General features: G+C 32.7%; 8 protein-coding genes across 8 annotated transcripts; all 8 read right to left on the reverse strand.

The window, feature by feature from the left end:
* Positions 1-2,158: 2,158 nt before the first annotated feature.
* On the reverse strand, positions 2,159-20,499 carry LOC133203139 (uncharacterized). Its single transcript, XM_061338984.1, has 5 exons — positions 20,496-20,499; positions 20,295-20,327; positions 4,242-4,469; positions 2,446-2,700; positions 2,159-2,349 (listed from the first exon to the last, which is right to left on the reverse strand). Exons 1-5 carry the CDS (start codon positions 20,497-20,499, stop codon positions 2,159-2,161), a joined length of 711 nt encoding a protein of 236 aa, XP_061194968.1.
* A 1,852-nt stretch (positions 20,500-22,351) lies between these two features.
* Positions 22,352-32,651, reverse strand: LOC133203141 (receptor-type tyrosine-protein phosphatase alpha-like). The gene is made up of 18 exons (XM_061338985.1): positions 32,604-32,651; positions 32,306-32,409; positions 31,735-31,790; positions 31,352-31,638; positions 30,932-31,019; positions 30,699-30,766; positions 30,455-30,491; positions 28,127-28,224; positions 27,797-27,925; positions 26,914-27,062; positions 26,503-26,638; positions 25,924-26,070; positions 25,523-25,597; positions 24,876-25,010; positions 24,295-24,378; positions 23,944-24,092; positions 23,558-23,693; positions 22,352-22,429 (listed from the first exon to the last, which is right to left on the reverse strand). The coding sequence occupies exons 1-18, from the start codon at positions 32,649-32,651 to the stop codon at positions 22,352-22,354; spliced, it is 2,004 nt and encodes a 667-aa protein (XP_061194969.1).
* A 141-nt stretch (positions 32,652-32,792) lies between these two features.
* Positions 32,793-36,690, reverse strand: LOC133203142 (multiple epidermal growth factor-like domains protein 10). Its single transcript, XM_061338986.1, has 6 exons — positions 36,657-36,690; positions 36,276-36,518; positions 34,555-34,809; positions 33,826-33,960; positions 33,463-33,600; positions 32,793-32,806 (listed from the first exon to the last, which is right to left on the reverse strand). The coding sequence occupies exons 1-6, from the start codon at positions 36,688-36,690 to the stop codon at positions 32,793-32,795; spliced, it is 819 nt and encodes a 272-aa protein (XP_061194970.1).
* Positions 36,691-50,610: 13,920 nt separating this feature from the next.
* Positions 50,611-52,156, reverse strand: LOC133203143 (uncharacterized). The gene is made up of 2 exons (XM_061338988.1): positions 51,522-52,156; positions 50,611-51,262 (listed from the first exon to the last, which is right to left on the reverse strand). Exons 1-2 carry the CDS (start codon positions 52,154-52,156, stop codon positions 50,611-50,613), a joined length of 1,287 nt encoding a protein of 428 aa, XP_061194972.1.
* A 13,549-nt stretch (positions 52,157-65,705) lies between these two features.
* On the reverse strand, positions 65,706-109,634 carry LOC133203144 (multiple epidermal growth factor-like domains protein 10). Its single transcript, XM_061338989.1, has 12 exons — positions 109,571-109,634; positions 106,145-106,387; positions 94,190-94,444; positions 91,747-91,881; positions 82,754-82,891; positions 80,446-80,574; positions 67,699-67,836; positions 67,423-67,563; positions 67,026-67,160; positions 66,692-66,832; positions 66,473-66,581; positions 65,706-66,124 (listed from the first exon to the last, which is right to left on the reverse strand). The coding sequence occupies exons 1-12, from the start codon at positions 109,632-109,634 to the stop codon at positions 65,953-65,955; spliced, it is 1,800 nt and encodes a 599-aa protein (XP_061194973.1). The 3' UTR covers positions 65,706-65,952.
* Positions 109,635-114,737: 5,103 nt separating this feature from the next.
* LOC133203145 (receptor-type tyrosine-protein phosphatase epsilon-like) lies at positions 114,738-125,979 on the reverse strand. Its single transcript, XM_061338990.1, has 17 exons — positions 125,895-125,979; positions 125,499-125,791; positions 125,222-125,309; positions 123,862-123,929; positions 123,621-123,657; positions 123,206-123,303; positions 122,890-123,018; positions 121,521-121,669; positions 121,250-121,385; positions 120,301-120,447; positions 119,549-119,642; positions 119,205-119,278; positions 118,839-118,973; positions 117,519-117,635; positions 117,236-117,381; positions 116,438-116,573; positions 114,738-114,919 (listed from the first exon to the last, which is right to left on the reverse strand). The coding sequence occupies exons 1-17, from the start codon at positions 125,977-125,979 to the stop codon at positions 114,842-114,844; spliced, it is 2,010 nt and encodes a 669-aa protein (XP_061194974.1). The 3' UTR covers positions 114,738-114,841.
* Positions 125,980-126,104: 125 nt separating this feature from the next.
* On the reverse strand, positions 126,105-128,367 carry LOC133203146 (multiple epidermal growth factor-like domains protein 11). Its single transcript, XM_061338991.1, has 5 exons — positions 128,244-128,367; positions 127,966-128,106; positions 127,178-127,315; positions 126,555-126,658; positions 126,105-126,242 (listed from the first exon to the last, which is right to left on the reverse strand). Exons 1-5 carry the CDS (start codon positions 128,365-128,367, stop codon positions 126,105-126,107), a joined length of 645 nt encoding a protein of 214 aa, XP_061194975.1.
* A 227-nt stretch (positions 128,368-128,594) lies between these two features.
* LOC133203147 (multiple epidermal growth factor-like domains protein 10) lies at positions 128,595-135,909 on the reverse strand. Its single transcript, XM_061338992.1, has 7 exons — positions 135,897-135,909; positions 132,889-133,137; positions 131,815-132,069; positions 129,665-129,799; positions 129,247-129,384; positions 128,797-128,925; positions 128,595-128,602 (listed from the first exon to the last, which is right to left on the reverse strand). Exons 1-7 carry the CDS (start codon positions 135,907-135,909, stop codon positions 128,595-128,597), a joined length of 927 nt encoding a protein of 308 aa, XP_061194976.1.
* Between the last annotated feature and the right edge of the window lie 8,270 nt (positions 135,910-144,179).

The following is a 144,179-nucleotide window of genomic DNA, read 5'->3' on the forward strand; positions in this document are numbered from 1 at the left end:
CTAGGACAGACTGTAATTAAAGGAAAATAAAAAAAAAGTATCATTTGTAATATCGATACAAAAATACATATACATGTATATTAAATCAATTTAAAATTGTGTGCTATCAGAGGGTCTCGAGACACTCTACATAATCCATCTTTATTTTTAATTTTTTTTCTCATCTTACCGTATTATTCTGCTGATAAAGGTTTCTCTTAGTTCAGAGGTTACACAAACCCTTACACTTGCTTTTCATTTTTACAATGCATGCAATATAGTCATTGTTTTGAGTTTACGAGTGATGACAACAATATATAAAAAAGATAAAGAATTCGAAATTTTAATCCTTTAGGTTTCGCCTAGGTACAATGTACACAGATGGAATGCACCCAATTGACCTCACCGAGAAGCAACAATACATACAGAATAATAATACCATTTTTCTATCACACCCTGTAACAGTCCGAGACACCAATATAAGCCGGACGGCCGAGGGTCAGAGGGCTGATACAGAGTTTGATATTGTAAAGGGTATGGTCTACTATGTATATTACATACTAAGTAATAAATACAGTGCACATCTAATTGAGCAAATACAAATAAATATCGACTGGCGTATTATATCAAATAACAGTAATTTAAAATTAAATGCATTTCTTACAAAGAATGTGATCGAAAAAGTAAGTGTATTATCCCAAGTAATGTTTTTTAACGTTCAGTCTAGAAGGGGTGCCATATATATCCGTATCAACCCTGCAGATCCATATAAGCCTTGCAGGATCCGTAACATCTCTGGAAGCTGATACTGCTGTTGTGACGTCTGGCATACGGCATATGCAAAAAAAAAAAACTTGTATTTATTACTAAGTACATGTTTGTAGTAATTAATAAATACCTATTTTGCATTTGTCTCCATACACTCCGACGTCACACGTTCCGGTACACGTTCCGTTGACATGGTTACAGGTTCGACCGTCAGTACAGTTTCCACACTTTTCGCTACACAGCTCTCCATAAAAACTTTGATTACACTCTAATTTTTTTTTTTATAAAGATAAAATATTTATAAACAAAACATAATATACGATGGATGTCCCAGAAAAAAGAGATTTTCTTAAGAATTTCAAAAACTACCTAACCAATGTAACAGTCTAAGCGGAGAACAAGAATCAAGCCCGGGCTTCCCGATCACTAAGCGAACGCTCTACCACAACGCCACTGTGCCCGGTCTTTACCCGATTGAGGAGTCATTTTGTAGATCAACAATAAATGTCGATAAATGGAGATCTCGGAAGCTGGACGTAACACGTTTTAAAGTTCTATGTAAATTATGATTGGTATGGGAAATTGTCCACTAAAAAAAATATTATTATTATTATTTTACGTCCCTTCGAGAATTTTTCACTCATATAGAGACATCACCATATATCAGTAATGGATTTCAAAGTAAGACCTTTACTTGGCACTCAGAGCCATTTAAGGAGTGAGGGGTCTTAATCGTGCCAACGCCCACCCTGACATGAGGCCTTGGTTTTCAAGGTCATATCCAATAGACTCCCATCTCTCACTTCAAAAGGCCGAGTGCTTGGTGAAGGAACCGTTTCTTCCTATATTTTTTCAACTTACGTATGTCTCGGCAGAGGTTTCAACCCAAGACCTCACGAGAGTTTGGAGCTACCGTGATGGTCTCTAGTAAAAGCAAAATTTTGCAATCTTTTGTCATCTTTAGTATGACTGAGATTTTAAGAGTTCATGGATATCTCGGTAACTACATGAAAATCAAAAGACATATCGAATTTATGCTTCAAGCGAAATTCAGACGCAAGATTCCTGATAAAATTCACAAACGCCACAACAAACATTTTGAGGTCAACAGTGTTGTTCAGAGAGCTTTTTTAAAATCATTTTTAACTGAGGAAAACAAGTAGAAATTTCTATGCATTATCCAAACAATGTTGATTATGATGCAAGTTAATTTTTAACTTAAGTTTGTACTGTAAATGAACAAAAAACAAAAACAAAAAAAAAAAACAAAACAAAAACAAAAACAAAACAAAACAAAACAAAACAAAAAAAAAAAAAAAAAAAAAAAAAAAAAAAACATTGAAAACGTTCGTTTCTTTTCTGGGACATCCCTGGTAATTGCTTGCGCTCAACAAAATGGATCCAAATGCCATTAAATTACAACAACAACCATAATAATCATCATAATAATAATAATGAAAATCTTACGTTGTTCACATTGATGTCCCTGGTACCCAGACTTACATCCCTGGCAGACACCAGATTGTATGTGACAATATCGACAGTTTGAGCCAGGACAGGGAAGAGAACAATTAGATCCATAATATCCAGTTACTGGGCACCCTTAATCAAAGACATGAATACTTGTAGCTTCCAACTGTAACCTTATGTTATTTCTAGATTAAAATTTTCCATACAATAGATTTTAATTTTACTCACCATAAACTTCTACTTCACACAGTTCAACAAATGCATCAGGATAATAATCTCCAGGGTACGGTACCCCTTGCAATCTTTCGTTGTAATAGATGACGTACTGACCATGTGCAGGACAGCTGATGTTAACATGGTCGGGTATGTTAAATTTAGTATAACTTGTATCATGGAAACATGATATTCCATCATATTTGTCTGTTGTGTTGGATATATAGACAGAGAATCCCAAGAATCGTGTTGTGTATTTATTGTTCTCATCTAGTGACAAATTTAGAATCATTTGAAAAAAAAAAAAAGACAAATACATTGGTCTGTGTCGGGAAGTATGAACAAAGCAATCACAGTATTCTGCAATCTAATTATGAACAAACAAACAAAAAATAACCTCAACATTTTTTGAAAAAAAGAAAAATCATTAAAAAGTACTTTTCATGTAATTGCTGAGTCATACTATACAAATGTCTCCGATAAATAGCTTTTACTTTCCACCATCGATCAATGAGATCAATTGTAAAATATGTCGTCAACTGAACACGAGTAAGTCTAGTGAGTGTAAACATGGGAATATTCCAATTATTTTCTACTTCCGTGATACAAAAAATTAATTGTTGAGAAAATCTGTCTGGACAAAATTATGAAGCCATTGACCATGAGTTGAATATTCCTCGAAACAATGTCTTTTCAGTTGTACAAGGCTATATAGCCATCAGTTTGGTTAGAGAGGCCCAAGAAGTGTAAACTGTCAGAAAACGGAAAATGGACGACCGTGAAACTAGGAAACTTATAAGAGTCGTATTGTTCCGCTAAGCGGTATAACCAATATTTTCAATCGAGGTAGGCATACTTCTATTTTAAAAAGGATGCGAATATGTGACGAGAATTGAAAAAAAAAAAAAAAAAACAAACAAACAAACAAACAAACAAAACCAAAAAAAAAAAAAAAGTGACATGTTGCAGAGGGAAGGGAGGGTGGAAATTGGATGAAATTGGATAAAGTTATATTCACTGTTGAATGCATGGTAATAACAATAGAAAACAACCGCGTGTTTGTGTGGAAGCGACAGGGTGAAGAACGGAAGCCCGCGAATTTCTGCCTATCAAAGTAAGTTTGATGATCTGGACATTTGTAACTTGGAACTGTGTGGGAACAATTTGTGTTTATGTTCATTACCTGTATTTCATAAGAAAATAATGTAGAGTTTACTAATTCCGTTCACATTTTCCTCTGTATTCATTTATAACAAAGTACAAATATAGACACAAAATCTCTGTCTTTGAACATTCATAAAGTAATGATAAAAAAGTCTCAAAATGTCACTTAGAACTCTTGTCCTTACTTTTGCCCTATGTCGGAACATTTGAAAACAAATCTGCACTACTGCAAAATATTATCTATATACATGAGAATCTCAGTTTTCCATTTTTATCCATTTTAAGTAAATATGAGAACAAGAAGATAATCAGATTTTAATTACTTCTGAAGAAAAGCAAAACTGCAGTTTTTTAAGAACAAAATCTTTTCTGGATAATAACACATGTTCAACAATAAACAGTAAAAAAAAAAACTTATTTCTCCTTAAGAAATCACCTACACAATTACTGTAAGATTTAAAAAATGGAACAATAGGAAAAGTGTTAAAATTACAAATAAAAAAAAAAAAAAAGAAAAAAAAAATTAAAAGTAAAATTGCAGTATTTCTAAGAAATATTTAAATTAAGAAAAAAAAAACAAAACAAAAAACAAAAACAAAAACAAACTTAAAAAATTAAACAGGAAGAAAAGAATAAGCACAACTTACTCCATACAAGATTATCGGTCCTGTAGTAGATCAATATGTTGTTTATACTAAGAATTCCACCCAGGTTAACCCACCACGTAGCTGCTCTTTGTCCACCCTTTGACACACTGCACTGTCCACCAACATATGATCTGTCACTTTTCTTACCGTCTACAGCTTTCATAGGACCGGAATATGCGGGGTCGTGTGAAGTGCCTTGCCATGTAGGTTTATTAAACGCCAAGTTCTCTGAAATATATTATTTTACCATCAATAAAAAAGTCATAATTGTTTTGAATTGCACACTTTCTAGCTATTAAATCCGGATTAATTTTGTATTTTTTATGTTGTAAATGTTTTCTTTTCATGTTTTTTTTTTAAATAAAAGGTGACATGAAACTTGGAGATAATGAACAGTGACCATGCTCAAAAGTCCACTCGAATACAAAAAGTAAGCAAAACCAACACGGTCTGAATGCAGATGTTGCATCATGTGCTGTAGAGTAGAAAATATCCTCTGTCGACCGGCTGGACCCACTGTTTGCCACTGACATAAAGGTACAATTCCTAGATTTATCATAATCCCATTACAAGTAATAGCTTTACAAAAAGCTTGCCTGACTAAATTAATCAATATCTATGGAACGTATAAGCAAGAGAAAGTGCTGCATGTAAACGTTTCCATCACTCAGGATCGACATAGTTGCGATACCTCATTACGCAGGTGAGTTAAGGCTAGATGTAGGCATTTCTATGCAAATAATCTAATTAAAATGCTAGGGACTATATCTATTTATACAGAGAAAGCTAAAACTTATTGTCTAATACTTACTTGGTACCCACGACATGAGATAGCCATTACACGAGATTATAATGGATATCAACAAAAATGCTTCGGCACAAGGGCGTGCTCTATTTTATTTAACTAAAACAAGATATATTTAGAAGCAAAATATTCCAAAGTTTGCTGGTATTGCTGCACAAATATCAACAGCTCAGTTGTTTCTATGTGCAAAGGTTTAAGTTGAATAAGGGTAAAAAAAATGTACAGTCCGGTATAAGTTTACTCAAATTCCGATCAAATGAGAAAATCCGAGGATTCGTACAGTTGTTTTATTAATCTATAGAATATTCTTCTTAGCATCATACAATTTTTATGTAAAAATAAAAAGGGTAATCCCTTGCGCCGAAGCTGTTTTGTTTATGTGTTTTATTACCTCCAGTAGGTAAGATCAGTGACGTCATAATATGACGTCATAATTTGTACTGGCTATAACATATCCTGGGTACATGTACTAAGTATGCATAAGAAAATAAATCAACACTTTCTCTGAATAATAAATATACCTCTTATGCGTTTTTAATAGCTCATTTGCATAGAAACACCTTTACCTAGCCTTAACTCACATGCGTACACAAAATGTACAATTGACTTTCTCAAATGCCATAACCTAATATTACAGATTATCGAATATCTAAGACATGCCACTGTTTGATCATTTGTTAGTTACACCACGGGCTGACTACCCACTAGTTACGTTGGGATGAAATGCAAGTGCCCTTGCGTAGATTGGAATTCTGAGGAAAATAGTTCGTCGTTTTAGAAATTCATATTACCAGAGGGCGCGCGTCTTCTTGCATACTCTCTGGTTAGTGATAGATTGATGAGACGGTCTCTATTTAAAGACTGGTCTGTTTTCATTTGTTGTCGACGACGAAGTAAATTGTGAATAGTTTTAACAAAAGCTGTCTTGAAGTGTTTGAGACAAAAATGCTTCAATGCTGCTCTAGGACACAAAGTAAATGGCCGATATACTTTATAGCTAGAGCAAAACAAGAAAACAAGATACTGATATCCCCCTCCCCCCGGACAAAATTCACTTGCAATGATGGTCTTACCATATATTGTGAATGAGTTTAAAATACATATTCATCTACAGATTTAAAAGAGTTTACAGTTTTTCTTTTCAATCGATTTCAGGAACTTTCTCATTTCTACCTTAATAAGGCTGTGTTTTGTTCTTTTTTTTTTTTTTTTTTTTTTTTTTTTTTTTTTTTTTTTTTGAAATGAAAACCAGTACAGATCATGATGTTTTCTTCATTTTGTCGAATTTTTACTTAGAACCTTTCGGGAGTGAAGCCCATTCCTCTACGGGTACTGATCTACACTTTTGCACTTTGTCGCTGTATTAAAAGAAAATCCTTGTTCCTCACAAAGCATGGAATAATATGCCACTGACTGACTTTCTAAGCTTTTTAAAGAGCTTACCTAAGGCTTGTAATGTACATTATTTTGTAATATTGAAAGAGAAGGAAAACAGACTGAATTAAGAAGGAATGTCCCATTTCCACGGTGGACGGACTTTGTTTATAATTGGACTAGTCCACTTATGGGAAACAATTAGCATATCTATTGCTTTAGTGTTGCCTGTCCATATGCAATGTGTTATTTAAAAATGAGAAAAAAAAAATCCAGTTTATAAAAAAATAAAGCTTAAGAATCAGGTTAAAATAACAGACTTTAGTTATTTCCATAGAAGTTATCACATCCATTCAATAGAACAGTCCAAGAAAAAGGCGCGAAGATAATTTACTTGTGACATTTGGCTCGAAATAATTATATAATAATAATATAATATGTCACCCCTTTCATAGAAGACAAATGGAATGATCCAGTAGTTTAGAACCGAAGGAAAAAAATGTTACTCGGACATATCCGTATAAAGAATCGCAGAGAATAAACAAGTGCTGCAAGAAAAAAAAAACTGAAGGAAGTAAGCAAATCATTATTGTGCATCAGTAATATAATTATTTCTTTTGCAAACTGTATTTGTGAAAATGCAGGTAACAATTTCCGATGTAAATCAGTTTGCACCAAAATCGAGCTTACTAAGTATGATCGCAGCTAGGATAAGTCTGTCCGTAAAATATCAATGTGTTCCAACCGTAGTGACTTCTCTGAACTACCTAGATATATTATGACGTCAAGTCACTGCCTACTTGAGCTGACATGACGGGAAAAGTGTCATAACTTTTATATTCCTTTTACATTACATGTAAAGATTTAATTTAGCGTTTGGTTTGATTCAAGTGTCTTGATTGTCCTTTAAGCTTAAGTGTGTTGTTAAGATGTTGAATCTTTGCAATTTAATATCGTTATTCATTTAACTTGTTCGATGTACATGTATTCAAACAATAACAAAAAAAAAAAAAAAAAAAATGATGTTGAAACGCTCCCCCTTACATGTCCGTGGACAGAGTTAGAATTTATAAATCGTGTATATATTTGACTGGCACAAGTGACTAATAAGGATAAATTGAAGATTTTCTGTGTGAATCTTCTAAAGAAGTATGCCCTCTAACTGAATTTTGCTGGGGGATTGTATGTAACTTATCCTATTTTGTATAAAGAGTGGAAATTGCCCCCTTGTACATGGGTAAGTTGAATTTCTCGTGGAATATTTTCTCAAGAAGTAAAATTTAGACTTGCCCCTAGCACTTTATATGTACCAAAGATCATGATGAATTGATTTATGTGACAAAATTTTCTCAATAATGTTCTTTTGTACTTGTGTCGATGCGATTTTTGTGCAACATTTAGAAATTTATAAGCGTCCGTCACGTGATCAACAATGTCACGTGACATAAAAAAAAATTCATTATTATAATGCCTGATTACACGCTCATCACAAGTTGACTGCAAATTCATACACAGATTACAAATTAAAATTAAAATTAAGCACAAATAAAATGTATATTTTAATACGTATTAGGCCTTCTGAGAGCCTAAACATAGCTGCGATCGCTTAGTTTCAGGCCATAGAAATATTGATCCTTATATTGCCTGCAGCTCGTGGCGTCAGATAAAAACTCTCAAAATTACAGTTCTGGGCACGCAAATGTATCTATTGTAATTCTTTAATATCTTTTTCTCTCGGAGAAAATGGTTGGAGACGCTTTATATGAATATTTGCTTTCATTTTACATATCTATAAAAGTCTGCTTAATCATTAATCATTTGTTTATTTCCAGGAATTTATAATATTCTTCAAATTATTCTTAAGAAATGTAAATTTTTTTTCTTTTTTTTTTTCTTTTTTTTTTCGATTTGTCTTGGAATAAAATGTCAATAAAGTAATTTTTAAGAAGATTTTTTTTTATATCTAGATTCCGAAAAAAGAAAAGAAAATCAAGGACAAGGAGAGAGAGAGAGAGAGAGAGAGAGAGAGAGAGAGAGAGAGAGAGAGAGAGGAGATTGTATCTCTTCCGTGTTCGATCTCTTCCGTGTATTTAAAGAAAACTGTGATATTTCTAACAAATAGCCCCTTCACATCTGCTAATTATGAGCGTATTAAAAAAAAAAAAGTATTTTCTAAGCGTCCATGACAAGTAAGCTTCATTTTGTTTTATTTTCGCATCCCCAAATAACAGAGGTTTGTATTCTCCAAAATAGTTATTGTTGCGAGAGGATGTTCCGCAAGTGACGATCTCGTTTTATCGATTTAACAACCCCCCCCCAACCCCCCAACCCCCGAAAAAAATGAACTTTGAAAAAAAATCACTTTAGTATCTTACATGCGTATTCTTAGTTCAAAGTTCTTTTTTACAGTTTAAAAAGCAGTGCAGGCGTATAGATCTTTTTTCATAAATATAAGAATATTGCATAAAAAGGTAGGTGTATGCATTGCACAACAAAAAAAACCTGTAAAGAAGACAAAAAGTGTATTTATAAATATATTTCGCAGTTACTCATTTTAACATACGCAGTGATATTTAGTTTTATTTATATTTAACAAAATATTTCCTCTTTTACAACTACGCACTGGGTTATGCTAATTCAAGCTGGCATGTTTTTTTTCGTTAATGTGAAGTTGTATTTGTAATTTTATATATTAAGCAAGTCACATTATGCATCAGAGAGACAAATCTGCGCTGCTAAATCTAAATATATAATGTACACATTTATCTTCATGTTTATAAAGACGGAAAGTTTTAATTCCATATATATGCATGACTTACCATATTCCTGCGTACTAATCATTATATTGATCATATTCCATATCATAAAGTAAAACAACTTCATGCTTTCTCAACCAGGAAGTAAAATAGGGGCGCAACAGACCAGAACTTGTTTACTAACATTCTTAAATGCCTCTCAGGTAGCAGACAAAAAAAAATTATTAATCTTAAATCGTACATAAGATGCTTCATTTCAATTAAAAACAAAATCATAATAAATCTGAATTTATAAGGAATTGTGTTCGTGTATCTAATATTTGACAGCACTTTCATAAATATTGGAAGCAATGTCAATAATACCTAATCTTTAGGATGACAAGTATTTTTTTATTTATTTATTTATTTATTTTTTTTTTTTTTTGGTCTGAAAATAATATTTTGATTTCAAGGATTCCTGAATACACACTGTAATTTCAATTTTCAGTGCTCACTGTTTATTTCTTTCATAAAGTTGTTAAAATTGTGTACATAAAAAAGGTATCAATGATTCAGTTTAGGCCACTTTGAGATATATATCATATCCTTTTCATAGTTTTTAAAGTTTATTGACAAAAAAAATCAAAAGTTCAAGCAAAAAAAAGTCAAAGGTTCAAGCAAATTTAAACAACTTTGATAGTTTTTTTTTCCTTAAAAAACAATGTTGTAAAATTGTCTTTATTTATGTACATATATAGAAATATACATGTAGAATGCTACAAAATATAGTAGTACTTCGCAGTTTTAGGAGATTGGTCAATCTAAATTTTTAGTTTTCCTTTTCATTTCCTTAAGCATACCGATGCATAATTCCAGAAAATATAGAAGTTATTCCCGATTATTGAAGCTAAAATTTAAAATCAACTGAACACAATTAGAGATTTGTCCTCTCAATCCACACATCTGCTCTTTATTATCTGTGTTCGGAAAATTCAAATCATCACGTCTTTAATTCACTTTTGTGATGTTATGCTGCTGTGGTGATTTAACCCTTTTGCTGCCGTACAGATTTCCAGTTCAAATTACGTACTGTGCCGTGACAGTTTTCTATTACGTTGAAACTATGACGTAACGTAACTATGACGTCACAAACAATGTAGATAAAGGTATAAATACTTATTCGCGTTAAAATAGAGACAACAGAGAACAAATTCTAAAAAGACTAGCCCCTTCGGAAAAAGATTACAATTATAGAACACACATAATTTATGCTCAAATATTTTTTAGAAGATCTAGTACTTTATGTTACATATTTTTCTTATTTAAAAAAAATATAACCCCATACCTAATTCACATGAATTATTAGGTATGGGGTTAAATTCTTTAAAATATAAAAAATATGCAACATCAAGGAACCGTGCAGCGGATTGTCAAAACATAAATCATAGTTTCATCGAGAAAATGAAAAAAAAAAATGAATTAGTCGATCTAAAAATCCACCTGTGAGTGAATGAGCAATAAGTTACGATAGCTCATGTTTTAAAGCTTTTCTAGACAGGTTCCGAGCATCATTACTATCCGATCGTCACTGTGAGCACATGTAATGTTCTGTTTGAATCAGGAATACGCATTATTAAGCTCATTTTGTAAACTTCTCTTTTCCGTATTTTTTTTTTTTTTCAATAGCCGTCCATGATGGCAATCTGATTATTTTTCAGAAAAATGTCTAACACACACGATGCCATAACGTTAATGTGTGTGAAGGTCAAACTTATACTGATTCAACATTTCTAATTTCCTGGGAACTTTTCGCCATCTAAACATTTAGTTGTAGTTACTAATATTCACTTTTAGTTTAATTACTTGGAGTATATTTTTCCATTCTTTGACATTTTCCATTTAAAAAAAGAAAAAAGAAAAACCGTGGAATATCTGTAAACTGTGCGTAAGACTGTTAATCAAATATTAAAAAACCGTAATTCTGTTTTTTTTTTAATGGAAAAAATATGAGAAGAAAATATAAAAATGTCTACTCGGTAGACCTCATTTTTACCCTACAAAATCTCTGAAGAATACAAGAGCTTCCGGTGGCTTCGCCCCAGATCCCCGCCTACTTTTTGCCCCCCCCCCCCCTTCAATTCCTGGATCCGCGCCTGCCGTGGATCAAGTATACTGCATATAGTGAAGTTAAAAATATACAAATGCAATGTAATTGAAACGCAGTGATACATTAATAACTACTTATAATTTGGGAGGGGGGGGGGTTACCAGTAAAGGTTTTCTAAGACATGAAAATTCTATCTATTCGTACACCTTATACATATTTTTTGAACGTAGACCTTACATATTACCACATGCACACACACCCCTTTCCCTGAAACCTTATGTATTGTTTAAGATTATATGATTGTTATGGTTATATATATATATATATATTTAATGCATCATATACTTTTCTATTTGTAATTTTTTTCTTTGGACTCTTTCTCGTGAATATACTTCAGAATACTAAATATATTTTTGCGGCCGATTTGATGCTTTGCATCATTTTAACTTGTTGTAATCTTGTTCTCATATATTATAACCTGGAATACACCGACGAAGACGTACGTTACTTTCAAGTTTTTCTTCAGTGTCTGGTACCACCCTTGATCGGGAACTTGGATGCATTCTGTGGATTTTTTTTTTATTCAATCAAATGAAGAGACTTAGATTTAATTAAAAAAAACTTGTTCTTTTTGTAATTTTACTACATTTTTCTACAAATTTACAATATGTATTACTTGTATCACAGGTACTTCTTTCTGTAATAATTATTTAAACCATAGTGTAATAATGTTATTGTTCTGTTATGGGTTAAAAGATATAACTGAAACAGGAGTCTGTGCTTTGTATTTGGTGCTAGATATATAAAAACACCCTCAAGGACTTTAAAGAATTAAGAAACATTTCATTTGGTAAAACTACCAGGTAAATATTCCGTCAACACACGTGTATCTTACAATGTGCATCTATATGTAAGTACCGGTAGTAGTTGACCTTAAATGCCTCGCCTACAGCTGTAGCTGTTAGAAAATAAAGTAAATAATGTATTACTATACTTGGTTAAGTTACATTGGGAGGAAATCAAGATCTTAGGGCTTAGGGGTATTTGCGGGGGGGGGGGGGTCTTGCTCCGATTCGAAGATATTTTGCCCTCCCTTTTCGCCGATATACCATCCCGGGATAATAAGGAGTTTTTTCCTCCACAAATTATATTTATTAAACTACCATACACTTTACACAGTCGCGATTTTTTTTTTTTTTTTGCTTTCCCTCCAGATTAAGTAATCTGTTGTAAACTGCATTTCTCTGTATAAACTTGTGATGCTCCCAAGGATAAAACGTTATATAGTCGATTAAAAAGCTCTACAAGGCTTACATGTTACATGTATATTGTTAAACTGTATGGTATATAATGCCGATTTTAGATTATGAAAAAAAAAAAATATTTACATAAATTACAATGATTTTGCAATACTAGTATTTCATATTTACCACGATCAAAACATTATATTCTTGTAACTGATGAAAAATTATTCCCATGTTTAAGATAAATAAATAATATTTTTTCTCCCACTGGAACTTAATTTGATTACTTATATCGTTCAGACAAGGATTGGAGATGTTGATAAAATTCCTTAATTTTAAATTAGAATGCATTGTTTACATTTTCCAAAGATTCAGACAAATGAAATGCCTGTTTAAAATTCCTGTTCATTCTCACAATTTTCAGTAATATTATATTAAAATAATTGATTGTTTTCTGCATCAAGAGGCTAAAATGGCGCGAAACTCAGAATGATGACGGAACGTCATAATCAGTTTTACTTGTGACGTAATGAGTTAACAGTAGGCCCAAAATAGGCCCATGGCACTTAACGTAGTTTTTGAAAATAGGCCCAAAATAGGCCCACGGCACAAAGAATGTTAAAGTAAAACAGGGAATTATTTAATCTTAGACTAATTATAAATCCTGGATTTTCAGAAAATTCTGAAATCAGGTGTAGTTTTGCTTGAAATTATCAGTTTTCACTGTAGTAGTTACTGTCTAAATGGGTAAGTGTGTATATAAGAAGCTAATATAATTGAATTATTGTTTATTTTTATTCATTCATGTTTTTATTGTGTTCCAATTTCATATTTTTATTGTTTATTTTCATTCATAATTATTATTTCTAGGGTAAATGTCTTTTATGCAGTGTATCTGGTGTTCTACTGTTGTAGCTGTATAAAATAATGACGCATGCGCAGATGGGGGTTAGTCGATGCCTGGCATCAAAAAATGACTTACCCCCATTTGCGCATGCGTCATTATTTTCTCGCTAAATTCTGCAGTTTTCTGCAATCAAACGGCGAGATTAAAATAATCCATCGAATTTCCGTCATTAAATTATGCTACGACTCCACTGTTGTCGCAAAACGTTCCTTCCGAGTTGTAGATATCCGTTAAACATTGCCAACAACGCACGGCTTCATTGTCCCCATGAATGAAGACCCGACTGAAGAAATGACTCGCAGCAAACGAAAATACATACCGATGCGTATTCCGCACGACAACTGCAAACACTTACATATGTTTTCACAACCGTAACAACTTTTAAATCCAACGAAATGGTCAGAAAAACGCAGCGATGTAAACACTACCAAATTTACAGCAGCTTCCTTATGCAGACAACCACTCCTCGACGTCACAGTCGTAAAATACGACGTCACAGGTACACTCTTTTCCCGAACTTTTCTAATGCAAAATGGCGATTAAGCATTGTACGTAATATAAGGCATACTGTCTTTGTTGTTCAGCACACGTACTTTTAATTCTCCTTAAGTTCTCCTTTAACCAGGTAATTAAATATCACAAGAGGAAAGGAAACTGGAATGTCTTCAGTAAAGAAATCGGTCTTTGAAAATTGAAGATCCATGATCCGCCCACTTGTTTCACCTCCAGCTAAGAGGTGCATATTTAGTGTGCAAATCGAGAGTTTTCAAGCCATTGTGACGTCACCCTCAATAATTTGTTACAGATCAGTGAAATCTTACAAATGAATCAATAAAAAAAAAAGTAATAAAAAGTTAAACTGTGGAAATCATTAGTTTTCAAGTCTTGTGTACTATAAACAAATTATTACTGATTAATCAGGTGTAAGGCACAACGATTCTCCACAAGGCAGCATTGATATAGTAGTACTTGATGTACATGTAATACAATATGATAGTTAGTACTTGATGTACATGTAAATATACTGTAGATCATCCGTTTATTTGAGATACCCCACCTGCCCCCGAAATGAATTTGTATTGAACCCTTTTATCGATTGATTTGTGTATGATCAAGAACTAACGAGAATGGGGTTGACAGGAACCGGGGGGGGGGGGGTGATTGGAACAGGGGGGTCGACTTCTTATATATCTTTTATACAGGTGCCTTAGCAAATAGCAAATGGATTTCAGTTAAAATATCTATAAATCCCCAGCGATTTTATATGATATTGGATAACGATCCCCTTTTTTATATTAAATATTTAAAAAAAAAAAAATTCTAGATACCTACCCCCACCAGGAAAAATGCTCCCCTATACTCGGTGAAATTCGTAAGTTTCTCTATTAAAATATCGAAAGCCACACATGCTTTTGTTCACACTTTATTTATATTATAGAGTCTTATACAAACAAAATTAAGATGTATTATAAGAATTTTTGGTGTGTTTCTGTGTGTATTTGTGTGTGTGTGGTGGGGGGGGGGGGGGTAGGGGTGTTTGCGGACATCCTCCCCAACATCCCCTTTAAATCCTCCATTGAGCACAGGTGCAAGAGACATTTCTATAAATATTTACCGTTGGTTCAGCCGAGATATATGGATATAAAACCGCTTTTTATAATTTTTAACTAGTCTTTATAGATTATAAGTTCGACTAAAATCTTAGCTATATTGTCACTTGCCGAAAAATCGAAGTATATGGAATGAGTAAGATATATGTTATTTTAAATACTTGTATGATATCCCCCGAATATACTATTAGTCGCTCCATTCTTTCCCTATAATTTGTAGTAGATCTGTCATTAACGGGGGAAATATCTTCAAATATACAGATTCGGTGTAATACATGTAGCACATATCCATCAAAACTCTTTTGCTACAATTATCTATTTTATTATGAATAGCAATATAGAGATATAACATGCTCATCAGTTTTACTAGAGCTATTACTAGTATCCCTGCCAGGCCACCTGTGAAGGAAATGTCACTCAGAATTGCAGAGGAAAAGAAGGGAGGGGGGGGGGGTACCAAACATGCTCAAGGAAGTGCTGCGCTTTTATTTCCGTTAAATGACTCATGACTTAGATGACTTCCATTGCTCAATTTCTATCGTCTAAGAGAGCAGTTCTTCTACATTAAAAAATAACATTAAAAATATTTTGAAGTTTAAATCTTTGTTAGGTGGTGATACCAATATTAATGATTACTACTGAAATGTGATGTATCAAAAATAAATTATCGTGGTGTAACAACAAATTTTACTACATATTTTCTCTATTATTTTTTTGGGATCGGTTCGCTAGCAACTACGTTACTCTTTTTTTTTTCTGGAATACGCATGCTCGACCTCACGGTAGGGCATCCTGGGAATACAACAGTAGATAAACTGTACCATGACAATTTCGTTTCATTATCGGTAAAAGATTCGTGCTTTGTTGTTTAACTTGTACATACATGTAAATGTACGAAATGTAACAGTTACTTAGGTCTTATAATGCAAAGACTGAAGATATCAGTGAATTCTAAAATTATGATAAATATACTACTTTACGACACGCTCGAATAACAACCTCGGATATGCATGCTTGCCGGAAAGACCAGAGAAGATGCGATAGCTACAAAATAGTACCACACTGCATGGAATATTTTAAACTAGGTGCTCATTGGTTCTACTGATCTCTTATTTTTCACCTTAAAATTTAAAATACAGTAAACTATAGAATGCTTATAAAATGACTAATGAGTAATGCTATTGCCGATGTGAAGCCCACCCTAGATTCACCTTTCTGAATTGACACCCCCCCCCCCCCCCCCCCCGTTCATCACTATGCCTCTTTTATTTACAATTAATGGATTCAGCAACTTAAACCAATGGTTCAGATATCTACTTGTGTGTTTTATGATGGCCACAGCGCTAGGTCAACTTTCTTTTTAAAGGATTTGCTTGTAGCTGATTCTATGTTACGGCAAATATAAACAATAACGCTTACATTATACGACGAACTACTTTATTTGATATTATGCACTGACAGCTTAATTATAAATCTATCATTAGCATTTACTGAGATTTTTTTGGCAATTACTTTGAGATGCAATATTTATCATGTCTATGCAGTAAAAAAAGCTAAAGTCTCCAAACTCAAAACACCTATTTCGAAGGGGGAGGGGGGGTTGTACATTAGTATATTTCTTTTTCAACTGCAGGAGTTTGCGAGTGATCGATCTTAATGCTGCAACAAAACGGGGAAGACTACAGGAAGCATTTAAATAAAGATTTACAACAGTGAAAAACTATACTTACAACCCCCCCCCCCCCCCAGGTATTCTACGGGGCTGTATTGTCAATAAAAAGAAATATCTCTTTTTATGCATCAGCTGAAACGAGACATTTAAAAATAGCATATAAAGACAAAAGGTTTACATTATCGATAATATTTAATCTACATTAGTATCAACAAAATTAAGGAATTGTAAACCTCCATGTAAAGTGTTAACTGTTGTTCGAAGAAGAAATAATACTGTGCATATTATAAAAGCATCACTCCAGTCTAACAATTTTCCCAGCAAAAAAAAGAACAATTATATGATTTTGCTTACATATGTTACCTTCACTATCATTATTTATTTTATTTTTTCCAAAATATTTTATCAAAATGTGACGTGATCTGTTTCCTATACAATATTGCCACACGATTGCAAGTTCGAAAATCCAGCACTGCATTACTAGTACTACAAGTCGAGCCTGTGAACATCGACCAGGAAAATCATCATCAATGCAGGGACGCTATATGGAGAGACAGGATTTACATTTAGAAGGATTAATTTATGGGAAATATAAACAAATTAATATTTCTTACATGATGGTGTGCTTTGAAACGTGTGATTATTTTCTGAGGTTAGGAGAATGAGGGGGCAACTCCAACAGAAAAAAAAAATCTCAAATTTTTTGGAGTGGCCAAGAATCAGCGAACAATCTATTTGGGAGCGGGTGTTAGGACATGTAAATGACTCATTCGATCACATTTTACCAAGTGTCCTAAGTGTCTGATTTTTTTTTTTAAACGGAGGGGGGGGGGGTCATTTTGGTTTACTTTGCTATTTTATTTTATATCTCAGAAAATATCCGAGGGTGGAGTTGGACACTCCAGATATCCCTCTAAATCTGCGCAATAATAGTTTGTCCGAAAAGAGTCCTTGTATGGACAATTTCATTCAAAGGCTTACAGCCCCTTTCCATTCCCATGTTGTTGAAATATGATATATAATAGTATGTTTATTCACCAATCAAGGGCCCTCAGAGGGCAAATACAATTATTACAATAAGATCACATTTAATTAAATAATATTAAAATATCGTAATATGGTAGAATATTAACCATGTTATATTTAACATGTAGGTATAAATGGAAGATTACAATACCACAAATAAGATACTCGTGAAAATGCAAGATTTGTAACATATCCACAATTGTCTGAAACGGGGACAAAAATATTGAGAAGGTAGAAAACCACATGAGGCTAAAGAAAATGACAATAATAATAGATTAGCAGCATACTATTATATAGTGATCGAGCTGCGCAATTTATTATCCATAAGCTAAGGCAGCATCCGACATCGATTCCAATGCAAATTACGTCACTTCCGTTTCGCACAGAATTATCTCACTCACCCACAAACAAACACGCAACTCCGTTGCGAGGGGATAAAACACACACAGAAAAGTCGAACAGTGTAAAAGTCTATCATAAAGATGCACTTTTCTACATGGGAAGAAATTCTGTGGATTTTCTCTGGTGTAGCTGCATGTAGACTGAATTCAATCAAAGCGCAATTAACGCTGGCTTACGCTTATCTTTATGTTATCCGAGACAAATGATGTCAACAGTGTTGAGGGAAGGATCCAAAACTTTTACAGATATAAGATTAAAGCTTTAAATTTTGTTTTTAAAGAATAATATGATGCCTTTAATTTTTTTTTCGGGAGTGGCATAATTTCAATATTTTATGTGCTCAATAATAATAATAATACATTTAAAATGAAACATAATTATAGAAAATAAAAGAGTAAACAATAAACAAAGTTAAATAAAAAGGAAATTAAAATAAATGTTGGAATTTGTATGTAACCCTTAATTTGATTTTAGAAAGTATAAGTATGCCACAGGTTACTAATTTACCCCATTTCATTGACCACGCAAAGCGCAGGGTTTTTTCCCGTAAATGTGTCTTAGGATTCGCACGGAGTGGGATGGACAGATTTTAGGGCATAGATAGGAAGGAGAGTGTCTGGGGAAAAGAATTAAAATTTCAAATATTAAGAAATGTTGCCTTTGAACGTATGAAGGGTGTAAATAGGCCATGTTTACCTTCTTCTCAATGGGTAAGTGAAATATGCAGGGTATTGGGGTAACTCACAGTGTCTTAGAAAGACTTGCACACTGTGGATTCTCCCTAGATTCAGAAATATTTTAAGGCTATAATAAAAAATAAAAAAAAACACTAAATTCCAAGGTGCATCAGACATGCCACTGAAGAAAATATTTTTTTTTTCTTAGATCCACCTCTCCTAGATTCTGCCATAAATGCATTTTTTTGGAAGGGGGGGGGGTGCTCTTTCTTTTGGAAATACTTCAGATTTTTGCTTTATATATTTTTGAGGTCTATTTGATGCTTTGCATCAATTTAACTTGTTCAATTCTTTTTTTGAGCCAATACAAATATATATATATTTTGATGATGAAAATAATAAAAATTAAAATATTTGAACAGAGTACTCGATCCGTTTTTCTCCAAAGGGGGGGGGGGGTATTCTGTCTTAAAAAAAAATACGTTTGTAAAGTACAAGAAAAGAGGACACGGGGTGGTTTAATCTGACTGGTGTATTCAAATACTATTATTATTATATTTATGACGCAGTATTTTTCTCTGTTCCCCGTCATTGCAAGTTTAGGAGTAATGTCACAAAGGCTTGGGAATTTGTTTATGGTACACAAGAATTCAAACTAACGTTTTCTACAGTTTAACTATATTATTATTATTTTTTTTTATTGATTCATGTGTAAGATTTCACTGATCTGTTACAAATTATTGAGGGTGACGTCACAATGGCTTTAAAACTCTCGATTTGCACACTAAATATGCACCTCTTAGCTGGAGGTGAAACAAGTGGGCGGATCATGGATCTTCAAATTTCAAAGACCGATTTCTGTACTGAAGACATTCCAGTTTCCTTTCCTCTTGTGATATTCAATTACCTGGTAAAAGGAGAACTTTTTACAAACAATTAAAAGTACGTGTGCTGAACAACAAAGACAGTATACCTTATATTACGTACAATGCTTAATCGCCATTTTGCATTAGAAAAGTTCGGGAAAAGAGTGTACCTGTGACGTCGTATTTTACGACTGTGACGTCGAGGAGTGGTTGTCTGCATAAGGAAGCTGCTGTAAATTTGGTAGTGTTTACATCGCTGCGTTTTTCTGACCATTTCGTTGGATTTAAAAGTTGTTACGGTTGTGAAAACATATGTAAGTGTTTGCAGTTGTCGTGCGGAATACGCATCGGTATGTATTTTCGTTTGCTGCGAGTCATTTCTTCAGCCGGGTCTTCATTCATGGGGACTATGAAGCCGTGCGTTGTTGGCAATGTTTAACGGATATCTACAACTCGGAAGGAACGTTTTGCGATAACAGTGGAGTCGTAGCATAATTTAATGACGGAAATTCGATGGATTATTTTAATCTCGCCGTTTGATTGCAGAAAACTGCAGAATTTAGCGAGAAAATAATGACGCATGCGCAAATGGGGGTTAGTCGTTTTTTGATGCCAGGCATCGACTAACCCCCATCTGCGCATGCGTCATTATTTTCTACAGCTACAACAGTAGAACACCAGATACACTGCATAAAAGACATTTACCCTAGAAATATTAATTATGACTGAAAATAAACAATAAAAATATGAAATTGGAACACAATAAAAACATGAATGAATAAAAATAAACAATAATTCAATTATATTAGCTTCTTATATACACACTTACCCATTTAGACAGTAATTACTACAGTGAAAACTGATAATTTCAAGCAAAACTAAGTTGGTTTTCGGGCACTACACCTGATTTCAGAATTTTCTGAAAATCCAGGATTTATAATTAGTCTAAGATTAAATAATTCCCTGTTGTAAATGAAACCGTTACATGTACTTAACCGAATGCAAGAGATCCTTGGAATCGATGATGACTTATTGGCTTGTCTAAAGATGTTCATCCAAGACATCAATGACGCCAACACAGATGAGTAAAAGTAGTGCATAGGCCGTCTAGTGAGTGAAAAGATAGATTGCGATATTGGGAGAAAGGGCTCAATAAATGAAGTTTTGTTCTGAGAGAAACAATCAGACTAAATAAAATAATGTGTAAAATGAAGAAATTCAGATTATTAGGGGAAACACTCAAAAGAAAAGACACATGCTTCATGACCGACTGCAGTAGACAAAGAAGAAAAAAAATAAAAATTAAAACTATGTTTTCCCAAAATACGTTAAAAGTTATGACATTTTTTCCCTGAGAAGTTGTGATGTCAATTGTGATGCCAATGTTGAATAAAAATAATATGTGTCGTACTGTAGAAGTACCTCAAATCAGAATGGACTTTGAGTTTGATGCCACCACGAAAAGGTAAGACTCTCATATCTCTTATAACTTGCGCAATGGTAGGTAAACGTTAGTAACTATGACACAAAGAAAGTAATAAAGTCAATAAAATACAATGTATGTGAAAAGGGAGCATATATATCCATAAGAAACTTTTAAAGAATTTTACAATCGTGCAGTAATTCGTATTTTGAACTGCTCTTTATTAGCCAAGGGGTCATAGTTTGAACAAATTTGAATGTAGGCTAATCATCAATTCTTTTAATTTTAGCTTAGTGACTCTAAATTTTTTTAAAAGTCCCATATTTTGGGGTTTTTTTTTGGATTCCGTAATTATTTTTTGTTGGAAGAAATATGGCCACCACTTAAACAAACACCAATTATCAATGCCCGGAGATGTTATGTGATTGATGATAAGGCCAACGAAATGGAAAAAAAAAAACAAAAAAAACAACAAAAAAAAACAGTGGTCAGCATCACTGTTTTTAGTCATTATTAAGTGAGCCAGAAACATTGAATTTATAACTTTTATTTTTGTAGGTTATGCAGTAATTTGTTACAGTACAAATGAATGCATTTTGATTTTTTTTTTCAAGGACTTCAAACTCATCAACAACAAAAATGTATTTGAAAAAATAATCAAAAAAGCACTATCTATGACAAAAAAAAAAATGCTTTTCGATTAACACATTTTGGTGATTATGAATAATAAACTAAAAAGAATATCAGCAATGTTAATAACACATACATCAATTGTTCTTATATATAAAAATTATTACAAGTCTGCACAATATAGTAGAAATATTGTACTGGAAGTTACAGGACTTGTTTGTGTTGAAAACTGAAAAGGAAGACGTATTGGATCTTCATGGTCGTTAAAATGGATTTTAATTTCGTGATGAAACAGTCATCGATTAGTATGTCGGAATCAGAGATCATATTCCCAAGCATAAAGTACATACTAACATACCTCAAAACGAAGTTATTAAATATATATATATATATAAATAATTTTAAAAATGAGAAGAAGAAAAATAATATTTTTACACTCTTTGGCATTATATTTCTTTCTTTCAGTTGTTCAAGAAAGCGAACATCACGAATAGAACAGAAATGGTCTTTAAATATAAGCATTCCAATGTTAATTTATTCCATGAATCCGATTTTCATTAACAAGCTGTTTTTTTTCGATGACAAATATATCACTGCATCAATTCTTTATATCCTGCTGACGAATTACTCCTTCACTGATTAGAGTATATGTTTTCAGCGCTTCTTTCTATGTGATCATTCACTGCTTTGTTGACAAGTCCATACTCATCCTGAAAACAGACTTGTATGCACTTTTTTCATGCATTATCAAACAATTCTATCAATGAAATAGGCTATATTTAAAATTATGTTTCTTTTTGTATCTGTTAAAGTCTTTCAATCCAAAAGAGACTCTTCATTTACATTACTTATCCCTCCTTTTTCACCAAAATCGGATTAGTAATAACTGCATGTGCAATAATAGTATATGGATGATTTTCTTTTAAGGGTATTTTTGATTATTATTTTTTTTTGATGGATTTGTAAAGAATTTATGAATGCATGGATCAAGGAAATAATATTTGTTCCTGTCTACAAGACTTTTGTATTTTTAAATCACAAGTTTTATTGCTGTTGAATTTCTATTTTTTCCATGGTATGAAGAAACCTACAGGTTCATATTCCTAAAGAAATGTTACAATTCTATATTGAAGCATTTTTTTTTCCATTTCTTTTCTCATTTACTGATTGATTGATTGTATTTTGTTTTACGTCCCATTCGGGATTTTTTCACTCATAAAGAGACGTCACCATACACCGGCGAAGGGCTTCAAATTTTGACTTTGACTCGGCAATCTGGGCCATTGAGCAGTGAGGGATCTTCATCGTGCCAACGGCTGCCGTGACATGGGATCTCGGTTTTTAAGGTATCATCCGAAGGTCCCTCAACTTTCACTTCAAAGTGCCAAGCTCTTGGCGTAGGAACAGTTGCTACTCATTTTTTATCGACTTAGGCCAGTCGCGGCCGAGATTCGAACTCACGACCACCCGTTCACGGAGGGAGCGCTCTACCGACTGAGATACCGTGAACGGTATTTTTTTTCTCATTGAAAATAAAGCGATTTTACCGTACGTAATTCAGTCTGATTATTTGGAATTAAGGTACTTGTAACAATAAAATAGTTACAATCTTATTAAGGACAAAATTTTCACGCAAAACATGAATATCAAACTCTATGTATTCGTATATTACGGTTAAAAAAAATCTATATATCTGTAGAACCAGAACAGCACTCGCGATTTGAAAACTCTCTGTAAATGAGACATCTCTTATACCTCTAACATTTTATGACAATTTTTAATGCTCACTGCTTACCTACGATAATGATCTATACTGATATAATTAAATTATGACTTACAAGACTGAAGCAAAACTCTGGCCTTCGAACTTGCAGTTTTCTGACGGAAGTAAAGACATCTACATTGTCATCCATGTTGATTTGTTGTATCACATTATGAACTGCACAAAAGGCGCCGCAAAGGGAAGCTCCATCGCTACATGGCAAAGTATCAGAGGGAATTTAAAATAATCGTTTTAAATATGTGTTGAATTCCAAATGATATTAAATTCCTGAATTGATACAAAACTAATGTCCTATTGAGAATACTGTTCAAAGATATACATGTGAATACCATGAATTTTTATTGAAAACCACGCACTGAATTTAATCAAAATCCTTTAATATGGATGGTTCTGAAATGTTTGTTATTTTACGATAAGGAGAAGGGGAAATAAGTGTAATACCTGCTGACAACAATGATAGGATTTTCCGTCTCTACTCCTAATGCAACGGAGACGACGCTTCGAAGTTGAGAAGTATCAGGAGAAGTTCCGGTTGCAATGATCCTGGATTTTGGCTCTACAATTGTCACAGTATGGGCGTCCTTCTTGCTCTAATGGAACCAAAACATTAAACATTGATCACTTTTTAGAATTTATATCTTGCTTGAATTACTCATCAGATATGTAATGGAGAGAGAGAGAGAGAGAGAGAGAGAGAGAGAGAGAGAGAGAGAGATCATGTGTAACCGACAATACAATTGCATTTATTGTAATTACATTATTCTGTCGGATCTGAAATATGCTGCTCTTTACGTCAGTTTCAGTTTTAGATTGCAAATGAACAGTAAAAGGAGGAACTGTTTTTGAGAAAGATGTGGTTGGAAACAACGTCATCATCTAGACAAAAAAGAAGAATGAAAACATTTTCAAAGGGAAAGCAAGATCATGTTTTACAGGTATGTGATGATCAAAAAGTCAAAAGATGAACACACTTTGAAATTTCTTTATTTTTGAAACTTGGACTGAGACTTCAGAAGAAAAAAAACTTTTAAACTGGGCGTTATTCATTTAAATATTAGTTTAATATAAGTTACAAAATCAGGTCAATTAGAAAAGAACTAGAATGATATACTGCTTAAAATTTACATTTTATATCAATATAAATGTTATGTTAGATAGAGACACTAATGAAGGCCTTGTGCATTATCTAGCATGCAATAAACAAACTAGAGTTATTCCTCATTCCATGAAACAGTGTTGCCGATTGGGATTTCTATAAGTGAAGCGCAGAAAAAGCTGCCAAAATATGCATTTTTTGCAGAATTTTTGGAGAAGGAAACGTTTTAATTCAAATTTCCATGCTTTCAGACATTGATGCCTAGAATTTTGCTTACCGGTTCAGTTGTTCTCTGTGGATCCATAAATATAACAATGTCAGATTCCTGATCATATAGCAGGCACAGGAAGTCTACAAAATCCTCAACTGTCGGATACTGCGTGACAATAAACGCTTTGCTCTTGGTAAACGACTATAAAAATTACAAGAACAAAAATAATTTTCTTACAAAGGAATGTAAATTTCATATGAGCTGGAAACACGAATTTCTACATCAAAAAGTTTCATCATTTATAACACGATATTTTTTTCTTTGACGAAAGAAAAAAAAAATATATACAAATTTGCTATACCAAAGGTATTTGTCATTTTAGACTTGTAAGGAAATGAAGGAAATAGTATATAAGTGTATCTTAATTGTATTCTTGTTTCTTACCGGGACATATATAGCATTAATGAAGCTATCTCTGTTCGGAACTATAGCTGAAAGGTGGACACTGTATTTATCCACTATTTAAAAGAAGAAGAAAGAGGGGGTTCTATTTTGCATTTAAACGTCTTGAGTCTTATGTTAAATTTGAACTTAGTTTCACATATAATATCTACAAAGAGAATGAAAAAAAAATATTTTTTTCTTAATTTGAAATGGTAATATTCATAATAGATATAGAAAACTTAATACTAACGAGGAAATAAGCCTGTAACACTTCCATTCCTACAAATTCCCTTGGCTATCTTAAAATCAGCATCATTGTATACGGGTCGTATCTTCATCAAAATCTACAAATTTAAACAAATGAAGGGTTTATGAATAACAAGAGACAAGGAAACCCTTCAAAAATACGTATATCAATCTTTTTATCAAACCTTTATTGTTTATTTTGATTACAGTAACGGGGTATAACACTTTAAATTTTACTTTTTTTTTCTCAATCAAATACGCACTTAATCAATTATATTACTATATGTTATGAATGTTCTAATGCTGTTACAACATACATGTAACTGACACCATGTCGTTTTCTAATATCACTAATAATTTCTTGCTTGTCAGATCTATTCAATAATCACTTTACAACATTCTTTTTCTCTATTTATATATATACCTGAAATTCTTTTCGTAATATATTCTGATTGGCTGGTATGTCAGTTGTAATGGCAGCCATCTTTTTAGTAAAGTCTTCAAGCGTAATTGTGTCAACCCGTGATTTGAATATTTCATTCAAAGCAAGATATATCGTCATGTACTGTTCCTGAATAAAAAAAAAATACATCGGGTAACTATAAAATGAACATTTTTTTGCGTTGTTAATAACACTATTGAAAGAAAATAATAAATAATTGACCTCTCCATTTTTTCATTATCATTATTAATTTTTTTTTTTTTTTTTTTTTTTTTTTTTTTTTTTTGGAAATAAAAGTGTACTACTTGGCAAGTCCTTCTAGAATCACTTTTAATCAAAAGAGCATAAAACCATTCATTTCATTAATATCAAAAGATTTTTTTTATATAAAAATCAAATGTTTTGTATTTCTTCTTAAATGTGTAAAATCAGAGATCAGAAATCAATTAATTAATAAATAAACACATCCAAAAATCAATAATTTGTTATTGAATGAATGAATGAATGAATTTACATAAAGGTAATACTCTTTTAGCATCTAAGTAAAGAACAAGAACTTACATAAGTTTGGACCATATTCATTCTGCTTTCCCTCATCTTCTTGACATACTCTGCTACGTTTACTTTCCCTGTCTTTTTTCCTATCTGGTTTAGGACGTCTAGTGCGATGTACGTCCCCGTTCTTCCTATTCCCGCACTAATGTGATTATGATAAATAAATAAATAAATATATCGGCATCAAGACTACTATCAAACATAAGTTTTGCAAAGATTGAGACAATTTATATAAACATTATACATGTACAAAGAAATGCATGGTATATATTATTTTTTAGCAATATAAAAACATCTCTCTTTTTTGTGATGGTGGTGGTGGTGGGGGGGGGGGTTGATGCATTTTCATTTCATTTTTTCCTGCTTTTATTGCATTTATTAGCATTTGTATATTTGATTTTTATTTTTCAAATTTACCTGCAGTGCACAACTGTTGGGGAGCTATTCTGATTGGTTCCTGTACGGGTCACGTGATCAAGGAAAACAACAAGACAGAGGGGATCCGGGATTCCATAGTCGGGCCATGCAGTATAATGATATTGGTTCACAGATCGTGATTTCTTGGTCTACAATTAAAATGAGTTGATTTTGCTTTACACATTGGAATGCCAATTGATAGGGTTGAAAACAATTTGAGTAACTCTCTGATTGTTGTTATAAATGTCAATTTTTTTCTAAAGAGACATTAATACCATAAACTTTTTGTTTGAGATTCTTTGATACCTTAAATGCTGTATAATAAGAAAAGTAGAGGAATGAATGAAAAGAAATGGGGGATCTAAGCATGCATATGAATTCCTTGAGGATTACTTTGAGCGTTTCGTATTCTAAAAGGCATTCATTATTTGTAAATGACGATAATAATGATTAAAATGTGTTCTTAATATTTACCAAAAGACGGAAAATATCTTGCTTAATTAAAGTAATCCAAACAAAGGCCGGATTAAAGAAGAAAAATCCCTCGATTGTTTTTGGGCAAAAGAAGTTTCTGAAAAAAGGCCTTTTTGGTCATTTCTCAAACATATACCGTGTATGGTAAAACGGAATAATAACCTCTGCTTCAATTACACAGGACAGCTGAGTTACAGACAAAATACTCAAGAACAGTATTTACATTTAGATAAAAAATATTAATAATGCTAAGTAAGAGGGTTATATGTACCAAGAATGTTGAAATTCCAAACAATTCATTTTACCACATTTTGTTTTATGACATCAATGTTTTGCTTTAGAATCTATCATTGTGTGAAAAATAATTTGTGCAAAATATCTGTTGCATTAGTTCTTATTCAAAACTTACCTCATTGTGGCTAACTATCATTCTTCGAGAAATGTGAAATGCATACTTTTTTTCCTCCGTCATTTTCACAGACAAAGCTCCGTAGTTATTCTTGTTTCTTACGTCCGGCCAATATTGACAGCATTTTATCTTTAAATAAATGCAAACACTGGGGAACACTTGAGAATAAGCATGCACAAACACTATGGTAGCGTTAAAATGTTAATCGTCAAAGACCACTAAATTTAAGCATACTTAGAGATAAAAGTTAGAACGCTGAAAAAAATGTTGCTCATAATTTAATCACGACAAGGTTTCTCCGTGAATTCATTAAATTTAATAAAAATGTACTTTTGTTCCCTCTTGCAGATTTGTAAGCATCACGATGGAAGACACATTTCCTTGCCAAATCATTGTCCAAAAATCAGCAAGTGTATTCTTCGTCGGTCCTACATTAGGAATGAAACAATGATAGCTATAGTATGAGAAAGTCATGAACATTGGAGCATTGATTGCAGTTTGAGTAAAGGAGAATCCAATATACAAGGCCAGTGAACAAAAGAATCATATAATTAATTTAGTTAATAATAATGACAATGTCAGGAGTGTTTGATACTTTTCTTATTCATTACGTCATACAATCAGAGTAATTAACCTTTCGTATGAACAATGTCAGCTAAGGAACAGGGTTCAATTCTCAGTCCGACGTTAAACTTCAAGCAAAAATAAGAATTACGTACATGTAATGAACATATCTTCCCAGAATGATTTTCTACTAATTGTTGCGTCTCCATGATTATGCACATCATCTGTAACCCCCCCCCCCCCATGAAATTTTAAATTCAATGAACTGGATACATTATTTTATCTTTATCTGTTTTCGTCTTTCTCTGTCTCTGACGGTGTTTACAACAAGCACATTCTAAACAATTTAAAACAACTACACTTCTTCGACATCCCTATACCAAGCCCCTATTTTTCCTCCTTACAAAAATATAAAACTTCTGTAAAGGAGATTGATTGATTGATTGATTGTATGTTGTTTAATGTCCCATTCGAGAATTTTTCACTCATATAGAGACGTCACCATATACCGGTGAAGGGCTTCAAATTTCGACCTTTACTCGGCACTCAAGGCCATTGAACAGTGAGGGATCTTTATCGTGCCAACGCCTGCCGTGACACGGGGCCTCGGTTTTTAAGGTCTTATCCGAAGAACCCGCAACTATCACTTCAAAGTGCCGAGCGCATGGCGAAGGAACAGTTGCTACCCATTTTTTTTTTATCGACTTAGGTCAGTCGTGGCCAAGATTCGAACTCACGACCTCCCGATCACGAAGCGAGCGCTCTACCGACTGAGCTACCGTGAACGGTTCTGTAAAGGAGAAAAGTCTGATCTACCGTGATACAGCATAATCTTGAAGCGGTGTAAATCAAATGTGGATTCTCAAAAACTCCAAAGAACTTTTAGAGAATTTTAATCGCCAAATCTTTTCAAAGTCAGTAACATCAAAATGTATAACTTTTCTACACTTTATACTACCATCCCTCACAATGAATTAAAAAAAAAAGGCTGTTTGATATCATAGACAATAGCGTCTTCAAAAAAAAAAAAATCGTATTTTGTGAAAGTCACTCGTAGAATTATTTTATCAAAAAATTACTCTGATTCTTAACAAAATGTACTCTGAACTTGATTTTAAAGAGATGCGAGACTTCCTCATAGCCATTTATGTAGTCTTTGGGACAAAGTATTCCAACAAATTGTTGGAATACCAATGGACACTATTTGTGCTCATTAATCAGCTGACCTGTTTCTATATTCATATGGAGCAGAATTTGTTAAAAGAATTTCTAAATGTGAAAAAGAAAACACTTCCTGTGGTTTTCAACTCGAAATTTAGATACCCCGACGACGTGTTATCTATAAAAACAGGTACCAGTGAATTTCAAATTAAATGACAAAAAAAGTATGCCAAAACTGTTCCACATTTGGAAGTTTTATTAACAATTAACGACAAAGGCCAACTAACAACTAAATTGTATAAATATTACAAACAAGACTTCAGCTTTTCCATCGTCAATTTTCCCACTTTATGTAATAATATCCCGTTATCGCCTGCATATGATGTTTGCATCTCCAAACTTACTCGATGTTCCGAGGACGGTCTTTTTTTTAAAGAGGTAGGCTACTGACATATAAGTTAATGTATCAAGGTTCTCAACAATCTCTCTCAGAGTCAGCATTTCGTAAATTCCATGGTCGTAATAATGTCATTTTTAGGAAATATCGCCTATCAATTGGTCGTATAATGGCTGATGAGTTTCATACCAACAGTTAGATTTTTGTTTTTATACTGAATCTGCCTACTGAATGTTCTGTTAACCTGAACTATAAATAGGGCTCACGGCGAATGTGACTGGTCAACAGGGATGCTTACTCCTCCTAGCTAGACAAAGGATCCCGAGTCTTGAATTTTTGGGTTTCCGTGTGTTATGCCCTCCTCACATCTTTATATTGTCCATGGATTTTTAAGATCAATTACTGATCATTATCCTCACTTTTTTCATTATCTTTTGGTTATTTTATTATTGCCTTAAACTGATTTGAAAACAAACAAATCATAGTCATAAATAAGTTATGCACAGAAGTTTGAAGTATATAGATATATATAGTACCTTGTGCTGCAACATACTCGTTTTGTCTGTGTGCTCCCTGTAAAGAGAGAATGCATGTTTCACTTCCCCATTCCGTAACACATAGATAAGATGGAGACGAAGGGAAAATGTGAGGGTGAAAACTACAATTTTGTTTGCTACAAGCAAATCAAAATGTATGGCACAATTCACTTTTTGAAACCATATCACTATAAACAAAATAATCTTATTTTTTTACATGATAGTTTTTTTTTTTCTTTTTTACCTCGATGTAGTTAGCATTAATGTAGCCAGATGTTTGCTCAGTCCTAAGTATTACTCTTGAATGGTCATCTAAATTGAAGGAGAGTGTTATAAAGTCATAATCGTTTCATGATTTAAAAAGTAAGAACAATTGTATGACGAAAAAAAAAAAGTAATAGAGACAATCCTAGTATCTCGAACTAAAAGGAATCTATAAAAATTCCTTGATGTCACAAGTTCGAGATTTTTACGTACACGGAAAGATGGTCTTATATCTATTTTTAACAACATTTTCTTCTCTTCTTCCTTCGTCACATTTGTATTGTTCACCGTATGGCAATGACTGCAACGAACAAAAACGGAATTTTTCATACACTTAATGCTTACGTGTATACAAATATAAAAAATGCAATTTCATTGCGTTTTGTTAAGACTGGATTTCAAGGATTGGAATATTTAGAAGAATAAAACGTCTAAAATATTTTTTTAAAGAGGGTAGTATGCTAATTTAGTATTATTTTTTTTTTCTGTTCATCATATGATTAAAAATCCTCCTGTTATTTATTTATTTATTTATTTATTTATTAACTTATTCATTTATTATTTCTTGATTTGATGTTTCTTGCATTATTACTTATACATTTTTTATCATATAAAAACATGTTTATCACTAACCGCATATTCTCTCTGAAATCCATCGTCTTTATTCATTCTTTTCTCAGCTATAACCGACTCTAGTTGATTTAGAGGTATGTCTCGTATTGTCGTTTCATTAGCATAAAAATCTCCGTAAGGATTCTCCGAGTGTATTTTCTCATCGTCATCTACATCAGCCTCATCATTCTTCTTCTGACATTTCTTAGATTTTTTATTTTCTGTTTTTATGATTTTATTACCATGGCCAGATGATGATGGTTTGGAATCAGTGCCAATAAAATCTGTTTGAGTCACACCCTTGTTTGCTGAAAAAAGGAAGTAGACACATAAGCATATCCTTATACTATCAATGCATTGTATTAGAACAGTTAAATGACTGCAATTAAAATAATGTCACTCACAGTTTCTCCTTCTTTCCGTTTCTTCCTTTTCTGTAGTTTTCTTTTGCAAACAGTGCCTTGTGTGTAAGAAGAAATACCAAAACAGAAAGAACAATACCAACCACCCCCCTTTAGGAAAAAAAGAACAAAAATGAACAAAATAAACAATGAAAGGCAAGGTGTGAGATCACTTATATTTTAATTGGAACCAAGGACTATATCAAAAGCGAACTGACCTTCTGGAAGCCAAAACCACAGTAACAACCACAAGACAACCAACTACTAATCCCGAAATCCCACCAATGATTACACTTTTACTTATCAGGGGTAAAGTTTCCTGTAAAAAATATACTTTTGACATGAAGGAGTCTTTGTTCACAATATATATATATTACGAGTATGTCCATATGTTTCACCTCGTTTATCTTGGAGAATATTTAAATTTTATAAGTCAATTTTACAGAATTTAGCAGTCAATGAAAAATGGTTATTATAGGTATAGTTTTCAATAGGATCAAATTCTATAGTGTTTAAGGCCTCAGATTCTATCTGAGGAAATTCAGTATAATCAAAACAGATTCGGATGGATTACTTTGATCCTAGAGCTATAGCCATTAACAGGGTTACAGGTATTATTAAAACATCTTGTGCTGCAGTTTTCCATACAGTCATAGCCAAAAGTTCCTGGGGTACATTCTAGAAGAAAAATTATTCACATATAATCTAAAATAGATATTTGAAAAAAGAAAATCGATCATATGTAACTGGAATACGATATGTATATAAAAAAACGAAAAAAAAAAAAAATGAAATTCTTGTGATTAGCAATGTGATTAACAATAATTATTTTACATTTGCATTTATTATGAAATAGTATGCACCAGCAGTACAGTGATCACCGAAGTATCCCTCTTGGCAGCCACTCTGGCATGTTCCATTAGTGTGATGACATTTTTCGGTATTTCGACAGAAACCACAGGTCTGATTGCAATTTACACCATACATATTGTTCCTACATTCTAAACAGAATTTAAGAAAGCATTCAAAGAGTGTATAAGGATAATCTATATTTCTGGTTATTAAAGCTGTATTCCTGAAATAGAATTACACTGCCTCAAGAATATGTCAAAATTCTTTAGATTATTTTAAAGTGCCCTGCTGTATGTGTAATGAATGCTAACTCTGGAGAAAATTACAAATACAGGATTACTTATATTGCACTGAAGTCCTTCCCAACCAGGCTGACATCCGCCCTTACATTCTCCAGTGGTCCCATTGCATTTATTTGGAATAGAGCATTTTGCATTGCAGTTCTCTTTACAATTCAAACCGAATTTTCCACTTGGACAAGCTGAATTAAAACAAAAAAAAATATATCGACATTTAACACGAACTTTAGTCATTCGGGACAAGATTTACATAAATATACACCTTTGTTTCTAAAGATATGTTTACGATTCATTATTTACCACATGGCCGTAGGAACGGGGGGTTGGACACGAGGAGGCCGTGGCCCCAATAATTTTGCCGATATATAGAATACTTTAGAAAAGGTAGCTACTATATGCTTGTGCCCCCTCAATAAAAACCTTTGATGACTTAATTTTTGCTTGTAAAGTAATTTTTTGGTAGTTGATAGAGTCCGTCCAACTGAAAATGTATGTGTGACTGAAAATAATCTCCCCCCCCCCTTCTCCATCTGAAATTGCTTCCTACTGGCCTGTAAAATTCAATAAAAAAAGGAAATACCAGTTTGACAAAGTTCTCCTCCATATCCAGTGTCACAACCTTTAAGACAAGACCCATTGATGTGATGACATTGTTTATATCCCAGACAAGCTCCACATCTCTGTCCACAATCTTGTCCATATCTGCCACCGTCACATGCTATTTAGGTAAGAATGATAAAAAAAAAATGTTGTGACCACCTCAACATTCTGATATATCAACGACATTTTATTAAATAACAAGAGTTACTTTCATTCATTTATCGACCCGATATGTGAAAGTGGATCTTTTGTTTTCAGATAGCGTACTATTTAAATCAATATCCTCCAGCTAAGGAAAGCGTGTGAGGATATTGTTTCGAATTTTATTCCTTTTTGCACTTACGTAATTCACACTGATGACCCTTGTACCCAGGTTTACACCCCTGACATGCTCCTGTCTCTATGTGACAATAACGACAGTTACTGTCTGGACAAGGTAAGGAACAGGTAGGTCCATAGTATCCTGTGTTGTTGCAACCTTACAAATGCAAGATATTATACAATGTGTCTAGCAAAAGTCTGTCTGACAAGATTATAAACAAATGATAAATAATATTTGTACGGATGTGCATATCTAAAATTTACCTATTGAGGTCATTGTTATTCTATTGCGATTTTTAAAGAGTTCCTAAAATTTTCCCATATCAAACATTGTCCATCTTCTTGGCAACCTCCTTAACTGGGTGTAATGATGTGAACAAGTAAAAAGAACCTGATGTATAGGAGAATGTTTTGTACATGAGATAATAACTATGAACCGTATATACATGAGGAAACGTTTTTCAAGATATCATATAATGAGAATTTACCCCCCCCCCCCACACACACACACACACATACTGGAGTCAGAGGTATTAACATATTTGGCGCGACGCTAACAAAAGAATCTGTCGCAAAAGCTTTTTTGTCTTTCCGGGCCTCATGTGTGTTGACCAGATAGTATTTTCGTTTGATGAACAATACGTATTTCTCAATTATATCCCTTTACAAAACAATTCAATTCCCGTAGACTGAATCACATGTAAATACTTTCCTTTCACACATAATGCTTAAAAAGAGAAAGAAACCATACCGTAAATCTCAACCTCACACAATTCAGTATGTGCGTATGGATAAAACTGGTCAGCATTTGGTGAATTCTGAGGTCTTTTGTTGAAATAAATAATATATTGACCGTGTACAAGACAAGTTATATTTGCCACCGCTGGTATCGTAGCTTTGGTGTACTTCGTGTCGTGGAAACATAGATGTCCGTCTCTAATGTTCGTTGTGTTAGATGCATAAACAAAGAATCCTAAGAATCTAGATGTATAGCTATTAGAAGCACCTACAGTATAATAAATTGAAAATTAAAAAAAATTAAAACGTTAGGGGAAAACAGCAATATGAATAATAATTTCGATATGTTTTACATGTATACTCTTCTGTATGATTCTCAAATGATTTTTATTTTCTGTTCCATTGGTGGGATATATTTAGATAAATTTATTTTATTTCTGTAATGGGAAAGGGGTCTCGGATTCATTGCTTTGAACATATGATAATGTGTCAACTACTTTAAACATTGAAGCATTTGGATTCTTATTTAAAGAACTGGAATAGGGAAAATTCCTTTAAGTACTGAAGAACGGTTTATTTTTGCCACACCTTATTTTGCGAGATAGTAATATGCTATTTATTAACGAGAAATAATTTCTTCGAGCTGTTGTTACTTTTGTAAATATTCCTTACTTAAACAAACATATACGAGGATATTTTTTGTTAGCAGACATACTCGCATTAATACGCGAAAATAAAGTCCTCGGTAAAAAGTGATAAACAGTATTCTCGTGACAGTTATCCTAATACACAAAGGAGCAGGCAAATGAGGACTTCAGCATACTGGCGTTTTATTTCATGTTCTATAGGGTAATCGGCCTGAAAAAAAAAAAAGATCAAGTGAAGAAGGGCGTATTCCAAAAACACTCTTACATAATATGTAATTTAAATTTGATGATGCAGTTTTGTTTTTTCAAAAGATATTCGCCCTCGGTACATGTTTCAATCGCGTCACTTATCAGAATTCATGAACTTACCTGTAAGATATTTTTATGTATAATTGTTATCTTGATTTTTCTTTTATGGCATTTCTTATGATCAAAATTTTATATATAATACACAAAGAAATCTTTCATCTGAATTCAATTTTTTAGAATTGTTCCTATCCTTAATACTTTAGCTACCTTTCAACAGCTCCAAAAAGCCCAATATGTCCCTGGAGTATCAGTTTTAAAACTTTGCATTCCGACATCCATTTTGGTGTCATGCTAAAATAATGCTCCTGAGTTTTATTTATTTAATTTCTTTTTAATATAGATATCGTCTTCTCTATAGAGAATATACATGATAATTGAATCTCCAAAATATTTTCTATGCATGTGTATCTTCTTTGGAAGATTATTTTTCTTTTATTAGTACACCCACGTAGACAACAGAATTAAAATGTTGTAAGTGACATACAAAGGCCATATATTGCTGTTCGGAACCGTTTAAAGGTGAACAAAGTATCAGGAATAGACGTAAAATATGAATACTGTAATTAAGGGTTGTCATTCTCAAAACGATTGAAGTACAAGAAATAAATCTAAACCGAGCAGCAAAATAAACGTCACACTGAATCGAATATTTTTACAATGATAAGATATATAACTCTTTGGTTGATCTGTCAGATTTTTTTCGAGAAGAGGGCTACATTTCTGCAGCGAAGGTTGAATAAGAAATAAATGTTCCGAGATAAAGTAAAAGTATAATTACCCCATTGAGCATTGTCTGTCCTGTAATATATCCTTATATCATGGATGCTGTGGATAGATGTCAAGTTCACCCACCAGGTGGCGGTATAGTGTCCATCAGCTGAAATAGCACATTGACCCCCAAATGCTGAGCGGTCATTCTTCAAACCATCAACAGCATTGCTGGAGGCAAATGTAGCACTTCCATGGTTTGGACTGAAATATGGCTGTGATTGATATGTGGGTTTCCGTAAAGCCAGATTTTCTGAAAATGATTTTATTTATTTATTCAAATATTGCACATTTTTAATACTTGGCTTGCCACATTTGTAAAAATATACATTTATTGACTGGGTTCGAGGGCATCATGCGTTTTGTCGTACCCAATAACCAAACTGTTTGCCTGAGGCCGAAGAACTGGGAGCTTCTGTGCGCATGTGAGTTAAGGCTAGGTATAGGCGTTTCTATGCAAACGAGCTAATAAAAACGTACAAGAGGTATATTTATTATTCAGAGAAAGTGTTAATTTATTTTCTTATGCATACTTAGTACCCATGATATGTATTGCCAGTACACATTATGACGTCATATTATGACGTCACTGATCATACCTACTGGATGTAATAGAACACATCAACAAAACAGCTTTGGCGCAAGGGATTATCCTATTTATTTTAACATAAAAATTGTATAATGCTTAGAAGAATATTTTATAGATCAATAAAACTGCTGCACAAATCCAAGGCATTTTCTCATTTGATCGGAATTTGACGAAACTTATACCCGACTGTACACTTTTACCCTTACTCAATTGAAAACTTTATAAATAGAAAGTATACAACCAAGCTGTTGGTATTTGTGCAGCAATACCGACAAACTATCTAAATATACCTTGTTTCAGTTAAATAAAATAGAGCATGCCCTTGCGCCGAAACAGTTTTGTTGATATCCATTATAATCTTTTGTAGTAAAGAACAATGACGTCATAATATGACGTCATAATGTGTACTGGCTGTCTTATGTCGTGGGTACCAAGTATGTATTAGACAATAAGTTTTAACTAACTTTCTCTGTATAAAAGATATAGTCCTTAGGCATTTTAATTAGATTATTTGCATAGAAATGTCTGTACCTAGCCTTAACACACCTGCGTGAATGATTTATGTACTCTATTTATAAAAAAAAAAAAAAAAATAATAATAATAATAATAAAACATCGTTTTTGGAATTGAGAGATGGTAATTTCTTTTGTGAACGTGAACTCATCTATCTACAACTCTTTAGGTGAGAACAATGTGCACAACTGTGGGAGCTAGGACACAACCGTGTTAATAAAGGAGCCAATAAGGGAATATTTTAATAACTATCTAGAAACCATAAATATAGAGTTTCTTTTTGTTATCTATGAAATATTTTGCGAGATATTCTCTTGTAATTATAGGATAGGGAAACCTGATAATAGAAAATTTGTTTTTTTTCCATATTTTTTTTTCATGAACATTTTCATTTTTTTGAAATAATGTATTATATCATAAGAAGAAATAATTTTAGAAGAATAAAACCATAGAGAATCTGTACAGCAAATCGGAAGTGTAGTATGGTTGACATACACTGCCCAACTAATGTGAAAAATCATTTGTAGTAGTTACTTAATCTACAGGGATATCTAAATCTAGAGAGGTGTATATTTATTTATTCATCTATGTATTTATTATTCATTTATTTATATAACTGTAGCAGGACTGAATTTTGTTATAAGCATTTATGCCTTGTATTTTAAATGTAATGTCGTTATTAATGTTTTCATGCATATATTGGTACACTGCCTTATCCCCCATATCATTTGGTTTATATTTACAAACCTTCTCAGATAATAGCACGTGTTGCTTCCATCAAATCTTACGGGTAAATGTTTCTATTTGATGATCTAAATTCTCATTGGCTATCAATACGGAAGTTAACCTTTTGGGTGTTACTAATTTCAGTCAAAGTTCATACCCTTGGGGTGTATTCACTAGATTTCAAGTTAAAGATTCTATTGTTTTCAAAGAGTATATAAACCTGTGTAACTGTTAGACACGTGGGGAATCTTTGAAAGCATTAACTTGCTGTAAGTTCTCTCACTTTAATAAAGGTTTATTAGGTATTTAACAGGTTGCAACCTTAGAAATTATGTTAAGATATTAGGCATTTTGACTAAATTGTCGTCGTCTATTGCTCCTGTTAAATTTATTAGACCATAATTCTAAAAGCTAGGAGATAGGTTTTAAGGTATTCTTAAATAAATAAGGGGTTTTTCTAAATTACCCTAGGCCTTTTCCCCCGGCTAGGTTGGGCTAGCGTTTCCGTACGCTAGGTTGGGGGGGGGGGTGATTTTTATACGGTTGTTAGGATTTTTTCTACAAGGCAGGAATTTACAGTTGTTATTTTTTTATACTATATTTTTTTTGTTTGTCTATACAAAGGTTAATAAATGTTGTTGTTTGTTGGAACTGGTGTTTTCATTACGACTGGCATGAGGTGTTGAATTAAGGTATAAATAAGCTCGGAAATAAGACCAAGCAGAATCTCAAATCAAAACAAGAACCTGGGAAATAATAAACATGAAATTATAGGAGAGTGTACAAATATATTCTAGAACCACTAATGAAAATGGTGTTCTAAAGTTTACTCCTATTACAGAAAAATGGTGCCGTCTACCTAGGATTTGAGCACACTGTATTTGGCTTTTCGAACTCTTACATGTACATAAAGAGCTATTACAGGGTTATTAGTAAAACCATTTGTGTATTTCACGCCCACGCACATTCAGTGTCAGCTGTTTTGTTATAATCTGTTTCAACAAACTACTCGTTTTCGGAGTTAAAATATCTCATTTTCCGTATTCAAACGGTTTAGCAAAACCCGAAGATTTTTGTAGAGAACCCGAGGGTCAATCTAAACAGTATTTTGCTGATTCAGGCATGTTATGGAAAAGTCCACGTGTTTCTAGTCGTACAGGTAAAAGTGCTGAGTCGTATCAAGATCGTGCAGCATGCGCTTCTCAAGCTGGCGAGAGTTACATCGCACCTGTTCACACAATGCATCAAACAATAGACGAAACTCGGTCAATGTCATTTAAAGATAGCCATAGTCCATTCACAGGTGACTTTGTCAATGAAAGTTGTTTGTTACAATATGACTTAGATTCCCTTGAACCAAAACCAACTTGCGCTACAATTAAAACAAAGAGTGGTTTGAGTGTACCCAATACAGAAAAGTTTAGAGAAGATGTTAGAAAAGAACTTAGAGAAATGTTTCCTGAACTTTCGGAATTTTCGGAACATGACAATGAAAATTTACAACAACAAGATCAATCAATTTCAGAAACAGAATTTCGGAACTTTGGTGTTCGAAATGCAAATGAAACTCCAGTTACAAGTGGAATTCAGAAACAAAAACCAAATATTTTTACCAGCACTCCACTCATTTCGGACAGTCAAAATACTTTGCCAAAAATCCCTGCACGGGTGCACTTTGACTCAGATCACTCTAGAGACATACCACGCACACATACCCCGCAGAGTTTAAGAGATACCTTGGGTAAAGAAAGGTTTTTACAACCTGGTGATCAAGGACACTCTGTTACATCTCTGCCCACACAGAGGTCCCTACATTCATCACATTTACATGGGGGTTCCCAGGTAAGGGTCGAAATAAATCAGGAAAACGTATTGCCGCAGCGTGCGCGCCAGTTCAACACGTACGAAACGCAATCAAGGGGAGTAACTCCTACGCGCTTACATATGCAAACAATGCCCCAAGAGTTATCTGATCATTGTAATTTTTCTAGATCATCCAGACTTGCAAGAAAAGAAAAAGAACCACAAACTTATGATGGTACATCAGATCTAGAAATTTATTTACAACATTTTGAATGGGTTTCTATGTACAATGGCTGGACCAGTGCTGAAAAAGCACAGCAGCTAGCTATTAGTTTAAAGGGGGATGCTCAACAAGTGTTTAGAGATTTAGACCCTGGAAATATCAGAGAATTTGATGACATTAAGCGTGTTCTCATGCAAGGTTTAATCCTCCGGGACGCGAAGCTGCATATAGATGTCAATTTAAAAATCGCAAACGCGTAGACACTGAAACAATACCAGAATTTGGTTATGCATTAAAACACCTTGCTGCAAAAGCCTACCCTCAGTTGGATCGAGTTGCTAGGGAAACCTATGTAATTGATCAGTTTATTTCAGGTTTGAATAACACAGAAATCAAGAAACATGTTCAGTTTTGTCATCCAAGAAGTGTTGATGATGCAATCACTTTGTCTGTTGAGTATGAGGCTTTTGATGGGCCTACGACAATTCTCAGGAAGCCTAATGCAAGTGATGAGAGACTTCTGGAAAATGTTCATGTAGTTTCTGAAAATAAGAAATCTGAAATTTCTGAAAAAGATTAGGCTACAATTATATCTGAAGAAATGGGAAAAATGATGAATCAAATCACATCTGAAATTAGATCCCTGAAAAATGAAAGAAAATTCAAATGCAAATATTGTCAGAAAGTGGATCATCCTCATTGGGAATGTCCATCAAAACCCTATCAACGGAATCAAAATGCTCCTTCTAACTCAGTCAATGCAAATAAAAATTCGGGAAACTAGGTCGGGTTGGATTCGAGGCCGACAATTCAGCCCTTAATACTGGTGAAATTGACAAATTTACCAATAGGCCAATGATGACATTGAACACCATTAAACCAAGTTGCTTGTTTATTGAAGCTAAGATAGGTGATGTTCAAATGAGTTTTCTGGTTGATACTGGTTCTGCAGTTACTATCCTGGATGAAGACATATTTGACATGTTATCTGGGAAGATAAAACCTAAGCAGCTGAAAAGTGTAAATAAAACACTGTTGTGTGCGAAAGGTGAATCTATCCCAGTACTAGGAATGTCAAATTTTTCATTTAGTTTATGTGACTCAGACAATGTTTTTGAACAACAAATGCTTGTAGGGAAGTTGGAGGGTGATATTAGTATATTGGGAGTGGATTTCCTAAAGAAATATAAAGGAGTTGTAAACTTCCAAAATGAGACCTTGAAAATAGGTAAACAAAATTTCCCTCTTTCTGAAAACCCTAAAACTTTGTTTAGATGTGCCAGAATAAGACTCAGTGATACCATTAAAATACCTCCTGACACAGAATTTTGTTGTACAGGGTATATTCAAGGGAAACTTGGTACCAATTATGGGTTGGTTGAACCTAAACAAATTGTCAATGTCAATGGTCTGTTAATGGCAAAAACATTAGTTGATCCTAAGAAGGAGAAAATAGTTATCTCCCTTCTCAATCTAACAAACAGGTCAGTTAAAATCAACAGAACTACTTGCATAGCTGATCTAGAACCAGTTGAGAGTGTGCATCAAGTAGAGCCTCATTCTAAAACTCAAACAAAAAGTTCAAAACTTCCCGAACATTTGGCTATTTTATCAGACAAAAGCTCCAATCAATTAAATGGGAAAGAGAAAAAGAAAATTGAGAGTTTGTTGCTTGAGTTTCAAGACATTTTTATGAAACCTGATTGAAAACTGGGTCAAACTGATTTGGTAGAACATAGCATAGATACCGGGTGTGAAGGTCCCATTAAAATACCTCCTCGGAGATTATCCCCAAAACAGAAAGAAATTGTAGAACAAGAACTTGACAAAATGCTTGAACAAGAAATAATAGAGCCAAGTAATAGTCCATGGTCTGCTCCTGTTATTTTGGTTACAAAATCAGATGGGTCTACCAGATTTTGCATAGATTTTCGCAAATTAAATTCCATTACAAAGAAGGATGCCTATCCCTTGAACAGAATAGATGATGCGCTTGATGCATTATCAGGTGCACAATGGTTTTCCACATTAGATTTGGCTAGTGGGTATTGGCAATGTCCATTGAAAGAGTCAGATAAGAACAAAACTGCTTTTACTACTCACAGGGGATTGTATCATTTCAATGTCATGCCTTTTGGGTTATACAATGCCCCTGCGAGTTTTTCAAGCCTTATGAATTTGGTGTTAGGGGGACTCACTTGGACAAGATGCTTATGTTATTTGGATGATGTCATAGGTTTTGGCAATACATTTGAAATTGCATTGAGAAATCTTAGAGAAGTTTTTGAGTGTTTTCGAAAAGCAAACATGAAACTCAAACCCAAAAAGTGTTCTCTGTTTCAAACTGAAGTTTCATATTTAGGCCACAGAGTTTCAAAAGCTGGAATCAGCTGTGATCCAAAGAAAATAAATGCAGTTCAAAATTGGCCTATTCCAACAAATGTTACTGAAATCAGATCATTTTTAGGTACAGCTTGTTATTATCGGAAATTTATTCCAAATTTTTCGCAAATTAAATTCCATTACAAAGAAGGATGCCTATCCCTTGAACAGAATAGATGATGCGCTTGATGCATTATCAGGTGCACAATGGTTTTCCACATTAGATTTGGCTAGTGGGTATTGGCAATGTCCATTGAAAGAGTCAGATAAGAACAAAACTGCTTTTACTACTCACAGGGGATTGTATCATTTCAATGTTATGCCTTTTGGGTTATACAATGCCCCTGCGAGTTTTTCAAGCCTTATGAATTTGGTGTTAGGGGGACTCACTTGGACAAGATGCTTATGTTATTTGGATGATGTCATAGGTTTTGGCAATACATTTGAAATTGCATTGAGAAATCTTAGAGAAGTTTTTGAGTGTTTTCGAAAAGCAAACTTGAAACTCAAACCCAAAAAGTGTTCTCTGTTTCAAACTGAAGTTTCATATTTAGGCCACAGAGTTTCAAAAGCTGGAATCAGTTGTGATCCAAAGAAAATAAATGCAGTTCAAAATTGGCCTATTCCAACAAATGTTACTGAAATCAGATCATTTTTAGGTACAGCTGGTTATTATCAGAAATTTATTCCAAATTTTTCAACCATAGCATCTCCATTGAGTCAACTCACTAGGAAAAACAAAAGGTTTAAATGGGATGATAATTGTCAAAAAGCTTTTAATGAGCTGAAGACATTATTGACCTCTGCCCCAATTTTGGCCTATCCTACTGCAAATGGTAAATTCATACTTGACACAGATGCCAGTGACACTGAGTTGGGTGGTGTGTTATCTCAAATACAAGATGGAGAAGAAATAGTTATAGCATATGCCAGTGTGTCATTGCAAAACTCTCAAAGAAAATACTGTACTACCCACAAAGAACTTTTGGCTATTGTAGTGTTTTTAAACATTTCAGAAATTACTTGTTTGGTCAGAAATTTTTTATTCGAACCGATCATGCTTCACTCAAATGGCTTAAAATTTCAAAAATCCTGAGGGAATGATTGCTCGATGGATAAGCATTATTGATATGTTTGATTTTGACATAGAGCAGCGTCAAGGTACTCAGCATAGAAATGCTGATGGGTTGTCCAGAATTCCAGTCAAGCGTAAATGTGCAAGAGAAAATTGCCCTGATTGTGATTCAAAATTTCAAAAATCTGTGTTAGGTAGTGAAAATTTGACTTCGGAGGTTGAAGCCGGAAAAAGGAGAATTCCTTAAAGAAGAATCTAAGTATTCTGATCAGGGAATATATCCTGTCCAAGCCGATGACAGTACTCCTGAAGTATCAAACTGGGTTGAAAGTTGGGGTCCTGCTCAAATAAAAGAATGGCAAAATGAAGACACAAACATTGGTAAATTCAAACAACTAAAAACTGAACAAGTCAGTAAACCAAACAGACAAACTATTGGTTCATTTTCCCATGAAATTCGAACTTTATGTCAAATGTGGGAAGAGTTTGAAATTGGTTCTGATGAAATTTTATACAAAGTGAGTGAAAAAGATCCACAAGATCATACTATTTTTCAGATTGTTGCCCCTCAAATTATGAGAGAAAAGATTTTAGAATCCCTACATAATTCCAGAATTTCAGGTCATTTAGGGAGAGATAAAACATACGAATCTGTCAAGAGAAGGTTCTATTGGCCTGGCTTGTCAAATGATGTTAAATTATGGTGTCAATCATGTGATCTTTGTGCACGTAGAAAACCAGGTCCAGGGTTTGGAAGATCCCCACTTCAATCTTCTCTCCTTCAATCTACAAAACCATTAGACAGAATTGCAATAGATATTTTAGGTGGTTTACCTACAACCAGTAATGGAAATGAGTATATCATTGTTGTAGGTGATTATTTTTCAAAATGGAAAGAAGCATACGCTGTATCTTATCATACTGCCCTTACAGTTGCTGACAAACTTGCTACTGAATTTATTTCACGTTTTGGCGTTCCAAATCAAATTCATTCTGATCAGGGGAGAGAATTTGAGAGTGAATTATTTCCTGAACTTTGTAAACTTCTATTTATAGAGAAAACTAGAACCACTCCATATAGACCACAATCTGATGGCCTTGTTCAGAGTTTTAATAGAACTCTGATTGCCATGTTGCCTGCTTTTGTCAATGAAAATAAAGATGACTGGGATGACCATTTACCTTACCTCATGATGGCATATCGTGCAACCCCTCATATAAGTACAAAGTGTACTCCAAACTTGCTTATGTTGGGTCGGGAGATGTCATGCCCTTTAGATATCATGGTCGGGATACCACCAGCAAATCCAGGGAAATTGTGTCCTTCAATGTATGTAAAATGTTTAGAAGTGTCAATGAACAATGCGTTTGAGTTTGCATATCAGAATTTAGGTATAGCTGCTCAGAGACAGACACATTATTATGATAAAGGGTTAAAACCTAGAGAATTTGAACCAGGTGAATGGGTTTGGAGGTGGTATTTACCAGCAATGTCATATAAATTAGGTCAGGGTTGGACGGGTCCCTATCTCATTATTCAGAAAATTTTAGATGTTACTTATGAAATCCAGTTAAACTCTGAAAGAACCCCAATAACTGTCCATGTGGATCATTTGAATCCATTCCAAGGGAGACAACCTCCAGTCAATTGGTTGGAAGATCATGAAAACCAAACTTCTGATGGAACTTTGAGCGAAATAGCAGAACCACTTCCAAATAGTCCTTTGGTGCAACCTGATCAAAAATCTCCTGTAAAAACAAGAGCTGGGAGAACAATTAAACCCAGAGAGATCTACTCACCATAACATTATTCAAATTTATTTCAGATAAGTGAATTTTTCAAAATTATCTGTTATTTGAAAGTTACATTTTTTTTTTAAATTTTATCGTTAATAATTTGTAATTTCAAATTTCTATAATTAACATTTAGAAATTTGTTTTTATCTATTATTTCATGGTAATATAAAAGAGTTGGAATATTAATTAAACAGCTAGACTGTTGGGCCCTATTCCTATACTCTGATATTGCCTTGGCATAATTGAATTGTTTGAAAATAAAATCTAATATTTGTTGTACAACTGTTTTTCAGATATTTGCTCCTTATGGATGTTTTGGATTTGTTCGTAAGTCAGACCGAGATGGATGAACTTGACCGTGACATTAGACCAGTATGGCAGGAAGGGGGGATGGTCTGCCCTACAGACCATTGCACCAGCTGGTTCTCGAACTACCTGTCTTGCAAAGTACATTGGCAGGAGATCCACGAGGAAAACATCGAAATCTTCTATTGTAGTAAAGTCAACTGTCGATACGCCAGCAACAGGAAAAATCAAGTACGCAGACATGGTCGGCAACGCCATGGGGAGGACGTCAGTCCTGTGGGACAGATTGTTCGAAACATCAAGTTCAAAGACCCTGGGCAATTAACGATGCCACTGGCACCAGTATCAGATGCCAGGAAAAGATATCGAGATGAGCAGGCGAGGCTCAGAAGGGAAGCCGTCACTGCGACGCCAGGAGACACCCTAGTCCGAGCAGAAACTAACTCCATAGATAAGGAGGTTCTGGTCCAGGGAGAGGACTGTTTGGTTGTGACTGGACGCCTCTGGGGGCCTACTTGTCAGAAAACCGTAAAGAAAATATAAACACTGTTCTATTTGATTAGGACTTATTTTAACATTATTGTTTAATTGAATCTAATTCCTGATATATTTTTTATTTGTTTTGAATAATGATATAATCATTTACATCTTAAGAAGGGGGGAGTGTAGCAGGACTGAATTTTATTATATGCATTTATGCCTTGTATTTTAAATGTAATGTCGTTATTAATGTTTTCATGCATATATTGGTACACTGCCTTATCCCCCATATCATTTGGTTTATATTTACAAACCTTCTCAGATAATAGCACGTGTTGCTTCCATCAAATCTTACGGGTAAATGTTTATATTTGATGATCTAAATTCTCATTGGCTTTCAATACGGAAGTTAACCTTTTGGGTGTTACTAATTTCAGTCAAAGTTCATACCCTTGGGGTGTATTCATTAGATTTCAAGTTAAAGATTCTATTGTTTTCAAAGAGTATATAAACCCGTGTAACTGTTAGACACGTGGGGAATCTTTGAAAGCATTAACTTGCTGTAAGTTCTCTCACTTTAATAAAGGTTTATTAGGTATTTAACAGGTTGCACCCTTAGAAATTATGTTAAGATATTAGGCATTTTGACTAAATTGTCGTCGTCTATTGCTCCTGTTAAATTTATTAGGCTATAATTCTAAAAGCTAGGAGATAGGTTTTAAGGTATTCTTAAATAAATAAGGGTTTTTTCTAAATTACCCTAGGCCTTTTCCCCCGGCTAGGTTGGGCTAGCGTTTCCGTACGCTAGGTTGGGGGGGGGGGGGTGATTTTTATACGGTTGTTAGGATTTTTTCTATAAGGCAGGAATTTACAGTTGTTTTTTTTTTTTATACTATATTTTTTTTGTTTGTCTATACAAAGGTTAATAAATGTTGTTGTTTGTTGGAACTGGTGTTTTCATTACGACTGACATGAGGTGTTGAATTTAGGTACAAATAAGCTCGGAAATAAGACCAAGCAGAATCTCAAATCAAAACAAGAACCTGGGAAATAATAAACATGAAATTATAGGAGAGTGTACAAATATATTCTAGAACCACTAATGAAGATGGTGTTCTAAAGTTTACTCCTATTACATAACAAAGCAGAGCGCTAGCTCATTAACTGGAAGGTTGTGAATTAAAGCTCCGGTCGCGACTCATCCAAGTCAATGAAAAATAAGAAGCAACTTGAGTTTCGCCAAGAGCTTGGAACTCCTTATGATGAGCTTTTAAAACTGAGCCCCCTGGTGACGACAGATGGTGGCACGATAAAGATCCTTTACTGCTCGATGGTCAGAGTGCTGAAAAAGTCTAAATCTGAGGTCCTTCACCGTTGTACGGTGACGTCGCTTTATAAGTGGAAAATTCTCGAACACAACGTAAAACAACATGCAATCAATAAACCAATCATATATTACAATGCTAGGAAATACAAGACATCGACATGATATAAAGGGAAACTTGACAAAACTGATAAAATAAAAATGGCATGCACAATTATATATATGTGTGTGAGTGTGTTTTGCATATAATTGCTTATCCTTCTTTTTTCAGTATATTTTCTTCCACTATTTTACACGTAAGAAATTATCTTTTTTTTTTAATTTTCCTTTATATTAGAGTTTGTACAGTTTGTCTAATTTTGGCATGTTTGACATCTCTGAAGACATTTTATATCTACTATTAGATTAACATTGGATTTTCAAATAATTATTCAATATCTTTTCTTTTATATATGACATGACGAGGCCGTGCTTTTTCTACTTTGCTGATGTGGTCGTAAGGAATTGCTGCACTTATCAGTATACTTTAAACTTTTTGTTCTGAATTTTATTCCTAGATAAAAAGAACAAAAATGCAAGATTTATTTTTTTTAACATAACTGATAATTTTAAATCAAACAATGACTTCCATGATTTTCTTAGAGATTCACCAACAATCGAAGTAGGGAAGGTGGTTGAACGTGTTTGTTTTGTCCGTAACTGTCAACCATAGAAATATATAACTTAAACAAAATGCTTGTATACACATAATAATATACCTTTAACCAAACAATTTCATGAAATTAAACCGCATCTATGTAAATATTTTCTTCATATAATAGGCCAAAGGATATATTAAAATCGATATTTTAATATTTTTGTACCTTGTAGGTTATCAAATTGACACTGTAAGTCCTGATGCAAGACAGAGAGACCTCAACAATATCTCAAAATTAAGGAAGGTTTTACATTCACATATTTTTTTTTTATTGTGGTTTTACTTTCTTGGGTTTGTTTTTAAGGCTTATCACTTGTTCGTTAACTTCATTCCAAAACTGAAAAAAAAAAATTGAAAGAGGTATTAATTAAACAGATGAAAACAATTGGGATGACAATTTGTAACTGGTTAAGGATTATTCGGTCGGAACGACGATAATCGGTTGAAAAACCGGTTATCATTTGTCAAAAAAAAAAAAAAAAAAAAAAAAAAAGTGTAAATTTGAACACAATTTCTTTTAATTTCAATCTTTAAAAATCAGAATCTTTAAGCAGGGACCTATATATTAACGGGATAGGCAACTCCTTCAGCGCCATGTTTATTAATACAAAAGGGCAAACACAACAGTGCAAGTTTTTTAAACAACGTTTTTCCCCAGTAAAAAGCTTGTTTTCTAATAACTGTAATCTGTTTTTTGTGTGTATCGGAATGGATGTTTAATAAATTTTAAAGCACATATTATAAAATAATTTAGATATTAAGTAAACAACCACCAAAATCGGCGATTTCTCGGAAATACGGCCGATCAGGGGCATACACTGATAGGGGAACAAACTGATTTTTAAATAAACGTAACTACTTCTGAGATAAGGAGTAAAAACAGTGCTTATAACAAATCTTGAATAATTTTTTGATAGATAGAAATTAAGATTTTATTCTGAAATAATTGATTGCAAAAGAGATATATTTAGTTAATATATTTAACTAAAATTGACTTACGAAATCCCACAACTTACGAGATATCGCGAGACTTGCAAGAGTTGCCTATCCCGTTAGTATAAAGGTCCCTGCTTTAAGTAAATAAGCTAGAGGTATTCAATGTTTTCCAGAAAAGATGAGGTCAGGTTTGTATCACGATGTCCCCGATCACAAATCAGTTCATAGATTGATAAAAAATAACAAGCATGGCTTTGGCATGGCTTCCACTTTGATTGAACACGTGACAAGGGAGCAGTCATTGTATCATGCATAATAATGATAGGGAGTAGTCATTATATATTGAATATTGTCACATCCTCCTTTCTTTAAAATGTTAAGTATACAAATTCCTGCTAATACTGAAACTTTACTACTCGAATGATTGTCCATTTGAGTGTTTGAAAACCATGATCAAATCACTATTAAAATTAAACAAAACAGTGTGTATATTCAACATGCAATATTACATTATAGAATGAGAAATAAGATTTAGTAGCAATCAAGACGGACTAACAAATAAGCAAATTCAAGGCTATTTGCTCTGTTAAGGAGACTAGGGATTATTATGCCCTCAACACAGTCTTCTTTTGCAAACTAAACTAAAAACAGTAAGTTTTAACTAAGACAAGTACTTATTTACATGAAGTCTAAGCTAATCTTAGAAATAGGTAGACGAAGAGTTATTATTACCTCTTTCACTATCTACCTTTGCCCTACACATCGCGGTAACGCATTGGTTTCACAACTACACGACCTTTACGTGTTTTCATTGGACATGATGATACTGGTTGCTTGGGACGCTGAACTGGTAAGGAATCTTGTGTATTGCGTAATTCTGATGTTGGGAGTTGGTGTTGGTTCATTGCTGACTATTATAGGAATGGGTCATCATTGCACTGTGATTGTTCAGTCAGTAGTTCAGGCTCTGAATTTTCATGATCAGGACGGAATGGTTCTCGACTATGTCGGAGATGACGTCTATTGCAACCATATACACGACCATCCTCAGTTCTCACTTTGTACGAACGTATATATCTCTGTTCCTGAAAAAATGCTTTTCCCATCCCTTTTCATTTCCTGCAGGTCTAATACGAACGGTATCTCCTTCTGATAAGGGTTTCAGCTCCTTAGCTCCTCGATTATAGTAGTATGTCTGACGTTCCTTGCGTTCATACAGATTTTCCCTGGTGCGGTCAGCATGGCGTGGTCTGAGTAGACGTTCAGCTACTGGTAATAGCTATTTTGTGCATCTACCGATAATTCGTTGTGCAGGTGAGTAGCCTATTCCTTGGGTATGCGTATTGCGTACATCCAGAAGCGCCAAAAATGGATCTTTCCCGTCCATTCCACACTTGTGAATAAGCCGTTTGGCAATCTTTACAGAGTTCTCGGCTTCGCCATTAGATTGTGCATATCTAGGGGACGATGTAACATGCTCGAATTCATAACTTTTACTGAATTCTGCAAACTCTGCTTCCAAATGGCGGTCCATTGTCGGATATTACTCTATCTGGGATTCCATGACGCGCGAACTGCGATTTCATCATGCGAATGATTGAACCTGTTTTACTATGAAGTCTCTCCACCTCAAAGTAATCTGAATAGTAGTCTGCGAGTATGAGGTAATCTTTGCTTTCACATTCGAACAGATCACATCCTATTGTTTGCCAAGGACGAATAGGAATCTCATGGCTGATCATAGGCTCCTTCTTTTGATTATCCTGGTAAGTATTACATGCAGCACATTGACCAATGTACGATTCAATGTCCTTCGACATATTTGGCCAGTAGACATAGTCCTGAGCACTACGGATACATCCTTGGAAACCAAAATGAGAGTTATGTATACGCTGTACTATACTATGTGTGATAGATCTAGGAACAACAACTCGCTCGGCCTTGTAGATGACACCGTTTTGAACGACTAACTCCTCTCTAAACGGAAAATACACTTGTATATCAGAGTGGACTTCTTTCGAAGAGTCAAGCCATCCGTCAAGTATTATCTTCTTCAGCAATTGTAGAGATTCATCCTTTCCTGTTGCTTCCTTTATCTGTGAGTATCGTTCGTCAGATATTGCTAAGTAGGTGCGGTAGTTGATGCTGTGTATGTCATGCACGCTTCAAATGAGTCAGAGTCAGTGATAAGATAGGCCCTACTTAAGGTGTCAGCAAAATACATCTCTGTGTCCTTTTTGTACTCAATGCGGTAGTCAAATTTCTGCAGTCTTAATAGCATTTTCTGAAGACGCTTGGTGCATTATGAAGGTTTTTACGTTCAATGATTTCTAAGGGTTTATGATCCGACTGTATCATAACATGTCGTCCATATGTATAATTTTCAAAATGTTCCATGCCAAACACTGCAGCTAAAGTATCCTTCTCTATTTGTGCATAGTTCTGTTTTGTGGCTGTCAGCGAACGTAAAGCATATGCGATAGGATAATTGTCTTGCATAAGGCATGCGCCTAGTCCAATAGAAGAAGCATCACATTGCAAAGTCAGTTTCTTCTTAGCATCAAAGAATTTAACAACTGGTGCACGAGACAATGTGTCCTTGACCTTGTCAAATGCTTGTCCGTGGGTATCCGGATCCCATAAAAAATGAGTCTCTGCTCTCAGAAGATCTCGAAGTGTACTGGTAATCTCAGACAACTGCGGTGCAAAACGTTGCACAAAATTTGTCATTCCCAATAATCTCTGAACTCCTGCTTTGTCTTCTGGGGTAGGCATTTCATGTATCGCCTTGAGTTTTTGTAGGTCAACATTCAACCCATCCTTGCTGATCACATATCCAAGATAAATGACAGATGTAAGCTTAAGTTTCATCTTACTCTGGTTAAGCTTTATGTTTCTCTCCATATATCTCTGCATTAGTGCTCGAAATTTCACATCATGATCCCTTTCAGCCTCTTCATCTGTCTCGCCACATCCGTAAATTAAGACATCATCATGTATAGGTCTGATACCTGGAATGCCACTTACAGCGTCGTCCATTCTCCTCTGAAACTCCTCAGGTGCGACCGAGATACCAAATTGGGTCCTCAACCAGCGATATTTGCCCCATGGCGTAGCAAAAGTAGTTAGATAGCTTCTATCACTGTCAAGCTCAACGTGCCAAAATCCATCCTTTGCATCAACAATGGAGAATATATGAGCTTGATGCAATTCGGGTAGAATATCCTCTATAGTAGGTGTTTAGGAGCCACCACTAAGGCAGATACCCAGTCGGTTGGCGTGTTAACTGGTTTAATGACACCTAACTTCTCCAGTCGGTTTAGCTCTTCTTTCACTTTTGGTTTCAAGGCTAACAGTATTTTCCTAGGCGGTAACTGTACAGGTCGCACACTTTCCTTGACCTCCAAATGAAGCTTGCCATTCAGTTTACCTAGATCCTTGAACACATTTGCATACTTCTCATTTATTTCTTCTTTAATGTCAATCTGTGAAATGGCGTCATTCTGAACTTGTATCTTGGTGAGGAATTTGTCAGTATGCACAGTAATAATTTCCATTCCTTCAATAGCTCGCTTACCCAAAATACAATGTAGTTCTTTGCCTGGCACAATAACGAATTCTAGATTATACTTCTTTCTATTGCATGGATTTCGAACAGACATTCTAATGGTGCCCAAAGCCTTGGTTTTTGATTTGTTGTACATCTGTAGGGTAACATCTGCTTTCTTAAGATTCTGGAATTCTTTGTCACCTGTGAGACGCACATACACATGAGCTGACAAGATATTAGCTGAAGACCCATTGTCCAACTGAAACTCTACATATTTGTCATGGATATTCATAACAGCCGTATGACGTTTTGATGATAGCGAGTGCACTTGTTCAATACTAAGAACAAGTTCATCTGATGAGTCACTTTCAGGAGTCCGAATCTCTTAAACTTGGGACTTTCTGCGGTTCCATGTACCACGAAGTTTTTCATGATGTTTTGCTCTTGGAGCTCTTTATTAGGACATTTCCTCTCACAACGGTTCTGCTCGCCACATAAGTTGCAAGTCTGTACAAACGCTGGGCATTTCTCTCGACTGCGCGGATGTGTTCTCCCACAGTAACTGTCAAGACTGAACAGTTGGTATGGATTGTGTGCGGTGGTCTCTACGTTTCTCATTTTACCATGATTATCTTATTTCACTTTCTGTTTGACCTTGACATGGTGAACATCTGCAATAGATTTGAGTTGAGATTCAGATTTCTCATTCGACCGGCATATATCTATGCAACGCTGAAGGTCCAGTTTCTTCTCCCTTATCTACTTTTTACGGGTATGGTTATCTCGAACTCCGATAACGATACGATCCCTTATAATCTCATCCTCCATGTCTCCGAATTTGCATGTTTTCGCTAGTGTACGCAATTCTGCAACATATGCATCTATATGTTCAGACTGTTCCTGATTTCTACAGTTAAATATGTAACGCTCATATAGGACCGTAATAACCTTATCGATATTCTTCTTTTCGTCCTCTGAATCAAATTTTATTCCATCCACAACATGTAACCCATCTGGTCCTACACAAGTGAGGAATGTTGCACATCTGAGGTGGGTATCTCTCTCCCTCAACCCAGTAGCGATCTCATAGTTTTCCCACACTCTTTTGAAATATTTCCAACTGGTAGCGAGGTCACCTTTCAAATCTAAGGGCTTAGGGAATGGTATATTCATAGGAAAAACATGAAAATTTTGTACTACAGCAGGAGCTGCTTCAACTTCCTCATACTCTTCAGGCATTGTTTTTTTCGAACAGAGGAAATTCGGTCCAAAGGAAAATCGGGTAGATTCTTCAATATTTGGAGCAATTAAAACAAATGACAGGCGATCAAGACGTTTGACTCACCACAAGTATTCAGTAAATACTTCTAACACCATTGATAAAGAGTAACAAGCATGGCTTTGGAATGGCTTCCACTTTTATTGAACACGTGATAAGGGAGCAGTCATTGTATCAAGCATAATAATGATAGGGAATAGACATGACATATAGAATACTGTCACAAGTTTGTGAACTGTGAATGGATAAATGTTTTAACACGGGGGGGGGGGGGGGGGTAATAAGGCCACCATAGGAAGCAAGATGGCGTCATATGGAGTAGTAATGTTTTCTCATAATATCCGTTTATAAAGATATAACTTATCTCCTGAAATTGAATAGAATATGCAAATATGAAGAAATAGAGTGCTGTAATTTTGTCTGTAGTTTAAGCCTAGGACAAATGACATCATTAATGTCCATTACATACTCAAGGAGTAAACATGCAGTGTTACAGTGACTTTGATCATTAAAAAAAATATTTTAAGAAGAAAAAAATTAATCTCTGGAGAAATCAGGTATGTCCTGTTATTTTTAAGTGGTTTGAATTACTTTACTGTTAAGTACTCTGAACTAATTACAATATTACACTATGTACCTTGTGTACCTTATGTAGTTTATCCTTTGCAGTTATCTATCAATATTAAGGGAGAATTGAATCATTGATTCTATGTGATTTTGGGTCCCGTATGATATTTTTATTCTCCAGGGAGCTCTTGTTTTTAGGTTAAATGCTTTTTGGTTAAGGTATTTTAACCTAAAGCAGTAGAGTGTATAAAGTCGTAGCATTATTTTTCGTGTTGCCAGCGCCTTTCCTTAAACGGTACCTGGCAGTATCTTAAGATAGCACTCAGAGCATTTTTTTAAAAAAATTACAAAACATTTTTTACGAGGTGAAAGGAAGTCACTGATAAAAAGTAAACAATTATTCACCATTAGATAATAGTAACATTTTGAAAAAGTAAAGAATTCAACGCTACCCCTGAAAAAGTAAAGAATTCAACACTACCCTCCCCCCCCCCCTTCTTTTCATTTCGCAGGTAACAAACATTAATTAAAAAAAAACAAAACAAAACAAAACAAAAAAAAATAATAAAAAATAAAAAAAAAAAAAAAAAAAGAAAAAAAAAAAAAAAAAAAAAACTAGGATATACAAACGTGCTGCAAAAAGTCGTACTGTCTTATCTGAGATATCAATATTCCGTATTTATATTGAAGAAAACTTTATGATATTTTTTTTAATAGTTTCTACATATATAAAATCAAGGATTTTTCATTTTTTACAAGTCGTGTCAACCACACATATTTCTAAGGGTATATTCCAATTATTTTAGAACAGATATTTCTGATATGGGTAAAAATTCTAAAGTTACGGCCTAGTGTTGAACGTCTGAATCTCTGTTGTCTGGAATCTCTGGAAAGGAAAAGCTGACCAGGATTTTAAACCATTGCATGAATTCGTTTGAAAAAAAATAAATGATGAAAATGAATCAGCGTACCAGAATAATAATCTTCAACTAGAAAGTCTGCTATTGCAAGCAATAGCGTATGTCGCCCTAAACTGGCTTTATCAGAAATGGTCTAAAATTGTATTATTCTGTTTTTGTTGTTGTTGTTGTTGTTTTTAAAGAAGCTTTTTTAAAAACACAGGGTCCAGTTGCTGGGACTGGACTACCGACTCTTGGATTGTGGAGGATTTGTTGTGTGGAGATAATAGTTTTGACAGGCAGGATTGGTGATTAATAAAAAATTTGATTTCCTCAAAAACCTCTTTTTGTGTTTTATTTCTAACATGAAATACATCAGAACACAGGTATTTATACATGTAACTAACACTAACATATCCGGAGAATTGGATTGTATTGAAGAAATAATATTGCTTGTTTTTAGTCACTACTGATACCGGAAATAGTTTAACTAATACAAGTGGTTTATTAAGATGAAGTAATCGTAGATAAGATGATTTACACACACGCAACAGAGAAAGCATCATGGCAGCAGAATATAAACTCAATATTAAGGAGAATTGATTTACAAAAAGTAAATTTGATATCTCTGTTCATCTTACATATATTCGGCGATTAACTAATTGAGTCAAAGACATGCAAATTTTAATGAAAATTTATTTTGGGCCTTTGGTAGATTTAAAGTCGATCAGAGGTTGATTTCGGGTTAAGGGAAATATTTGATGTTGTTATTCTGGGTGAGACTCGCACGCGTGTGTGTGTAATGGGGAGGGTAGTAAAAATGTACAATAACTTTTTTGACTTTACATTTATTAGTTACCAGATTTTTTGAAGACTGCATGTGAAAATAAAGCATTACTCAAGAAAAAAAATTATCACAGAAAAACGACACTTGTCAAAAACATACTTGCTGCATACACTATAAGGAATGTCAACAAATGTGATTTTAATATATTTTATGATAGTTGCGCAAGTTCATTTCATTTCTTAAAATAAGGTACCAATGCTCAATAAATGTTAAACTTGTATAATTATACTGTAAAAGAAAGAAATATCGTTTTATCATAATTTCATAAAGTATCATCTGTAAATTGGATTTTAAAACACATTGCATCATGTCATGAAATTGACATCAGAAATCAAATGGAAATTTAAAATTCTGTTTTTATACAGACATTTCATTTTTTCATCAGTAAAGCAATACCCATTAGCTAAGCTTGGAAAACCATCAACTCGCATCAGTCCTTTCAGTACTTTGATAAAAAGAAACTTTTGATAGCATATAATGGCCAAGTGACCGCGACTTTTCTTAAATCATTTGTTCCTTACCTTGCATCAGCGACAAACTTTGAAAAAATAAAATATTCCATGCATAACTAGGGTTGGTGATTATTATTTCTGTAAAGTTTCATGAAGATTTTGAAAGCTATCTACGAGAACGCTCGAGTACAAATCTAAGGTGAACCAAAATACGACTTCGTTCCGGTGCCTGAAGCGATGGACCTGCTCAAATTTTTTGCGAAAAACAATTTGATCCACTAGAAGGAATAAACCTTTAAAGTTTCCAAAAGATTGCTTGCGTAGTTACTGAGAAAAATAGAAAAAAAAAAATACTTTTCGTCCGTTTTCATGGCAACGGTAAGAATTTAGCAAAAATTGGATGTTGTTTGCACACCTAGAGTTTCTTATTATAACTTCTGTAAAGTTTCATCAAGATTGTCCAAGCCACCTCTGAGAACATATGTGAGCATAATACCTTTTTTCCGTTTTGTTTCCATGATAACTGTGTGCGCCCAATTCCAGGTTTTTTTTTTAAAGAAATCACTTTGACACAATGCATGGAATCATCCATTAAAGTTTCAAAATGATGTCCTGAGCAGTTACTGAGAAAATCGAAGTTAAAGAATTTTCACTTTTCCTCTGTTTCATGGCAACAATTCACAATTAGAAAATTTTAAATGCGAATCGCACAACCACGGTTAATGATCATCATTTCTATAAAGTTTCATGAAGAATGTTCTGAGGACCAGAGAGAACACTCCCGGACAAAATTCCTCACTTTTCGCAAGTTTCCATGGCAACAGTAGCCATTTTGAAACTGAAAGTCTGCACTGCACACGTACAACTAGTGATCCTCTTTTGTGAAAAGTTTCAGGAAGATTGTCCCAGCCATCTGCGAGAAAATCCCCGGACAAGGCTTTTATGCGTACAATAGCAATATGTCGCCCGACTTCGTTCGGGGCGACATAATAATTACACGTACTAATAAATCACACAAGATACATGCAGTACAGGTATATGCTTATTAACAGGCTCCTCATACATATTTCAAATTGGTTACTTTTTGGTTAACTTTAATAAAAAGTCATTGTTTAAGTACTTAACCCTGCTGATAGATATTTCATTATTTATAGCAGCTGAATGTAACAAGCTTTTGATTATTTATTTTTTCATGAGTACTTCAATTCAGTTTTAGGATTTTGAATAAATTTTTAACAGGAATCAGGAAACCACTAGCTCCAAGGCTTATCAAATTCATTTCTTGGTCCTCATATTGTTTTGCAGATTTCACCAACTCAAGAAACCTGGATGTAGCCTAACAAACGTACAGTGTATGATTTCAATTTAATGCACATATTATATTCGAAAGACACCTGACTTTCACTGCCAATACCGATGGGTTAACAAGAGAAAATGTCAATAACTAGATGCAAAATGTAGGTCCAACACGTATCAGGGAACACTAATCAGGTACCTGCCTCCGGTCATGTCTTTTTAGGGAGAAATGCATGATTTTCATTGTAAATAAATTTTCATATTATAAACAAATCGACATAAATATAAGATACTTACCATAGGCAAAGTTATAATCAGTTCTTAATATAATAAAAATGACTGCTAAACTAACAAACGTCATGTCAAAGCAAAGTCGCTAATACGACTTACGGGCGTAAATATGTTTTAGAGGGCTATTAGCGGCGCTTTAAACTCTCCGGTTTAAATATATATATATATATATATATATATATATATATATATATATATATATATATATATATATATATATATATATATATATATATATATATATATATATATATATTACTGATTACTGTTCTCAGTTGTGTGAACTGATCTGAAACCTTCCGTGTAATGACAGAATGGAGGAAGCAATGAGATATGGGGTTCAAAAACTTTAACCCTTACATTATTTCCATTATGATTGGTGTCCTTGTAAGATATTTCATTTTTTAATTTTTTTTTAATCTTAAATAAATACTTAAACGAAAATCGAGAACCACTTAATATTGGCAAGAATGTGTACGTTGTTGCTTAACATTTTTTTTTTTTTTAAATTCCCATTAAAAAGAAATATAGTGGAAAGGGGGTTTAGGTGGGGTGGGTGTTGTCTAAGGTCTTGGAGAATAAAAGTACACTGTAACGTCAACAGAATTTAACAATTGAATTCATAATGACATAATGACAAAGAAAATATCTTCATTTTTTTTTAACTTTGCATATTCACTGTATATAAATATAAAAAGAAAATGTTCATAAATAATATCTTCAGTTTTTGTTATATTGCATTGAATGCTTTAATATGCTCTTAGTTGTCACTTTTTACCCATAAAAAGCAACTGGAATAAATACCATTTTTTCCCGTTAAACGTATATACTCGCATATAAGTCTTCTTGCCTTTAAGTCGTTGTATTTTTTAAATCATATTAGAGGAGTTTGCCATCTACCCTTTTTCTAAGTCGGTACAGATTTTTTGTCTGAATCTGTAATCAATTCCCAGTTAAAGTGTTTAATAGTCAAACAGATATAAGATAATTAAATGCTAAGAGCACTTAAGTTTGATGCATATGCATGGTAGCCTTATTTCTTTCATCCAACATCAGGAAAAGTTCTTACTTTCATAAACGATTATCACTTGACGTGTTTCAAAGTACCTTCCATTGCTCAAAAAGTACCGATTTTTCTAAAATCTTTAATAGATCTGGCAAATAATTTATGGATAAGAAATTAACAGTGATAAACTCTCAAAAAATCCGATATCTGTCCGATTATACACGGTATACATTTTATACTGGGAAGACGGAGAAAGGCTCAAATAACATGGTAAATATGAATTGAATGAAAAATTTGGAAAAGTTGGCATAAAAAATAACTTCCGAAGAGGATACATGACGAAAGTCTAGGTATACATTTTATGGCATATTCCAAAGGAAAAAAGGCTCGTTTCGGCACATACCGTCTCCGGTGTTAACAAATACCAATGACCGGCATAAACAGGATGAAAAAGTTCCTTTACACCAAGTCTGTTTTATTTGCAGATTAAATAGGTTAATAAACAATACCGCCGTTATTTTTCTTTGGTATGCTTATCTCACATTCTGATACACATTACTTATATAACGCTATACTATTTTCTTAAAATTTGTATTTAGAAAAGTATCCATGCCTCATAATTGTAAGTATTACATTAAATGTTTGTTTAAAAAAAACAACTTTTTTGAATACTTGCTACTGGACTTTTGCGAGAAGCGCTGACTTTAACAGTCGACTGCTTACTTTGACATTTAATGAGATTGAACCAATTAAGGTTAAAGATATTTATCAAAGCTAAAACATTGAAAAAACTTTTCCGATTTCCAAAGCGTCCTTACTTTTGAAAGTTTCTGCACAGACTGATGACATGAAATACCTTTATTTTTTTTTTTTAATTTTGGTCGGGTTCGGCTGTCAGTGTATTTAGCTAACTTTTCTACATATTATTCCACTCTTTCCCAGGATTATTAGTGTCGCCTTAACAGAGGCATTGACGTCACGCCAGATTGTATCATCAGTCTGTGCAGAAACTTTCAAAGGTAAGGACGCATTGGAAATCAAAGAAGTTTTCTCATTGTTTTAGCTTGTCTAATTTCTAACAAAAATATTTCATCATAGTTTTATAAGTTTATATATATATATATATATATATATATCTATATCTATATCTATATATATATATATATATATATATATATATATATATATATATATAAGATGATAAGAATAACATCATTAATTCTTAACAGGATTATAATTATGGATTACTTGAGCGTTTCTATTTTGTAAAGGATATTTATACATTTTTTTTATTGCAAGACAAGACTAAAGATAGAAACAGAATGCCGAAGCGCAAAGCAGAGAGCAACAGTCAGCCCACGCCACGAAAGAGGAACATCGCCTGCCCCCTTTTTGCCGTTGGATCCTCCAGCACATGACCATTATCAACTACCTGTTAACACCAGCCTTCCAGCATTAAAAGGACATTACGTCATATTTGGACAAAACGTCAGGTGATACAAAAATTTCTAGCACATTTGGGGCTGCTGTACCCAGCTATGAAAATGAGCTGGGACATAATGTCCCAAACAATGTAAAAATTAAGAATGCCAATGGCGAGTACATTAATTAGGTACACTGCTTAGTAATGTCGCAGAAACTGACCCCAATGATGAAACCATATATTTTTCTTTAAAAGATGGTAATCTTGTAGTCACGACTAAGTCTAAAGCCAAACCCATTACAGACATACAAGTATGGATAGACGCCTTTCTTATTTTTTCGACGATTCATGCATTAGCTCATCCTCATCCTCATGCAACAGTATCTTTGCCCTGGGAAGAGTGGCTGGCCCTTTTGATAAATCCCCCTTGCCTAACCTAAGATTATCCCCAGTTGGCATGGTGCCTAAAAAGATTGCACATTTTGACTTATTCACCATTTATTCTGCCCCTAGGAAAAAGCGTCAGTGATTTCATTGATCACGAGTATTGTTCAGTCAAGTATATCTCCTTTGATAAGGCCTTAGAAATGTTGGCCTATCTGGGCAGGGAGGCTCTCAGATCACGGTAAGAAATTAAGAATGCTTTTCGGTTATTACCAGTTCACCCATCTGATTTTGAATTACTAGGTTACAAAATTAAAGACAAGATATTTATAGACAAGTGTCTGCCATTTGGATGTTCGATAAGCTGTGCTACCTTTGAGGAATTTTCAACTTTCCTTGAATGGGTGATAAGAAGTCAAAGTCACTGCAACAATGTGCCCTAACAAAAAAATACTATAGTAAACTATAGTTAACTATAGTTTACTATAGTTAACTATAGTAAATCAAAGTTCTAAAGTTTTCACTATAGTAAATCAAAGTTCCAAAGTTTTAACTATAGTAAATCAAAGTTCCAAAGTTTTCACTATAGTAAATCAAAGTTCCAAAGTTTTAACTATAGTAAATCAAAGTTCCAAAGTTTTCACTATAGTAAATCAAAGTTCCAAAGTTTTTACTATAGTAAATCAAAGTTCCAAAGTTTTCACTATAGTAAATCAAAGTTTCAAAGTTTTTACTATAGTTAATCAAAGTTCCAAAGTTTTCACTATAATAAATCAAAGTTCCAAAGTTTTTACTATAGTAAATCAAAGTTCCAAAGTTTTTACTATAATTAATTAAAGTTTCAATGTTTTCCTTATACTTAATCAAAGTTTCAAAGTTTTTTCATTAGTTTAACAACTTATTTACTTTTATTATTTTTTTATTATTATTTAGACGTTTTAGGGGAAGGGGTGGATATGGGGTTGGTTGGGGCTGGTTTTTGTTGTACATCTTTATCTAAATATACAAAGTAGTTAATTCAAATGCAATATTTACATTTATAATTAAAAAAAAAATACATGTTGACTGAAGTTGATGAAGCAGATATTTTGATTCTTAATGACACAAAATTTTTATAATATATTATTTTTCCCCATAAACAAAACTTACGTTACATCTGCATAACATTAAAATTAAAAACATTAAAATAAATATTGCTTATTAATCGGCGCAAGCGACAACCTTTACATTGAAATTCATATCTTGTACATTATTCTTTTAGGGGAGGGGTCGGGTTTTCAAAATGTTCTCTAAAGCTTTTATGAATCTAAAACTTGAAATATCATAAAATGTAAAGAATGGGAATCAAAAACATAATTCCACGGGATTTATCGTAATTAATCAAAGTTTCAAAGTTTTAACTATAGTAAATCAAAGTTCCAAAGTTTTCACTATAGTAAATCAAAGTTCCAAAGTTTTCACCATAGTAAATCAAAGTTCCAAAGTTTTTACTATAGTAAATCAAAGTTCCAAAGTTTTCACTATAGTAAATCAAAGTTCCAAAGTTTTTACTATAGTAAATCAAAGTTCCAAAGTTTTCACTATAGTAAATCAAAGTTCCAAAGTTTTTACTATAGTAAATCAAAGTTCCAAAGTTTTCACTATAGTAAATCAAAGTTCCAAAGTTTTTACTTTGGTACTATAGTTAACTATAGTAAACTATAGTTAACTATAGTTTACTATAGTATTTTTTTGTTAGGGTGGTGCTACTTCTCAGAGGCCGATCCACTACCAACAGCAATCCCTGCCTCCTTCATACATATAATCTACAACAAAGAATTGAAGAGTTGCTAAGTTGTTCAGTGTCTGAATGCACTAAAAACTGCACATAGCTTCAGTTAGTCAATTTAATTCATTTCGCTGTACCAGCGTGATGAGCTCTGACCCACAGTTACTCAGGACTTAGTGAATTTTGTGGCCTATCTTTCATACAGGCACTTTGCCCTAAGTACAGTAAGAGCTTACATAGCGGGAATATCAATTTTTTGTAAGATCAATGGTCTTCAAGACACAATCAAATCATTTATTCTTAATAAGATGCTCTTGGGATGGAGTAAGGCTAATGCTAGGATAGACACAAGCAAACCCATTACTTTAGACATACTAGTAAGCATGATTGTTATACTGCCAAAAATGTGCCTGTTGACATATGAATCCATGATGTTTAGTGCAGTTTTCTCAACGGCCTTTTTGGCTTCTTCAGAATGATAGAGCTTGTGCAAAACTCCAGAGATAAACCCGGTCATGCTATTCAAATGGGTGATGTTTGCGTAGGAAGCAATAAATCAACTGTCATGCTATTGAGGCATTTTAAAACGGATCAGGAGGGTAAGGGTACAACAGTTCAATTGTCTTCCTCTCAGGGACAAGTTTGCCCAATTCAAATATTGCAAACATATATGCATGCAAGACCAAATTTCCCAGAGGCTTTCTTCTGTCATATTTCTGGCTTACCAACTACACGATATGAAGTTGAATCTGTATTTCTGAGAGTCATTCAGCAATAATTAAGTTTAGATAAAGAATTTTACAAAACTCATTCATTTCGCATTGGGGCGACCTCCAATGCATGGGATAATGGCACTAGTGTGCAAGACATCTCGCACATGGTAGATGGAAGTCTCGTTGTATGTTTAGGCACATTTGGAAGTAGACGAGTTGTATATAGAGAAATGAGTACATTTTAAGTGTCACATGTCTAGGTACCAGTGCAAGCTTGGGTAAGTTTGTTTTTGTTGCATGTTTGTAAACATTTCGCATTTGTGTTTTCTTTCTGTTTCTTTATTAAGAGCGTAGAATATGGGTGGTTGGCTCATCTATAATAAAGAGAGCTTTTTGTCATGCAAGGAAATCTAGTTTCCGTGCTAATCTAGAGATAGAGAGACAACATGCATCCATTCTCTGGCAGGGAAAGGGGGGATGAAATGGTGGGAAGTTTTCCCTAAGATCAGGACCTTGCTAAGGATTTACGACCCTCCTCACTTCTTAGTTATTCATTGTGGGGGTAACAACATATCTGTTCCCGGAGGAGGTAAGTCAGTAGATTTAAGGTTTCAGATAATTAGGACCCTACAAAAACTGGCGCAACAGTTGCCCTCAACAATCATAGTTTGGTCTCAAATTTTGCCTAGGCTACATTGGAGGGAGGGCATTAACCAGCAAGTTATGGAGAAGATAAGAAAGCGCCTCAATAGCAGTGTTGCAACATTTTTAATAAAGGCTTTGGGGGGGGGGATATATTAGGTACCCTGAGATTCGCCCTGATTGTCCACATATGTTTTTGGGTGACGAGGTACACCGCTCAGATTTGGGAAACAATATATTTTATATAGGTTACAACAAGGGTTGCAGGCTTTCCTTTCAAACCCTAAATTAAAGGTTTCACCAACACAGGGAGAGTTTGGGCCATGGCTGCGCTATGACTAGTTATGGGGTCTTAGTTTCAGTCATTTAATTAACATGGCTGCATTTTTCTATACTCGTATTTGTTCGTGACTAGTCCTTTATTGGCGATGCATTTTTGCTTATTTGGGCAATGTTTTTGCCCCATTGCATTTTTGGCGATGCATTTTTGCTTATTTGGGCAATGTTATGGCCCCATTGCATTGTTGGCGATGATTTCGCTTATTTAGGCAATGTTTCTGCCCCAGAGATATTTGCACATTGCTAGATATGCTTATTACTATTGTGTATATAGCTTTTAAATTGCACTTGTTTTTTAGCAATTTTTTGTGGCTAACAGCTTTTAGATATACGTGCCATAGTGACAAGTAAATATACTGAAATTGATTTTCCCCCACCTCTTTTGTTTTTGTAAACCAGCACCAGCAATGCTTTTAGCTTAGCTACATAACAGTTCATAGTTGTAGTTATTATTGTTTAATTAACTGTTAAGCTAAATATTTTCATCCCAAAGGAGCTTCCGTATACCGTCCTAGTGTAATCGTCAACTCTCGATTGTAAAAGTCAGCGCTTCTTGGAAAAGTTCATTAGCTAAACAGTTTTAGTTTTGATTTGTTGTTTGTACAGCCAGCATATGCATGTTAATTTCAGGTATTAAAAATTTCGGCATAGAATGATGGATGGAATATATGTAGCTATAAATGCTTCTTATGGTACTAAGCCAGATAACTCTTTTTTTGGTCTAAACTTATCAAATGGAAAGAGCATTTTTCCACACATCTTTACCTTTTACATACTTTATGAAATAAGTTATACTTTTAAAACCCTTGTGATGTAAATACGGGTTTCAATGTGAATTGATCAAATCTAATTTTTATGGTCTTTATTGTTAATTTAATAATGACCGATCCCCTATCATCTCTTAAATGAATATCAATGATAAATCATTACTTATATTCACATTTGTGACTGTTTTATAAAAAATGTATTTGCGCATTGAATTTTTAAACACATGAAAACATTTTTTTTTCAAGCGTCACAGCCAAAAATTGAATATGCTGAATACATCGACTTCTCATTACGTCACTGTGAAAAAAGTCAATTGTTTTCTTTTATTTATTTTATGAAATGATGTCACAATAAACGTTGATTATATAGCATATGCTTGCATTAAATATCTCTATCTCCTTTCAGTGATATAAAAATATCAATTAGTAGAATATTCACAAACAATCAGATTTTCATTAAACCGTCTTAGTAAAGGAGGGGGTACGAAAACCATAAATATTGCCTTTTACATGTATGTATATGTCTTAACCATTGCCTTTCCATTTTTATTCTTTGGACTCCATTAAAAGCAATTTGTTTTATTTCATAGTGTATATAAGTGCAGAAGAGGATTATCGAAGATGGTCATAATCTGATGACAGCGACAATTCCCCAAGCTCTTGATATTTGCTGCTCTCATCCTCGACTGTTGTACCAGAAATCATTTGGAGATCCAATTTTCCTGTCATAACCTCTATGTCGTTTGTCACATTCTGCTTTTTGTATATTTCTTTGGCCCTTCTTCTAAAGTTATACATAAAATATGAATAGATAAATAAATCTGAATATAATATATCTTAATATCATGATATTATCATCAGTATGAACAATTAGGTTTTGAAAAGTAATGTACCAAAAGATCTTAAGTTATACATTTCTTTTTAAATCAATGAATTTAGTGATTGGTCATTAATTTTACTAGGAAAAAAATAGAAATATTAAGATATTCAATCCTTAGAACTTAAAATGCATTTGTTGTGATCGGTAATTAATTTTCCTAGTGAAAAAAGAAATATTGAGGTATAAAATCCTTAGAACTTTAAAATACATTTATATACCTTATATAAAAAAGATTTAAAAAAAAAAGCTTACCTATTAATATATGTGAAGACTAGCAGGACAATGATTATTGTTATACTGACGCATAGAGCTGCAAGAACACCGTAGAATCGTGACGAACACTGCAAATTTACCGATTTCTCTGAAATTGCATATAAAAGAAAAGATATATCAGTTTAAATTTTGGTTTCATGCATTTACAAAATAACATATGTTACAGTGCCTACATAAATATTAACTACAAACATTGACCTTCCAAACATTTCACACCCTGCCATCCGCCAATACATCCCTTGTTACAATGCCCAGTCATATGGTTACAGTCACGTGGTGTCCTGCAGAAAGGACTGCATTCCTCTATGCAGTCTTCTCCATAAAATCCTGCTTTACATGCTTTAATAAATACATGAATAGATAAACCACAAGGAATGTTTATAAGCATATCTAGCTAGATGCTTATATTTTCTTTCTTTTCTATCAAGCTATGAAATAGAATATGGATTGTAAATCTACATACATTGTATGTAGGGACAATTTAATCCCCCCCTCTCTCTCTCTCTCATCAGAGAGGGGAAGAGTATATTACCTTTGTTGCAGAGAGCCCCATGAAATCCCTTTGCACATCCTCCGAAACAGGATCCATTCACGTGGTGGCATGTGGAGTAGCGGCAGAATCCGCATAAAATAGTACAGTATTTACCATACATATTTTCTCTGCAAACTTAGAAATTTGGATTAGAAATGAAATATGGATTTTTGAATTTAATATATCGAGTAAGTAAATTTGCTTTACAAGGTCAGGGTTCAATACATGAGGCGTTAAATGCTGAAGGTCATCTTGCTCATTTTCATTGACAACCTTTCAGAAAATTTTTGTTTTTATTTATTTATTTTTGTTGTTGTTGTTGTTGTTGTGTGTGGGTAGGATAAGTTTGGATAGGCGTAAAAAAATTATTCTTTTTATTTCTGCAACTACATAATACCATCTTTGCACTGAAGTCCTTCCCAACCAGGCTGACATCCGCCCTCACATTCTCCAGTCGTTCCATTACATTTATAGGGTTCAGCACAATTCTCATTACAGTCTTCATCACAGTTAATACCAAATTTTCCGCTCGAACAACCTTTTATAATTTAAAAATGATTCTTAAAATATAATATGTACAGGTTATCATTTTTTTTTCTGATCTAATGTGAATTTTTGACTAATCCTATGCTGAAAATGTGAATATACATTAAAAAAGCAATTAATGTGATACCATTTTGGCAAAGTTCCCCTTGATATCCAGCTTCACACCCATCAGGGCATGACCCATTGATGTGATGGCATTGCTTTAAACCAATACAAGTCCCACATCTCTCTATACATGTATCTCCATATGTTCCATTTCCACATTCTATTGAAATAAGATTAACAATGAGTGTAACTGAAGAACGTAGTATTGTTATACCTTTAAAAAATTAGTTCCTATTTAAATGTATACCAAAAAAGTCCAACATTTCTAATGTTTTACTGAGCGGTCATAAAGAAATCAATGTTTGACCACAGAGTGAGAGATTGGACTCGTGATTGAGATATTGGACCGCTTACGTCACAATTTAGACGGGATCAGCTAAATTTCAATTTCATTCGTTGGTATGGAAGCCTCCAAAAATTACATGTTAAACAAACACAATCCAAATCAAAAAGAGAAAATCAAAATTCCTTTTTTTTCAAATCTGAAGTCGAAAATGGTCTAAAAGTCAATAATTGAGCCTCTACCAGGGAGCTTTTTGAGAAAATTGCCACTTTAAGTGCAATTTAAGGGAGGAACGTTCCTCTTCATCAGAAATCTTCCTTGTTGTCTTCTTGGTTCTATGCACAAAAACTGTATTTGAGGAATGTTCCTCTTTTATTTCAGATTGCTTATAATAAATATGTGTTTGTATATACAATGCTATACGAGGAACGTTCCTCTATCAATTTCAATTGATAATACATACTATATATATAAACCCTAATACAGATTATATCTGAGGAACGTTCCTCTACCAATTCTAATCAATGATACAACAAACATCAATCTAAATACACTGAACATTTGAGGAACGTTCCTCTTCCCATTTTAAAATATTAACAATATATACATGAATCTGAACCCAATGAATCTGAGGAACGTTCCTCTCCTAAATGTTGGCACTGGCTTCATAAGAGGAACGTTCCTCTCCTATTTGTTGGCACTGGCTTCATAAGAGGAACGTTCATCTCCTATTGACACTGGTTTCATAAGAGGAACGCTCCTCTCCTATTGACACTGGCTTCATAAGAGGAACGTTCCTCTCCTATTTGTTGGCACTGGCTTCATTAGAGGAACGTTCCTCTCCTATCTGTAGACACTGGCTTCATAAACCTGAACACATAACAAACGTTCCTCTTCCCATTTTAAATTTAACCTCTTTTTACATGAAAACAGCGGATTTGAGAAAGAAAGTACGCTGGTATCCCCTAAGGAGTAGATGACTCCTGTTGATATTAAGATCACAAGATCAAACATCAAGGATGAAACTTCTCTGGACAAAGAAAGATATTGTCTGCTTAAAATTTATCAAAAAAAAAAAATATATATATAGTTTGTAGGAAACTGAGAAAAAGATGTTGGTCAATGTGTCTTCAAGTATATGGGATTCTTTAAGTGATGCTATTTGAGAAGGTAGAAAATTGATGAATTTAAAACCTTTTTTGTAAATGTGGTGGTTTTTCTGCACTTTAACTACAATAATTTTAAAGCGACAGAGTGCAGAGATTTCATAATCAATTTGCATTTCCTGTACAGCAAGACATGGTTCATTCATGGTTCACCATTTGTAATTCTTCTGGATCAAGTATAAAGAAATATTTTAAATGTATATAATTATTTGAGTGCTGTGTCAATCATATGGTTCTTTTCCATCTATCATTAAAGATTCCCGTTAACTTATGAATTAATAGATATTTTCTTGTAGGAAAGGGAACACTGAAAAAAGAGCTATATTTAGGCCTACATGTACATTCTTGTGTAGGGTGTGGAACAACCCTCCCCCCCCCCCCTTGAAAAAAAAAAAAAATCCTGGATTTTCACATATTGCTTGTAAATATAAATATCATTTATCATTTTAAAGATTCAAACCTGCAATTTAAGTAAAGCAAAATGCGGTTTGTGATTTATGAGCCTTAATTTCATATGGCAAAGGGAACTGGGAGAGAATACAGTGTATGTAAAGTACTGTCATGTAGCTCGATTAGTCGGTAGAGCTTTCTCTCTGTGATCTCGGGTTTGTGCCCTGGTTACAAAAATGATAAAAGGAATATAGGTAGAAACTGTTCCTTCACAAAAGTTTGGTACTTTGAATTTTAAGTTGCAGGTCTTTCAAATGAGACCTCGACGGGCGCACCGTGTCTGAGGTGTTTGCATGCCAGAGAACCTTTACTGTTCAATTGCCCTGAGTATCCTGCGAATAAGTAAAGGTCTAAATTTGAAGTCTTCACCAGCATCAGGTGACCTCTCATACAAGTGACATTTCCCTCCAAGAGACATTCAGAACTACAACCATCAATCAATCAAAAAAGTTATACTGTATTCTCCTGAACCCATATAAATTTTCACCGATTTGATATAAAGCTGCCATATAAAACAATGATTTCTACCCATACACATAAAAATTAAAATAAAAAGAAATGTAACAATGAAAATTTTCTTAAATATTAAAAATTGTTGTTAATATTTATGAAATGATAAAAATTGAAACTAAGTATCCTTACCCTTAGCTTTTCTAGTTTATTTCATCCGAGATTCAAATGTAAATGACCAATCATTTTTATTTGGCTGAATATCCACTCATTTAATTGAAAATCAAATAATATTACAGAGATGTGTCTCTACTGATATGTATCCCGGCCAAGTTTGTTCATACAAATCTTCATCGCATACATCAAGTGCTTGAACAAGAATAATTATTTGACCGTATCACAGTATAATACACAGGTATATCATTGTCAATTTCTCCGTTTCTGAATTCCCCATTCAATCAAACTACAGTACACTGTCTTCTGATGAATACTATTCCTGTTAGTCAATTAAAGCAAGCTCTTCATGTGCAGTTGACCTACATATTTGAATGGAAACACCGTGCCACTGTTTGAAGAAGTGTCAATCAAGACATTCCACACTGAAATGATTGTGGGTGTGTTATCAGACTTTTGGCATGTGGATCACTCAAACATAGCAAACCCATGTTCTCGATTTCAACTTAGAGTATAGTCATGAAACAGAAAAACTACTTTGCTGGATAAAAAACAGGATGTTGCAGTCCCTCACTATTGAGGATGTATCAAGGTATATATGCAAATATTTATTTAAATGTATGATAAATCATGTATTCCGTGTATTGTTTGCATAAAAAATGGAAATAAAAGATGTAATCAATAACTTTCTCAAAGTTATCATAGCCTATTGAAATGCTAGATTAGACACTTCTAAATAACAGTAAATTATGAATGCGAAATTTATTGTTTTGATAAATAAACTAATGTGCTGCCTTTGGTTTCAGTGTAATCTATCCGGTCATGACACCTGTTGCAGCAGCAGTTCGTTACTGAGAAGGATCCTATACCAATCAAGTATGTAGTCATAATTATCATTATTATTTGAGAAAATTAGAAATTCTATGACATCCAGTGTATGTTATCAAATGTTGTGCATAGCAGCAATGAGACTGCTTGTTTTTATTTTATTTATTTATTTATTTTGTTGGGGTGGAGGGGGGTCCATGTCCATGATTTAAGAAAAACACTAGGGCTGTGTATTGAGCAAAAAAAAAAAAAAAAGATACGATACGATATTTTATTATGCGATATCCGATGTATTGGATTCTTTAAAAAAAAGTCTAAAAAAAGTCTTATAATTCATTTAATGCATGAATTTTATAAAAACTAATTGTTTTATATCCCATTTCGAAGTTCTTGTCTCACTGTCATAACAAATTACACTTCAAATTCAAACTTTTAATGACTGTGAAAAAAAACATGTTAGATAAAGTTGTCTATGTATTTTATAATATTTATCTAAGATGTGCTATCTCCTTAATGATTATATCATTATTGATCAATTTTAATTCAAAACAGTGAAAAATATCACCTTTGGAGATTGAAATTCCAATCTTTTTTCACAGAATTAAAAGAAAATCTGCCTGTCTGATACATATTGGAAGTTATTTTTCGATACGATATATTCTTGAATATCGATACATATTGATTATTCGATATATTGATACAGCCCTAAAAAACACATACACGTAAATAAGACATCACACACACACACAAATATTTTTAATAAGAAAACTGATCCCTAAACAATAAAAGTTTTTGGGAAATAACATTCCTTGTTCATGTAGTTCATGATAATGTTATGCAGTCAATATACCTAACCCATGTAAATTAGTAGGAATTTTTTGTGTTGGGATACCACTTTTGACATTTATTTTGTTTCCCAAAAGTAAATTTGATAATAATTCTTATTGATATTTTTCTCCTTAACAAATTTGCCCATCTCCCATTAAAAAAATCGAACTCCTACATAACATTTTAATCAGATTTATAATATACATAGTAGAGTTTTTTCTTCATATGATATTTTTGTAAAATGGAATGACTTGGCCTGTACATGTATTGAAGAGGTACATTATTTCCAAAAGGTTTTTCAATTGTTTTTCTTGCATTTTGAATTATTTGGAAAGACCCAGTATTTTTAATGAAAAGCCGTATTTGCTTTCTTTTATCAAACATTGATTTGATAAAGAAAAATGCTATAGCTCTGATTCACCCAGTTCCATCCCTATGTCATCCGTGCTTCACTAGGTGCTCAGCACTGTTAATTTCAATGGCGTTAGAGAGCAGAGCATGCCAATTCACCCAGGCTCAGGGGAATAATGTCACAGAAGTAATGTATTTAAACTAAACAGAGCCCTGTAGTTTGTTTATACATCCCCAAACACGTAGTGTTCACTAGTCAATTGTTTATACTTTTCCAAGATATCATTACATATAACTCTGCTATTTTGTATTTAAGCTTATCTGTGTATGAATTTGTACTTAGATTGGAATCGTGTGTCGTTCTTTAATTTCCAGCAACATTGACCATGTCAAAGATCATACTCAGCCGTATAGAAACTTGTTCTTGATAGTTTTGCTAATTGTTAACTTGAAATGTTTTTGAAAAAAGACAAATCCAATTAAATCTTCAATAATATACCCTTTGAAAAAAGTCTGCAGCAGGTAGCATACATAAGGTATACTTCACAAGATTGTGTAAAATAATTGTTTTCATCACTCACATTAACAACATCATAATTCTCAACTAAGTATATTATATGTTTGAGAGACATCATAAATGCTAAAAAATCACAATTGAAAAATTAAAAAAAAATTAAATGCGTGTTACCAGTACCTGATAAAAATAATAATAATGTTGTTTCTAATTGAATACTCAATTCTGAGTAACAGTTTCACTAATCGATACTCACATCATTCGATGCTTAACCACGATTCTGTATTTATTTATTCATTATGTAAAAACGGAGTAAAAAGAGAATAATTGAAGAGGCTAATGCTTACCTCACATGCTTGATATGCATACAAAAGTTCTTATGACCATTGATTAAATAACTTAATTTATTCTTAAATGCATTTGTCAAGCCATAAAGAGATTTCTTGATGATTTAAAAGAGTTAAAGAAAATCTTCCTATATTATCCTATATTATATCTCCATAATGAAAGCTGATAAGACAGAGGCTATATAAATTGACCTGTAATTTTACAGATAACATGGGCTGTTAATCTTGCTGTAGCTGATCACTAGATTATCAATCCCAAATGACCCACTCTGCAATCCTAGATACAGAGTATCTGTGAAATTCTAATGTTGCTTGTTTCTGCAAACTTGCCAATAAATCACATAGACGGAATTGGATTTAGCAATTTGGAAAAGGGGAAAAAAGGTGGAGGAGGCGGGGGAAGGGGGGGGGGGTAGATTGATATCCAGTTAATAAAACAGAATGATTGTATTAAACTTACTTAAATGGCCCTAAGTTGCTTGTTAATAACCAGTATTTAGTCATATACAAATGAATGATATACATATGTTTATGGTTTGTTTGTTTTTATGCCCCCGGATCGAAAGATCCCAGGGGTATATTGTTTTTGTCCTGTCTGTCTGTTTATCTGTTTATCTGTTTGTCTGTTTGTCCGTTTGTCTGTTTGTCTGTTTTGTCTGTTTGTCTGTCTGTCTGTTGTCAACTTTAACCTTGCCCATAACTTTTGATTGGTTGGAGCTATGACTTTCATATTTCACATGTGTATTCCTTGTGACAACACCTTTCTTTGGGTACCATCATATTTGACCTTATGACCTTGACCTTGCAGTTTGACCCACTTTTGCAAAATTTTAAAAGACTTTAACCTTGGACATAACTTCTGAACAGTTGGTGCTTGGGGTTTCAAACTTCACATGTGTATTCTTTGTGACAAGGCCTTTCTTTGCATACCAACAACTTTGACCTTTTGACCTTGACCTTGGAGTTTGACCTACTTTTGAAAAACTTTAACCTTGGCCATAACTTTTGAACAGTGGGTGCTTAGGGTTACAAACTTCACATGTGTATTCCTTGTGACAAGACCTTCCTCTGGATATCAACCACTTTGACCCTTTGACCTTGACCTAGGAGTTTGACCTACTTTTAAAAAACTATAACCTTGGCCATAACTTTTGAATGGTTGGAGATAGGGCTTTCATACTTCACATATGTAATCCTTGTGACAAGACCTTCTTTTGGATACCAACCATTTTGACCCTTTGACCTTGACGTAGGAGTTTGACCTACTTTTGGAAAACTTTAACCTTGTCCATAACTTTTGAATGGTTGGAGATAGGGCTTTCATACTTCATATATGTAATCCTTGCGACAAGACCTTCCTTTGGATACCAACCACCACTTTGACCCTTTGACCTTGACCTAGGAGTTTGACCTACTTTTGAAAAACTTTAACCTTGGCCATAACTTTTGAATGGTTGATGCTAGGGCTTTCATACTTCACATATGTAATCCTTGTGACAAGATCTTCCTTTCGATACCAACCACTTTGACCTTGACCTTGATGTTTGACTTTTATTTAAAAAACTTTAACCTTGGCCATAACTTTTGAACAGTTGTATCTAGGTCTTTCAAATTTCACAGGTGTATTTCTTGAGACAATACCTTTCTTTGGGTATCAACATTTTTTTATCTTTTGGCCTGGATTTTGACTTGCATTCGAAGAAACTTTAACCTTCGCCATAAGCTGCCATACGGGGGCATCAGTGTTTCACAAACACATCTTGTTTAAAACTATAGTGTTCCAAGGAACGCATGTGTCGCCTGCTTTTAGCTTCTTTTGAAGATGTTAATAAATGTTAGAGTGGTCAGCTATTTATTTGCTACTATAGCCGCGATTATAGTTCATGCATTTGGCAGCAAATGAATAAAATCCACGGATAGTAAGCCGGATTGCCATGGAGTCTAACAATCAAATAGAAATATAAATCTCCAACCCCTCAAAGCTAAAATGAATATTAGACAAAATTAAATTATTAGAAATAATTTTTTTATCATTAGTTATTTTAAACAACACCGTGTCCTTCAAAAAAGACTTCAGTCTGTCATTACCGCAATAGTCAGTCTACATCATCCATTTTGAAATACTGATCCCGATGTATTTTCGTAGTACTTTAAAAATTTCAGTTTTTGTTGTTAATGTATATCATACAGTGCCAAAATACATTGTCAACATATATAAATGCTAATAATCAAATCCGTGCCTCTCTAAATTCAGAAGACATAAGTTAATTTAAACTGTCTGCAGTATATTTTGCAAAGGAAATCAAAGGTCAAGGTCAAGTGGACCATTACGCTGGATTTTTTTTTAAAAATATTTTATTACAGACAGTGCTTATGCTAAATAGCCTAGACTCAGCTCTTAAATGTCAAAAATAAATTGAATATCGGCACTGTGAACTATTTTAAAAAGTAGGTCAGAGGTCAGATTCAAGGGTCAGGAGTTCGGTAATCATGGTAAAATACAAAAGCCAACGTGCAAAGCTTTACATGTGCAAAATATGAATTCCATACCTTTTACAGTTCTCGAGATATAAGGTGTGACAGACGGACAAACGCCGGGTAAAGTGATCCCTAAGTACCGCTCTGCTCTCCAGGCAACACAAAAATGATGTCTAAAGTTTCTAACAAAGTTTAATTTTGTATTTCCATGTAACGCTTTACATAAAGGACATGACTGAGAAACTATTAATTGGACATAAAATTCTGCACTCAGTATTGGAACTGCACAAATTGCTGACTTATAATAACTGGCAGTGAACATTGTCAATTTATTCCGATATTTATCCTGTTCTGAAACTCAGCAATAAATGTCAAAACTTGATACCCTCTCCCAATCCAGCCAACTTGATTTGCGGTCAAGACCTTGTTACCTAATTAGATCATTGCAGTCATTAACATTTACATCTACGACACTTAAAAGGTTAAGATAATGTAAAACCTTTTTTTGAGGCTAAATTATAAGTATTCTTATGCTATCTATGAATTTTATATCTATTTTATTTTTAAAGATTGCTCTGAAGTGTGTAATGCTATACCAATAAGAGCATGATTAAAAGGGACTGGGAATATATACTTCTATACATTGACCATAGAATGCTGTTAAATTTGCTAGAAATACTTCAATTTTTTAAAATGCTAAGCAGAGCTAAGAAAAGCTGCAGTGCTTTAATTTTTGTCACCAGTTGGCAATTTGATATCGTGTTTTATGATTACTGCCACCTATAGGCCTTAATATATATTATCTGTGCTTAGCAGGTTATTTTTTAAAATAAGTTTAGCGATACAATAAAGTATAATTTAATTGCTTCGTGTCAAAGGACAATTAAAACAGCAGTGTGGAATTATAGTTTCTAATTAAGAATTTCAGTGGGAAAAATAATTTTCAAAAAAAAAAAAAAAAAAAAAAAAAAAAAAAAAAAACAACTCTTAGTTATTTAAAAAAAAACAATTAAATTCTGCTTTAGTGATTTCAATTGTAAGCTACATTACCTACATTCCTTTTGTCTTTTTAAATATATTGACATTATCCTAATTTTTAAGGAGTTGGAATTGAAATTAATCAGTTCAATTACAGAATGTTAAATTCTCTTAATTAATTGATTCGATCTTCTAACTGCAGATCTGTATCTATTATTAGAACCTGACTGATATAAACTTTCAGCAAGTAATCAGATATCATCATATCATCAGCACTGGTCTTCACTGTCCATGAAGCCTGTCCCCCTGCAGTCTCAGGGGATAGATAGGGGATAGATAATTGCAAGAGCTGGTTTAGGCAAATTTCATAATGTTTCCCTACCAGATATTGATTGGCATTGATTGATATCAAGTAATCTGTGAACAGGGCATGAGCAGTATGTCAAAGTTAGTTGTATAAAGAATGATCTGGAGAGGGGGGAGGGTGTTAATAGACAAATCACTATAGAGTCAATACTTCATTTTTATAAAGACACAGATTTCAGTTTTTGAAGTTTATCTGAAAGGTAATGCAAAGTATAAATGAGAATCAGAATTAAATTAAGTTCTTGTAGATTAAAGGAAAATACATATACATGTGTATAAACTTATGAAATAAAATTTGACAGCTGCACTTTTCTTTGGAGAAGGATAAATGCAACTTTTCCAAATTATGACCTTATAATTATTATCATATATAACAGATAACAAATTAAAACTTGTGAGAGAGATTCTTATGTGATGTCTAAGATACAATGTCTATTTCAAAGAAAGGTGAATAAAGATAATTATGTGAGGAGTATGGGTCTCAATTAAGACCTCACAAAATGAACACTTCTCTGAGAACATTACCTTTTGTTTTTCAAGATTATACATGTATTTTCATAATTTATAGCAAATAAAATTTCAAAATTTTAATCCAAGTTCTCCATTTTTCACTGTTTTTTTTAATCTCATTTTAGATGAGACATTACCACTATATAAATATTTTCTAATATTCTGTCTCTGCTACTTTATCTTTAAATCACAATTTTGAAAATCAGGAGGGTCCTTAATTTCTTACTTTATTTAGATTTTAAAATTTGATACTGAATGTGACATTTTTCCAACAGATGATGACACTAAAGAATTTGTTGATGAAAAAAGCATTTATGAACTTTTGGAGACCAAGGAATTGGATACAGGTTTTCTCCCTATTACCGGTATAAAGGAAGATGTAACTGAGAAAGAACCATGGTGATCCTCAATGATATGGTTTAGTTTCGGTGTTTAAGATTAAAAAAACATGGATGTTAACCCAGGTAGACATTGTAGAAAGTAATGTGAATGCCATTCAGTGAAAAGGGTAGCATATTGTTTGAAAAGCTTTCTAGGTGTAGTAATGAAACTTTTGAAGTTTCTGAATTGTATTTTGTAACAACATTGAATAGTTTAAACATACATTAAAGTCAAGTACAACAAAACATTGGAATTCTTGTAATAAGTTTTTACATCATGTTGAATTTTAAATCTTCTTGAAAATATGTGCAGTGACAATTATTCAGAGAGGAAGATTATTTGGGGGATTTTGGAGTTTTAATATATTAAATATGGAAGCTTGCATTTGTTCTGCAATTAATTTTCCTAGAACTAATCTCAAATGCATCATATGTCATCCAAGTCCCTTGAATTTGTGTTGATACATGTATACTGTACATTGCACATACTTGTACTAAAGTCAAATATTTCTTTGTGTGTGATTGATATAATACTTTAACATAGCTTTACTAAAATATTTTTTAAAATGTCAAAATGACTTTTCATATATATATATATATATATATATATATATATATATATATATATATATATATATATATATATATATATATATATATATATATATTTATTTATAGTGATTTCGGATAAAAAACAAAAAAAAAGTTTCTACAAATATGTACTGCATTTCATGTACTAAAGAGAAACGTTCCCTCAATGCTTTATGCATGCATAGAGAGGAACGTTCCTCCAGTGTGTCATACGAAAACATGCAGTGTAAGATGTTTAAAGATATAGGAAACTTTGAGAGAGGAACGTTCCTCAAATGCCTGATGTTTGATCATACATGAGTTGTCTACAGATATGTGAATTTGAGAGAGGAACGTTCCTCAAATGCAAATCTTAAGCTTCACAAGATATAGTACTCAACAGCAATGCAACCATTTGTGAGAGGAACGTTCCTCATATGCCTGCTGTAATAAACTTTATGAATAAGGTATCAATAGCTAGAAATCTGAGAGAGGAACGTTCCTCGCATGTGAATGTCTATAAGATGTTTAAATATATATAGGTAAATTTCAGAGAGGAACGTTTCTCGAATGCCTTATGTTTGATCATTCATGAGGTGTATACAGATATGTGAACTGAAGGGAGGAACGTTCCTCAAATGCCCAATGTGTTAAGATTCCTGAGTTATTTAAAAATACAACTTTGTAAGAGAGAGGAATATTCCTCTCTCTGCCTGATGTGGTAAGATTAGTGGTACTTAAAAATACGAGTTTATAAGAGAGAAGAAAGTTCCTCAAATGCCTTATAATGACAAATAATTTGAAATGTATAGAGAAGAACGTTCCTCGAAAACCTAAAAAATCACCAAAAAGTGAACTTGTAGAGACACATATAAGGTTTTTCAGGCCAAAATGACTTCAGATTGTAAAAACTGGGTAAAAAAAAGAATTTTGATTTTCTCTTTTTGATTTGGATTGTGTTCACAATAATAAATAAATAAATAAAATAAATAATTAAAAGGTATAACAAAACATTTATTGACTGTGTTCTCTGGCAAAATGCGTTTTGTTGAACACTTGTACCATACTGTTTGCCTTCGGCCTAACGGCCTCAGGCAAACAGTTTTGTTCTTGGGGCTAACAAAACGCATATTACTCTCGAATCCATTCAATAAATGTATACAGCCAATAGTTGAAAAAAATGCATGTATGTCATAAAAACATTCTATAAATCTCTTCTTCCGGGCAACTCGGTGAAATGAATTAATTTAAAAAAAAAATAAACACAAAAGAACCCCTTCAAACTCATTTTTATTGGAACATAATGGTAATGTTCCGATAATTCTAGCTCCTTTCTGAATGTCTTGGTAATGTAAAGATATGCACAAACCTGCATCAAATGAACAAAATGCAGACTTTTAATAATAATCCTTTTTTCAGGTTTTGATGTACAAGTAAACATCATGCATGTTTGAGGGTTTTTTGATTCCCTCTTTGCCCAAATTCAGGCTGATCTTTTTAAGTATTTTTGTCCAAATATCAATTATGAAAATTTTCCAAAATTCGGGAAAAAAAGGTGCAATATATTAATATTGAAATAAATGTAGAAAACAAAATTGGTGTTACCACAGAATTGTTTTTCGGCATCCAGAAGTGAGATAATGACGAAAAATATTAACAGTTCGGAGAATATATTAATATACATTGTCTTCTTCTTTAATATTTTTTTATCGCTTTAATGTACTCAAAACAGGAAATATCTCCATCTATGAAAACGATGCTTTCTTATATTTATACGGTATTGTTAACATCCCGTATCTTCAGTATCGTGTTATTATACGCTACGTGAAAACTGTCATAATATTACAATCACTGATGTAAAAAGTCTAATAAACATGTCAAAATATATGAGCTAGAGAAGAGGGAACAATCAGAGTAGTTTATTGAGCACGAATTTCATCATCTTTTAATTGAACTATAAAGAAAGAGAATCGGAAACCATATATTGATTATGTTCACGAAGTAATTGTTCTAGAATTAATGAATTTCCTCGTTCAAAGTATTTTGTTAGCATCGAAAATGTATATTACTTCGATTTTTTCCTTAAAATACATTACCTTCCGTGCAAAAAGGACCTTTCCAACCTGTTTTACAAGCAGACGTACACTCCCCCGTGAATCTGTCGCATGAATCACATTTATCACATATTGTGGAACAGTTCCTTCCATGCCAACCATCAGAGCACGCTAATAGAAAAAAAGCCAAGATAGTAAACTTACCATAGGATATTTTTGTGTAGTTTATTTATTAGAGGACTGTACCTAAGGGGACATGCTTTTAGTGGTTACCAGTTGAAGATTGCAATTATATTCTTTTAAGATCTGTAGTTTTTCTGCCTTGTCCAGAAAAAGGATCAATATAAATATATCTGTTCAAATGCATACATATATCTTATTATCAGCTTTATAACATTTTTTAAATCCAGGCAATTTTTTTGAGTGAAAAATGGAATTCAGGCAGTACATTTGAAAGATTAAACAAGAAAAAAATCAAACACACGTGTCTTGCACGTGTGCTTTGACCATGGTTCTGGGTCATCATTTGCAGACCAGCTTCATTGTACTTTTAAACCATTTCTGTTGAAGAACATTTCAAGGCTTTTTCATAAAAACATTTTGAAATCATTATATAAAGGCTCTAAAAATCTAAGCTGATATCTTTGCGGGTATGTTTAAACTACACAAAATTATTCTACTTGCCTATACAATAGGAAGTCATAGTAAGCTGTATATCATGAATTTTAAAGATAACAATCTCTAAATAAAAATGTATTAAGATTTATTTCAGGTCCTTGAAATTGCTTAAAATAAACAAATTATAATATAAACTATATTTGTGGATGTTATTAACAAGCGAGGTTTTTATCATGGGTGAAATGTTTAACCCATGAAATCATAACTGTTGATCAAATATTTTCCGAATGAAATTGAAACTAACGAGATTTCATGCAAAAAAATATATGAAATTGGAGTTTAAAAGTATATTCCGTGAAAATCATATCCGATTCATTAGGAATTAGAAATTAAAAATCAAGTACACAAATTGATTTTTTTTAATTATCTTTTTTTTTTTTTTTGGATGAAGACAGGCATTATTTAGAAATTCCGATCAGTCTTTCCTCTGCCGTTCTTTACAAAACAAAGATGCAAAAGTTCAACACCACTCTGAATACTCTAAAACATATTTTAATTTGTTAATAACGAAAGTTTGCATTCTACCGTACTTGCAAAGTGCCGCTAAAATCGTATGGTAAACATGAATTGATAAAACTTCCTCTATCGTATGTAAAAAAAAAAAATTAATTAATTAATTAAAAAAAAAAATAAATAAATAAAATATTTTTTTTTCATTTTTTTAAAGCCATCAAAATCCAATAAAGTTTGAAAAAAAGAGAATCATTATCAATTCAAATTTTCAAAATTGTGTGTTGCAACGGAAAAGATTACATGTATTAATATTGCTGCAAAAATGTCTAAAGTTCAATTGTTTAGTTACTTTTGGTAACGTTTTAAGTTGAAACAGGGAAAAAAAATCAAATTCCAGGTAAAGCTTCCTTAAATTCTTATCAAATCAGAAAAAAATGCATAGGATTTGTGAAGTAATTTTAGCCAACTTTAGAATTTTTTTCTTAGATTTATACATTTTTTATAAAAAAAAAAATTAATAAATAGGGCATGCCCTTTCAACAAAGCTTTTTAATTCATCACTTTCTGTGGTAGAGAATAATGATGCCATAATGTGCACTGACTTTACATTTCGTGGGTACCAAGTATGTATAAGAAATAAACCCAAACTTTAACTGTATAATCAATATACCTCCTATGCATTTTTAGCTAACTTGCAAAGAAACATTTATACCTAGCCTTTACTCACTTTACTCAAAATTATCTTTCAAAAACTGAATTATCCCTCTGGTAGTGTTCTTTACGGCATTTTTTTTTTTCAATTTATAGACGTCACATGATGACATCAGAGTGAAGTGCTTCTGTTAGTGTAAAACTCATTGACGTCTTTACAGTGAATAGCTTTAGTAAATGTTTATGCGTGGCTTTTGCAATTTATAAGAGTTACACATTTTACACAGATATGCGTTAACTTTATTTCAAGTAATTATTCTTGGAAAATTTAATTTTTATAGTATGTCGAAGCCAAAAAAAAATCAGAAAAATAATATATTTCATTATATATAAAAATCAGGACGTCAAATGAAAAGAAGAGCAGTACCAGGTCGTTTTAACGTCACTTCTATAAATAGCGAAAGAAGTTGTCAACAACAGAAGTCAACAAAAATTAAATAATGTTTGCCAAAAAAAAAAAAAAAAAAAAAAAAAAAAATCTATTTGGATTTAAAAAAAATGCACATACGTGTATTGCATTTATCTCCATAAACACCGACGTCACATCCGTTTGTACAGCTTCCGTTGACATGGTGACACGTCGCGCCAGAACTACAGTTGCCACATTTCAGAGAGCAGAGATTCCCGTAGAATGAATAACTACAGGCTGAAAACATTTCATCCAATCACTTACATCGTTTTTCACACTAATATTTACATCCACTAAATATGTTCTCCTTTATTTTTCTACGAAAAACACTTCTTTTACCAATAGGTACACACCGGTAATGTAGTAAAATCCCTTTTAAAGACGCCTATATACATTTCAAATGAAGTGTGCTTTTCATTCAATAAAACATCAATACATATAAATAATACAATATTCAATACTAAAACCTACTTTATATGATAATTTATAAAGACAGAAATGTGAATGATTTTTTTTTCTTTTTTTTTTTAAAGAAATAAACGATTGTAGTTACATAATTTACAGAAAAAGAAATACAAAACCTGTTTACGCGCGAATAACAGTGCTTGCAAAGAAAGAAAGCATTTTATTGTTCAAACAATGAAGCTTGGTAATATACCTTTCTTATTTCTTTTTCTTTTAATTTTCTACATATTTATATACAAATTACTAAACAAGAGACATTTCTTTAAAATAACGATTTTTAAACAAGTCATTTTATATTTTTTATTTGTTTTATTTTAACTTTTTATTTTAGTATATATTTTTTTTCATATCAATTGTGCAGTCTTTCAGAAAAGTAGTTTTCTTGAAAAATTTGTAAGATTCAATTTTTGTGAAAATCGTTCTTCATTAAGACGACTCCACCTCCTTTATCTGCCTTTTTAATAATGATACATGTAGTAAGGTCATCACATAAGGTTTTTAGAGCTTTTTCTTCTTCCTTTGAAAGATTGGGTTTGATAATCATGGGCTTGATTATTCAAAAGCTTAAAATGGATATTAAAGCCTATGCTCGTCGACTCAGGCTATATGAACATTTTCATTAAAGTGATACCAATAAATGAAATTCCGAGTCTCAAGCGGCAGAACAAATATACCTGGTAGGAAATAAATCTATTTTTAATCCAAAACGAGAAAAAAAAAATCGAACTTTGGATGCCGTTTGCGACACCATAGAAAAAATCATTTTCCAAACCAACTTTGTAAGAGACGATATGCGGCTAAGATAAGGCTGTTCGTAAAATATCAAACTGTTCCAACTGTAATAATTTTTCTGAACTACCTAGGTATGACGTTATAATAGCATATGACGCCATGTCACTGCATACTTGAGCTGACATGACGGGGAAAGTGTCATAACTTGTACATTCCTTTTCACATGACATATGGCATTTTTTTTGCTTTATTGGCTAATTCAAGTGTCTGGATTGTTTTCAAGCTCCATTATTCTATTATGATGTTTAACATTTCCAATTTAATATTGTTATTAATTTTGCTTGTCCGATATGCACATATTCAAACAATAACACTAAAATGAATGTGAAACGCTCCCCTTACACGCCAGTAGATAGAGTGAGAATATATGAATCGTGCGAATATTTGACTGGCACAAGTGATTAATAAGGATAAATAGAAGTTATTCTGTGTGAATCTACTAGAGAAAAATGTTTTCTTACTGAATTTGGCTGGGGGATTGTATGTAATTTATACTTTTTTTGTACAGATTGCGATAAACAGTGGGGAGTAGCATTGTATTTGGGTAAAATTAAATTTCTTTTGAAATATTTTCTTAAGATGTGAAATTCAGACTTGCCCCAGCACTTTATATGCACCAAAGATCACGATGAATTGACTCGTAAAACATACTTTTTACAGTATTTCTGTTTTGTACTTGTGCCGATGCGGTTATTGTAGGAATATTCGGAAGTGTCCTTCACGTGATCAACAAAGTCATGTGACATCACAAAAATAATTTATTATAATACCTCATTACACTCTCATCACAGGTTGACTGCAAATTCATACATAGATTACATATTGAATTAAAATCTAGCTCAAAACAAAATATATAGCTTTATCACATATTAAGCCTTCAGACAGCCTTAACATAGCTGCGTCTGGAATTTATATTATATCATTACCAACCCAGATCACCTCTAACACTAAACTTGTCACTTTTGATCTTATAAGCTTATATACCAATATTCCTACAGAATAAGGGTTGGAAGCCGTAAAGTTTTGGATGGAAAATTATTTCAATGTATTAAATGACGAACTCCAACAGGATTTAATTTTAGAAGCACTGAAATTATTCTAGAAAACAATTCATTTACTTTTTCTGTCAATCATTACCTTCAAACTAAGGGAACTACAAAGGGTACGAAAGTCGCACCTACCTATGCAACATTAACATTAAAGGTTATTTAGAACATAAGTAACATGACTATGTACGTTGTGGAGGATAGAATTTTCTAATGATTTACAGTCTAAATGGGAAAAAATTAGATGATTGTTTTATCTTATGGGATGATGATGTCAACAATTATTAGAGTTTTACTATCTACTAAACCAAATGAACACGGACATCAAATTCACGATGGAAACCGATGGTATGCAAGAGCCATTAATTGTTTCTTGATTTTCATATAGATAATACCAGCTTAGATACGGATATATACTATAGGTCGTTAGATACACACCGATATCTGAATTTCGGACCGTGCCACCCCCACCATATTAAAAGGACTATACCATATAATCTGTACTATTGTGAGTAATATCAATACGAGGAATATCCGTCTGGAGGAATTAAAATTGTATTTATAAAAAAAAATACCCAGTCAATCAGAAACTCGAGCATCAGTTTAATGTCAACTTCTGAGTACTTCTGTGAAAATTTCAGAATGTTTTTTAACAAAGTAATTTTGCAAATGACTAATGACAAGGTAAGTAAATTTTCGAGTTCCATTTTTATTGAAAAAGCAGCTGTAGCGATGTCAGAAAGTCTTGACCTTAATTTATCATGGGGAACAGATGTATATGAAGTTTAAAAGTCGTAGGTTTGTATGGTGTTGATTTTGGTAAAATTTTATGATTTCAAATGTTCCATAAGTTCCATAGAATTTTTTAATATCCACATCTGATTTACACCACTTCTCGAATAAATTGTTGCACAGTACCTTGAGGTTTCTCCTTCACTACTGTTATTATTTTTGTGAGGAGTAAAGAAAGAGGCTTGATAGAACATTTTCTGCAACCCGCTTTGTGTCTTTGCTTGTAAGGATTTTTATAAAGTTCATCCAATATAATGTGGTAATTCAAATTCATTTTAGTTATTGGGAAATTAATATAATTATATATAAATATAAATATAATATTAAATCCTTCCTTTTATTTGTACATCTTTAACATCAGCTGTTTTTTTTAACACTTCATTTATTTGCAGAATTTATAAAAAATTATGAAAATAAAGTAACCAGGATTACAGCAATCAATGCTATCATGTCATCTATATTCGCCGACTAAATATTTATAAAAGAACTATAAAAGAACACCAGGAAAGAAGTTAAACATCTAAAATACTTTTCATCGGTATAAGTTACGGTTTTTTAGGAGAATATTATATTGTACGAATTAACTTTTTGAGGTATTTACTAGCGATAATTAATTAATTAATTAATCAATTAATCTCAAAATCGCAATTCACTAAAGTAATACCAGAAATTTTCGATGTATTAATTAAAAAAAAAAAAACAAACTAATAGTTGGGGAAAAACACAACCAAAAGATTTTTTTTTTTTACAATTTACATTCTTTTAAAAACTGGCAAAATTAAATTTGCACGGCTATTACCGCACGGTCATGCACTATTAAACCCGCAAACGATTGAGCCCGTTTCACTCACGATCTTGTACGATTTGTTTGTTACTATAGGTCGTTATATATATATATATATATATATATATATATATATATATATATATATATATATATATATATATATATATATATATATATATATACAAGGGTTGTCCCAGAAGAACGCGAACTTTTTAAATATTTCATAAACTACCTTACCAAAATTATTCATTTTTGGCACAATGTTGGGAAATGATATTTTCGTCATTTTTACCAAATACTGTAAAGTTGGAGTGTCATATGCATTTAGAAACAGCATTTAAATGATATTAAATATCGGTGGTTGGCGCACGGCAATTTCTTGACGTTCAGAATTGACATTGCCCTCTGTATTTCTCTTCATTACAAGGCTATACGGAAATATAATGTGACAAACATTACATCCATAGAAACTGTACGATCTAAAGTACTTGTGTGTAAAAAAATAATACTTTGATATCATAAATAACAAAAAAAAAAAAAAAAAAAAAAAAAATGACGTTATATGACAAAACACTATTAGTTAAATATTGTTGAAAAAGGCGACGTCGGGCGATAATGCGGCGCACCAAATTATCACTCATTACTGTGTGGAGCGGGGGATGACTCCTGTTCATACGGGAAAAGAGCTGGGAACGAGGGAACGACACAAATATATGTATTGAACACTGATTTATACCGAATAAAAGAAGTTCAAAGATGGATGAACTGGTTTTCCGATGGAAGAAGCGTTTGTTAGACCAACAAGTATGACGACAACCTAAAAAGTCTAGAGCTGGACGTCATACGTGGAGACCGTCGTTAACTATACGCGTACTAAAGTTGATGATTGGGGTTGGGGAATTGTCTATTAAGAGAATTAATTCCTTTTTTTATTCGTAACTGTACATCGCATGAAATGGATAATTTGGTACGTAAAAAAAATCAAATGCATTATTGAATTTCTCCTTTGAACGAATTTTTAAAGACGCACGATTCCTGGACAAATCCAAAAACTCCACGAGCTACGTTTCGACGTCGTTGGTGTTGCGCCGGATGCTACTTTGAATCAGTAATTTATCAGAGAGAAAAATGTTATTTATAGAGAGATTTTATTGAAAGAGCTAAATCCACAAAGGGGCTAAATCGGCCCAGTCATCAATATAAATGAAACTTTCTCACATAAAACTCTAAGATTTGTATGTTGTAAAACAATTTATTTTTTAACAATATCTTTTCTTGTTTTATTTATACATTCGTTTAAATTTGGTATTGTTTTCCTTATTAATACTATCACGTCTTTAAGTTGACGTTACATACTTTAACCTCGTGACGTTGATATTTTGTATAAGAAAGTAACATATGAACGTTAATGGAATAAAAATAACCAATATATGCTCTTCTTTAAAATTTTGGGAACATTTTACAATGAATTTTTTAAGAAGTTCTGAAAACTTTTGGTTTATTTTTTAATTAAAGCTATTTGTACTCTAAAGAAATGCCAAATATTTGTTATATACAACGGTTGTCTGGTATAATCGTTGATACATGTAACACGTTTTAAATGATTATAAGAGACACAATAAGCTGAAAACAAACACAAAGTGTTAATCCATCATATTTGAGTAAAACTGAATTAATGTAGTAAAATTAATAGTCCAACGAAAACACAGGATTTCCAAAATATTTGAATTTCAAAACGGAACCTGAAGTTAAAAAAAGCAAAAAAAACAAGATAAACGGAAATGGCACATATACCACTTTACTCAATGTAAATTACTTAATCGAAATAAAGTTCATTAACTATGATAAATATGTTATATCATCAAAGAGAAACGTTTTTTATATACCCACAATAGATATGAAAAGAGATTTCAGAAGACAAAAACGATCGAATTAATTATTGCTAACTAATCGTTTTCTTATCATATAATCATATCTTACACACTCCCATGTTTGGGAGTGCCTATTAAAACCCTTTTAATAAAATCATAAAGTAATGATTATCTGGTGAGAAGTGAAAACTAAATTAAAACATAACAACATCTAAGACTTTCATATAGTTCAACACCACTTTAAACATTTTACTTATAATTTTCATATATTTAAAATAACGTTTCGTTTCTCCATGTACAATTTCTAACACAACTACAAATAGGTAGGCGATAATGAGTACAGAAGACAATAAAATAATCATAATATCGTATACATATTGCATACGAGATTTTTAACATGGACATTTTCGGATCGTTACTCTTCGTAATTAACAAAAATATACGAAAAACAGCAACTGGCAGTATTAAATGGCTATCATTACATACCGTCGAAAAAAATATATAGACCACATGTCGAGCGACAAAAAAAAAATACCATGTTCAAATGCCCGATCTATGAAGCTATATTCTATATAGACATCCTTTCAAAAAAACAAATATGATAGGTAAAATTAGCAGTTATGTCCGTTAATAATAATAATACATTCATGATACATGGCCATAGGGACCGGGGGGGGGGGGAGGAGGTTGGCCATGCCCCCCCCCCCCATAATTTTGCCGATATACAGAATACTATATTAAACAAAGCTACTTAATGCTTGTGTCCCGTCAATAAAAACGTCTCATCCCCCCCTTTTTTTTGCTTGTCAAGGAATTCTGGTAGTTGATAGTGCCCCCAACTGAAAATTTATGGCTGCGCCCCCCCCCCCCCAACTGAAATTGCTATCTACGGGCCTGGGATCTATAATAAATTTATGCAATGACCGAGTCACGAAAAATCAATCGTTTTCAAATTAAATTTTTATCAAGGAGATTTAAAAAAAAATGAAAACTGCTTATTGAATTTATTTTTTTAAACTATATTTACAAGGACTAATATAATTGGCATTGTTATTTATTCATTTTACTACTTTCTTGTTTTAAACTGTCCCACGTATTTAATGAGTGAGGATGGGAATCCCGAAACCCTCTTCCCCCCAATAACCCTTGTCTTTTTTTTTGTAGATGTAATAGGGATTTTTTTTTTTAATTTTTTGCTTCTTATTTTATATCAATGCTCTAGTTCCAACTTTATGAATTTACACTACTACATGTATAAACATGCTTGCTAATCTTGGTTGTCCTTTTCCCTTGGGCCTGTTACATTTAAGCGAAGTAACTCAAAATAAAGAGGTAGCAAGTAGCCTCCCTTTGACATTTTGTTTCATGTGTTGGCTAGGTCACAGCATGCATCCGATGCTGAAATTACTTAAAACCATAAAGAGTTGCCACTGCCTTGGTAGTAAGTTATTCGTTTATACAATATAGGGCATTTTTCTTATAGAGGCCCATCACAAAATTACACGCGATCTGTAAAATCAATCTATTGTTTATTTGATTTGTCAACTCGAATTTTCTAGGTTCAGTACCTCGTAACATAATTCATGTTAAGAGGTCTCGGATCAGTGAAGGTTTTCACTAATAAATATTAATCTTTTGTCTTAAAATGCCACTGGCGATTTCTGAAACGCATGTTGGGTATGGGTTATAATTATAATACGTGTAGATATAATCTATAGACTCTATTGCGTAACATTAACCATTTGTATGCTGTCGATGCAGACTTCACGACATTTATGTTTTGCAAGGTGGCAAAACAATCATTATAAATACGTCTTGGTAGTTGCATCCGATGTAATTTGTTTAATATTCTAGGCTATTCCGATACGGTCGCTCAGGAGAAAATAAATATGTTGCCTATGTACACATGTTTCTCGGGTGATCTCCCTTTGATTACATAGTGACCATGGTGACGAGGAGCCGGGAGTTTGAAAACAAATATTCAAAGCATAAATAAAAAGGCTGTTAGAGGAAAAGAGAACACATTATTGTTTTAAACATTTCAGCATAATGATGATTTAAATATAGATCAGCTACTTGAAGGAAAAGTCTTGGGTCAAGACTGAGGCACGTAGCACACAAAATGTCGACATAATATTGCATCTACATGCAGTCATGCTTATATAGCGAGAGGTTTTCGTACTTTTTTGCACCACAAAACAAAATAAGTTATAATAAATATAACATTCGCATTTGGAAACTTTTTAATATTTACAAAAACAATATAGATTTTTTTTTCTTTTCTGTTAATGTAGGGTTATCCCCGCTATTTTCACTGTGTGGGTCGGTGCTAAGATATTTGAATCGAACGAAAAGTATTAATTTCGATGTGGCCACACCCCTCGAACAAAATAAAAATATACTTTATTTATTCATATTTTAATCCTCTTTTCAATGGTATAAATTTTATTTTGTTCGAAGGGTGTGGCCACAGCAAAAATTTCAACCAAAGACGAAAAAAATTCTTTATTTCGATAAAAACTAGCAGAGGGAACGTGTTTAGACGTTTTCTGTATAAATATGACGTCATTAAATAAAAAAAATGGCATAAACTATTTAAGTTTGATACCCAAGGATAATATTTCTATTGTTAATTTTCTTCTTTCCCTCAGTTTAATTCTCCTGAAAAAAATGGCCGATTTAGCCCCTTTGTGGTTTAAGCTCTTTCTATGATGTTGTTTATAGTGCATGGCAATTTTTAACTTTATAATATTAGTGAAACGAAGAATATTGAAAAAAGTTCGCGTTATTCTGGGACAACCCAATGGTCACCTATATATACATATATATCTATAAAAACGCAAACAGTTCATAATACTACATATTCACTGGATTTGAAGCCGTATTCACCGAAGGGTCAGTGCACGTGCAGCGGCATTGTGACGTCACAATCGTCCTGAAACAACGTTGAAAACAATGGTTGCAACGGCCGGAGCCAGCTGAATATGCTTTATATATCTGAGCAGGAAAACTTTTAGGAAATTTCTCGTATGATTATTTTCCAAACTTTTCAATGTCTTACACACAGCGAAAGGAAAACACGGAAGTTATAAGTTATAATCTGGACTTTGTTTTTTATTTTTCTACGACAGAAGTTCGATAATGAAAATGGAGTCTCCATGCAGCCTTCAATGTCTTATTCATTCAAATCCTGACTATATAATAAAACAATTATGGACTCGCCTCGGTCAATATTGATATTTTCCTGGTGAATAACAAACCATATTCACCACCGAAAGAGTCCATAATTGTATAATATATATAATTTGATTAAAATGCTATTTGTTTTTGTTTTCTCACGTAATTCACATTGATGTCCCATGTACCCTGGTTTACACCTAGTACAAACACCTGCATCTATTTCACAAGATCGACAGTTATCACCAGGGCAAGGCAAGGAACAGGTAGGTCCATAAAAACCTGTGTCGTTGCAACCTATAAATGAGAAAAAAAAAAATCATAAAGGAAACAAGTCCTTCTCATATGACTAACAATACTGAACAATCATCATGATCATTGCTATATGATCTTTTTTCTGTGACATTTTTTTTTTAATTTCCCTAATTTTCTCTTTTTAAATGTCACTGACAACTTTCTAAACGCTCCGTATTTCTAACAATAAATCCTTGTAACCCTAATTTTATTAAGAAAAAAATACGTAAAAAAATAATAAAAGCAAAGAAACTGAAACCTAGGGCTTTAAAAACTTTTCAAGAAAATATTTATGCAATATATATATATATATATATAGAGAGAGAGAGAGAGAGAGAGAGAGAGAGAGAGAGAGAGAGAGAGAGAGAGAGAGAGAGATAAAATTTTGGCTCCACTTTTGCCTTGGCGTTCAATAAACGTGTACAAGGCATCACAAGCTTTGTTTTTAATTTCCAAATGTGTCCTTAGTAGCTGCAATAATGTAGCCCTCTCCATTTTTTTTTTTTGGGGGGGGGGGGAGAGGGCTACAACTCCCTAGGATCTCCGTAATGGTGCAAGTGCGGGAGTGATTCACTACCGCACAGATTTCGGCTCAAATTATCAGTAACTGGGTATTTTATTAACATATCTTACCTGAACTCATAAAATGTAGTTATGCAGGACATGAATTGATCCAAAAATATACAGAACAATCCGTATATCGGTTATTTTTCGTGTTTGTCAACATAACAACTTGAATTTATCCGCCATGTTTACTGACCTTGATCGATTTTATTTTGGGACAACCAATGAGAATTTGGGATCTAGGGGAGCGGATCTGTATGGATTTCCCTTATTATAAGCATAAATATCACTGTTTATGATAAAAATATCACGTGGAATGCTTTTATTTATCGATGTTTAGTTATATCATACAACACAAACATTTATCAACACCGACATTTACATTATCAAGTGAATTCTAAATTTCAAGCGCAAGTCTCAGTACATCACGCGAGAACTGTCATGGCTGCTGAGGTGAACGACTGGAAAACACGCAGATTTATTTTACTTTGTTTTCGCGTATAAAGGGCTTTGATGTTGATAGTGAATAAAAATTCCGTCTTATTGGAAGTAAGTTGAATGCAAAAACAATTTATTTTGCCTGCAGTCGCCCGTATCTAAAAGATATATTTGCACCATTACGGAGATGCAGTGGAATTGTAGCCCTCTCCTGAAAATATCAGATTAAAAAAATCGGAGAGGGCTACATTATTGCAGCTATGTCCTTAGCAGAAGTGTTCTGTTTAAAGTAACTATACAAGAGATAGGCCAAAATTTTCCGCAAATTCATATTTTTTTACTTAGAAATTTTGTTCTAAGATACAAAATCTCTTTTTTACTATAATATGAAAAACAATTCAACCACACACTTTTTCCAAACATGGTTTGAAAAAGACCTATCGGATCTCTATAAGAAGATTATTAACTCAAATATAAGACTTGAGTTTGCGCAAGTTTAAAAATTACCAGTTGATCTATTGCAAATTTCTTTGATTTTTTTTTTTGTTTGTTAAAAAACTTTTCTTTTGCTACATTTCAGTAAATTATAATAATACAAGTACATTGTATATATGAGTAAAATGTGATGAAAAAGGAACATGCATAGCCCAGGTATTGAAAATTCACATGTAAGCATGCTACTCCTAAGTTTCTCTTACGAGAAAATGTATAATTCAATATATATTTTTTTGTTATTCATTTACGAAAAATTCACAGATTCATTGAAATGGAACCTAATTTATAATGCGTCAAAATGATGGAAATTGATCCGACAGTTTCATAGAGTTTTGCGATTTAAAGAATATTACAATGCAAAAAATTAAGAGTTACTAGATGACGCCACAAAATTTGACCTTTGACCTCTTAATGTGACACTGAGCTTTATTGTGTATAAATGATAGAGACTCCTTAAAAATTTGTACAAATATCAAGTCTCTACTATTTTTGGATCATAAATTACTTCGTATTTAATAATGGAATGTCATATCGCATATAGATGGCATAAACATCTACGATGTAGGCTCTCTAGTGACCAATATGTAGGATGTTTCTATCACAGCTTTTTTTTCTTTTAATTTTCTTACAAAACTCATTGATTATAGACATCATAGTGATATTTTTCTTTTTTTTAGAGCACTTAGTAAGAAATGAGTTCAAACATATTTCAGGGAGTTTTATGCTACATGTACCTTAAATGACCCAATACAACGTGCATTTATTAATTTTTCCCCTTGAAAAATAATCAACATAAAATACTTTTAAAACATACCGAAAACCTCAACTTCGCACAGTTCATTATGTGCATATATAGAAAACTGGTCAGCATTTGATGAAGTTTGAGGTCTCTCGTTGAAATATATGACATATTGTCCGTGTGCTTGACATCTTATGTTCACTACCGCTGGTATTGTGGATCTGGTGTAGTTCGTGTCATGGAAACATAGATGTCCATCTTTAATGTGTGTTGTGTTAGATATATAAACATAAAATCCTAAAAATCTAGATGTGTAGCCGTTAGAAGCACCTAAATTGTAAATTAAATTAAAATTTAAAAAATCAAATCTTTGGGTAAAATAGAATCATATTTCATTATTTCAACATGTAACACGTATATATTTTCCCCATGCAAAATCGGCATTATTCGCTAATGACTTCTCTGCTACCTTGGTGGGACAAACTTTCAAATTTTAGATATCAAACTTTGAATGAGATAAACAGTCTATGGCTAAATTGCTTTGTTTGTGTGATAATTCATTCACTGCTTAAAACGTGGAAGTTAGTCGAAGAAGTTGGATTATTATTTAAAGAACTGGAATAGGAATAGGTTACTCTTGTTCTAGTATCCTCATGTACTAGTGTATTGCAAAAATAAAATACGTGTAGCTGTCTAGGTTTTTTTTTTCTTTGATACATGTAGTGCACAGCTAGGTGATTGACTCTCATACCTGCATCATCCCACGCCGAGGTTCGGGAAAACAATTATGAAGCCACATTAAAACAATTCAGATGAATTTCGATGATTAAATGCTAATGTTATTTTGAATACACGCTAAAGTACTTAGTTTCTCATAAATAATTTAGAGATAAATCATTGTGCAACTTATCTTGTACATGTCATAATAACACTATCCTAATGTAGAATGAAAACCAACCTGTTCTTGCTGTACTTATTGAGATGACATCATTGACTAGTTTAACACGAGTTTTCTCTGTACTGAAGGTGTCTATCTAGTTATTAACGTATCTTGTAAATGTGAAAATAAAATGAAATAAGCGTTATCTGACCAAAATGGAGACATATTCTTCAGTTTTTAATAGCTATTTTATATTCAGATTGAATTTAAAAAGTATATATCTTATATGAAGCCCCAGTAAAGGGGACTTGTGCAGTAAGAGTACACGAATGACAGACTGAACCTTTTGAATATCTCTTACGTTCAAAGGAATCTGCTAAACAATAAATTATGAGTTTTCAAACAAGTGTACCTATTATTGCTACTATTTTGAAAAGTGCTGGGAGCTGATTCTTTTGGTTGTTTTAATCCGTGATTTCAAATTATATCAATGCATGTAAGGTCTTTGTATGAAAACTGTCGAAAGACGGCTTAATTTTATCTATTTCCGGAGCATGAAGAAGTTGCTCCCAGCACATTTCATCTGAAAAAATAAGTTTCAATTAAGAAAGCAGAATACATTTCATAGAGAAAAAAAAGTTAATGGTTGAACTTTTACGATCTTTGTAGCTGTGTGTATATATATATATATATATATATATATATATATATATATATATATATATATATATATATATATATATATATATATATATATATATATATATATTCTAAATTTAAATTTGTCACGAGACAAACGGCTGTATATGTGATGTCAATGTGGCCGAACTCAACAGAGACCCGAAATATACATATGCAAATATCAGAATTGCAATTCACCGCCACGGTAGTTCAGTCGGTAGAACACTCGCTCCGTGATCCTCCGTGATCGGAAGGTCGTGTGTTCGAATCACGGCCGCGACTGACCTAAGTCGATAAAAAAAGGTAGCAACTGTTCCTTCGCCAAGTGCTTGGCACTTTGGAGTGAAAGGTACTAGTCTTTCGGGTGAGATCTTAAAAACCGAAGATCTGTGTCACGGTAGGCGTTGACAAGAACCCTCACTGGTCAATGACCCTGATTACCGAGTAAAGGTATTTTGAAGCCATTCACAAGTAAATGGTGACGTCTCTTTATCAATAAAAAATTCTCAAACGGAATGAAAAAAACAACAACATATGTATCCTTATAATCGGTCAATCAATCAATCAATCAGAATTCCAAGTCCTGAAAACTTATGATGTTAAAATAAATTTCAACACTATATCCATTGTCTCGGAATATCTTAAAGAATAATTCCTATGGGCGTCCTTAACCCCTTCTCTACCGCATCGGTCAATATGACCGATAGCGCGTTAAAACAAGACTTCGCGAAAACAGGATCTCCGTATCTTTTTATAATAGCATTAAGGTATATAATCTATATATCATTTTTTAGGAAATTTTCTCTACTTTTAAACCCTGTAAAAATTTTATAGCATATACGTCGGTAATGAATAGATTTTTCGTTTTGAAGACATTCATGACTTTTTGAAAATGGCGCAAATTTCAAAAGCAAGGACGATTTTCCCGACGATTGGCATACTTTTTCCTGATTAATTGCATAAAGAAAGTTTGATATATTTAAAAAGCATATTTTCTCTGCTTTTCAAATATGTAAAAATTGTTGTTTTTACTTTAAAATATTTTGTAAAAAGAAGCATTTTCTTCCATGTTTGTGTTTTTTTCTCGTTTTTATTTATAATATTTAAACAAAGCTCATTTTTACTTGTATTTCTATATTGAAATAGGGAAAACAAAATACAGCTTGTAAAAGTGAAGAAAATTTCCATTTCAACAAGCCTTTACTTGTCTTCTAACTCTCAGTATTTTATGAATTACGATAGTTTGAATTTTGGACCTCCGCGTAATATTTGTTGAAAAATCGGGGCTGATCAATATTTAACGTCAAGGTCGATTTCGTTGCGCCTCACTCGGAACAACATATTGTTTAGTACTACTTTATTATATATTTTTATTGAAATAAATACTTTTTACAAAATAATTGGTTAAAAAAAAAACAACAAAATATATCTTTAAACCTTTAGTGAAGTGTGGTTTTGTTTTTGTTTTTGTTTTGTTTTCTCTTTCATATAATGAATTTATTTATCTATTTTTATACATACAATAATGTTGAGTAAAAAAAAAAATGTACATGTATATTCCCTAAGAGTCTTTACGTCGAAAAAGTCAGAATTTATATTGGATTATGTGTCATATATTCTTTATATAAATATAATTAGACCTATACTGACATGAAATTTAAATTTAAACCATTTTGAAACAAGCAAAAAATCTCGCATAAATTTTACACGACTCATCACTGTATGAGTTGATACGAATCGAGATTACCACGTGTTTCCGCTGTAGCAGTAAACAACATGATGTGAACATCAATTTTCATGATTATTTTATGATGGAGAACATTACATCAATTCATCAGATAAGACGGTCATTCCATTGGTATTACAGGTGAGTAAGTATTGGTTGAAGAGTTTAAAACTGTTTTGAAATTGCATTTATTCACGTTCAAATGAAAACAAGTGGTACACTATGCACACTGATACTGATACATGTACATGCATAGGCGTTAGCCGGTATGACCTCGCATTATTAGATTGATACTTGTTCAGCTAATTTTGTGTTGTTTTAGAAGTGTATAAGTTTTGATGGCCACCCAAAGTATCATTCAAAGTAAAATCAAGTTTGGCATAATTCTCGAGAGTTGTCGTCTAACACAAACACATCGAATTTTCAGCACATTTAGGGTGCTGGCTTCGGAACGTTCAGCTGTGAAGATCCACTTGCTAACCCTACCATGCACTGGAATGACCATGATGTGGAGGACACAGGTGCTTATTATAACCAATGAACAGATAAATCATTTTTTCTTTCTTTTTGTAGTGAAAATTCCTGTATCTCTAAACATTAATTCTAAATAAAGTGAACTTTTAATTGTATTTACTTGATATTGCATTCAAAATTGACTAATATTTTGAAAAAAATATGTGATACACATGATATTTATAATGCATGATTATTCATGTAAACTCGCCATTTTACCACCCATTATGCTCAAATATGGAGCCAGCTTTCGTTTATAGACTGCTGTGTTATTTTCAATCTGCATGAGATATGTGGTTAGAATTTCTGTTTCTCAATTTTCAGTTTCCTTTGAATTATCACATATACATGGGTGGTAAAACTTCATTCAATGGATGGCTATTCGTCAACACTCCCATGTACACAAACAACCTTGTTCAAAGAATCTTGCCCTGGAGAAACAGTTTTCAGCCCATTGTGGCCTTTCTCTTAAAAACCCTGACAGCCGAAACTTAAAAAGGTTTTATTTTAATTTTGATAGAATTAATGGGTATGTTATTTCTTTTAGCTCAATAATTGACTGAAATGATGGTTTACTACTAGGCTGTTATTTTTTAGTCATAGTACATAGACGTTCCCATACCATATACATGTAACTACATGTATCACATACTACATAAACTTTCTAAATAAATACTTTTAATTTGAAAGGGAAAGTTATTTCAACATAATCAGTGTGTTAATTCTAGCTTTCTTACTTTTATATATGTAAATTTACATTAACTTTATAATAATTATACCTATTTAATTATAAAAACTTAATCTTTTATAGGATAGAAGCTAATTGCGCGAATACAACCAGAACTGATTATGTCTTGGACAAGTCAAAGGAGTTCCTCCAGTCTTTCAGAGAGATGGCAGTTGATGAAAGAATGGTCGCCACAAAGCAAAAGTGCTCTGGTATTCAGCATTTTGTGATTGATGTCTGATTTGGAATTCAGTTAGCAATATTTCTGGATTTAATCTTGTGATGAAGTCAGTTAGTTTATATTGTCTTGCTGAATCAAAAGCTGGGGTAAAATTCATGATAATAAAGATGATTTTTTATGGTTTCAAGAAAATTGATTTATTTTTGTTTAACAGAAAGATTGCATAGTAGTTACTGTTATGTAATTTTTGGTAATTTTTACATCACTGTTCACGCAGCACAGTTAAGGCTACAAAAAGGGGGCGGAGCCTAATTTGTACGGGAAAAGTTAACTATGACATCATACAAAACCAACATTTCTTAAAAATACTAGAAAATGAAATGATTTGCTATTTTTAACTATAGGAAACCATCAAACTACATCTAAACTTACTATAACATGCTGTTTTGTCTTTAGTTAAATTCCACATAGCAAGGTATAAACAAGTCACTGATCGCGATGCACTTGTCGATGTGACGTCATTTCGTAAAACCTGACGCAGTTTGTATGCAGTGAAAGGCGGATCAAGAGATATTTTAACACCGAAAAATGTATCCTATAATTAAATAAAATATTATTTAAAGATATTTAAGAGGGCCATTAACTTGGATGCGATGTCTTCTTTATGATTTTATTTATATATATTCTGTATATTTCCTATTTAATTGATACTACCGTATATTTGTATGCAAGTACATCGGAGGGTAACGTAAGGGTCTTAATAAATCGATCTAGTGCAAGGGCATACACTCAATGGATCACAGTAAGCTTTTACATATAAACTCTAGAAGTATTAAGGTATCGGAAAAGTGCTGCGATCCTGATGAAATCTTGAAAATGAATTAATTATATCTATATTTAATGCCGTTGACCAGTAAAAAATACAGAATGCGGTCATATAAATATGATTTTAACAATGAAATAGCAGAATCTATAGAGGATCGGAGCACTTTTCAGAAACTTCGATATGTGTTGAAAATATTTATACTCTAAATTTAGAATTTTAACTTGATTATGCCCTTGCACTAGTGAAATTTATAGGTGACCTCAATATTGCCAGTATATGTGATATATCACGTGACTGCCGCATCACGTGACAAGTCTAAATATAAAATCTTATCGTCTTCAATATGTAGTTATTAACCATAATTACATTTGTCGGAAATCAATAAAGTACTGAAAAGAATCGCCATCCTGATTAAGAATATCTTTTTAATCACAAAAAATGCCGATATTTCCATTGCTCACCTTAACTGTACTGCGCAGCCAGACCTGTTTGTTATTTTTCATTGAAATTCAGGTTAGATTGAGTAAGGAAAGAAATTTAAAAACCTTTGTTAGCCAATCCTACAGTAAATGTATGGGAGTTGTGGGTTTGTCAGTTCAATTTGCTTGTAAATATCCATCACACATTGGAACATAGTTGCACTGGTGGAAAGTACTAGGTTTTTTTTTATTTACCTGATATTATGATTGTGAACTCTTTTTTAAAGAAATTGGAACAAAAGAAAACAATTCGCTAATTGTTCTCCAAATTTTAGAGAGCTTGAATTTTTTTTGATTTACTTGCATTGTCAATTATTGCATTAAAAGACCAAGTCAAATGTTTCTCATCAAACATGGCTATTGAATTTCGCTATTCTTCTAACAAATCCTTAGCCTATCTTGCTATCATTAGTCAGGATTTTTTTTTCTCGAGTCATGATTAGAGTTTATAGACATCATTTCACCAGACAGCAAGTGCTAAATGACATTATCTTCATTCAGGATATTTCTGGACTCTTGATAATAAAAAACTCATGTAAACAATGACTCATAAGATACTAGAATTCCATTCTTTAAATAGCTATGGCATCATCCAACTTGAAGATGATGTGTACATTATGTAATCTTGAATCTATATTGCAGAAGTAGACTTGCAAATATACTAACAAATAAACCTATCTGCTTGTTTATTATTCTTGAGATACTTCATTTTTAAAAATGCTCTTTATTTCTATCAATAATGCAAGCTGTGATTCGAGATCATGTGACCTAAACAATCCTGACTTTTGATAGCATAATAGGCCAAGGGTTTGTAAGAAGAGTAGCAGATCAGAAATCTTTGGCTACCAAATATAAATGCATGCCACATAAATTAGATGAATGAAGGGATTGTAATGAAAAAACCTCTTATTTAAAAAGAGATTCTAAGTTCCATGCATAGTCCATCTTGTGAGTCCATCTTCATACTTATCAAATGACAAAAATTATTTTAACAAGTGACACAATAAAGCCATGGAATCTGTTAAAAACTAGAAAATGTAAGATAATTCTTGTAAGAAAAGAAAATTGTAAGTATTTTCTTATATTCAAATAGACAAAGACAATTGTGGTAGTTTTTGAAAATGATTAAATATGTACTTAATTAACTGTATAATTTATGAAAATTTGTTGATAACTGGTTGCATTACTTTTTTACCATATTATTTTAACAGTTTGTGTCACTAAGGTTGATATACATGTAATCACATCTTACAGATTTTATGTCAGTTCACTTAAGTTATAGATATATTTTTTGAATGGCAATCAAGATATGCAAAATTAAAAAAAAAAAGAACAATTCATTCGTGTAATATATCTCTGTGGATTCTGTCGTTCAAAGTGTTATATGTCAATTATTAGACAATATATCCATAATAATTGCAGCATTTCAAAATGGATATGTTCTTGCAATTTAAGGCAGAATTCTGTATTCATATGACCTTGACCCCCTAAGAAAAGAAATGTCAAGGTCAATACATAAGACAATTATCTGATGTACATGTATGTTCTATACATTATTTTTGCCCCATTTCTTACAACATCGTGAAAAGCACAAAAGTAGCTTTCAATGAATGAGCGATAACAAACTTCCGAAAAATTGAAATTTTTGTTGTTGCTTAGCAACCACTTAGAGGTCATTGAACACATATTTGAGCATAAGTGGTATATGGATGTTGTAGTTCAGCATGATGCTTTCTAAAGAGTTTATTCAGAACTATCTATTTCAGCATTCATTGTTGTAACATTTAGCTAGAATATTGAGAAGTGTTAAAAAAAAAATGATAAAATTCTGCAATTATGTCACCTTTGACCTCCTAGAAATAAGCGTACTGAAGTCAAACTTTAAGACAAATATTTATTGTACATCCTTCTTAATATTATGGCCCCATATCTGACTTTAAAAGGTAATGGAATGCATAAATATGATTTGGATGAGCAAATAACAAGAAATACCGCCCGAAAAATACAAAATACCCGTTGCTTAACAACCTCTTTAAAATCTTTATTTTGCAGAATTGAAAAAAAAATTATGTGATTAATATAGTTCAGTATAATGCCCTTTTGCGAGTATATTCTAAATTTCCTATTTCAACATATATCATTGTAAATGTTTAGCTTAAAGATTAAAAAGTGTCCAAAAATTCAATAAAATTCTGCACTTATTTGACATTTGACCTCTATTTCCAGTTGTAAGGTCAGTCGTGAGGTGTCTGAATAGCTATGGAATATCATCTCTGGAAAATTCCCTACAAAATGGTATGCATAATGCCTACCTTTCCCTCTAGATAAAAAGGTTAAAAATTAATTTATAATGATATGTCAAAAGGTCTTCAAAGTCGCTTAAAATACACCGTTAGAGAAAGGGTTAATCTAGTTGCGTAAACAATCGGTAAGTACGAGTACTTGCTGATATGTTCATAAATTATGTTTCTATCTCAATATACTAAATTTATAAATTGTTGGCATTACAGTATATTATCTTTAATAGCCTATACCTTTAAAAAAAAAAAAAAAAAAAAAAAAAAAAAAAAGAATCCTTGCAGATAGTTTATGTATATTTTCCCCCGATAAATCCATTTTAAATCATATCCTAGAATCATTCTACTTATTGAGTAGTCCTTAGTTGATTAGATATCATCCCTGTGTTTTGATAAAGATTATCTCATGTGTGCCTAACGCAAAGAGAGATGTGCAAAATAAAGCAGAACTAAATCTGTTAAATGAGCTCTAATTTTTCAAAAGTTATCACATCAAACTCGAATGAGTTTGCTTTTACACGTGACAGGGATCGATGCCTTGGTGAGAAATACTCTTTTAGGGCTTTAAAAAATCAAGAAATGTTTATTCAGAGAAAGAAGTTGCGACAAACAACCTGAAGTCATACAGTTATTTTTTGCTTAAATAAAGATGCATGGCGAATGTGCAAATAGAAACTATTTTACTCTCATATGTGTCATGTGTTATATTTCATATAGTACACTATTGGAGGAAAAAATGCCTAAAAGCCACATTATACTGTTAATATTTGTTTGATAATTACTGATATTATGCTGTTTTTGCTGATAACTACTGACACTTACTGATATCAATACTGGTGATAAATTTAGTTGATTCTGACAAATACTGATAATTACTGTCGCCTTTACGATTGAGTCTAATAATTGCCGATAATTAATATTGCTGTGAATAACTGAGAATTTACTGAGGTCATTGTTCTGGTTAAATAGCCTGAGTGATGATAAAATGTATAAAAAGAAATCAATATATCGTTATAAAAAATTCTAAAAGACATTTTAATACAGTCACTAGTTGTAGTCATCAATTTGACTTGTATAGATTTATAGATAGAATGCGTGAATATATGACAAGTAACATGTAGGTGTTCCGATTGCTCTATTAATTGACCCCCCCCCCCTCTTCTATACATAGTTCTCCTTTAAAGAAAGCGGTATTAAATATTTGATTAAAAAAACGCAATAGCTTTTTCGGTAAAATGAATGTTGACAGACATGGTCATAAAGAACCGACAAAGAGCTTTTGGCGTTGAACCTTTCAAAAGCTAGGACAGGGTTGTACCAATTCGTCTTACAAGAGTTTCATCCATTGCTATAATTTTTTTACCAGGTTAAGGCATTTTGTTCTCATTTGATGGTATCTTTATTAATGAATGCGTATATATTAAGGATGGCATTTGGTACATGTAACCGGTTAACCGATTACTCAGTCGGAACAATGGTAATCAGTTAGAAAAATCGGAAATCGGTTATTTGAAGAAAAAAAAAAAACTTTAAATGTAAATTTTTGAACGAAATTTCAAAATTTTATTTCAAATTCTTAGAAAAGCGCAGGTATGTTAAGGCAGTACCAAGATCATATTTCGGCGAATTTAGACTTTTTTCGTAAAATGGAACATTGATATATCGGAAAAGTCATAGATAAAACATCTACTATTATTATCGATTGTATAGATGTCACTGAGTCTTAGGCTAAAAGAAGCACTCAATTACGACGTCATCACGTGACGTCTATAAATAGAAAAATTGCCTTAATGAAAAAGTGAAAAGTTCAACACTACCCCGGAGATAATTCATTTCTTTTAGTGAAAATAATTATGTAAAAACACCACTGGGCCATGAAAAGTGCTGCTAGAATCCTACTCTCCCGACACAGAAAAAAACATTCCAAAGTTTTGCATGAAACCTTAACAATTTTTTTTTTTACATTTTATACATACAATCAAGGAATTGCTTTCAATTCATGTTAACCACACGATTCTAGCAGCACTTTCCAAGTACTAAAGAATACAAGCTTTCGATACAAACAAAAATTATGTTTCAGAGTATGCGGCGTAGTGTTGAACTTTTGTATCTTTGTTGTTATAGAACGACAGAGGAAAGGATGATAGGGATTTCAAAGCACTGCCTGTGTTCATTATAAGAAAACATGATAAGAATATATCAGCGTACCTGATTCTTAATCTTTAATTCCTTATGAATCACACATACAATTCACAGTATATGCTGACATCATTTCAGTAATGGGTTGCTTAGTTTATGAGGTGTTAGTTACTGTTTAAACAGCGCGTCCGTGCTCAGACTATCCTTAATTTCTTAATGCGTGGACAATATCAAAATCACTTTCGGGTACTGTGAATATAATAGTGAACCTGCTTTCAATGACTATTGAGTATATTCTGCGAATGTAAATCAAATAAGATTTTCAACTAAAATATAAGATTTATCAATAGTTCTGATGAAAGCAGCGAGGCAAGCTGCGACATACGATTTGAGAAGTTTTTTTTTTTTTTTTGTTTTTGATAATTATATCAGACATCTTTCATTTTTTTTAAATTGAAATGAAATTCATAATTGTTCCACTAGACATAAAGAGATTATTACAGTTGTCTTTTATAGCTATTTGTGTATATAAATATAAATAAACCTTACTTGAGAAAAAAACTACTTATTTCTATTAGGAATATACCAATGAAATAATTATGTATTTTGATACGACTAACTGGTTAATCGGTTGGAACGTCTTGCGGTTAACCGATTAGCAATTTTGTAATCGATTGTCATTCCTAGTATATTTATATAATACTATGAAATATTAAAAAATACCTTTCGTCGGAATTCCGAGCATTATTGAGTGTCCATTTCTTTTGGAAAGTTTGTGAACATTACATATTTACATTCCATATCTATTTTGCCTATAAAGTGTATGGAAAGCGACGGCATTCAAAACACCATAACACGGACGGGGGTCAAAGGGTTAAAGTATGCATTTTATTTTGATATCGCAGACATTGGACGCCGAAGAAGTGGAACTTCTGAAGCGGAAATCCAAATTCACACGCACATTGAACAGAAGCTGTTGCAATGGCTCTTCCATTAATTTTAACTTAACCGAAGGTTAATACAGAAATTTTGAAATATAAATTACATTGGTAGTCATGGCAAGAAGTTATATATATTTAAATCGAAGTAATTGTCATGGGATTTAAATACCGAACTCATGGCGTCATAACTTTCAAGGAAAATTCATTTTAAACAAGTATATGAAAAAGGAGTTTAAAAGTATATACCGTGAATAACATATGTGATCCACAGGGAATTAAAGATAAAGAATCCGGTACGCTGATTTATTTTTTTTTTTTCGTATAATGAAGGCAGATGATGTTTTTAAATCGCGATCAGCCTTTCCTCCGTCATTCTTCTGAACAAAGATGCCCAAGTTCAACACTACGACAGATTTTTTTGAAGCATTGTTTTTTTTTTTTTTTTTTTTTTTTTTTTTTTTTTTTTTGGTTATATCGAAATATTGTATTTTTTAGAACTTGGAAAATGCTGATAGCATCGTGTGGTTGGCATGAGATAAGATACAGAGGACATGTAGTGTGGGAGGAAAAAAAAAACTTGCTTCTTCTTGGTTGACGCAGGAAAAAAAATGTGTGTGAAGACAAAATAATGTGCAATTACCCCAGTGTGCATTATCTGTCCTGTAATACATCCTTATATCATGTATGCTGTGGATGTATGTCAAGTTAACCCACCAGGTGGCAGTTTTGTATCCATCAGCTGAAGTAGCACATTGGCCCCCAAAGGCAGAGAGGTTATTCTTCAAACCATCAACAGCATTGCTGGAGTCAAATGTATCACTTGAAAAAACTGGAGTGAAATATGGGTGAGATTGGTATGTTGGTTTATTTAAAGACAGATTTTCTGAAAAAGAAGAAATATATTTGTGTAAATATTGCCAGATTGTGATGAATTAATTATCATCTATTTAGTTCAAATGTTTAAAAATATTTGAACACAATTTCTTTTAATTTAATTAGGAGAAGTCGACATTTGCAGTTGGAATTTTTTTTTAATATCTTTTTTCGGCAGTCTTGTAAATAAGTAAGGCTCTCTGGATGAGGTTTTTGATTAATTGGTATTTTGTGAACTCTCCTTGGTGTTTTTAATGAAGTCACAAAATGCAAAGTGACGTCAACTGTAGTACTAAGTAAATGCTGATATCAAATAGAAATATGCCAATATTAAACGAAAAAAAAAAAGTTTTTAAATTCATACCCCATTTGTCCTTTGAGTTAAATCCTACCTAATATAATGTCATCAATGTTCGCGTTCGATAGACACATCCTTGCACGTTCACAAATTTTAACTTTATCCTTATTACTTTAGAAAAGTAGCAATTTTGTTGTTTATTAATGAAAAATATTAAAACCATAATGCAGAAATTTCAGAGTAGAAATGTAAAAAAGCAAAATCCTCTCACCAGTATTGTCAGTCCGTGCTCAGTGGTGTGTGCAGAGTTTAACAATTGAACACACCCGGTGAAAGGTAAACATTAACAACAACAGAGCTCGTTCCCTGTTTACAAAAACAGTTTACGTTTCACGGGTGTATTCAATTTGTTAAACTCTGAACACAACTACACAATACTGAGCACGGGCTGACAATATTTAAGTGAGTGGATTTTGCTTTCGCACATTTTTACTCTGAATTTCCTGGATTATAGATGTAATATTATTCATTAATACATTGCAAAATTGCTACTTTTCTTAAGTATTAAGGATAAAGTTAAACATTGTGAAAGTGCAAGGATGTGCTAATCAAACGCCACCCGAAATTCGTTAGTTTCAATAATTTCCAGATTAAATAAGTTTTTGATTTTATTTCGTGTGAAATGATATAGCAACATATAAGTTGTGATATTATACAGAAAATTTGAGAAAGTGTAAACTTCAAATCTGTGTCTATGCACCTTTAAATCACTAGCTATTATGTACTGTGAAATAATCAAATTATTATAATATATACATCCCAAGTCTGTCTATTGTATTTATAAATAAATCTCCTAGGATAATAACATGATTGATGTGTCCCATTTAATAAATATATTGTTTTAAATAATATTTTTGAGAGAGCTTTTAGGTGGAGTGTCATGCACATTACATATGCTACTTAAGAGAGTTTATGGTCGTAGCAGTGAGGTTTTCACCATGCTGCCAACACCTATCTTTACATTGTATCCTTACAAGGTGCATGGGGGTATACCACTAATGAAAGGTTAACTTTTTTTTTTACCATAATATAGAAGTCAGAGTGTCTAATGATTAAGAAGTCGTCCACAACTGTGTAATCATATTAAGCCTTTTCTTATTGATAAAGTGAAAAATTCAACACTACTCCGTTGTTTAATTATTTTCTAACGTAACGATCTGGGTATTAAAAATGCTGCAAATTTTATCAGATAAATAATAAGTCCACATCTACATTGTGTTAAACCTTATTAAAAGTTAAATTATTTATATATAAAATCAATGATTCTTTTTCCTGACTCGTGTTTACAACACAAATTTTAAAACACTTTCCAAGAAAGAAAAATACAGCCTGATTTTTATTCTTAAATTAAGTTATGGATAAAATTAATCAATAAACAAGTTTATAAACAACCGGATATTTCTTTTCCTCAGTGGAATTTTTAAGGCAGTTGCAGGAACAGTTTTAAGTTGATATGCATTGGCAAAAATATTTGATATAGCGAGACAAAGTTAGGAATTGTACAAAGGTTTAATAACGTAAACGATACTTAAACATAATGTAAACTTAAAAGCTACTTTGAAGATTGGATAAACGCTGCGGAAATGTAGCTTTAAGATGAAAATTGAGCACCTAAGAACTGCAGCTTAAATGTGGCTTTATGGAACTAACTTCTTTAAGCCACCATTAAGCCGTCTTTAAGCGATTGCTTAAAGATGGTATTTCGTCTTGTGAAGGGTCGTATAGAATCTTCAACGTTCTGCCTTTTTTCAACACACATTAAGTCAATTTAATTAGCCTTTCCTCCGTTGGTTGGAGATGAACCTTAATGGTACAACATCAATTTGATTTGATTTTTATAGCTTGCGGTATATTTCTTTAAAAAATGATGCAATACAATAAAGTTCACTTGCTTATTGTAGAAATCAGATAATGAATAATCTTTTTGTAGGACTAATAAAGATGCTCAGGTCGATAGAGAATATACTTACTTTCCAATCGTCAACTTCCCTTACTTATGCAGCAATATACCTTCATCACCTGCATACGGGGTATATATCTCTCAGTTGATTCGATACGCAAGAGCATGCTCTACGTATGTACAATTTCTAAAACGAGGTAAATTACTGACAAATAAGTTGATAAAACAAGAATATCAGCTGTCTCGTTTAAAGTCATCATTTCGTAAGTTCTATGGTCGATACAACGACCTTGTTAGCAAATACAATTTATCATTGAATCAAATGCTGACTGACGTTTTTCACACTAATTGTTAGGCCATTATTTACACACTGAATTGTCGACGAATTTTTCCGTTATTTCCCGATCATGACAAGGGGCACACGGCGGGTGTGACCGGTCGGCAGGGGATGCTCACTCTTCCATGGCACCTGATCCCACCTCTGATGTTTGGAGGTCCGTGTTTGCTCTGCTCCTATTTTGTATTGATTAATGGACTTTTGAGCTTGAATACTGTTCGTTATCTCCATATATTTTACTTCTCTCCGATAACCAATATTTCTTCTCTTGTTTTTGTTTCTATATTTTGCACTGTTCAGACCTTCACGTGCTTACAAGATAATTGAGATCTTCCTTTCATTACCTTGATTTTTCACTGTTATCATAAATATTAAAGGTACAGCTACTTCTATGTTGTCCACTTCTATTTTGATCTCAGTAATCATTGTTTTAAACTCATTTTATTTTTTGAAAGTGTCAGACAAACTGAGTATCGAATTTTAAATTTGTAAATAATGTTAAAATCTGCGAATGATAAAACGACATAATGATAAACGTTTATATATAAGTCGATAATCAATATTATAACATTAATATGAGCAGAAATAAAGAACTTACCGTAGCAAAATACAAAATCATTTGTAAATACTAGAACAGCGATTGTTACACCAGTGAACGTCATGTCGAAAACATATTTCAATTACGCATTACAGGGAAGTAAGACATACTGTTGGCAGAAGTGCACTTATTATTGACCGAATTACATGTCTAACGGCTAAACTTTTTGTTTTATTTAGGTAACCTTGGGAAATTTAGGACGATAAGGAAGTTAATTATAATCATTTATAAGACACACAAAGAAAGCTTGGAGAGATAAGCTTGTTTTTATGAAATCTGAGAGTCCTTAAATTACAAGAGTAGCAATTTTTACCGAATATCATTGTTCTTTCTGTACAAAATGATGAATGTACTGTGGATAAAAAATGTTTCCTATACAAATTGACGTGTAGGACAAACATTTCCTTGTGTAGAAATAAAGAAATTGTGCGAGAATGATCTCCCTACTCTTGCACTGATGTTTGTCATTGGTTTGATATATATGTTACACAATTTTCATCCTGCATACATATTGGAATAAACATAACTAGATGACAATAGATGCAAGTGTCTAAAAAGTTTAAAGATGAATTCAGAAATCAGCAACTAGAGTTTTTATGGTCGAAGATTTAGGCAGTATTCAATTGTCTTCTCAAATTAAACCTTTTCCCCCATTAGATATGAAATGCCATGCTTATCAAAGCACATAAAGCATTAAAATGAAGTTATATTTTATATAGATGCTCTCTTGATGTGTAGATGATTGATAAAAAAAAATATTTTAATCATGAAATGAATATAATTTTTTGTTTAAAACATGAGTATTTTCCAAACCAGAATGAAAAAAAAGAAAAACAAATGTTTACACCTTCCCCCCTCCCCTCCCAAACACAACATCACCCCCTACATGCACACATATCTTTAATCATAAATATCTTAATCGCCTTTCCAAATTTATTCTTTTGTTCTACATCTCAAGTTTTTATCGATGACATGTTAACTTTTTTCTTAAAGTTTAACGCTATATTTCAGTATACGGTGGTCATCATTGAAAATTATTATAATCTGAAGGTAATGTGTGTTCGCCGAACTCTTGATATATATTGCTTTCATCTTCACGTTCTTACAAGAAATGACTTAGAGGTCTAATTTCCCAGCTTACGTCTCATTATCATCTTTAAAATTATGAAAAGCGTGGGGGAGGGGGGGGGGTTCAAGTCGTTCGTTGTTCCTCCTACAGAGAGGAATGAAATGAGATAAAATGTATAAGCATGTATAATGTTTGATGAAAGTGAAGCTTATGATTATCAGTTCAGAATTTTGCCGTGTAAAATAGCCCTTCTTTTTCCATTAGCAATACATATAATCTTTGTTGAGCTATTGTTTGTTTGTTTGTTTGTATGTTGTTTAACGTCCCTCTCGAGAATTTTTCACTCATATGGAGACGCCACCACTTGCCGTTGGAGAGCTGCAAATTTTGTCCTATGCTCGGCACTTACGGCCATTGAGCAGTGAGGGATCTTTATCGTGCCAGCACCTATGCGACACGGGACCTCGGTTTATACGGTCTCATCTGAAAGGACCGGTCTCCACGTCCCACAGTGGGATTCGAACCCGCGAGGTAAGGATCAACCCCTTACTTCGCGACTCTAGAGCAGACGCTCTAACCACTGCGCCACGCGGACGACGTTGAGCTAATGATATAAGTATTGAACTAACAAAATATTTCTATCATCAATAAAAGGGTATAAGTATGTCTCTCATCAAACAAAGCTATCTCGGAGGGTAAAAAAAAATGCTTAAACACTTAATTGATATATAATTCATTAATATAAGTTATGTATAAAACTGACCTATTATAACAAATACAGGCTATCAAAAGCATGATTATTGTTATACGGGAGCGGAAAGCTTCGAGAACACTATTTAATTGTGATGGCCATTCCAGACCTACCATTTTCTCTTCAACCACAAAAAAATATAACAGATATAAATTATATAAAAGCAGAACTGGACAGTACTGAAATCTATATTGTATGCTATTTTAACTATGCAAAGACATTGCATCATGCCATTCACCGATTCATTCATCATTGAAATATTCTGTCACCAGGCTACAGTCATGTGATGTTCTTCCAAAAAAAAAGGTTGTTTTATCTTATTTTAACATCTATATTCAAAGAATCTTGTTTTACACTCAGTTAAAAAAAAAAATAATATACTTCCCCGGCCCTTTTAGAAAGGACCATGAATTTCATATTTGTTCCCGTAAATGCTATCTGTCAAAATAAGTTGGTGCAGACGTTCCAGTAAAGCTAAAAATCTGAAATGTTTGCCAACGACGCACAATTTACGACGAAGGACAAAATCAGATAGAAATAGCCCACCAGAGTGACCCAAAGAAACTTGAAAACGAAAAAATAATAATAATAGCAGTTTTATTGTCTTTGTTGCCATCTATTTTACAATCAATGAAATCAACTTATTTTCTTATATCATAGCTTGAACCAAGTTTTGTATATATGTATAAACAATTATTTTTAAATCTTAATCAATATTTAGGTAACATTTTTAATATAAGAATATATACGAGTGTTGATCAAAAGTTCGTGGAATTTCCTGATCTCTTATTAATTTATTAGTGGAAGTGACTGAAAATCACAGATGAACTTTTGACGCTTGTTGAATTTTCTTTTAACAAAATATTTTAGATATTCCTGATAAGAACATTTTGGCAGTTGCAAAGGAAACGTATGTTTGAAATTATGGGAAAGACACACCAAAGTCGATAAAATTAAGTAGCAACTGTTCCTTCGTCAAGTGAAGTGAAAGTTGAGGGTTCTTCGGATGAAACTTTATATACCGAAGCCCCGTGTCACGGCATGCGTTGGCACGATAAAGATCACTCACTGCTAATGGCCCGGAGTGCCGAGTAAAGATATAAATTTTAACCCCTTCACCGGTATGTGGTGACGTCTCTATATGAGTGAACAATTCTCGAATGGGACGTAAAATAAACATACAATCAATCAATCAATCGTTCATTTATCATTTCAATTAAAAATACTCACTTTAAGAAAAAAAGCACTAGGTGGCATGTGAAACAAAAATGATGCCATTATAACGATTGTTCGACCTCTTTTTAATTTGTATTTGAGAGTTTCGTCGATTTTACTGGATATTTTAGTTTTTCTATTGATGATTTGCTGTTCATCATAAAATCGTTAGTCAACGATTGCTGAAATTTTCGGAAACACTTCGACTTAAACGCATATGCAAGTGATACAGGCAAACAATTGGTTTTCAAGTGGTGTAAGAAAATGAAGGAAAAGAAAGCTTCCGTGGAGGATGATGAAAGACGTGGCCACCTATTAGAGAGCTGTTTTTTTTGTTCGTAGTCAACATACTGCGCTTCACATTGTTACTGTAATCAGAACTTCATATACGGAAAGTTTTTTTTTTTTTTTTCCAAATGATCGTAATATAAAGGGAGTGGGAGCGATATTGGTAATCAGTCTTTTTTCAGGAGCAGAAATGGAGAAAAGAATGCAGTGTTCTGTAGAATTTCTAAGTCAATTTGAACGTGAGGTGAGATGCTCCTAGACCGTGACTTGACATACCTAACGACGTCACGTCGAAGTCTCCCCCGAATTTTACAATTGTCTATGTTAAGAAAGCTCGTTTGACCATAATGGTAATTGGAACGTGGTGAAATTTTCCAGCATTGTTGAATAATTGCTCTATTTTATAAATATGTTTATTCTCTGCTTCAATCACATCACGATAACATTTTAGAAATTCTAAGAACCTTTGGATCAACCCTCGTATATCAATGTACATGGATATATATGATGGAATTTGACTCCTAAAACTGCTTTCGCAGTACAGTTAAGGTGCGCAATGGAAATATCGGCGATTTTTTATGTTACAAAATATATTCTTTTTCAGGATGGTGATTCTTTTTTGTACTTTACTAATATCGGACAAATGAAGTTATGGTTGTTAACTACATATTGAGGACAAATAAATTTTCTATCTAGACTTGTCACGTGATGTGGCGGTCACATGATTTTTGCACATATACTTGCAGTATTGAGGTCACCTATAAATTTCAATAGTGCAAGTGCATAACCAAGTTAAAATTCGAAATTTAATTTTTAAATAGTTTCAACACCCATTGTAGTTTGTGAAAAGTGCTGCGATCCTATATAGATTCTACTATTTCATTGTTAAAATCATATTTGTATATTTTTGCTGATCAGCTTCATTAAATATAGAAATAATTAATTCAGTTTCAAGATTTCAACAGGATCGCAGCACTTTTCAAATAGCTTAATACTTCTAGAGTTTATGATTAAAAACTTGTCATGATCTATTGAGGGTATGCCCTTGCACTAGACGAATTTATTAAGACCCTTAGGTTATCCTCCAATGTACCTGCATACAAATATATGTTAGTATCCGTTAAATAGGAAATGTACGGAAAATATATGAACAAAATCATTAAGAGGACATTGTATCTAAATTAATGGCCTCTTAAAAATCTGAAAATAATATTTTATATAATTATAAAATACATTTCTTCGTTGTGAAAATATTACTTGATCCGCCTCTCACTGCATACAAACTGCGTGAAGATATACAGAATGACGTCATATCGACAAGTGCTGTGCGATCAGTGACTTGTTATGGGGGAATTAACTAACAACAAAAACGCATGTTATAGTAAGTTTTGATGTAGTTTAATTATCTCATACAGTTTAAAATCGCAAATCACTTCATTTTTTGGTATTTGTAAGGATTGATAGTTTCGTGTGATGTCATAGTTAATATTTCCCCTAAAAATTAGACACCGCCTCCTTTTTGTAGTCTTAACTGTGCTGCGTTTTCAGCAATTTTCAAACATATTCAAACATTTTCATATACTTTTAAGTTTGTAACTGTTGCACAGTACAAGATGTTGAATATCTTTAATACCTGATTTAGGCAGCAATTGTGCACAATAAGACAGGCATAATAAATTAAAATGCAAAAACGACATGCTTTATCTTTTTACAAGGGAAACAAGATTTTGTCAGAAATAGTAATAAATTTTTAACAAATATTTTCGTTTTATTATTATCTTTAGTTTACAGATATATGAAAAATTGGAGAATAATTAATTGATAATGATGATGATGATGATGATACTCATGATGACAAAAGCAGTTATTATTATTATTATCACTATTACATTTACAGTCGATAACAATAAAATAGTATGTCTATGTCTTTAAATAGTAAACTACACATTCATTGGTTAGAATATATGTTTTCAGTGCCTCTCTGTATGTGGTCATTCACAGCCTTGATGACCAATCTGTATTCTTCCTGAAAACAAACACGTTTAAATACTCAATTGTAAACAAAAATATTTTGGTGTTTTTCACATATTGGCTGTTGTGTTCGCAGCACTATTTAGGTTACTATGAAGAGATCAAAGGAATATAGATATGTACAAATAGATATCTGTTGAACTGAATTTATTTTTGTAAAGCTATTATATTATCATATGACTTAAATATTAACTGAAAAGGTATAATATATCCAACTTTGTATTGAATTTGGTTGGGTCACGTCATTTGACAGTCACGTAATAAATGCATATAATGTGTACTGTATGGAGGTCACAAAAAAAGTTCAATATCGAAAGCGCATACCCTTGTTAAAATTTAGGATCAAAGCAATAAATTGTTCTATAATCTTGTTGATTCTGAAAAGTGCTATTGCTTTAAAGAGAATTCACATTTTATTAGTTAAATTTGGCTCAAGTTGAAATATACATGTATATGACCTTTACCAAGTATTTTATGTATCTATTAAATGATTCTTCTGATTTCAGGAAAGCAGCAACACTTTAAAATTGAGGAAAATATCCATTATGTGCATTAAGAAAATGATCAAGACCTACTGAGTGTATGCATGTACCCTTGCAAAAAAACGCTTTAATGTGCTACCTCGATGTTAAACATGTAATTGCAGTACACATCAACACGGTAATATTTGTTCAATACATTGTCTCGATAGATATTAAATAATGGCACTAAACATAAGTTTTACACTGGTGTATATGGCCTATTTTACATCTATAAATTATATTCTGATAATGATAAAATGAATTTTTTGCTGTGAAAAAAAGAATTATTGATAATTGATAATCCTCTCATTGCACATAAAATCCGTAAAAATACCATGATAATGCCAAGTCAACATTGCATTTCGATCTTTGACTTGTTTATACATTACTGTGTGGAATTAAAATGAATGGAATAGTAAGTTTTAATTTCGATGTAGCTCACTAATCAGTATAAAGTCGCAAATTATTTCCTTTTCTGTGATTTTGAGGGATCGCATTTTTTGTGATGTTGCAGTAGATATATCTTGTATAAACAGGGTTCCGCCCCCTTTTTGCATACTAAACATTGGTGCATCATTTTCAAAGTCATCAGCGTTTGCTTTCTGAATTGATATTGATTTATATGACTTCTAAATATTGATTCATCCGAAATAATTCTTAGAAATTTTTTACAGGATAAATGTAAATATCATTTTTTAAAAACATAATTGTAATAAATTGGTCCAAACACAATAAAATGATTTTTAAATTTCTGCTTTAAGGATAAGTTCACAATTAATATGTTCGAAAAAAAAGGAAAATGTGTTTTTATCTCATCTTATAAATAAAATTCTATTTCAAAATTGCAAACTAATTGACAATCATATGCTAACGATTTACAAGTGTTCTGCCTTTGTACTACTTCGTGCGTGTATATAAATCGAACACATGTATTTCACGTTAATTTTCATTGCTTATGTAAGAAAATACACGATACTTTCATTATGACTTACTAGACTGGAACAGAATTCAGGTCTCCGAACTTGCAGTTGTCTGACAGAAGTAAAAACATCCAAGTTTCCATCCATATTAATTTGTTGGATCACATTATGAACTGCACAAAACGCACCGCAAAGTGAAGCACCGTCACTAGAAGACAAGCAACATTCTACTTAAAAAAAGATAGCTCAACAATTTATATATATATATATAAAATACTAAATCTTCTATGTTAATGAAAATGCGTGTTACTGTATAGATTGAATTAAGGAAAAAAATGAGCTTGCTTTCATTTACTTAGCACTGAAAATCATACATTATACATTTACTGACTGGCTTCGAGGGCAACATGAGTTTTGTAGGACCCAAGAACCAAACCTGATGCCGTCAGGCCGAAGGCAAACAGTTTGGTTCGAGGGGTCGACAAAACGCACTTTTCACGAAAACACAGTCAATAAATGTTTTGTTATACCTTTTATTTATTTATTTTATTATCATTTTTCTTTTTGACATACATGTAAATCGAACACCAACGAATGCAAATGAGATTTAGCCGACCCCGCTCAATATGTGACGTAAGCGGTCGAACGTCTCATTTACAGGTCCAATATCTCACTCCGCGGACAAACATTTATTGTGTTATGCTCGCTCAGTAAAACATTGGAAATATTAGACTTTTATTAGTATTGATTTATATAGGAACAAAAAAAAAAAAAAAAAAGATTTCTCATTAAAATTTCTCAACAGCTGGATAGAATTGCGTTAACAAAGTCCATTTGTATAATTATATATTTGTATAATAAATAACATACCTGCTGACAACAATGACAGGATTTTCTTTCTTCACACTAACAGCAACAGAAACCAGACTACGAAGCATAGATGTATCCAGAGGAGTTCCGGATACTTTGATGATGTTCCTTGGCTCTACAACTGTCACTGAATGAGACTTCTTACTCTACAGAAAAAAAAAATAATTTTACGTTTACTTCTATTTCTTTTCTTGAAAATTCAAATTTTGAACAAATCAAATTTAAAAAAAGAAACGAAAAAAAAATGAAACGGTAAAAAAAAAAAAAAAACATGTTAAATTACATTTTTCTTCCGGATGTAAATGATAGAGCTGCTGACGTCAGTTTCCGTTCTTGATTGTAATTGGATACTGAATGGAGAGATTGTGGAGGAGGATTGACCAGGAAACCACACCTGACTCTACAGAAAAAAAAGAATTTTTTTTTTTTATATATAAACATAGAAATGGCACTGACTGTACAATTATTATATACTTGATTATTTATAGATTTTCACTTTTTTTTAATTTTGTATTTAGCCCCATTTATTTATTTATTTTTGGTCTGGTTTCGTTTGGAACGGGAACATTTTTTTCATATATGTAATGAAGCCTAAAACATGTAGAAAACAGACCTATACTAATCACTAATCAAATCATTTGCTTATTAAAGGTCAATAATTAAGAAATGTACTCTTCAGTTGAAGTATTATACTTTTATGCAATAGTGTGACCTCCTGTGATTTAAATGGGGTACAGACAGACAAACCTGCAAATTTTAATCATGTTGGCGGAGGCATAAATTCCAGTACCTAAGGTTTCAGCTATATATAGAGATTATTTAGAGACCGAAACGGCTCTGTGTCGAAGATACACATTTTGGGTGAACAGAGACTTATCACTAGTCCCCAACCCCATTTTTAAAATCTACAGTAGAGAATCTGTCCGGTTCTAAAAATTATTTGAGATCCAATTGAATCAAAATTAGTACCTCCCACTTTTAGCTTTGCAATATCTGCAGGGTTCTTCGGACAAGGTAAGATTAAGTAAGATTTGTTTTGACAAAGAGGTATTTCTTGTAGTTTTAAAACACGAAAACAGTAATGTTAAAACAGTAGAAAGTTGACTTTAATGAGTTTGAAAAAAAAATCAATTAAGGGATGATGCAACCGGGAACCATAAGCTTTTCCTTTTGAAGGGGACTAAAAATAAGCTTTGCACGGATAACAAACAGGTTTTCAGGAATTTAATTAACACAGCTTTAACTGTTTTTTTTTCCTTTTCGAAGGAATCGAGATAAATTCCGAGCGAGTGTTTTTTTTTTTTTAAAGTTATTGAGAAACTTGACATTTTAATTCAGTTTAATCCTAACTGTATAATTAAAAAAAAGTCAATCGTTACTATTAAAAGTGTTTTTGATATTATAAATCAAATTTATTTTTAGACTTATCATCTGTATTCTGATAAAGGAATGGTTGACTAACACCACACGATATATAGGGCTATTACAGAACGGAAAATACCCTGTGTACAGTGGTCCAATTTTGTATTACTAACACAGAACTGCAAACTTAAAGGAGAAATGCCACGATTGTGTCACAATTAACACTTCAAAATGTACATACCGATTCAATTTCATTTAGTGGATCCATACAGATAACAGTGTCAGATTCATAATCATTTAGCAGCCGCAGGAAGTCAACAGCGTCCTCTGTTGATGGATACTGCGTCACTATAAACGCTCTACTGTTGGTGAATGACTAGGGAAAATTCATAAAAATAATGTTTTTTTTCTTCTTAAATGATGAGAATAGAAGAAATAAAACAAACTTGATCATGCAAAATTTGATGATTTATTGGAAAAAACGAAATCTTTTTCCTCAGCCTATTAGTGTATATATCACAATTAATTTTGTCTGTAAACATTCTCAAGTTGAACAAAATAAAATAAGTAATGAATATGTTCTATAAAGTGGGTTATCATTTCTTACCGGTACGTATATGGCATTAATAAAACTTCCTCGATTTGGGACTGTGGTTGAAAGATGAACACTGTATTTATCCACTATTCCAGAAAGAAATGAACAAAATATTATTTGACCTCCAAAAAAAAAAAAACATGATGTGGATTTTCAAGCTTGTTTTTTCAATGAATATTGTTTACTGAGAATTTTACTTTTGTTTATATGTAAAACGCTATTGAAATGTACATTATATAGAATTACACAGTGTACATAATTTTTTTTTCAAAAACAGGTGGTAGAGTCTGGGTGTTTTTTTTTTTTTTTTTCTAAACAAAGAGATTCAGATTAAACATGGGAAAATAAATACTTACAAGGCAATGCACCTTTGAAATGTTCATCCTTACACATTTTTTTGGCAAACTTAAAGTCAGTGTCGGTGTATACAGGTCTTATTTTCATCAAGAGCTTAATACGCAAAGAAATGATAATAATTATTAGCATGTAAACGATAAAACACGAAATTCGATCTTTCATGAATTAAAAAATATCATTCAAAAAAGGTAAGGTTATGTATGAGGTTATCAATTAAGTTGAAAATGCGCAGGAAAGAAACTAAAAACCTAAATATTTGATATAACACATCTCCACTCGATCTAAAAAAGAACAGCTGAATTTGAGAAAAAAAAAAAAATACGCATAATGGTTTTTCACCAGGATTTTAAAGAATGCCTAAAACTACTTGTATTTTGTTTAAAGTGTACAAAAGGAAGCTGGATTGTAATCTTTAAGGACAGAACTAAATTAGGATGATTATCTTCATATCTGTGTATCAGATGACCTGTATTTTATCTATTGAAAAAAAAATATCCTAAGTATTTGTCATACTAAATATTGTTTCTAACACCCATACACGCTAAAATTTATTGATCATTCCAGATGAAAACTTTTCTTGCTGCAAAATCATAATCGACAATACATTTTAACCATATTTTAACCATATATTAATACTACATGTTTCAGGGAAATAGATGTTTTCTCCGTGTGCTTTCCATAGCCATTTCTTCTCACATGATTCTGTGTCAGATCAATTTATTCATTGGTCACTTTATTATCATTTTTTTACCTGAAATTCTTTTCGTAATGTACTTTGATTGGCTGGTTCATCAGTAATCATGGGCCCGGCTTTTTTTGTAAAGTCTTCGATGGTGCTGATGTTAACCGGCGACTTAAATATTTCATTCAACGCAAGAAAAATCACCATGTACTGTTCCTGATTTGAAGGGAAAAAATTAATTTGATAAAAGTGGATTGATATAAAATAAGGAATCTCTCTTCTCTTCTTGGAATTAAAGAAAAAACGAAAAGGAAGAAACATATGTCCTCACAGTTGAACCTTGGTTTGAAATGTTTTGTAACTGGCGTTGGAATTTATTACACCTATGGGACAGAAATTCGTTTCATATTTTCAGGGGTTCGAATACGACTGAATATGTCAAAAACGATGTTGCATGTTGAATAAGTGATATAAAATTAATATGGAAATTTAATATACTATTTTTTTTCCTTATTACAATATCTTTAATTTTCCCTTCGTCGTTTTCTTTTCGTACTGGAGTGCCATAGGCGTGAAATAATAATTTAACGGTCGAAACGTCACGGTGTAGCAATTGAAAACGAAGTTTAACAGCAATATATTTGGAGAATTTTTTTTCAATCTTAATCTCTATCAGGATGATTTATTTACTCTATCTTAAAACTCACCAGGGCGTTTTTTTTTTTTACATCACTCTTCCTGAGGGGAAGGCAAATCGAGTTTTACCACACATGTGATATTCTTTTACACCGTGACAAAATATCATTTTGAATTTCTTCCATATAGTGACAAAAATGTTACTTTTATTCAATAAATGTAGCAGTGATTAACTGTTCAAATTTTAGCAAAATATTCAAATAAAGTCAATGAATCAATTAATGAAATCAATATTTAAACAAACGTTCACATAAACAAAAAAATAGAGACAAAAATAAAGATTCCACTGTATATTATGTGTTAAGAAGAAAAAAAAACATACGTAGGTTTGCACCATGTTCATTCTGTTTTCCCTCATTTTCTTTACATACTCGGCTACGTTGACTTTCTTTCTCTTTCGCCCTTTTCGTTCCAAAGTGTCCAACGCTATATATGTCCCCGTTCTTCCTATCCCCGCACTGTAATGATGATAAAAGAAATAACACAGTGACTTATGATTAGGTCCAAAACATCGAAATATGCTGAGATATTTCTTTAAGTGACATCAAGTCGATATCCACTATTACCACTAAACTGTATTTGCAAAAATGTACCTGCAATGAACAATTGTTGGGGAGTTATTCTGATTGGTTCCTGTTCTCGTGACGTGATCAAGGAAGACAATAAGAAAAAGGGGATCAGGGGTTCCATGGTCTGGCCAAGCTGTATAATGGTACTGAGTCACCGTTCGTGACTCCTTTGACTGAAGTAATGAATGAGATGAGATTGTTTTTTGAAAAAAAGGGGGAAAAATACAAAAAGAGATTGATAAATTGATTGCAACATTAAGTAAAAACCCGAAAAAATAAGAATATTTGTCACCGTTAACTATGTAAATTCTGATATTTATTTATGTTCGCAGCACTGTTAAGGCTTACTTCGAAGAAATCAACAGAATATAAACGTGCATAAATACATACCTTTTTAAAATGAATTTTAATTTTGTAAAGGTACTATATTATCTTATGACTTTAACATTCTTTGAAATAACATTGTATATCCCGTTCTGTACTGAATTTGGTTTGGTCACGTTATTTGATAGTCACGTGATAAATGCATATAATGTGTACTGTATGTAGGTCACAAACAAATTTCAATATCGCAAGGGCATACCCTAGTTAAAATTAAAAATTAAAGTAATATATTGTTTCTACATAACTTGTAGTTTATGGAAAGTGCTGCTGCTTCAAATAGAATTCGCATTTTATTAGTTTAAATTTCAAGTTATCTTGTTAATGTCGAAATATGTGTGACCTTTACCAAGTATTTTATGTATTTATTAAGTTATGCTATCGATTTCAAGAAAGCAGCAGCACTTTTCAAGTTAAGGAATATGTCCATTATGTGTATTCAAAAAGTGGTCAAGATCTATTAAGTGTATGCCCTTGCGAAAAGGCGATTTAATGAGGCACCTCGGCGTGAAAGATGCACACCCTGTAGACAAAAACACGGTAGAATTAATTCAATACATTCTCTTGATATTTTTAAAATAATGACACTAAACAAACGTTTCAGATCTGTATTAATAATCTACCTAAGATTTTCAAATAATATTCTGTTTAATAATAAAATGCATTTTTCACTGTGAAAAAATTACATGATCCGCCTCTCACTGCACATAAAATGCGTCAAACTTTACCATGATGACGTCATGTCAACAAGTGCATTGCGATCAGTGACTTGTTTATATCTTGTTGTGCGGGATTTAACTAGCGACAAAAATGAATGCAGTGGTAAGTTTTGATGTAGTTCATTACTCTTATGTAGCTTAGATTCGCAAATTATTTCACTTTCTGTTATTGTGAGGAATCGCTATATTTGTGTGATGTCACAGTAAACTTTTCCCGTATAAATTAGGCCCCGCCCCCTTTATGCAGCCTTAACAGAGCTGCGTTGACCTTTGAGTTTTCTGTTTAAGCTTACCTCATTGTGCCTAGCAGTCATCTTTCGAACAATGTAGAAGGCATACTCTTTTTCCTCTGTCAATTTTACCGACACAGTGTCGTAATTACGGCTCTTATTTACATCTGGCCAATATTGATGACATTTGACCTAACAAAAAAGTATGAATACAACATTAAAATACTTCTGGCTTTGCTTTGACACACGTGTTGCTTTATTATGATCTCATTGGAATCTTGACTGACACGAAATAGAAAAGAATTAAGGAGTAAAGCAAATATCTTTTGGCTTTAAAATATATATGAGAGACCTCAGACTTCTTACAAAGTATACATACCTTAGTTCCTTCTTTCAGATTTGTCAACATGACAATAGAAAATACATTTTCTTGCCAAATCATTTCCCAAAAATCGTCCAGTGTATTCTGCTTAGGTCCTACACGAGAAATAAAAACAAAAGCAACAACTGCAACAATTGCGTGAAAAAAAATATTCCTTTAATGGAGGAGGATCCAATTCAATGCACATTGATGCTCTATAATTGTCCAATATTTACTCAAAATTATTCTGTAACTTTAATTCAATTGTTTTAATAACATCTGTTTGAGCTTTATCTGGAACAAAACAAAAAAATACCCCCCCCCCAAAAAAAAAAATAAATAAATAAATAAATAAACAAAAAAAAAAAACACCCCAAAAATGATTAAATTTAAAACTGATAAATATAACATGTGACTTTTGAAGCATATGTACCTTGTGCTGCGATATACTCTCTTTCTCTATCTGCACCCTATAAAATACGAATCAAATGTTATACATGTCTTTGAAAGGCACAGACAACGGATTATGAAAATGGTTTTTAAAGGGAAGATTTTGACTCAGAAAAAATATATAGATTCGTTCATTGAAAGGGAGTTTATTCGTAAAATTCTATCATTGGTATTATATCATATCACTATTGAAACCTAACTGTATAAGTGGCAGATGTGGTTACCTCAATATAGTTTGCATTGATGTAGTCGGATCCTGATTCTGTTCTCAATATAACTCTGGAATGGTCATCTATAATGAAGGAAAGAGTTACATCAGTATTCTAATATCGTTTGTAACTATAAGAAAAAAAAAAAAGATATCTATATCACTTCAAACAGGTTTAGACTTCAAACATCCATAGGTTCGAAGACCGACAGCAAGGCCAAAACCCCAAAAGATTTATGTGTCAGTTACACTATGAGGTTACAGTTTACATATATCATGTCCAAAAAAAATCATCTATATCGTATTCTTTCGAATATGTTTCTTATCAGTTTTGAATTGCTATGTAGGATCAAAAAGATTAAATTGCTTATACCCTGTGCACAATTCAGCATAAACTTGATAGAATACTACATGGCTAGAGTGTTTGCATAAAGTACTGTAGCTATGCGTTTGCACAGAAATCCAAATTTTCTTTTCTTGTATATAATCGGTAATTGTTGATCACCCTATTAAAATGAACAACAAATTTCAAGGGTCCAGCTTTGAAGGGGCTATTGGATGTTCTATTCACAGCAACTGCACGCCCGTTAGTCTACTTTTCGATTTTTTTTCTCTTTCTTATGATTTTTGCATTCGTTTTACTCTGTATCTATTTATTTGTTTAATGATGAAATCATAACGCTTACTCTTCTTTGGATGGTTATTTTTTTCTTTTTAATAGGCCTCATATTCTGCTCACACGAGCCTCAAACAGCCGCTTAAACGACATTTGCCAAAATATTGCTTTGGTATTCTTTTATTAATCACTGGTCGTCTGCTAGAATTATCTCGTGATTTGTGACTGAGTTATTAATTATATAACATCATTAGAAACATTATATTATAAAAAAAACAAAACAAAAAAACAAAACAAACTTGTAAGCAAGTTTAAAAATTAGTGGCATTTGCGCTTGTGATTACTTTTCATTTTTTATCTTCTAGTGTGTGACAGCTACTTGATACTTTGATGGATTGATTGATTGATTTTTGTTTTACGTCCTATTCAAGAATTTTTCACTCATATAGGGACGTCACGTTATTCCAAAAAAAGGGCTTAAAATTTAGACTTTTACTCGGCACTCAGCGTTATTTAGCTGTAAGGGTTTTCTATCGTGCCAACGCCTGAATTGAAAGGGGCCCTCGGTTTTTAAAATCTCACCCGAAAGATTCGAAAGACCTGCAATTTTCACTTCACAGTGCCAAGCGCTTTGCGAAGGAACGGTTGCTATCTATTCTTTATCGACATAGGGCAGTCGCGGCCGTGATTCGAACACACGTTCTTCCGATCACATAGCGGGCGCTCTACCGACTCAGCTACCGTGATGGTAGATACTTACATGGAAATGTGGTTTTGTATCGGTTTTTAACCATATTCTCCTCTTTCTTTCCAGCGTCACATTGGTATAGTTCCCCGTAAGGTAATGTCTGCGGTGAATAGAAATCACACCGTTCATACACAACAACTAAATTCATATATAAATTGTAAATGATAATTTATAATGGCAATGAATGGTGTAAAATTTAAGATATTTTGAAGGTTGTGATTTTTTTTAATCCTGATCAACTTTATCATAAGTAATTATTATTCAACAAACATTCCCCTTTCATGCTTACAGCATATTCTCTCTGAAACCCGTCGTCCTTATCCTTTCTTTTTTCAGCTATAACAGATTCTAACTGATTTAGAGGTATATCTCGAATTGTCGTTTCGTTTGCGTAAAAGTCTCCATAAGGATTTTCCGAGTGAATCAACTCATCTTCATCGACATCAGCAACATCACTTTTCGTCTTGTGTTTGGAATTTTTGCGATTTCCACTATCTCTGTGTTTACTTCTTTGGTGTTTGGTTGAGGACTGGGATTTTGAATCAGTAACAGTAACATCTGCCTCATTAGCACCTTCTATGGCTGAAATTAGACAGAAGACTTCATGGTCTTGTTTTATCGTGAAAAATATACAGAAAGCAAAAGCGGAAAGAATATAGAATTTTGTAAGAATATAGACACTTACAAAATTTAGGTCTTTGAATTTGACCTCTCCTACTTTCCTGTAGACTGCGCCTGCAGTTTGAAAAAAAGTTAAAATTCAAAAACATAGAGGTCTATGATTTTAGATTTTTTTTTATTTAAATATTTCTCATTCCTGCACATGACAAAATATTCTCGTTCTTTTAAATTAAAGAATGCAATAGATAGATAACATATTTTATAAATTCAGGTATTAAACAAATGGAATAAATAAAAATAACCCTTTTAAGACCAGAATCAAAATTGCTACAGCGATGCAGGCAAACACAAGTCCAGAGATCCCTCCGATGACTGAACCAAAGGCACTAATTACATAAGTATCTGTGGTGCGCTGCAAAATTTGTTTAATACATTTATACAATCCTAAACAGTTATTAAAAGAATATTATAAATACATCTTTTTTTTTCCTTTTTTTCTTCTCCATGTACAGAGAAAAAATATACTTTAAGAGGGGACCAAAGTCTATAGTTCTGATCCATTTTATGTAGATGTATAAATTGCATTTTTTAGTAGATGAAATATACAAGTACCTTTTAACTTCTCTTTCTATTCTATCAAATATCCAGCAAAAAAAAAAAAAAAAGAAAAAAAAAGATAAATAAATCTAAATTCCAGCATAACTTGAGAGAAAAAACATATTACCTTTATCATTGGACAATATCCTGTGACAGGGTCACACGTATTATTTATACAACTGTTGCTACAGTTATCCAAGCAGTCAAATCCATAAGTGTCCGAACTACAACCTGAAAATATTACCATAAGAATTAAAGAGTTAAGACCTGATGAGATAACATGGGTAGCTTCGTCGAAGACCATTTGATGAACTTTTAACTAGTTTCCCAATATTCAACTTTTTTTATAACCACAGATAAATATACATGTGTATTGCATATATCAACTACTTTTGCCCACTGAAAGACACTTTTGTTAAAACAATAGCTGACCAACTTTAATTTCTGAACTGCACATTGCTTTAAGAATCTAAAAGAAATGCTTGAAATTGCATCGATATATATTTCACTTCTAAATTTCCCTCCAATTTTCTAGTTTTCATGCATTTACAAAAGGTATATTTTCATCAAATAATATGTGAGTGTGTCAATGACTTTTCAGATTGTAGATACAGCAAACGACAATTAAATGACAAAAATGATGATCCGACAAAAATTGATATTTGGGAGGAAAAAAAATGTCACAATCAATATTTTTGCGTAATTTGAAAAAGAAAATCAATGAAAGTTATATCAGGAGGATATGCTTACGCTTAGTGCAGTTAATTTCTTTGAATCCTTTTGCGCATCCATTCAGGCAGCTACCATTGATGTGATGGCATTTTGATGCGCCTCGACAAAAGCCACACGAGTGACTACAGTTCAATCCATACATACTACCTGCGCATTCTAATTTAAAAAAAGACACAGTTCATATAATCTCTAGAACATTTTCTTTTTTTTCTTTTCATTTTCTTATTGTGTTAACATTATCATTTCCATTTAGCATCTTAACAATAACGCAAACATATAAAAATTGTAAGTTGCTTATCTGTGCATTTCAAATTCTAGAAACTTTTTTTTTTATCTTTAATGACATCTGTATATCTAACCCATTATTGCTTACTTGATCTAGGACATATCTGAAATTAAACTCATTAAATAAATTTCTACAGTAAGGGATAACAATATGCTCGTAAAATCTGGAACAAAGGAAGATCTGATAATATATACAGATATGCTACAACATTATTGATAGCCTTGGTCCCTATCGTCTAATTTCTTATGGAACATTTTTTTATATAGATTCTCATGTTTTATTGTATTCCTAGTCCTAATTGTCTAGAGATTAAAATAATAATCGAACTAATAGTTATAAATACATCAGGGATATTTTAACATCCAATGCAAACCAAATGCAGCAATTGTCATGGCAATTCTCGCATCTAGTTGAAATGTTTTGATTAACACGAAACACATCAAAACTATCCTGTACATAGTTTCAAGTCTTTTGCGAGGATGAATGCAAACCATGGGGAAAAGTTCGAATACATAATTACTGTCAATGCAATGAAGTCCTTCCCAACCAGGCTGGCATCCTCCTTCGCATTCGCCTGTTGTTTTCATGCATCTATTGGGTACCCCACAGTTGACGTTACAGTTCTGGTTACACTTATTGCCAAAAGTTCCAGTAGAACATTCTGTGAAAAAATAGAGTGCATTTTGATCATTTTATTTTTTTTTTATTCTGAAGCAATGTTTAGAGGAAAGTTTAAAAGAAATTTTAGCATCAGAACAACTGATATTAATTTAGATGAATATTAACGTTTAAGCTAACCAATTTTACAAAGTTCTCCTTTATATCCAGCATCACATCCTTCTGAACATGACCCATTGATGTGATGACATTGTATGTAATTAAGACATGATCCACATCTCGCAGTACAATTCTGTCCATACATCCTTCCATCACAAGCTAAAGGTAAATATATATATATATATATATATATATATATATATATATATATATATATATATATATATATATATATATATATATATATATATATATATATATATATATATATATATATATATATATATTTGTTACCTTTATAAAATGTTCGTGCGAGTTTTAAGTAGTTTCAGATTCAGATGCAGATGTTCATTTTTTTTTTCGAGATTTTTGTCAAAAACCTAGCATACGAAATAAAAAAAAGATGGTACAATTTGAATGATACCTTCTATTACTCTAACGATATCATATCCCAACAAAACACCCAGTGAATCATCTTTTCTTTTTTTATTCAACCAAATTGCATTTACTTGGAAATAATAAGAAAAATGAAAGAATAGTTTTAAACATCTGTAATATTGATAAAAAGACATACCCTCATTGCAAGTTGCTCCTTTCCAACCTACGTGACATGGAGACGTACATTGACCTGTAAATCGGTCACATTTATCACAGTTTCGACATCTATCAGAACAATTCTTGCCATGCCAACCGACAGGACAGGCTGAGAAAAATCAGAGATTAAACTAAACATGATATTCTGTTATACTCTTACATGTATATATGCTGTAAACGTTTAGGCAGATCGCGATCCCTTAATATGGATTTTGTTTTGTTTGTTATCATTGAAATAAATATGGATTGGAGTGAAATAGAGTATCAAAAACAAAAATCGAAGTTTATCTATTTATTGGAATTTGTTTTCTAGAAATTATGAAAAAATATTACATGAATTAATTGACCTAGGTAAAGGATATATATCATTCAGGGTTTTTTTTTTAATTGGCCATAAAGGTTTGTACTAATAAAAAATGATCGAACTTACGTGTTTTGCATTTATTTCCATAAACCCCAAAGTCACATCCATTTGCGCATCTACCGTTGATATGATGACATGTCATCCCATCGCTACAATTACCACATTTTTTCTTGCAAGCTTCTCCATAGGATTTATAACTACAGTCTGACGTAACAAAATTTACATTTATTTTGACACATTCATATTGCCTTTCATCCACATTCAGGTTATGGACAATTGAAATGATGAATCATCGTCTAAAAATATCACTCTTCTTTTTCCCATGAGACAACCTATAACCTCTCAGCTTTTAGAAATTTATATACATTATAAACCATACAAAATTCTGATTTTTAAGAATCTTCAATATTTACATCAGTATCCTAAGATATGAAATATCATTTGAATTGATGGTTTCAAATGTGACTTGATTCTGTTTACTTACGCAATTCACACTGATGTCCCTGGTACCCAGGTTTACACCCCTGACAAGCACCTGTCTTTATATGACAATAACGACAGTCTGTATCTGGACAGGGTAAGGAACAGGTACGTCCATAGTACCCTGTTTTATTGCAACCTACAATTAGCAATGATGACCTTTATATACAGGTTTACATCCCTGAGAAGCAACTGTTTCTATGTGACAATAACGACAGTTTGTGTCAGGACAGGGGAAGGAACAAGTTGGTCCATAATAACCTGTTGCAGTACAACCTTAAAAAATACAATGAAATTTACAGTGAACACGATGGATCTTTACCACATATAACTGCGTGTATTTGAATATGATGTATTGCTTAATCTGCTGATGATCGTTTTTGGCTCCACCTTGGTCAGGGGTAATGATTTGAACAAAAACAAAAACCATCACTTCATGGGGTAGTTATAAATGTATGATTATTTAGGCAATAAAATGCTTTCTTTGGTCTTTAATGTGAAAGATATTTTCTTTCTGCAATAGCTGCGACATTAATTCTTCTACTAAAACAGACATCGCTTTGATTATAAATGTGTCTGTTCTATAGATATGTACATCACTGTATACTTCAGTGATTGAATAGCCACTGAAAAAAGATCTACACAAGATGCTTGCTTAGAGGAGTTAAAGTCTTGAATATGTTCAGCGGATGCAAAAATATATCGAATTTGCAATTCATCCTTTTTAAAAAGATGTTGAAATAAAAGCCCCTGGTCAAACTCTCTATGGTGACATTACAATAAGTGCATTGTTTTGTTTTAGGGTGTATTCTGATGTCCAAAAAATAACCAAAAGAATGTGAAGAACATTATACAAATATAGCCTTTTAATGAGGCCAGTACTTACATTTATAGACCTTAGAGAAAGCATATCAACCGAGCACAAAATTCGAGGTTTAATATACTTATCACAACAAAAATTGCATAAAAAAAGAAAATTATGGAATTTATAAATCCAGGGAGAAAAGTACCAACTATATTAAGGTTTAGCCGATAGCGCAAGATAAAAATAGAAGAAAACCTGCTTGGCAGGAGTGGAGTATAAACTTTTCACAGCTGATAAAAAGTTCCATGTGGTTTACTATTTGTTTGTAGGTTAAGAACTTGTTTATATAAGGTGATGATTAAGTCAAGAATGAGGGTTTAACCAAACAAAGAAGTTGATGCGAGGTATCAGAGGTCATGCATCTGTATACTTTATCCATAAGGAATAAAAAGTCAAGATTATGCAAAAGGTACACTAAAAATTTTAAAGTGCAATAAAAGATTAAAAGAAGATTTGAGGACGGATCATGTCAGTTTAAATTCAGAGCAAAATTAAAAGTCATTAGGGTAAATTTTGAAGAAATACTCAAATACGCAGGGCATGTACGGGGGTATAAATGTAGCGCAGTGAGACACATCAAGCCGGTGGTCTGCTGGATTTTGTCTCTTTCTGGTTGCATTTGTAAAGGTAAGATATTTTTGTAGACGCGCGATTTTTGTAAAATGGGTAACTTTTTTTTTCAGATGGCCCAATGTATTTACAGGATAATATATTTTATAATCTAATAGTAATGTTTCTTATTTATTATAATGTTAATTGTATTGGTTATCGTTGTATCTTTAGTAATTGCAAATTTTTAGAATTATTTGTTAATTTAAGAAAGGGTGGTCTGCTGGATTTTGTCTCTTTCTGGTTGCATTTATACAGGTGGGGTAACAGCTAGGGCCACTCCCCATAACCTGTGATGGACAGGAAGAAACTAAATCCTAGGAAGAGCCAGTAGATTCAAACCGGAGCGTCATTTTGAGAAATAAAGGACCATCAATAACCTAACTAACTTGGGTCAATCTGGTCAAGACCAGGGGATTGAAGTAATTGTTTCCCTGTATATATTTAAGAAATACTTCTCAAAGATAATTTCCCATATCTTCAAAGTTTGCATTTCACCTTCTTCTGAGATCCCACTTTTAAAACTAAATTTTATTAATGTCATTGCAGTTGGTTTCCAATTTATTGGCCCGGTAGTTCTTATTTAGACCCCAGCTATTCATTTAGTATCTTTTTATGTTTAGACATGCCACTTTACTGGAACATATGCGAATTTCCCAGCAACCAAAATTAAAACATACCGTAGACTTCTACTTCACACAGTTCATTATGTGCATCCTTAGAAAACTGTCCAGCATTTGATGAATCCTGAGGTCTTTTGTTGAAATATATAACATATTGACCGTGTACAGGGCAGGGTATGTTGGCCACCGCTGGTATTGTGGATCTGGTGTAGTTCGTGTCGTGGAAACATAGATGTCCATCTTCAGTGTTTGTTGTGTTAGACACATAAATATAAAATCCTAGAAATCTGGCAGTGTAGCCATTAGAAGCATCTAAAATGAGATTTAATAAAAAATCTATAGCCGAGGAGAAGTCAAGAAAATACTTTCTATCATCAAGTGAAATATATTCGAAATGATTATTTTTGTATGTTCCCTAACAGAAGTTTGAGAACGTTTGTGTGCCTTACATGTTCATCAATTTTGTATCATTTTAAACACATAAAAAGATCATTTTGAATACTTCTTTAAGTTTTGAGATACCGGCAACAAAGCACTGGTAAAAACATGAATTATACCTTCACTGCTGTGTAAACATTATTAACACATGTTGAGGTTTCACTTGTTAAACAATGGGCATGTTGTATGGGCCCACCTGTGAAGGTACATGTACATATTGTCGTTGTGTACATATTGTCTTCAGCGAGAATATGTACCTTCCTTCACTGCACATTTTGTCGTCCATCGGTAAATATTTTCGCTGGTAACCATATGTACCGAGACGAGTCTTTTTTTCCTCCTGTATAATGCACGACAAAATGTACATCGCGCATTTGTACATTCTGTCACCGGCGACAATCTGTACTGTGAATATTTGCAAATTTTGTCGCCGATGTATTGTGTTGAAGAATATTTACTATGGTCGTGATGAGAGAGAGAGAGAGAGAGAGAGAGAGAGAGAGAGAGAGAGAGAGAGTGAGAGAGAGATTGCCACACAGTGATTAATTAAAATCATTGAACCATTCGGTTTTTTTTACATTGTGTTTGCAGTATAACGTTTGCACAACTGATCCGTCTACAAGGATAAAAGTAGCAAGAAAAATACTTGATGTGATAACAAAAGATTAAACAAGAGAAATTTAATATACTTACTCCATGGTGCATTGTCTGTCCTGTAATATATTCTTATATCGTGGATGCTGTGGATGGATGTCAAATCAACCCACCAGGTTGCAGTTCTCTGACGGACATGTGATATAACACACTGTCCTCCAAAGGCTGAGAAATTCGTTTTCAAACCATCAACAGCATTGCTGGAATGAAATGTAGCCTCTCCATATTTTTTATCGTTACTGACGTACACGTTTGATTGGTGTGTGGGTTTATTCAAAGCTATATTTTCTGAAAAAAAAAGATATTTAAAAAAATGTCCCAGATGCTATTAAATAAATAACAATCATTGATAACAGAATGCTTAAAAACTATATACGAAGGTTTGCTAGAAAAGTTCGCGGGTAAGTTCTATTGTGAGCGCGCTATATGCATGAAATAAGGAAATCTCTGCAAGGTAAAAATTATACGTACAGTACCGACCAGACACAACCTAACAGAAAGCGAAGCCAGAGCCCCGGGTTCGCTCTCTGGGTTCGCTTCGGGTTCGCTTGCGGTCCGCTAGTGCTGGCCCCGAGCGAACCCGGAGCGCACCCGTAGCGAACCCGCAGCGAACCCAGAGCGGACCCAGGGCGAACGCTGAAAGCGAACCCCAAATTCAGTAGCGGTCCCAGAAAGCGAACGCGCGTTCGGTGTTGCGTAACAGAGCTGTCAATCAGTATTAGCGATTAACTCATCAGCGCGTCGACCAATCAACATGCAGAACAGGTGTGTCAATCAGGATAAGTGATAATAAAATGCGTTGACCATCAGCGCATCGATCAGTCAACATGCCAGTTTGTAATCTAAACATTGTACAAGCAAAGCGTGTCAATGTACAGTGTAAAATATTATTGATATGATTTTTAAACATGATTTTACATCTATATATTTTAATTCTTCAGACAACATGCAATATTTACACATCTATTTTCATTATTTTTCTTTTATTTTTAAAATCTATTAATACATTATATATTTTTATTATCCAGGTAGCATGTTACATGTATAGTTACATATTTATTTTCTTTATATTTTTAAAATCCATTAATATATAAATATACATTGCGTAAATTTATCAGACAATAAGTACTTTAATTCATAATAGAAAAAAAAGAAGATAATAATGGTTATAACAATTGTTACTAAAAAAAAAAAGAATTAAAAAACTGGTCTTCGATAAATTATAGAGTTTTATTATGTCAAAATACAGTATAAGAACATGTACGTGCTTTAATTTAATTATTTTTTATTTATTATTTCAATTTACATGCACGTTTTAATTTATCCAGATCAACATCGAAATTATCGATTTTAATAACTGATCATGAAAAAAAAAATTAAATGTACATTGTACAGTATAAATGTGCATTATGTCAATACATAAAATCTCATTTTCTTTAATTGCATTGTACTATGATATATATATATATATATATATATATATATATATATATATATATATATATATATATATATATATATATATATATATATATATATATATATTAAACAAATATAAAGAGAAAACACAAGAATCCTCCGTAAAGCTTTAGCGCTTTCATTAAAAATCTTCAGAAGCTTTACATGTAAAGCTTCTGAAGATTTTTAATGAAAGCGCTAAAGCTTTACGGAGGATTCTTGTGTTTTCTTTTTATATTTGTTTAATATTGTAATCCGATTACTGAGACTTTATTTCAATTTTGGAGATATATATATATATATATATATATATATATATATATATATATATATATATATATATATATATATATATATATATATATATATATATATATATATATATATATGTGTGTGTGTGTGTGTGTGTGTGTGTGTGTGTGTGTGTGTGTGTGTGTATATTTTTTTTTAATTAATCTCTTACCAAAGTTTAATAAATAGCTTGATTTAAATACATGTATATAGGGAAAGATTATTTTGTCAATTCTAATTATCCTACATGTAGACCTTACACTGTGTGTTTTTGAATTTTTGTAACTACTTGCAAGTCACTCCAAAAAAAAAAAAAAAAAAAAAAAGCAAAAATGCTTATCACTTTCCTTCGCGTCGATATATATATACAGGTTTACATGTTCACGAACCTCTTACATGTACTACATGTAATTTTCGAAATACTTTATATGGATATAGAAGAAAAATACTAGATGGGTACGTTTTGTACTTGTGCATGAAAAGTACACGTAATTCCAACATTAGTAAATTGAACTTGCAAAGATACCTTAAGGTCAAGATCTAGTAAATGAAAGGTGCCTACAGATTTCTCAATTTTGAGAAATAAATTCTTTTAATTATGCTTTATAACTTTAGCTTGGTCAAATAAGATGTTTCGGGGCATACGAAAAATCATATTTTGAACTGTCATTTTCAATGAAAAATTAAGAAAACCAGACATGAATACGGGAGTTTTTTCCATATCAGACAAAGGAAATGTATCCACATTGCTTACAGTCTCTTAGAAAACGATAATTTGTATGTTCTTGGCCTCTTCTTTAAAATAATATTAAATTGAAAATAGGTATCGGGGTTACTTTTCACATGATTTCAAAATGAATTCCATGAAAATACTTCATTTTCTACATAATTCTATTAGAGCCGTAAAGTACGGGAAAAAGAAAATTAAAATTGATTATGACGTCATAATGGATCTAGCACCAAAAAGTTAGTCTAAAGTCATTTACTAGATCTTGACCTTAATACGAAAACGGACATATATTTTTTCATTACATACACTGTAGGCACCTGTATTTGAACTTTGTAATTGTCATAATTATTTAATTATAACACTTTAATAATTATATTTTCAAAGGGAAGCCAAGGTCATCACGTGTCGATAATCACTCACCTGCTTCGAAGATTTTGCGGGTGCTAAGAGCAATTGCGGTGGGTTTTTTTAATTGACACTTGCTAGCTGGATGTATACTGTCTCCATGGTCACGGTATACCTGAGTATATACTCCCCCTACATTCGATGCCCCTTAAGTTACATGTACCTCGTCTGGCCATGTTATCAATGAGAGATTCAATTATTGTTCTTATTTTTTTTTTTTTTTTTTTTTTTTGATTTTTGAATTTGGAAACGTCATACATGTAGTTCTTTGGTACGTTGCATGAAGAGTACATGTTCATGTAATTTGCTGCCACCTGAATGCTGAAAATCAATAAAATAGCTTTACGAGAGAGAAAGAGAGAGAGAGAGAGAAAGAGAGAGAGAGAGAGAGAGAGAGAACACTGTATATTATTTGAAATTAAAATCGCTACAACCGGTCCATTGAAAACAATTCCAGCACGGAGAGGGGGGGGGGGGGGGGGGGGGCTCATCGAAATGAAACAATTAAAAAAAAATCGGACGTTATTATCTTTATTTCATCTACTTAATCTTGCGAGTTTACAGTTATTGAATTTTTGTTTTGTTTGTTTTCTTTCTTGTTTCTATTTATTTTTAAACATTTAGAATTTTGTTTGTTAACCTGCCCCTCCAGTATGTACAGTATGTAGTGGGGCGTAGGGGGGGGGGGGGAGAGAGAGATCATGAACCAGTAAGGAACACAAACTATTCAAATGATCATTTACAACATCTATTTGAAAACAACTTAAAAAAAAAATATATTCTTATCAGTGGACCAGTTATTAGTTTTTTAAGTGTTTTTTTTTTTCTTTTTGTTTGTTTTGGTTTTTTGATTGTTGTTGTTGTTTTTTTTTTTTATATATAAGTTTTCCGTTAAACTCGCCTTATAAAACAATGATTTATAGCATGGAAGTAAATTATAAATGATCTGTAAAACGAAACTCAAGTTACACTGTGTGAGAATTTTTAGTGATTATCACGACCTACATATGCATGTAATGGACGACAACCTAGCTTAAATGTAAACTGCTTGATATGAAAACTTACCATTTTACGTGTACAGTATAACTCAGCTATTTCATAGATAGGTTCATAATTCAGTTGTTTGTCTTTCAAACATTTAAATTACGATTTAGCAATTGCAATTACAATTGGAAATTCCAACTTATTTTAAAACGCATGAATAATGGAAACAAATGAATTTGAAAGCTTTTTTTATACTTATCAATTTCACTCCATCCGATACATCGAAAATAGATTTAACACCTTTTCTTCTTTTAAGTTCGAGATATACTTAGCTTGTAAGTTAAGAAAAATAAAAGTGATAATTCTACGTCGAATGTACGGTAAAATTCTTGAAAATTTATCAACATTCTCCATATTGTCACTTATGTACATGTTTCGATCGCCATAAAAACAGTAATGATCGATTTCACTACTGTATTTGGAATATACAAGGGGCGGGGCTTACTGGCTTACTTGCGGCAAGATTAAAGCGGGGTCCGCTTCACGCCTTAGTGCGTGAAGCGAACCCGGAAAGCGAACGCCGGGTTCGCTCTAGCGGACCCAGAGCTGACCCCGAGCGAACGCAGAGCGAACCCGAAGCGCATCCAGAGCGGTCCCAAATTTTCTGAAAGCGGACCCACAGCGGACCCCGAGCGAACCCAGGAAGCGAACCCTGGGTGCGCTTTGGGTTCGCTCTGGTGTTAGGTTGTGTCCGGTCGGTACTGTATTTTCCAATTAATATGCAAAAATTTGGTATTTTCCGATGATCCTTCAGATATATACAGTGAAATTATTTAGATAAACATTCTGCACGGAGCATGTCACTTTTTTGCACCTTTACATTTCAGTGATATAATTTTGAAATTTAAAATTGCACTGTTGTAGCGCATAAAGATTTATGATATTTCACCTCTCGCTAAAATATTCATGAAACGTCATTTGGCGAAACTTTGAATTAAATTGGAGGAGTTATGACTGTTTTATCAATGATTATAGATGATCAATGCGTAAAGAAGCCAAAAATAATTACGTGATTGAACGTCTTGGAGCACCGAGCTATTAAAAAAATGATGTGTGCAGACAGAAAAATGCTCGAAAGAGACTAAAATGTTTTAGATGCTGCTGGGGATGGCTTACACGTATCTACTACCAAAGTGTTCAAGTGGTAACAAAAAAGTAAGAATGGAAGGATGGACATTTTTGATTATCAACTTTAACCCCAATATCCTGCTCATCGCATGCACGTTGCGCCTATGAATTTTGCATTGTTCCTCCTATCTGATCACCGAACTGCGTGGACATTGTTTTAAAGATCTAACTAATATTTGATAAGCCACAAAGGACATAAAATATATAACAAGTCTTGATATACTTATTCAATTTTTAAGCTAGAAAATGACACGAAAAGTTTATAGAAATGAAAAAAAAATATTTAGAACTGTGAAAATGCTTCACAGGTCTGTAATCTAGTTGTCACGTCGCCTAACGCCATATAACGTCAAGTGATTGCTCCGTGAATCCTATGACTGAGCAGTAAAATCCATGCAATGTATAGTTTCAAAATTTTAGTAATGGATCTGATCTTTTTCATACTACTAAACAAAGCATGAGAATTTAACTAGACATACGTCATTCTTCAAAGTTTAACATGCATTTTCCGTAAATCAACGTGTCCGCGAACTTTTCTATCAACCCTCGTACATGTACACAATTTCTAGCGACATTCACAATTAGCTGCACATTAAAAGTAATTAAAATAATATATTGATATGCTATATGTATGCTTGTTATGCACACCTTTCTGTAAATATTTTGCTGCTGAACCAGAACAGTTTCATAAAGAGAGATATAACACTTAAACAAAGACACGTTAGTCCAATCAGAAGTGATATGCATTTCTAAATACGAATAGAACTTTTATCCCTCAGCTGAAATACCCCCACCCAAAAGGCTGAAGGCTTTGTGATTTATTCGTCAACAACAATAGTTCACTCAAATTCATCTGCTCTATTTAATGTACTCGAATACACATTTTATTGATATGAGGGTTAGTTTGTTTAAAAATATACTTTCAAAACACGAGAAAATTTTATGTATGTACTGTCCGATTCTGCTATGTTTGAATTGCAATTTAAATGAACATACTTGTACAATTATAGTTTAATGTGACTTTTGACAATGACACTAACTTTTAAAAATGACAGACTAAGTCGCAATAACATGCATTCTTTTTTCTAAACTTTTGATATAACTGAATAGATAAATATAGATAAATCTTGATATTGTGAAAACTTTGCATATCATTAAAATGTAGCGTGTCATTTTGACACAATCATTGAATGTAAAAGCTAAAATAAAACTAAGAAACAGACAACATTCCTTAATTCTACATCACTTAGAGAGCTGTCAAAATAATTTTAGACAGTTCTAACAAAGTAACAATATGAGATATGTGTTTAAAGGGACATCTTTCATAGGATATAAAAAAAATAAAATGGAAGATAATAATTGAGATTATGGGTACTCAACTTCATTGAAAATGTATACCATACGAAGGAAGAAAAGAAGAGAAGCTTTGTATATGCATTAAAAATCCGAGAGTAAAGGGTACCCTTGATGGTGATAATTTATATTCATACAATTTTAAAACCTAGTTGTATTACAAGAAATTGTAGAATGTTTGGTTCATGAGGTGATCAAAGTAAGTAAATTAGGATGGACAGTTATTTTCTAACGTGGATAATATTAGTTTCTTAGAAACTTTTGTAAGAGTAATTCAAATCAAATCAAAACTGCAAGGAGCAGTGCCTTTGGTATGTTGTTGGAAAGGTACATACGCTGTAAGATTATTTGTCCCTCTGTTTATATAGCTCTAAACAGACTTCTATTAAATCAGATATCTGAAAAATGCAAATTAAACCTCGCAAAATTAAATAAGGTAGAATTTATCCAGAACAAAGTATGGACCTTGTACCCCTTCATCTGAGAAAACGCAGATCTAGATTACGGATGAAATGACAAGGTGATTCTATATGATCTGTCATTGGTGATTCAAATATGTTCAGCGAAGTTAAGAAAAAGCGCCTTTCTGTGACTGTTTAGTGACCAATTGAGCAGTCGTTTATTATTCTGTCGACTGAATGGTGTAGTTTCATTCGGTGTCAGTAAAAGAATAATATTGTGGTTATTGTGTTTTTATTTGTTTTAAACGTGGTTACCTAAAAGGACTTTAAGATTTATCTAAACTTTCTCCATGTTTTATATACAACATTGAAAGTATGCATTATCATTTATCACTTTCTTTTCCATTTTGTACATGTACAAATACATTGGAACTGAAAGAATTTAATATCGATTGAATTTCATATAAAATAGATGAAATTTCACAAATACTGTAAATGCAGTAACACAAAGTGTTTTCCTGGTATAAAGGCTTCTTTGATCACCTAAGATATGTCTTAGGATAAGCTCTCCGTCGTCTTTACGTTAATACAAAGACAAGGAAATCCCTTAAGATTAAAAAGTCTCTCTGGCCTCACATAAGACTAAGATATGTCGTAATTTTGTCCATAGAAAGATCTTAGTCAAGAAAAAGCATTATAAGCATGTCTGCTCAGATGTTTTTTCACGAAAACGGTAAAAAAAAGGTGGATAAAAAAAAAACCTCAAGAAAAAGAAAATAACTAAGAACTTAAAGATTATTTTTTTTTTCCATTCATCTTTTTAAATGTTAAAATGATTTTTTTTTTATATAGAAATGTGTGAGTGGGCACTGACGCAAAACTCGCCAGCTTGCACAGCAAATATTTGACAGAAGGTGATTATCTGCTATATTGTAAAATTGGTTTGTTTGTTTGTTGTTTAACGTCCTTTTGAGAATTTTTTACTAAAATTGAGACGCCACCACCTGCGTGCGGAGGGCTGCAAATTTTGACCTTTGCTCGGCACTCACGGCCTTTGAGCAGTGAGGGAACTTTTCATACCAACACCTACTGAGACATGGGACCTTGATTTATTCGGTCTCAACCGAAAGACCGGTCTCCATGTCCCACAGTGGGATTCGAACCTGTGACGTAAGGATCAACTCCTTATTTCGCAACACTAGAGCAGACGATCTAACCAACGGCCACGCAAGCACCTTGAAAAATCGGTAGTATTTTTTTTTTGCACGTAGATCAATTCTTCTCTAAATCTCTTGTTTTTTTTTTTCTTTTTTTCATTTTTTTTTTTTCAGGAAATCTAATTTTCAATTACAATCTACATGAAGGTATAATGCCTGCACTAAAAGAAACACCACGTTATTGAGTTTCGGAGGAAGTAAAATAATATGGACCCTTTAAAACTTCATTCTAAGTGGTACTAGCACTGAAATCTCTTTATTGTTATTTTATAGACACCCTTTCTCACCAATTTAGTTATGATATACTGTTTTTTTTTTTTTTTTTTTTTTTTTTTTTTTTTTTTTTTTTTTTTTTTAATAATTTTTTTTGCAAGTACTTATTTTTGCGCAATGGCTTTTTAACGTCAAATCGTGAGAACGATAATTCGTGAGATAACGGTTAATGAAAAGATTTTACATGGATTTTAGCAAAATTAATATAAAAGCGAGTAATTTTATTTCACGAGTGGTGCTGTTTCCTCGCAAATCTTAAGGAATCTAAAGAATTATGACAAAAACATGGAAGTATGTATTGAAAAAGCTATCTCTATTTCTTGAAAAAAAATCTACAAAAAAATTTAAAGGATGATTTTATGAGATCATGTATTTTCATCGCTGTCTCAAGAAATAGTGTTATATAATTAAACATTTTTAAAGTGTGACTCACCATATCCATGAATGCAACCGATTGCAAATACAAGAAACCACATGTTTGTGCTAATAGACATCGTGTCGCAAGGTTCCCTCACTTCTGACAAGGAAGTCGAATTTTTGGCCTACTTAACATAAAAAAAAGAAATACTTCCTATTAATTTACTTGATTCTTCATAGCTTCAATACTCCATCAATAAATGACATTTCAACCGTTCAAAGCTTCGTATTTCCGTATTATACACTAGAAAGAAAGAGGAAGAACACGACAATAAATTCATCCAACGAAGTACAAGGCTCTCCTTACTTGTCCAAGCTTGTTACATGTAGCATCTTAAAGACTTTACACAATTAGTAAAAAGTAGTTTTTTAACACTTAAACGATGTGTAGTTTTAGCGTTTTTAAGGATATTAGTATCTTATTGATTTTAATGATGCATATGACTGAAATAAATTTGATTTAATTGTTCGGTTTTTTTGTTTTAATTTTTCTTGGTTTATAATAATGTAAGTTAGCAAGATTTAAACATTAAACATGTTGAATGCATGACAAAAACAGGACAACTTTAATTGTTTCATATGATCTAAAAAATGTCCAAGCTTTACAGTAAAATATACATGAATACCGCCATTGATAATTAAAAATGCTATCTATCCAAACAGCTGGAAATCTTAAAATACAAAAGTAAAAGTTATTCCATTTATGACCTTTTGGAAAACTATGTAATATCTTAAATAATTAAAAATCTAAATTTTATTTTGAAGCTTGCAGACTATAATTTACATTTCATTATTGTGTGTATGCTCTGCCTGAGTTCAAAATTTTCAAAATTATTTCTTTCGATTCCCGAGCTAGGTTGAGGTCAAGATCTAGTATATGAACTCTCAAACTTGAGAAATAAATTTAGTTAATGATTCGTTATAACTTTAGCTTGGTTAAATAAGGTATCTTGGGGCATAGTTTGTAGGTAAACAAGACAAAAAATTATTTTTAAACCGTCATTTTCAGTGAAAAATTAAGGAAAATGCTAATGAATATGGCATTTTTTTTCCATATCAGACAAAGGATATGCATTCATATTGTCTACAATCTGTCAGAAAACGGTAATTTATGTTTTTTGCCCTTCATCTTTAAAATGATAATAAATTGAATGTAGGTATTTCCTACTCACAAGATTTCAATTTGAATTAAATGAATTTTTTTTCTCCAAATAAATCTATAAGAGACGTAAAGTATAGTACGGGAAAAAGAAAGTTTAAATTAATAATGACGTCATAGAGGATCTAGCACCAAAAAGACGACTAAAGTTTTGTTTTCCTAGATCCCGACTTTTAGGTTTCAAAAAATTGCATCAGTCAATGCAGAGGGAAACAGTAATGACGTCAAGTTAAAACTGAAAAAAAAAAATATGAATCTGAATGAATAAATACAAATGATCTTTTATAAAATGCTTTCGTTTACCATAACAAATGTATGTATAAATTGAGGTGCTACTTATCCTCCTTAAAAAATAATATGGAATGGAAGCTAACTTGATCTTGCTGTTGTCTGTGATGACATCATGACTAGTTTAACACAAAGTTTCTCTTTGTTAGTTGCTTGAATCAAGTAATTACATGTATCCTAGCTTGTCAATATAAAAATCAATTTGAAGAAAGTGTGCTCAGACCAAAGTGAAGACACTTTCTTGACGGATGAATGTAACAGTTATGTACTTCCGGAGCAGAAAGAACTCGCTCCCACACTTATAATGTTATTGTTTGTCTTAACCCCCCCCCCCCAAAAAAAAAAAAAATAGAGCCAAAAATATTTTCGTATACTGTTGAACTTTTACTACCTTTGTAGCTGTGCAATATTTCCTGATTCTAATCTGTCATGTGACAAAGAGCTGATACAAAAGAAGTCACTTCGAAAAAGAAACACGCATTATTCAAATGCAGACATCAGAGAACCAGTTTATAAATTTAAAAATACAAATATGCTGAATGTTTAGCTTTTCTTTGATGTTGTACATGTACAGATTTTTACTAAATATGTTGGAGCATTAGATGAAGGGTAAAATAAGACTTCCCAAAATGTCCCCATACATCTCACTAAAAAGTATAATGATAAGTCATAACTGACGTTGACGTCAAATCACTGTAAACGTAAACTATATCGACGTGGTATGTCTCACTAAGTTTACACTTAACTTTATTTCTCTTGGATTAAAATCAACGTTTTCTATACCGTACGATTTAAACTTTACTTCTAATTTTCCAAGCCTCACAACCATGATTAGAGGTAAACATTATAGTTTGTGTACATACATGTAATTGACTGGTGCATGTGCGTAAGAAAAATTTTGTGCTAATACATATTGAAGGGTTTGGTCTTTTAATCGATCTTGCATAGGGACATGAATTTGCTTCGTTTTGATAAAATTTATGATGAAGTGAAAATAAAAAAAATCCTCAATTATGTGGGTAAGTTGAAATTCCCATGATATATTGCACACACTAATAACTCCGTGGTCTGTCTTAAGCACTTGTCAGGCACACTAAGCTATAGAAAAATTATCTTTTTAACAAAATGTATATAAAAATGGGTGTTAATCAATTGCAGTGAAGAAA

Source organism: Saccostrea echinata, unplaced genomic scaffold (genome assembly GCF_033153115.1).
Source record: "Saccostrea echinata isolate AGI-Se365-2 ecotype Australia unplaced genomic scaffold, CSIRO_AGI_Sech_v1 ptg000048l, whole genome shotgun sequence".
NCBI classification, from domain to species: Eukaryota; Metazoa; Mollusca; class Bivalvia; order Ostreida; family Ostreidae; genus Saccostrea; species Saccostrea echinata.

Excerpts from the sequence above, each read along its gene's own strand:
- LOC133203139 (XM_061338984.1), bottom strand. Across the intron at positions 2,701-4,241 it reads GACCGATAATCTTGTATGGA|ATGAGAACAATAAATACACA; the intron begins GTAAGTTGTGCT and ends ATTTGTCACTAG. Across the intron at positions 2,350-2,445 it reads GTGTGAAGTAGAAGTTTATG|GGTGCCCAGTAACTGGATAT; the intron begins GTGAGTAAAATT and ends TCTTTGATTAAG.
- LOC133203141 (XM_061338985.1), bottom strand. The coding sequence starts at position 32,651 with ATGGAACATGCCAGAGTGGCTGCCAAGAGGGATACTTCGGTGATCACT. Across the intron at positions 24,379-24,875 it reads CACAGAGAACAACTGAACCG|ATGATGACGTTGTTTCCAAC; the intron begins GTAAGCAAAATT and ends TTTTTTGTCTAG. Across the intron at positions 22,430-23,557 it reads CAGAGTTTTGCTTCAGTCTT|GATGAGTATGGACTTGTCAA; the intron begins GTAAGTCATAAT and ends GTCTGTTTTCAG.
- LOC133203142 (XM_061338986.1), bottom strand. The coding sequence starts at position 36,690 with ATGCGCACAGAAGCTCCCAGTTCTTCGGCCTCAG. Across the intron at positions 34,810-36,275 it reads GACAGACAATGCTCAATGGG|GTGCTTCTAATAGCTATACA; the intron begins GTAATTATACTT and ends ATTATACTGTAG. Across the intron at positions 33,961-34,554 it reads GTGTGAGGTTGAGATTTACG|GTTGCAACAACACAGGATAC; the intron begins GTATGGTTTCTT and ends TGCATTTGTAAG.
- LOC133203143 (XM_061338988.1), bottom strand. The coding sequence starts at position 52,156 with ATGGACGACGCTGTAAGTGGCATTCCAGGTATCAGACCTATACATGAT. Across the intron at positions 51,263-51,521 it reads AAGGATACTTTAGCTGCAGT|CATCAACTACCGCACCTACT; the intron begins GTTTGGCATGGA and ends TGACATACACAG.
- LOC133203144 (XM_061338989.1), bottom strand. The coding sequence starts at position 109,634 with ATGACGTTCACTGGTGTAACAATCGCTGTTCTAGTATTTACAAATGAT. Across the intron at positions 67,837-80,445 it reads AGGTCCTTTTTGCACGGAAG|AATGTGGAAATGGAACATAT; the intron begins GTAATGTATTTT and ends TTATTTCAATAG. Across the intron at positions 67,161-67,422 it reads AGGACTTCAGTGCAAAGATG|TTTGCAGAGAAAATATGTAT; the intron begins GTATTATGTAGT and ends CAAATTTCTAAG.
- LOC133203145 (XM_061338990.1), bottom strand. The coding sequence starts at position 125,979 with ATGTTTTTGAATTTTAACTTTTTTTCAAACTGCAGGCGCAGTCTACAG. Across the intron at positions 125,310-125,498 it reads GGTTTCAGAGAGAATATGCT|ACATTACCTTACGGGGAACT; the intron begins GTAAGCATGAAA and ends TATTCACCGCAG. Across the intron at positions 118,974-119,204 it reads TTAATGCCATATACGTACCG|TCATTCACCAACAGTAGAGC; the intron begins GTAAGAAATGAT and ends AATTTTCCCTAG.
- LOC133203146 (XM_061338991.1), bottom strand. The coding sequence starts at position 128,367 with ATGTATGGACAGAATTGTACTGCGAGATGTGGATCATGTCTTAATTAC. Across the intron at positions 127,316-127,965 it reads AGGACTTCATTGCATTGACA|AATGCGCAGGTAGTATGTAT; the intron begins GTAATTATGTAT and ends TTTTTAAATTAG. Across the intron at positions 126,243-126,554 it reads GATATTGTCCAATGATAAAG|CGCACCACAGATACTTATGT; the intron begins GTAATATGTTTT and ends CAAATTTTGCAG.
- LOC133203147 (XM_061338992.1), bottom strand. Across the intron at positions 132,070-132,888 it reads GACAGACAATGCACCATGGA|ATGCTTCTAATGGCTACACT; the intron begins GTAAGTATATTA and ends ATCTCATTTTAG. Across the intron at positions 129,800-131,814 it reads GTGTGAAGTAGAAGTCTACG|GTTGCAATAAAACAGGGTAC; the intron begins GTATGTTTTAAT and ends TGCTAATTGTAG.